The 136,033-nt window shown below is 61.0% G+C and overlaps 5 protein-coding genes and 1 long non-coding RNA gene across 12 annotated transcripts in view; 4 read left to right on the forward strand and 2 right to left on the reverse strand.

The window, feature by feature from the left end:
- Positions 1 to 6,986: 6,986 nt before the first annotated feature.
- LOC139007660 (uncharacterized) lies at positions 6,987 to 20,375 on the forward strand. 3 transcript variants are annotated; one of them, XR_011470878.1, is made up of 3 exons: positions 6,987 to 7,257; positions 16,454 to 16,655; positions 19,292 to 20,375. It is a non-coding gene; the product is annotated as an uncharacterized lncRNA (long non-coding RNA). The 3 variants fall into 3 exon arrangements; XR_011470879.1 differs by lacking the exon at positions 6,987 to 7,257 and adding an exon at positions 11,346 to 11,984; XR_011470877.1 differs by lacking the exon at positions 6,987 to 7,257 and having other exon boundaries at positions 14,779 to 16,655.
- A 19,667-nt stretch (positions 20,376 to 40,042) lies between these two features.
- Positions 40,043 to 91,651, forward strand: PPARA (peroxisome proliferator activated receptor alpha). 2 transcript variants are annotated; one of them, XM_070411297.1, is made up of 8 exons: positions 40,043 to 40,180; positions 41,197 to 41,358; positions 67,435 to 67,692; positions 74,391 to 74,551; positions 77,428 to 77,566; positions 79,608 to 79,810; positions 84,059 to 84,506; positions 86,164 to 91,651. In XM_070411297.1, the coding sequence occupies exons 3-8, from the start codon at positions 67,485 to 67,487 to the stop codon at positions 86,409 to 86,411; spliced, it is 1,407 nt and encodes a 468-aa protein (XP_070267398.1). In that variant the 5' UTR covers positions 40,043 to 40,180; positions 41,197 to 41,358; positions 67,435 to 67,484; the 3' UTR covers positions 86,412 to 91,651. The 2 variants fall into 2 exon arrangements, with proteins under 2 accessions (XP_070267398.1, XP_070267399.1); XM_070411298.1 differs by lacking the exons at positions 40,043 to 40,180; positions 41,197 to 41,358 and adding an exon at positions 57,222 to 57,465.
- A 233-nt stretch (positions 91,652 to 91,884) lies between these two features.
- Positions 91,885 to 97,111, reverse strand: CDPF1 (cysteine rich DPF motif domain containing 1). Of its 2 annotated transcripts, XM_070408029.1 has the most exons (5): positions 97,085 to 97,110; positions 96,047 to 96,148; positions 94,340 to 94,452; positions 93,664 to 93,775; positions 91,885 to 92,679 (listed from the first exon to the last, which is right to left on the reverse strand). In XM_070408029.1, exons 3-5 carry the CDS (start codon positions 94,450 to 94,452, stop codon positions 92,533 to 92,535), a joined length of 372 nt encoding a protein of 123 aa, XP_070264130.1. In that variant the 5' UTR covers positions 96,047 to 96,148; positions 97,085 to 97,110; the 3' UTR covers positions 91,885 to 92,532. The 2 variants fall into 2 exon arrangements, with proteins under 2 accessions (XP_070264130.1, XP_070264131.1); XM_070408030.1 differs by lacking the exon at positions 96,047 to 96,148 and having other exon boundaries at positions 97,085 to 97,111.
- A 3,209-nt stretch (positions 97,112 to 100,320) lies between these two features.
- Positions 100,321 to 107,364, reverse strand: PKDREJ (polycystin family receptor for egg jelly). The gene is made up of 2 exons (XM_070408862.1): positions 102,785 to 107,364; positions 100,321 to 102,535 (listed from the first exon to the last, which is right to left on the reverse strand). The coding sequence occupies exons 1-2, from the start codon at positions 107,362 to 107,364 to the stop codon at positions 100,321 to 100,323; spliced, it is 6,795 nt and encodes a 2,264-aa protein (XP_070264963.1).
- Positions 107,365 to 111,726: 4,362 nt separating this feature from the next.
- On the forward strand, positions 111,727 to 131,675 carry TTC38 (tetratricopeptide repeat domain 38). 3 transcript variants are annotated; one of them, XM_070411300.1, is made up of 14 exons: positions 111,727 to 111,809; positions 112,451 to 112,528; positions 114,508 to 114,589; positions 115,372 to 115,543; positions 116,989 to 117,162; positions 119,924 to 119,999; positions 120,765 to 120,884; positions 124,617 to 124,676; positions 125,688 to 125,726; positions 126,800 to 126,881; positions 128,745 to 128,910; positions 129,467 to 129,626; positions 129,783 to 129,856; positions 130,409 to 131,675. In XM_070411300.1, the coding sequence occupies exons 1-14, from the start codon at positions 111,777 to 111,779 to the stop codon at positions 130,500 to 130,502; spliced, it is 1,410 nt and encodes a 469-aa protein (XP_070267401.1). In that variant the 5' UTR covers positions 111,727 to 111,776; the 3' UTR covers positions 130,503 to 131,675. The 3 variants fall into 3 exon arrangements, with proteins under 3 accessions (XP_070267401.1, XP_070267402.1, XP_070267400.1); XM_070411301.1 differs by lacking the exons at positions 111,727 to 111,809; positions 112,451 to 112,528 and adding an exon at positions 112,543 to 113,024; XM_070411299.1 differs by lacking the exons at positions 111,727 to 111,809; positions 112,451 to 112,528 and having other exon boundaries at positions 113,285 to 114,589.
- A 1,700-nt stretch (positions 131,676 to 133,375) lies between these two features.
- The window catches only part of GTSE1 (G2 and S-phase expressed 1), a 14,348-nt gene continuing 11,690 nt past the window's right edge, over positions 133,376 to 136,033 (forward strand). The window contains 2 exon segments of the mRNA XM_070408031.1: positions 133,376 to 133,451; positions 134,497 to 134,597. Of these exon segments, the coding sequence (XP_070264132.1) occupies positions 134,522 to 134,597 (76 nt within the window). The 5' untranslated portion in view covers positions 133,376 to 133,451; positions 134,497 to 134,521.

Raw genomic sequence — 136,033 nt, forward strand, 5'->3', positions numbered from 1 at the left:
ATAGCGCCGGCGCACCTCCACCAGAGTAGGCGGGAAGGAGGAAGCACCTTCTGAAAGGTTAGATGTGCTGGGGAGCGGGATTCGGGAGCCACCACCTTTTCTTAAAATGTGTTCCCCGGCGTCGGCGTCCTACACCAGCGGCCGCCTGTTTTCCCCGCCGGCCCTGCAGTGACGAGAGTGGATTGAGGGGCCCTGGTCCCGCCGGGCCGAGTCGGCTGGCCGCGTGAAAGGCCCTGGTGGGAGCTGTTGTTTATGGTGGCATAAAATGAAAAACAACTCATAACTCTGCGTAATAAATCCCCCTTTATAGCGGCTCACACGCGGGCCTGTCCCCGGCCCTGGCCAGTGTGTGGGGAGCAGGAAAGGGGTGCAGGAATGCAGGTTTGCCGTCATGACGGGGCTGGAAGGTAACGCTGGAATTCATTTCTTTAAAAGTGGGGTCTCGGCAGGCCAGCACGGCCCTCATTGCATTTTAGTTCGCTGCCCCTCGCCGTTTGGGACTTTAAAAAAAAATGCGTGTTGGGACTTGTGTGCGCCTTCCCTGTGACAGTGAAACCCGGACCTGTGGGGACGAAGCTGCGTTTTATTACGATCACATCCCGGGTGCGACTTCCCCGCACTCCCCCCAGCGTGTGATGTGGTTTGGGTAACCTGACGGGGTGCTGAGGCCACAGCACACTGGGGAGGGGCGCCCCGTTTCCATCACACCCCGGACTCGTGAGCTGGCACTTGGAGGCCTGTTTCCGGGAACTTGGGCAGAGGCCCGAGGAGCCCAGGTCTGCCTTGTGCCTCCCTCTCCGGGGATTCCTGGCTCCCCGATCCCGGGAAGGACCCCGACGAAGGAGGGCGGTTCAGTGAGGTCTGGCCCACCTGGCCGCCGAGGCTGTAAGTTTGCTTGGAGCTGCAGGCGACCCTGGCCGGCTCTTTGGCTAGGCCGTTGCCCCCCTCCCATCCCCCACCTCTCATGTTGAATTTTTATTTATGACTGTATCCGAGGCAGTTAGCAGACACGAAACCTGGGGTGGAACATTCGGGAGTGATCTCAGAATGGGGTGCTGCCGCCGAGAGCATGTGCTCCGCCTGGGAGCTGTGCTCGGCGTGGTGATGGCGGTGACGAGGTTGGTAATTATAGGAAGCTCAAGTGTTGAGGGCTGGGGGGGGCTGGGGCTCCCCTGAAAAATGTGGGAGGCTTTTTCTCTGGGTCCACAGATGACCCGTAACAGTGCCTGATGGGTGGGAATGGGTGGCATTGTGCTGAGGCCATTGGGTGTCCCCCAGGATTAAAACAGCCCCCCACATGGGGCACCCTCTGCTCCCCCACGGCCTGCGGGCCAGACAGGAGGGACAGGGACAGGTCTGAGCACCCCAGGACGTACCCCCCGGGCCACTTTGTGGGGGGTTGCTATTTGGCAAGCCCCAGAGGCCCATCTCCTGCCCTGGATGTGCCCCCGGCATGTGGAACGGGACAAAGTTGAGTCTCCAGGAGACCGAGGGGCTGCCTGCAGGCCCTGCCTTTGTCCTTGTTCCCTCGGGCAGCTCCGTTCCAGCGCAGGCTCGCCCCACCGGGCCTCGTGCCGAGCTGGCATAGCCCATCCAAGCACAATTTTATTTTTGATGACGCGCACACAAAGACAAGGACCCGAAAACGAAACTACGCCTGTCTCTTTTTTTTTTTAAATCACTTCTGGATTCAATAGACTGTGCTAAGCAAGGGGATAGGTTCTCACCGCTGGCGGGCTGCTGGGAAGATGGCCCCGGTGGTCTTGGGTTTTTTTTTTTTTAAGCAGGGCGGCTCCTTGCCTGCACTGCGGCCCCACCATGCCCAGCCTCTGGCCACTTGTGGTCCCAGATCCTGGGTGAGGGGTCTCCGGGGATGCTGGGGGGGGAGCGGCTGCTCGCGGGGGCCGGAGGGGGGCGGGGTGAGGGGCCTCTACCATGCCCGGCCTTGAGCATGCCACGTGGACAGGCACCCACAGCATTTGCTTTGCTCAGCCGGAAAGTGGGGAGCTCTGCAGTAGGGTTACTTCTGGGTCCGCGTGGTTCACTCCCGTCTCACGTGATTCCACCCTCAGAAGGCTCAGGGCCTGTTCCATCCCGCCCTGAACCAGGTCGGACTCCGAGGCAGCCCCCGGGAGGGGCTGGAGGGCCTTGCCCACCCTGGCAGGCACTCCGTGTCTGGGGAAACCTCTTGGAAGACCCCAGCGTGTGCCCCCACTGCGGGCCCATGTTCTGGAAGATAGGGAAGCCCTTCCAGGCCGGGCGGGAAAACATCTGGGAACCCCCATGCTTGGCCATTGTTGGGCTTGGGGATAGATTTGCACGTTTAGGGAAAAGGGAGAATTCTCTTGCAGAAGTCCCGTTGAGCAGGGTGGGGGGCTTGGGCGGGGGGGGGGGGCTCCGGCGGGAGGGGGGAGCCTAGCTCACATTGGGGCACCTCCAACCTGGCCCCTGGCTCAGCGTGTGACCCTAGACAAGTCACATCACCCCCCAGGGCCCGAGCCCCGAGCTTGAGAGCAGGACTAGGAATGCTGACCCCAGAGGGTCACTCCGAGGGCTGGGGCGGCTTCAGTCGCACAAAGCCCAGGTCCCGGCACGTGGCGGGGGCGCCGTAAATGGCTGCCCCTGTTGTAATTGTTATTGTTGTAAATGGTGATCACCGTTTCTATTGCCAGTTATCATTATATTTTTGAGTTTGTGAGAAACAGGGAGCCTGGTTTTGGTTTCGCTAGAAAGGGCCCCTGGAATGCACCCCCTCCCGCCCTCACCCCCGCCCCACAGGTGGCAGGATAGTGAGCCCCAGCGATGTTTTCAAGGGAGCCCGTCCTGCGCTGGCCAAGTCTGGGCTCTCCTTGCCACGGGGACTCGGTGGGAGGCACTGGGCACCCCAGGTGCGCCCAAGTCCCCCGGGGTGTGTCCACGGAAGCGGTACCCCTTCCTTTGAGCACCGCGCCTGCCTGGCTGGCCAGGCGGGTGGCAATGTGGTGGGAGGAATTCAGGACGGGCGAGCTCATTCTTCCTGGGCCCGATCCGCACGCACGTGGATCAGACGCCGGCCTCTGCTGCGGGAGGAATTTGTCTCCGAGGGTCTGGGAGACCCAGCGAGATCGCCCCCCCCCCCCCCCCTCCCCGCAGGTCTTGTTGGAACAAGGACGAGCCCTAAAAGGCACCGGCCATGCTTTCTGATGTTCTGGGGCCAAAGAGGAAGAAAAAGCAACAATTGTCTCCGAGCGAAGACAATGGATCTTTTATGTGAAATATTTATTTTCAGGGCCGACCCGGGTCCCGTCGGCTGGGACCTCGGCGCTCGAGTGTCTGGGTAGCGCAGGCCCTAGGAGCTCAGTCAGGGACAGAGATTTATAGAAAAGGAAGAAAGATGGTCCCGGACCCGTGGCTCGGGGGAAGTTTCGGTGGGAACGCCTGGCTTTCTTTGTTCGGTGGAGTTTAAACTTTCACAAGTTTATTTTGTTTTCTTCTGTGGCTTTTCTTCTGAAAGGCCGCAGGGGCACGAAGCACCGGCAAGGTAGCCAGGGTTGGGGTCGTGGCCGGAGGGAGGGGGCCTCCCTCTCCCCAGGCCCCGCTGGCCTTTGTCTGCTGGGGCGGGGCGGGGGGGGGGGGTGTCGCCGAGTGGACGTGAGGAAAACAGGGACTGGAGGAGAAAGGGTCTGTCCCCGGGTTGGGGGTGGCCGCAGAGAGGGGGTTTTGGACGGTATTTGTGATTCTCTGGTATTCTCTACTCCTCCCCCAATCCAGTCCCGTTCTCTGATGAACTTGGGAGAGGCCTGCAGGTCCCGGAGAGTCTAGCCTGACCCGTGAAGCCACACGCAGCCCTCAGACCCGCTGCCCTGCTGGCGAGGCTGTGTAACCCCGGAGGAGCCTGGCCAGAGTTAGCGCTGGACGGAAGTTTGCCGCATTCATAGAATGAACAGAATTCCCTCTGAGGCCTGCCCGCCGGCCGGCCGGCCACCTCCCCACTCCTGGCTTGGCCCCTGGGGATGGTGCTGAAGCAGCTCGGCCAGGTTCCCGCTAAATCCACAGCCTCCACGCAGCCGGGAAGGCGCCCTGGGGAGGGGGGGCCGGGACCCCAGGCTCAGGTTAGGGCCTCTGGCAGGAGTTCATCCAGATGGGGCTTGTAACGAGAGCATGGTGGCGGGGTAGGGGGGGTGCGGGGGGGGGGGGGAGGCCACAGTGGACAATGGGACTAGACCCCAGCCAGCTTAGAGGGCCCTCAGTGTGGACGGACGTCCCTGCGAGGCCGGTGGAGGGCAGGAGAGGGTGTGAGCCCGATGGGACGGGGTCAGAGTCTCCTCCCCGCCAAGATTCCTTCTCACCCCAAAAGATTTTGTTGGCAAATGCTAATATTTGTCCTCAAAAACGAGGTTTTATTTTTTAAAAAAAACTTCAGTTGCATCTTTAAAAAAAAAAATCCTGGAGCCTCTCAGCTGCAATGTGTTCCCCCTTCTGCATTGCCCCCCCCCCGCCCCCACACACTGTGAAGAGAGCTGTCTTTTGTGGGGGTGGCCACAGCAGCCTCAGGCCGGGGGGTAGGATCAGTCAGCTTGAAATGGGACGACTGAAATGTGGTGACACGGGGCAGAGGGACCCTAAAACAGAAGCTTTTATTCACCTTTTATTGGGGGGGCGTGTAGTTCAAAAGTAAAATTCAAAGTTTGGGTTGGAGACTTGTTTGCGTCGGGGTCCAGGAGCCTGGCCGGCCGGGACGGCTCAGAAACCCGCGTGGACGGCGCAGCTGCAGACGGGGCCTCCGTTTGTTTAATCAGCGGCCGGAGAGGCTTTCTGGGCTGAGCCGTGACCCGCGGGCAGCGGCAGCCGCTCTTACGGTCAGCGGGGCTGGTCGCCGTGGTCAGAAAACATGTGCCTGAGACGGACGGACGGAGCAAAGAGGCCATTTTTTTTTTTCCCCCAGGAGTAACAGATTTCCCCCTTCAGGTTCATCAAGGAATGCGGCTGGCTCCCGCGCCGGGCTGGCTTCCCGCGAAGGGCCTGCGCAGGTCTGGGATTCCAGGGGGCGGGAGGGCTTTCGCTGAAATCTTTACCTGCTGATTTGGGCTCTTAAGTCTACATTCGCCTTCCATGTGTTTCAGGGCGATTTGTCCCTTCAAATCAGCCGTTTGTAATTACATTTTAAATGATAACAAGACGACGGGGCCGGGCTGCAGCCCGCGAGTGGTTTGACGGTAAGAGAAGCTGCAGCACATGGCACGGGGGTTGCACATCCGTCACCCAGACTCGCCTGGGCTCCGGGCCGGCACTGGACCTGCAGGTTCAGGCCTGCGGGGACACACGCGTGTCCTGAATATGTCAGGGTCCGTGCGTGTCGTCTGTGGAGCCCTGCCAGGGGGAGACGGGCCGGTTGAGGGGGATTCTGTGCCCGGCACTGCGGAGGTGCTGCCGAAGCTCTCGGCACATGGCCCATCGGAGAGGGACCCGATGCGGGCCCGGCTGCTGGGCCTCGTCCTGAGCCCCACATCTGGCCACCGTCGTCTGTGCGGCCTGCAGGGCACCGCGGCGATGTGTGTGTCAGGGTGGCGGTGCCAGCTCCTCCAGCAGCGGCAACCCCGGCCCTGAGACGGCCACCTGGTTGCAGTGGCTCCCCCCGCGGAGCACGGGGACCCTCTCCTCCTGGGGCCAGGCTGTGGGCAGCCCTGCCAAGCCCTGGCTGGAATGGCATTCCCGGCGTTCCTGGCGGGGTGCGTGGCATCGGAATCCTACCTGCTTTGTCTCTGTCATCAGCTGGCGAGCTGGTCACGTGGCTGTGCTGGAGGCCAGAGTCCTCTCTCCCTCCCTCTCTCCCCACCACTCACACACTGGGCATGACCGGCCCTGCCCGGGCATAAAGCGAATGAAAGCATTCCCCTGGCAGCCTGGCCTGAGGTGTCCGGACCGTCCCTCCCTCCATTAGTCACTGACGGAAGGCCGTGGTCCAGGGAGGCAGGTGCAGCCACGGCCCCTCCACGCCATCCCCTCTACCCCGCACAGAGCCACCCGTGGTCACCGCCTCAGCTCCCGGCCACATAAAGGGCCAGAGGAGAGATGGGGGCCAGCGGGTTGGCCCTGAGGGTGCAGTTCCGGGGCCCACGTCTGATAAATCTCCAATAGGAGTGCCCACAATGAAACCCCAGTTCACGGGCCCGGGTCCGAGGGCCGGAGCACAGCGGCCACCTTTCCGCGCTGTGGTGGCCGGTGTTGGTCTTGGTGAAACGGAAGGATTGGTGTCTGTGAGAGGCTGTGGTGAGCACCTGGACCCCGGACGGCCTCCTGGCCACCTTTGCGGCCCGCCTGGGTGTGGGGACCAGCTATTGAGCGCCCGGGGGTCCCGGCCACCGGTCAGCGCCTGCGTGCCTTGTTCGTTCTGTTGTCACAGCGGCCCCGGTCTTCACACAGAGGGAAACCGAGGCTAGGAGAGGCGGTGTGGCTCGCCCAGACGTAGGTGGCTGATGGGACACAGGGCCAGAATCAAACTTGTGGCCACCGCCTCCCCAGCGTTGGCTAGGTGGGCCCCCTTGGCGGGCCGGGGGCGGCTGGGTGGGCTGGGGTGCCGCGTCCTGGGAGCACCCCGGCGGCCGGCCCCTGCTGCTCTGCAGGGCCACGCGTGGGAACAAAGCGGCCTCTATTCCCCGGCAGCCGGCTGCCTGGACTCCCAGGGCAGCCAGGCCCCGAGGCCGCCCTAACATGGCGCGAGCCTGGCCACGGGGAGGGCTGGGCCGGGCCGGGCCGGGCCGGGCTCCCGGCGTCCTCCTCCGCGGCCGCTGAGTGGCCAGACGCTGCAGCTTCCTCCTCCCGCGCCCCCCCCACCCCGGCCGGCTCTCCCCGCCCCCCCCCCCCGCCTCGTTTGGGGGTCCGGCCCACCCGCCTCTGCCACGTCTGCCTCTGACACCCGTGAGCATCTTTCAAAAATGCCCGGTGGGCGGGGCCGAGCGCGCGCCCCGGCCCCCTCCCCGCAGCCAGTGCCAGACGAGCCAGCGAGCGCAGGAGACAAAAGTAGCATTTTCTCCTCCGGGGCTGCCAGCCGGGCTCCCAGCGCCACTCGCTCCTGGCAGCCCTGCCTCCGGTGGCCGAGGCCCAGGCCACGCCAGCCAGGACCGGGGACGGACAGACGGCGGTGGCCAGAGACCGGGACACCTGAGGGCCCGTCTGCCCGGGGCTGGCACCTGGGCATGGCCTGGCCGCCGTGACCAGCGGCCACGACGGTTCGCGTCCTCACTTTGGAGAGAGAGCTCCTCGTTCCCCGGCGCCTGGGTAAGTCGCCTCTGGCTTCTCTTCTGGAGACGAGCCGGGGCTCTGCCATCTTGTGTTCGTGCTGTTCGTTCGTTCCCTCTAATTGGTTCTCTGGAATTCAAATTCTATCTCAGAGCCCCCCCCCTGCCCTCCCCCACCACCACCAGCTTTAGTGAAGTCAGTCCTTCCAGAAACTGCAGGGAAATGTGGAAGCCGAGGCCATTTCTTTCTAAGACCCACAGCTTTCGAGATCACAATGGAAAGGAGCGTTTTGCACAGCAGCCGGTTTCAGTCATTTTGAGCGAACGTTCCAGGAGGCATTAAAGGCACGGCCTGCTCTGGCGTGTTCGCGGTGTCCGCTCGCCTCGGGTCCGTTATCGCTGGTATTTTAATCTCTGGCAGCGTCAGGAGTGGCACAGGGACAAGCACCGGAGGCGCCCACGCCCCTCCCGGCGGCTCCGCGGCCGGCGGCCCGGCTGGCACTCCGAGGTGGCCGCGCCTCGGGGAACAGAGGCCCTTTATGTGGTCCAGCATCTTTAACGCCGCCGTGTCCACAGCGTGGGGACCCAGTTCTCTTTCCCTTCCGTTTTATTTTATTTTTTTTGAAAAAAAGAAAGAAAAGAAAGCTGTTTTGGACTCTCAGCTCAGTGTGGGAGAATCTGTTAGGTTTGGGGGCTTTTAATTTTTTAAGCACTCGCAGTGCTGGGCCGGCTCCCAGCCGCCCTGCCCGCCGCCTGCATGCGGGGGGCACATGGGCTTGTCCGCCGGACAGACCCTGGGGGGCCCTGCGTGGTCCTAATCCCGTGCTGGTGCCGACCTCCCTCCGTGTCCCCGGGGGCCCGCCAGGGCTCGTGGAGAGCTGGGGCCAGGGCTGCCTGAGTTTCTTTGTTGGTCCCTGACCCTTCGGAGTGGCTGAACCTTTTCCCTTAAAAGGTGGGCTTTGCAAAGTGCAGCTGCGAGCTCACCTCCGCCCTCGGGCGGGCTGACGGAGCGTGGCCTGCAGACGCAGCCGGCTTCCCCCGCGTTTCAGGGCAGCCCGGGTCTTGATTTATGCAAAATGGCACGCTTGGTCCAGAAAGTTCTAGCTTGCGGCTCACAGGCAGATTCTCCTGTGCGTGCACCTTTGTTTTTCTAATTCGGAGCCGTGGGGGCCTGGGCAGCTCAGCCCACACGAGGAAAAAATGAAAAAATCGGCAGCTGCTTTGTTCTGAGACCAGACAGCAGTCGATCCCGGAGGACGTGGGCTGCGGAGACGGGCGCACGCAGCGGCGGGAATGGAAACATTTCCGTGGTATGACAGCCACGAACGCTGCTGCAGGCGCCAGGCGCGTGCCACCCAAATATTTAGCAAGCACCCCATGAAACACCGGTGACAAGATAGAAGTCAGGGAAAGAAACAGGGTGTCCTCCACTTTAAAGGCAAGCGAGCAAGAGTAGAGAGAGGCATTTGGAGGTGGGGGGGGGGGCGTTGTTAATCATTTTTAAAAGCACTTAATACTTTTAATAGCAGCCCACTGCTCATCTCTTTTAATTTGACTTTTTTTTTTGCTGTAATTAACGCCGGTGAAAGAGATTTTTAATCCTAAATCCTGGAATGATAGGTAGTCACATTTCCTGAGTATTAACTCATCTTCTTTTTGGACAAGGTGGGGCGAGTAGCATAAAATCAGTTAATTTCCATAAATGAGCATTTGCGTTCTGAATTAGTATTCTGCACTGAGATGAGGCTCACCTCATGGTTTTAATGTATGTGGCTACCACCTTACCCAGCGTGTAACTTGCAGAGCCGGATGGTCAGTGACCATCGTAGTTCTTAACTTGGGTGAAATCAGTAAAATAGACCTCTTCCCCAAATCAGTGAAACATTCCATAGACTTTTATTTTTTTTATTTTTGTAAATCGGGCAGAATCTCGGCATTCTCCATGGCACCCGCTCCTTCTCAGCAGGATTGTGTTTTTTTTTGTGTGTGTGTGTGTGTGTTTTTTAAAGAAGCAGCACGCATAGCAGTTTTCACATCGCCGCTTCTATATAAACCCCGCTGTAGACTGAAGTGGCCCGTCCTCACAGCACAGATGGGCTGGTCTGTCGGGCTCCGGGCCTTGGCCGCGCGGCGTATTCCCGCGGTGGAGCCGACGGTTCGGGAGATCGGAGGTCAAAACAAACAAACAAGTTGCCTCCGCCGCGAGGAGCAGCCTGACCCAGTGACCTGCCCGCTCCCGAAAAATTCCGCCGGGGAGCACGAGCCCCTTCATTAGATTTTAATTTAAATTTTGGTCTTTATCTCTGCCTTTTGAGACGGCACATGACCTTGGTCAAAGGACCGGCCGTGTCTTAATGAGTTACCAGTTTTTATCTTGTTCTGCAGCGTGGGCCGCGCTCGCCCCGGGTTGGAACTCGCGCTGTGGGGTGCGGGCAGGGTTAGACGGTGCTATCTTCACAGAGTCGCGGGGCGGACATTGACTGTCTGGGTGTTGTGTGTACAGCCTTCCATAAAGTCATTTTGAGACTTTTATGAAAAAAACAGCTGGTTAAATATTTGGCATGGTCTAAAGGTACTTTAAAATCCAAACTAAAAAAAAAAAAAAAATAATAATCAACAGGTAACTACAAAGAGTAGCCATAAACTTTTAAAAAAATGTATCTTGCCAAGATAAAGGGCACCCTATATCGGTCCCTATCGCCACCCGGGAGGGCAGAGCACCTTTACAGCCGCAATCATTGGCAAACGCTGGTGACTGTTTATTTTGTGAATTTGCTCACATTACGGTGTTGTAATCAGCTCAGAGGGCTCCTCTCCCCCCTCCTCCTCGTTTTTAAGTGTTTGCTGCTGCATCTCTAAGTTCTGGATTCCTTTCCTGTTCCCAGCCCCCAGCCCCCAGCCCCGAGGCCCCTTCCCGGGGTGGCTGGTGCCTCCAACAGGCGGGCTGGGCTGCGTCCTGCAGAGTAAGTGGGAGTTGGGCTGCAGCTTTTTTTGAGGCTTGTTTTAAGGACGGACCTGTTGGTGGAGACGCTGGGGAGTGGAAGGAACAGTTGATGGCATTTGCCAGCCCCGTTGGGGAGCCAATTTCCCGGATTTTTAAAAACCCTTTCGTCCTCTCTGACGGGGGGGGGGGGGCGGGGGGGTCCTTTAGCCTGTGGTCGACCCTGTCTCGGCATCTGAGTTGTATTTCTCGTCAGTGGCCGGGGCACTGGCCCTGGCCCGGGTCCGGGGGCTCTCGAAGATTCGGGTCAGTCTCAGCGATGGGGGCCTCTCCTCCCTGGTCAGGGGCGAGCTTCACCTCGCTGGGCCCCCTTCCCCATCTGTGCAACGGGCCAGCACGTGTCCCGGCCCCACGGTGACACGCAGACAGCACTTAGCACATGCCTAGCTCACACAGAGCCCCTCAGAAACGCCTGGACGTGAGGGCTGTCCTCAGGGCTGTCCTGGGCGGGGGGGGGGGGGGGGGGGAGGGGCACCGAGCTCAGGCAAGTGAGTTCCCCAGGATCAACCCACTGCTGAGGGCTGGCACGGGGTTCGAACGCGGGCCTGCGTCCTCCAGAGCCCGCACTCATTCTGCGTTCACTGAGCGCGAACACGGGTGTCCACGTGGCGGCCGGATGTGGATGGCGTGCTCTCTGCGCCGTGGCCCGTGCGTGGAGCATGTGTGCGTGGACACACAGGTGTCCTGTGCTCCGGGTACGTGGAGGAACTTGGGTGCAAGAGAAACTTGGTGGGTTTGAACCATCACAGCTTCCAGAGGTGGACGGGCTATTGGTGGCCATGTGTCCGCCTAGGGTTGGCCGTGGGCCACCCCGGGGCCGCCAAACAGCCAGTGGGTGGACAGCCACCCCCGTGCGGGCTGCTGGTGGGGGGAGGAGGGGCCCTTGCCCAGCCCGCTGCACTCTGGGCTCTGGCCAGGCAGGGCCCTGTCCCCTCGGGGCCAGGCGGTGCCGGGGGCGGCCATTTGCAGACTGAAGCGAGGCTGGGGCCCGGGAGAGGAAATGGCGGCCGGGCAGGCGGGGGGGAGCGGCCAGAGCCTGGGTGGGCAGGCCGTGTGCATGTGTGCACGTGCGCCTACGTGCCGGGCCCCTGGAGAGGGGGAGGGGAGGGGGAGAGGGGGACGTGGTGGTGGGGGGAGGGCTGATGAGCCAGCGCGATTGCCCAGCCCGGCCTTGGACAGGAGGCCTGATAAGAACCATTCGCCCGCACGTAGGCTCACGTCTCTGCCGTTGACGTGGGGGCAATGGTATTGGCCTGGGGGCAGGGCCCCATGCTGGGGAGGCCTGTTGGAGGCCCTGTTGGGTTTCCCTCCCTGTGGCCTCCGAGGGAGAGGCCTGGGCTGGCAGTGGCCCTACCTGGGCTCCCCATCTGAAGAGGGAGGGGTCGATGGCAGTCACGGGTTTCGGGGAACTACATGTGGCCCTGCATGGGACCGTGTGGGTGGGCTGGGGAGAAGGGCCTCGACCTCTGGCCTCTGGGACTTTGGCCTCTGAGTGCGGGGTCTGGATGGGAGGTGGGGGCAGGGCTTGCAAACCCCCAGGAGGCTGGGGGGTGGGGCCACCTCTGGCCCAGTTTCCTGGGAGCCCAGCCCAGCCCCGAGATTCCTGCGATGGGTGTGCCCAACTTCCGGCCGGGTGTGGGCGGGCACAGGGCTCCTGGAGTCAAAAAGGCAGTTCCCGCCCTTCCCGCCGCCAGAGCCTGCTGGTGTGCGCCACGGTGAACATGCTGGGATGAGGACTCCCTCCCAGCGCCATGTGCGAGGTCCAGGTGAGCAGCTCTGCCCAGCGGCTGGGCCCAGAGGGGAGCCGGGTCCTGGAGAGGTGCCCTCAGCTGGAGCCTTTTTTGTGCACAAAGAGTGAGCCGTCCAACGCCAACTCCGCACAGGCTCCCGGCCTGGATGGATGGGCCCCACGGGCCTCGGGCCTCAGTCCTGGGTGCTCCGGCACCAGAGGAGAGCTCTGCCCCCCAGAGGGAGTCACACCCGGACGGACGGCGACCCACCGGGCTCCCTGGCCTTCGGGACCCATGTGGAAGCAGCCTTCATCGGGCGCTCCACCGCGGCCCACACCAGGGGGAAAGGTGTGGCCGCCACAGTCCGGGGTCCGGTCCGCAGCCCGCTGCCGGGGGAGGGGGAGCGGGACCAGCTGGGGGAGAGCCTGCTGCCTGGGCTGAGGAAGCCCAGGGGCCCTGCAGGGCTGAGGGCGGCAAGCCTGTGGCTCTGAGTGCCTGCAGCGGGACCATGGACAGCGCATAGTGTGGCAGCAGCCGGCGGGAAGGAGGGAGGGGCTGACCTGTTCTCAGTGCTCCCGTGGGAGGCCAGGGGGATGTTTGAGGTTGTGCCCAGCTGCTCTCGGAAGCTCTGCAGAGAGTCCGCCTTCCAGTCACTGAGAGTAAAACTCCGGGAGGCTGGGGGCACCGAGCAGGGACCTCTCGCAGCCGGCAGGGTCTCAGAGCGGCCACAGGGTCTCAGAGCGGCCACAGGGTCTCAGAGCGGCAGGCAGGGTCTCAGAGCGGCCACAGGGTCTCAGAGCGGCAGGCAGGGTCTCAGAGCGGCCACAGGGTCTCAGAGCGGCAGGCAGGGTCTCAGAGCGGCCACAGGGTCTCAGAGCGGCAGGCAGGGTCTCAGAGCGGCCACAGGGTCTCAGAGCGGCCACAGGGTCTCAGAGCGGCAGGCAGGGTCTCAGAGCGGCAGGCAGGGTCTCAGAGCGGCAGGCAGGGTCTCAGAGCGGCCACAGGGTCTCAGAGCGGCCACAGGGTCTCAGAGCGGCAGGCAGGGTCTCAGAGCGGCAGGCAGGGTCTCAGAGCGGCCACAGGGTCTCAGAGCGGCCACAGGGTCTCAGAGCCGCCGGGAAGGGCAGAACCTGCGGGCGGGGGAGGGGGGTCTTATAGATTCTTCCTGTGGGGTCTCAGGTCTCCTTGCAGAAGTCCACCCCTCCCCCTTGGAGAAACTTATCTGGGGGAAAGGTGGGGGGGCAGGGAGTCATGCCTGGGCCCGAAGCTGGTCCTTGTGCCTGCAGATGTCCGGGGTCTCAGTGTGCGGGGTTCCTTCCAATCAGGGCAGAAGGAGGTGCCGGGTGGCCATGGCCACGGCCAGGCTCAGCCCCTGGAAACCAGCCCTCTGGGTAGTCAGGAGCCCTGTGGGTCCCTGGGAGACCGCTGTGGGGCTGATGGCCCCGATCCCCCAAGTTCCCTGTGCCTCAGAGGCACTCAGGGCTCCCGGGGTTCTCTGGGGGGGCCTCTGGGGAGGCTGGGGACCCCCTCTGGGCAGGCCTGGCCGGGGAGCAGGAGGAGAGCGCAGGGACTGGACCCAGCAGACCTGTGGGGCTGGGGCCGGGGCTGCAGGGCCCGAGGCAGGACGGTTGGACTATCCCGCACTCAGGGGCGGAGGGGCCTCCCTCTGCAAACACAGGGGCCTCAAGGAGGCCCAGGCCAAGATGGCGCCCGCGGGGCTGGGCCAGCACGTGGGGAGCAGACATGTAGCCTGGAGCAGTCCGAGGCCCGGGCCTGGGGAACTTCCTGGAGGGGGGGACCTGCTCCTGCCTCCAGCCCCAGGCCTGCCACGTCCCAGCAAGGGCGCGGCACCGCCCCTCCCCCTCCCCCCCGCCTCCTCCTCCTGCCTCCCCCCACCCCACCCCCACCCCCACCCCACCCCCCACGCCAGCCCTGCACAGGCCACATCTGCTGGCCTCGCCAGAGCTCTGCCTCCAGCCCCGTCCCCATGGAAACCATGGGGGCCCCCTGCTGCCGTGGCCGCGGACTGGTTTCCATCGGAGCCAGCCTGCTTTCCCTGAGCCCTGCCCCCTGAGTTCGAGCCCCCCCCACCCCCGTCTCTTCTCATTTGCAGAGCAGCAGCCTTCGGTGCAGGACCCAGCGGCCGCTGCCCACCCTCCGTGCCCAGTCCCCGGGCTGAGCCTTCCCGGGTCTTGGCTCCAGGCTCAGCCCCGTCCTTTCTCGACGACCAGCAGCCGCTGCGGCTCCAGCGCTGGACAGAGGCAGCCCGGCTCCCACACCTGCAGGCGCAGCGGCTCAGGACGCGTCTCCGAGCCCCTGCTCTCTCGGCCTCAGTTTACCATCTGCAAAGCGAGAGCGGGGAGCGCCTCCCGTTCCTGGTTCCTGGCCGGGGTGCCCCGAAAGGAGGGAGCGGGGAGGGGGAGGAGGACGCCGGCTCGCCCGGATTCTCCCTTCGGGGGTTTTTGTGTTTTCAAGGAGGGCTCTTCTTTCCTTTTTCTTTTCCTTTTTTTCTTTTTCTTTTTTTCTTTTCTTTTCTTTTTTTTTGGTGAGGAAAGGGGTCCTAGAATTTGACCAGAGATGGTGGTTGCCGAGGCCGAGCCGGTCGGAGTGCGCAGCCCCACGGCTCAGCCGTGGGCAGCGGTGCCCGCCAGGCTCTGCTGGGCATCTGTCGGCGCCCAGTGACCAGGCTGTGACCGCTGTGAGCGAGGCATGGGCCGTGCCCGTGAGAGCCCACAGGGCCCTGAGCCCCCGAGAGGCCCCCGAGGCAGGAATGCGGGCAGACAGTGCTGTAGCACCCCCCCCCCCCGCCCCCCCCCCTCCCACCCCGGGCCTGGGCGGCTGCTCCTGGCGGGTGGCGCCCTGGGAGGTGTCGCCTCCCCTCCCACTCAGTGAGGAGCCTGGCCCTCAGGACTTTACGTCCCAACTGCCAAGTGGTGGTTTGGCTCCTCCCCATGGAAGCTGGGCTCCCGCTCGCTTATTGCGAAACATCCCAGATGCCATGGCCTGTCCTCTCCGCGGGGTGGGGCCTGCAGCAGCTTCAGACCCGGAGCGACACGTGGTCGGGGCAGGCAGCTTTCCTCCTGGGCCTCAGCCTCCTCATCTGTAAAGTGGGGTGGTGACGCCCGGGTGTGAGTGGGAACTAGAGGGGCAGCGGGTCAGGGCTGGGTATGTGGTAGGTGGCGGCGTCAGAGCGGTGCCCACCCCGCTCCCGCGTCACCAAGACCCACCGTGGGCCTGGCATCACCCGGCCCGACCCAGGGGCAGGCTGGCTTTCTCAAGGGGCTGGCTAGGGACGCAGCCGCCCCCCACTCAGCTTGGGGCTGCCCCCCTGTCCCAGGCCCCTCCGCGGATCCCAGGCGGAGAGGCAGGTGAAGGACCTGGGCACACGGTCTCCGCAGCCCAAAGGAGAGGTGAGGTGGCACCTGAGTCCTCTGTCCCGGGCAGGAGAGACCTGGGTGGGTGTGAGCCATCGCCTCCGGGTGCCCACCACCCCTGCACCCAGCCCCCCTCCCAGGTTGGCGAGAGAGTGAGCTCGGAGGAGCGGGCAGTGTGGTCGGGGTTGATTTAGACGTTCGGGGAGAGGGGATAATGTAGGAAATGAAGGAAATTTCCCCAGGGGGAGAGAGAAGAAAGAGGAGCTTAAGTGCCCAGATAATTATACCGCCCGGCGGTGATTTACGGCGGCGGCGGGCTCCTCCGCTGCCTCCCCGCGCCCTCCCGGCTCAGCCCCCGCGTGAGGTGAGACCTGCGGGTGGGGGTGGCAGCGGGCGGGCCACGCCCAGACCCCCCCCCCAGTCCTGCCAGCTCTGATGTCTCTTAGCATGTCCCCCGCTTTGATCGGCCCCTGGGTGGTGCCCATGTCGCCCACCCTGCAGGGTGCCAGCCAGGTCCCCTTCCTGGGACTCTGGGAGCCTGAGCCCCTCGGGCAGGGCAGGCTCTTGGGGGACATTTCATGAATGGACGGACCGAGTCCAGCTACTGAAAGGGGAGATGAGATGGCCTGTGCCATCGCTATGAGGAGCTCCGAGGCGCCAGCAGACAATTTTCCCACCAAGCCCCGTCCCCGTGAGGCCCAGGCAGGGCTCCGAGACCAGCGGCCGGCCGGGCGCTGACCCCTGCCGGAGAGGGCGGGCGTCACTGTGCAGGGGCGAGCAGCTGGGAGAGGGCCCCGTCGAGGACTGGGGCCCGTCCTTCTGGGGTGCTGGGGTGTCCGGAGAAGGGGAAGACGTAGACAGAGAGAGAGGGGCGCCCACCCAGTGCCTCTTACGGTGCGAGGACCTGGAAGCAGCCCATCTTCTGCGGGTTCGGTGGTCGTGACCAGTTCCCCGATGGGGTGCCAGGGGCTCAGGCTGTGGGGGGCGCTCCAGGCCCGGTGGGCACGGTTCCGTGAGGCCGGAGCCTCCGGGACGGTTACACGTGTTGGCTGCCTTTCTCCGTTTCCCAAACTCTGGCCTCATGAGGATCTGTTTCTTCAGCAGTGACGGAAAAATGTCATTTAATTTCAGAACCAACCATGTGGCAAGAGTGAAGCTGACCTGCCCGCCGGACCATCCCTGCCTGTTCCCCCCAAAGGCCGCCGTCCACAGAGGGCGGGAGTCGTGGTGGGGGCGGCAGGGGCATCGCGTCACCGTCAAGCCCGATGGCCATGGTTTTGCTGGTGCAGATCCTGCCCTTGTTCCTGACCAGCCTGGCCCAGCGGAGCCCGAGGTGGGTGTGCAGACTCGCGCGGTGGCCTGCTTTTCGGGGGGTAAATCAGCAATTAGCGTGGTGCCCGCAGAGCCCCGGGGGTTTCCCGTTTGCTCGTTTTCTCTGACGTCAGCTCCGTACGGTGGGTGTAAGTGGCTCCTTTTTAAGAGACCAGATGGGGGTCATGTGGCGGGGAAGGTTCTGGCAGCTCTGCCCGATGCCTGTCCTCGGGGACTCGAGCTCGCCCGTGCCCTGACCACACCGGCTGCCCTGGGAGCCGTCGGCCCCCCAAGTCCCCGCTGGAGCCATTCAGGCCCCGGCAACGCAGCCAAGATGGGGACTCACCCCTGGTCTGTGTGTCTGGCCAACTCCGGCCGCAGGGTGTGGCCGCCCACAAGCTCGCTGTACGGCTCCCGCCCTCGGGCCCCTATGGCCTGGGGTGCCCGCATGGGGCCCGGCCAGGCATCCGCCCCGCCCCTGGCATTCCTCGCCAGTTGGGAGCCTGCTCCATGCGGGCTGCTGGCTGCGGGCTGCGGGCGGTGGCGGGAAGGGTGACCTTGGGGCGGGGCCACGTGGCATTCCAAGGACAAGTGCGGGCAGGTCTGGGCTGAGCCCGGGGATTGGAGTTCCTGCCCAGCCTGCCCCAGGGGGTGTCCACCCCGGCCCCGGGCGAGTTGTCAGGCTGGAGGCTGGGAGGAGTCTCCCGGCCTGGGGTCCGGGCGTGTTCCCGCCCTCGTGAATCTGGGAGCTGGGCTCTGCGCCCCCAGACTGGAGGGCGGCCCAGAGCCAGCCCTTCGCCCGGCCCTGCCCAGCCTCGTGCACCCCAGAACCCCCGTGCCCAGCACACGGGTGCTGCCACCAGGGCTGCAGAGCGGGGATTGAAACCCTGCTCCTGGGGGGTCCTTGGCCACCTCGAGCCCACTGGCCCCTCACTCCCTTCACCTGCCAGGAGCCTGCGTCCTCAGGGGGCAGGGCGGGGGGCTCCCTGGAGGAGGTGAGTGCCACGTGGACAGGGTGCTGGTCTCCGCGGGGCTGCAGAGCAGGAGGGAGGTCCCTGTGGGACAGCGGCTGGCCGAGCATGGAGGCACCAGGTGGTCAGGGGATGTAGCGACCGGGCTGTGTGTCCCACCCGCCAGGCTGGCCCAGAGCCTCCTGGGGGGCAGGAAAGGCGCCCCAGAGGGAGCCGTGCCCAGGAGGGCTTTTTTATGATGCCCACCCCCTGCCTTGTGACCCAGACCATGGCCTGCGTGGAGAATATTTTCAGATAAAGACATGCCTCTGAGGTTAGAACCATTGCCTGATGGTCGGATGCCCGCTGGAGGCGCCCACAGGGCAGCCGAGTGCTTGCCTTCCCTTTGGACTCCAGGCAGACCGTGACCTTTGCCCCGGGCGTGCAGGCAGCTGCTCCCTCGCTGCCACCTCTCTGGGCACATGCTGCCCGCGAGCTTCCTCCGGGCGGGGTGGCTGCGGGCAGCGGAGGCCCCGGCGCCGAGTGACTTGCCGAGGCCCATGGCTGGTTGGCCAGACGAGAGGCCACACCATGGCCTGGCCGTCCCTGGGACCAGCCCCCCGCCCGTGTCCCCCCCCCCCCCCCATGCGGGTAGGCGTGTCTGCAGACAGGACCCCAGTTTCTCAGATGCTACTCCTGTTCGCTCCCAAACTCGGCACCCGCTGGCCCTGCTCTGGCCAAGGGGTGTCTGACCCTGCCCAGGAGCCCCGGGAGGTGGGGAGCGGCCAGGATGGGCACCAACTCCCACCAAGGGGACACCCGGCCAGAGCACCAGGCATCCGCTCAGGACCTGCACAGGCAGGGGCGTCAGGAGGGGCCCAAGAAGGAAGGGGGGCCTGGGTCTGTCCTTGAGCCACAGCTGGACTCTGCCCGTGTCCCCAGGGTGTGGTCTTGGGGTGACGAGCCCCTGGGGCCCTGCACTCGCCCAGCGACTGGAGCCTGAGGCACAGGAGGAACTGTGACCATGGTCCACCCTGCCTTTAAGGCTGACTTCCCGTTAGTTAATTTTTTAAATTTCTCCTTAGTTTCGATACTGACTCGGCTCCATACACCGAGTGCCTGGCTGGCCTGCCCTGGCCGTCGGCCCCGCCCGGCCCCGCGGCCACGCACTGCCCGGCACGCACGTCTCGCTCCTGCACGGCGGTGCTGGCGGGGACCTGCCCCCCATGCCGCCCCCGTGTCCTTTTCCTGACTCCATTGTTGGCCTGGCAAGCAGGAACACTGGCCGCTTTATGGGAGAAACCTAATCGGGGTGACAGTGGTGGGGCCCGGCTCCCGGTGGCCCCAAGCCAAGCCCGAGGTGACTGCGGGGTGACACTGTCTGTCTGCCTCGCTCACTCCAGACATCCGCCTGCCTCTGAAAGCGCCACCTGCCCACCCAGCCTCCCACACACCTGTCCCCAGCGCTGGCTCCTCCCCCTGGGCCTGCCCAGCCCCCACCCCTGCGGCCACCGAGGGCAGGGCAGGGCCTCCCGGCAGCTGGCAGATGGCAGGTGACTGCTGACTGCTCAGTCCCCGCCCGCCTTGCCAGCCTGTCTGGGCTGCCTGGGGAGGGGCGCAGAGTCTGTGGGGGAGGGAGGGAGGGAGGCCGCCTATCCACCAGGTGGAGTGAGTAGGTGCGAGGCTCACATAGTTTATTGATTTTTAGGGAGAGGAAGGGAGAAAGAAACATCCACCGGCTGCCTCCTGCACGCCCTGCGGTGGATGGAGCCCGAAACCTGGGCATTGCCCTGACAGAGCGAAACCAGCGACCTGCTGCTGCATGGACGACGCCCGCCGACCGAGGCGCACGCACGCCTTTTGCCGCGTGCTGGCCTCCCTGCCCTGATGGGGCGGGATGGCCACTCCTGTCCTGATGGGGTGACCCAGTGCCTAGATGAGCTCCCCAAACACCACTCTGCACTCTCCCTCTCTCAGTCCAACCCCCCTACCGTCCTCTCCCTTCTTCCCTCCCCCCTCTCCCTCCCTCATCTTCCCCCTCGCCTCTCCCCCTTCCCTCTCTCTCTCCTTCCCTCCCCCCTCCCCTCTCCCCTCTCCCTCTCCTTCCCTCCCCCCTCTCCTCTCTCCTCTCCTCTCCCCCTCCCTTCCCCCTGCCTCTCCCCTCTCCCCTCTCCTCTCCCCTCTCCTCTACCCCCTCTGGTAGGTGGTTTTCTCCTTGGGCTCCTCCCTGTGGAGGTGCTGCTCCCAGGAGCTGACCCAGCAGCCAGAATCCTGAGCCCTCGTACCTGTGGGCCTGGCCCCCAGCTGCCCCCTGTCCTGGCCCCTGCACCCCGTGCCCCCCTCCCCCCCCCAGGAAGAAGCTCTGAAGTTCTCGCCGAGACTGACAGCCCTTTGGGGTGAGGTAGTAGGTTGTATAGTTTGGGGCTCGGCCCTGCTGTGGGATAACTATACAATCTACTGTCTTTCCTGAAGCGGCTGTGATATCGCCGGTGGACAGCGCCCAGGAGCCGGACTGGGGGCGCGAGGGGGCAGCCTCGCAGGGTGGGGGGAGCCAGAGCCCTTTCCACATGGGAGGAGAGGGGACGTGGGAGAAAGGGGGTCCTCCCCCCTCCACTGCGGGCGGGCAGCGTGGGCTGCACCGCGAGTGGGCCAGCGAGGCCCCGCCCGCACGTTTCTCCTGCCCTGCGCCGCCCAGCCTTCCGCTCAGCCCAGGGCCACGGCCACGGGCAGGGGCGAGCTGGCGTGGGGCAGCGGCGGGCGGCGGGCCCTCCGCACCCAGGGAGCCGGCGGGGTGAGGTAGTAGGTTGTGTGGTTTCAGGGCAGTGATGTTGCCCCTGGGAAGATAACTATACAACCTACTGCCTTCCCTGAGGCCCCCAGAGACAAGCCGCGGAGGGCCCGCCCCCCGGGACTCAGCCGGTGGGAGGGGTGGGGGGACTGGCGGGTGAGGCTGTGGGCGGTGTGTGCACTTCTCAATAAAAGCTGTTCTGCTGAGAGTCTGGAGTTGGCCCCTTTCATTCTGGAAGCCCAGGGCTGGGTGATGGGGGGCGTGTCTTGGCGGGGTGGGGGGCGTGTGCGTGGCCGGAGCGGGAGCCGTGTCCAGCTGTGGGAGTCCCCAGGCTCGCCCGTCTGTGCCCTGGACCCCAGCCCGTTCTCCCCGACTTGTGCCGCCTCTGAGCACAGTGTCCCTGAGCCCCCGGAGCCGAGACCCGGTCAGCAGCTCCAGGCCGGGCCCTGCTGCCCAGTGCGCGGTGCCTGACCGCGACCAGAAGTCCGTCTTCTCAGCCGGCCCCCAGGACGGTTCCAGGGCAGCCTGTTGGGGTCCGGCCTCGGGCTGACTGCCCCCCTCATGCTCACCATGTGTCTCCTCGCGCCCTCGTGCTGGCGGCTCCCGGCCTGTCCCCAGCACCTTGGCCCCAGCGTCGGAAGAGCCCGCTCATGCCTGGCCAGGTGCCTGAGAGCACCCTCAGGTGCACACGCCCCAGTGCCCGTGGTGCCTGGCACAGACCCCATAAGACACCCCCATGAGCAGGAGGTCACGGTTCCATTCCCGGTCAGGGCACATGCCCAGGTTACGGGCTCCATCCCCAGTGTGGGGCGTGCAGGAGGCAGCTGACCCATGATTCTCATCGTTGATGTCTCTCTCTCTCTCTGAAAACAATAAAATAATATTTTTTAAAAGACACCCCCTTTTCCCAGCCAAAGGCCTGCCCCCAGGTTACCCCACTGCCCCCTATGGAAGACACTGGGCAAGTCCAGGCTGCTTTGCCGACCTCGTAGGCACGAGCCGGACACACTGCACCTCCCAGTGCTCCGGCTCCACAGGAGGACAGACGGGCACAGTCCTCAGATGTGACCTGGGGTAGGGGCCCTGTGACAGGGACCAGAGGGGGTCCTGACCCAGGCAGAGGGGCCCCATGAGGAGGGACCAGCTGAGCAGGAGCCTGAGGCCTTGGCCACCCTCCTCCCAGCTCCTCGGCCTCTCCCACCACCATGAGGACTGTCCCTGAGCCACCATCTTAGAGCGGCTGCGGGTAGGGCTTCTCGATCGGGCCATGCAAGCTGGGTCCTGGCGGTTGTGTAGGAGTTTGCAGCTGGAGAAACACAGGAGAGGCCTGACAGTGGAGCCCCTCGTCCCCTCACCCGCCCTCTGGGCTCAGGGTGGGGCCAGACGTGGGCACCGTCCACCTCCCTTCATTTGCCCCGCAGTCAGGGGCAGTATGGCCCCTTCACCCCCCTGGAACCTCATTTCTGTCCCTCCCCCCGCTCCACCCTGGCCCCGCCACCAGGCCTCGGATCCTCTCCGAGTGACCCCTCTGCCCTTCCTCCGGGCACACACCCCCCGCCCCGTAGCAGCCCTGCCGCACACCGGTGCCCGCCCCCCCCAAACCCTCCCTGCGCCTCCCCACTCATCCGGGCCCTGATGTGCAGCCCCACCTTCTTACGGCTGTGGCTCTGGCGCTGCCTTTGACCAGGGTAGCTCCTGTCTGCCTGAGCCGTGCCCGTGTCTGAGCCGTGCCCATGTCAGCCGTGTCCGTGTCTGAGCCGTGCCCATGTCAGCCGTGTCCGTGTCTGAGCCGTGCCCGTGTCTGAGCCGTGCCCATGTCAGCCGTGCCCGTGTCTGAGCCGTGTCCGTGTCTGAGCCGTGCCCATGTCAGCCGTGCCCGTGTCTGAGCCGTGCCCGTGTCTGAGCCGTGCCCATATCAGCCGTGCCCGTGTCAGCCGTGCCCGTGTCTGAGCCGTGCCCGTGTCTGAGCCGTGCCCGTGTCAGCCGTGTCCAGGGCTGACTGTGAACTCCCCAAGGAGTCAGTCCAGCCTTTCCCCCTGGCACCTCTGCGGTGCCCGCCCTGCAATCAACGCCAGGCTCTGCCCTGCGGAGCTCGTGGCCAGGCGAGGCAGCAGGGACACACAGCAGCCACCATGTGGTCAGCACCGTGGCGGGGACAGGCAGGGACTCACTCGGCGCCTGGACCAGCCCTGCAGTCAGGAGGGCTTCCTGGAGGGGGTGGCACCTGGCTCACTTGTGTCCATTCCTACTGTCCAGCCACCCAGTTCCAGGCTCTCCACGGCCAACCGTTGGTGCCTAGAGATGGGGGTGTGGGAACTCTCCCCAAAGGTGGGCGGGTGGGGCGTGGGGGGCAGGGGCTCCCCACCATCTGGTCATCACCAAGTTCAGTCCTGAAGCAATCTGGATGGAGCCCTCAGTGTGGCCAAAGCAGCTCCTTGCGTCCCCTCCCCCGCCCTGGGAGGCCGGAGGGTGGAGGGCCGAGCTTCTGGGCCAGAGGCCAAGGGCAGCCGCTCACTCCCCGAGCCTCAGTTTCCCCAGCGCACTCCGTGGGTGCTGTGGGGATGCCAGGAGATGCCAGCCAGAGCGCAGTCCGCTCGGGGTGGGGTGCGGGGTGGGAACAGGAAAAAGGCAGGGACCCAGGGCGGCCCGAGCCCCATCCCCAGCTGGAGGCCTGGCGCCACCTGCTGCCGATTCGGGGAGCGGCTGCTGGCTGGGCTCAGGCTGCAGGCCCTGCTCCTCCTGGGAGACAGGACAGGCTTCTGGGGTGTCCCGGGGGCCCCCACGGTCTATAAGAGCCACCTCTGACCTCGGACCCCCTCCAGAGCTGGCCCGGCCGTCAGACCAGCGCCCACAGCTGAGCCAGGGCCACGCGGCACCACGGGACCCGGCTGTCACCCAGGCCAGGACCAGGGCGGGTGGCCAAGGCCAGCGTCTCAGGGTGCCCTCGCTCTCGGGGACCCACGGCGGGACCGGCCTGTCCATCAACACGGTGGGCCCAGAGCCGAGGGCCACACCCTGTTTGGGTCCACAGAGCGCTTTCCCTTAAATCCCTTTAAAACCCAGAGGGCAGCCCTGGCCAGGGCGGCTCAGCTGGCCGAGCGCCGTCCCTGCTGGAAAGGTGGCCGGCTCAGTGACTGCTCAGGGCCCGCGCCCAGGTCGCAGGTTCGATCCCTGGTCGCGATGCGTGCGGGAGGCACCAATCCTTGTTTCTCTCTCCCAGCGATGCTGCTCCCTCTCCCTTCCTCGCTCTCTAAATAAAACAGCTATTAACGAACGCCCCAAAGGAAGTGCACATGGGGACGGTGAATCTGTGAGCCAGCGGCTGTATGTGGAACAGACTAAATGCAGTGGGTGTGCGCACCCACCGAGGAGGGGTGTGTCCTTAGCAGTAACGCATTCCGCCGGGGGTTGTACTTTCCTTTGTCTACCCAATCACAGCATCCGTGTGTGATCTGCTTTAAGGAGGAGAGACCCGCGGCACCCCCAAACCCGAGAGGGTGCACGCCAGCCCTGCTCTCACCGCCCCCACCCCCCTGCCCCCATACCCCCTCTCCGCCAGCCGGAGGGAGGCCTGGGCCACAGCCCACGGGGCTCTGCCATTGGACGGTGCACTTCCCGACAGCGACGCCAGGTGGCGGCCTTGAGCTGTGAGCTGCCCAGCCTGGGCACCTCTCCATGGGGGACCCTGAGCCGCAGGCAAGCCCAGGCCAGCAGAGCTGACATGCATCAGGTCCGGCCTGTGGCTGTCTGCCTCCCCTGGCTGCCCGGGCGGGGGGCGTGGGGCTGCAGAGGGGGGCCAGGTGGAGTCTGGGGTCCCTTTCCTGTGGCCAAGGAAACAGCCAGGCCCAAGGCCTCCTGGGTGCCCGGGCCTCCTGCTCTGCTCCTGAGGGTCCACCTCAGAGAGAAAAGCAGCCGCCCGCACACCACAGGGCTGGCCCTTCCCCCAGATGGAGTGACCTGGCTGGGCTCAGAGGTGGGGGTCTGCCCCTGGTGGCCTGGACCCCAACCCTCAACCTCCTCCTGGGCATCAGAGCAGTGGGGGGAGCAGGTGCAGGGGGGGCGGTCAGTTCCAGGAGTGAGGAAACCCACGTCCACAGAGATCCCCGTGGGGCCCACCACCTTCCTGGCAGAGGGAGCTGTGGCTCCGTGCAGCCCTCCCCTCCGCAGGCCCCCGTGGGCTAGGGGTGGGAGGGAGATATCCTGCAGGTGGCCTGAGGGCACCCCCAGATGGAGGCACCCCAGGGGCCTGTGTGGCACAGAGGCCAGCACTCAGGTAGTCCCTCTGGCTCCTAGGTGTTCACCCCAGCGGCTCCTGAAAGGCCATGGAGGGGCCCCGGGGGTGGGGTGGGGGGCAGCGGGAACACAAGGTCGGGAGACCGCCCAGCAGGAAGGGGCTGTGCGGCCTGGGGCACCCCCTGGCCCTCTTTGAGCCCATCGCCTCCCAGGCTGCGGATGAGAAGATGGGCTCCCCGGGTACTGTGGGCCCCTGGGCGGCACAGCTGGCAGGGCAGGCTGAGCGGGCAAGGGCCGGTGACAGGACAAAGCCCCACGCTGCCCTTTGGGACACACCCACAGCCGCCTACGGGGCAGGAGCCCCAGCAGCCGTGGCCCCATGGCCCCACCCGACCCACAGCGCTGCATTCCATGACCGCCACGAGGGGAGACAGTGCCCTGGCTGGTTTGGCTCAGTGGATACAGCGTCGGTTGCGGACTGAAGGGTCCTGGGTTCAATTCCCAATCAGGGCACATGCCTGGGTTGCGGGCTCGATCCCCAGTGTGGGGTGTGCAGGAGGCAGCCGATCCATGATTCTCACCACTGATGTTTCTATCTTTCTCTCCCTCTCCCTTCCTCTTTCAAATCAATAAAAATACATTTTAAAAAAGAAGAAGGGAGGCAGCCCCGTGGAGGCGGAGAGCCTGAGAGGCAGTGACCATGGCTTGGGCCAAAGTGGCCGAAGTGGCTGTGCCTGGACACGGTGTGAGCGAGGAGGGCAGCGACGGGGCCGGTTTGAGAATATTGGGAGGTGACACTGAGGGATCTGGGATTGGCCAGAGCAGAGGTGGGGCGGTGGGGGAGCCCAGGCTTCGAGGGGTGACTGGTGGACAGCCCCTGAAGCAGGGGAGCCGGGGGGCTGAGCTTGGGGGCCCCAATGGCCTGGAGTCCAGGCCTTTGTCCCCAGAGGAGCCACTTGGGCCCTCTGTGTAGGGAGCCAGCCCCACCACTGTGTCCCCCTTCCTGCCACTCTGCCCGTGGGACATCCAGGACCCCCCTGGGCTGCCCTGCCCCGGGGCCTGGCGTGGGAGCACTCGAGCACCGGGGTGCGAGGCAGGCGTTGGAGCGAGCTGGGCCTCAGGGGGGCAGAGCGCGGCTCTGGTGGGAGCCCGGTCCCAGTGACTCGGGGTCAGGGAGAGGGGCCGTCTCCCGCGGGGTCCCAGCAGCTCTGAGCCAGGTTTGGGGACAGCACGGCTGGGCTGGGTCCCACGCCCTCAGCCGCGTGAGTGGGGCCTCCCAGCCAGAGCCCTGAGCACAACCCGAGAGGAAATGGGCTGCCCAGCCCGGTCCAGGCCCTGCCTCCCTGAGGGACATGGAGCTGCTTCCCGCTCTGTGTGCCTCCGTTTCCATCAGGGCGCAAGGGGTGGGGGGATCCGAACAGGAGGGACTACTTTCAACTGCTGGCCCAGGGCGCCCCAGCTCTGGAGCAGCCCCTGCAGCGAGGCCGGGGGTGGCCACCAGATGGCGCCTGGCGCTCGCTAAAAGGGCAGCAGCGGCTGGACCGCAGGGCCCTCCATCCCTCACAGCACCCCTGGGTGGGGACCGTGCTTTAGTGGCCGTGGGGGAGGGGTGCCGGGGGACGTGGGCATCCCACCTTCCAGCACCCAGGAAGCCTGCCAGCCCTTGTCCCTGCCACTGGTCACCCGGTCACGCCTGTCTGCACTGGCCCCCCCTGCGGCATCTGACCACGTGACCCCTTCTTCCCTGAGCCTCCGTTTCTCCATCTGTGAAACAGAAAATACCCCAGGGGCAGCTGGGCAGCTGGGCAAGTGCCACCCCTGACAGCTGGCGAGAGCCGGGCACACGTAGGCGTGGGAGCCACTGCCTGCTGGCCGGCGCCCCAGTGAGGGGCAGGCCACCCGGCAGGTGAGATTGCCCCATTGCAGTGGGTGGGGGCGGCTGCCAGTGGGCGTGTGGGGAGCGGTGGGCGTGGCTGCTCCAGGGACCCGGCGGCAGGCCAGGGCCTGGGGGGCAGCGTGTCTGAGAGGCCCGGGCCTGCAGGTCCCCTGGGCTTGAGCAAGGCTGCTGTCCTGCCAGCCCAGGCCCGGCCCTGGAAGGTTCCACCGCCCAGAGCGACCGGGCCAGGCGCCCCTTGGTCCCTTTACCTGTTCACAGCCTCGACAGCATCTCCCCCAGCTCCAGGGTCACTTGCAGCCACTGGAGGTCACACCTCCCCACCCCCACCCCCGAGCACGTGGCACCCAGCCTCTGCTGGGCCCTCCTGCTGTCCCCTCTCCCCATCCCCTCCCCCCAGGCCAGCCACTGGCCGCACCCGGCTCCTGTGAGCCACTGTGTGGGTGTGTCCTGCCACGCACCCTCCCGTGGGGTCACTTTGTTGTCCATCTCAATGAGAGAAGCCCGCCGAGGCCCCGCAGGCTGGAAGGAGCCCGTCCGGAGCGCCCGGGCCCCGGCACTTGCACAAACGCGGCACGCCCGGACTCGCCTCCTTCCTGCGCGGTCCTTCCTCTCAGCCCCCACACTTGTCCTCGGCCTTCCCGAGCCCTGGCCTCGGGCACTCTGGCATCGGGCTGGTGTGGAGGGGGCAGCGCACAGTCCTGAGCAGCCGCAACTGCAGATCGGCTCGGACAGGATGGCCAGCACCGTGGGGTCGGCTGGACAGACGCAGCATCAGAACTCTTCATCCTTGCACACGTTCCAGCCGGAGGCAGGGCCCGAGGGCAGTGACGGTGCCGTAGGGTTTGGGGTGGGCTGCCTGGGCCTGGAGGCAGAGGTCAGGAGAGAGGGAACCCCCGAAGCAGGGTGGCGTGGGGAGGAGTTCATGGAGAGCTTCATGGGACAAGCCCTGAGTTGGGTTTTGTAGGATGAGAAGGAGTTTGCCAGCTACGGAGTCAGAAGAGGAATGAGGCGCTCCCACACTCCCGCTCTGTGATGTATGTGTGTATGAGTTGGGGGCGCCGTGGGGGTTGCTACATGGGGTGGGAGGGCAAGAGGCCCTGTGTGGCCACCAGGGACCACTCACGCCCAAAAGGGCAGGCCGATCCCAGCGTCAGTCTCAGGATGAACTGGGCAGCTTTGTGGCAGGTGACAGAAACCTAAGCCAAACCCGCGGAGGCCCGGAAGGGAATTTATCGGCTTATGTAACAAAAACAAAAAACCCCAGGACTTGGACCAGTGTCAGGCATGACTGGATCAAAGGTGTCCTCTGGACTCTGCCCCCCATTTCTGCTGACTGCTCTCCTCTGTGACCCCCCTGCTCCCCCAACTCCGCTGGCTCCCCCGATGCCGCAGACCTGGGCGCATCTCCCTCTCGCCCCTCCCCCACTAGTCCTAACAAGGCTGTCAGTTGCCTCTGCTGCCAGGCTGAAGCCCTGGCTGTGGGTGCACGCTGTGACCCAGCGCAGGGCAGCCCGGGGTGGGAGCTGGACTGGCCAGCAGGACGGAGCTGCCGGGGTGTGACCTGGGCCCGGGCCTGCCGGGTTCCTGCCCCTGCCCCCTCCTCTGCCCCTCCCGGGACCGGGACACCTTCCCTGGTGCCCATCCCAGGGCCAAAGGGCAGCAGGATACCAGCTCCACGCGGTCCGTGCCGGGAACGAGGCGCCTCGCCCTTCCCCACCAGGCCGAGCGCCAGGGCGGAGGCCGCTGGCCCCACCCGGAGGAGCCGCAGGCTGTGCACCCTCAACTCCCACACCGGGCCAGGCGGGTCCCGCGGCCTCAGCCTGCACACCTCCCAGCAGGGTGCTCGCTGCTGCCCCGCAGCCTTCCTGCTGGAGGCCACTCTCCCCCGCTGAGCTCTGACGCCCCATCTGGCAGGGGCTGAGGCAGATGTGGGGCCCGGGCCCCCCCCACCCCGCAGACTAGAGGAAGTGTGCGTCTCCTGGGTTCAGAACACCCTGGGCCACCGCCCCAGGAGAAAGGTCAGGGGGTGCCTGAGTCCCCGCCCACACCTTCAGATGGGCCTCTCAGTGCTGCCACGCTGAGCGCCACACCCAGCGCGTCCAGGAGAGCCCCGGCCAGCGTGAGACCCGCACTGTACAGGGGACAGTCACGTGGCAGCTGCAGGAGGAGGCGCCGCTGGGGGCACAGCCTGGAGCCCTGGTGCTTTGTGCCCTGTGCCCAGCGCAGAGCTGGTGCTCTGAGCCTCTGTCAGACAGACAAGTGAGGTAATGTGTGAGCTGGGCTTTAAAGGATGAATAGGAGTTCATCAAGGGGAAGCAGAGAGGCACATCCCCAGTGGAGGACACAGTGTGAGCCATGGCCCGGAGGTGGGCAAGACCCTGTGTTTCCTGCTGCAGACCCCTTAGTCAGAGAAAACAGGTGGGCCCTGGCCCTCCAGGAGCCCATGTCCGCTGTCCCCTGTCCCCTGTCCCCGGCCTTGCTGGTGCCCGAGTCTTCTTCGGCCCCTGAGCCTGCCCCCATGTCCCCTTCTCTCCCAGCACCAGCCCCTCCTCCAGAGCCTCCCCTGACCACCCCAAGCGCTGGCTGTCAGGACTTCCTGCCCCTCCCCCCTGCCAGTCCATGTGACCCCCAAGGCAGACTGGACAGCACCTACTGGGCAGACTGGACAGTACCCACTGGGCAGACTGGACAGCACCCACTGGGCGGATGAGGACACTGAGGCCAGGGAGGGTGCCAGGGTGACCCAGAGTGACACTTACAGCTGGGGTGGGTCCAGCCGGGGTCCCCTGCCCCGAACCTGAGACCAATGCTGAGAACAAGACAGGGGGCCCGTTCAGGCGGGTGCTGCCCCAGGCCCGGCTGGCCCTGCATCGTCACAGAAGGAGGAGGAGGCGCCCTCCGCTCTAAACGCTGCAGTTCCAGTGCTCAATGCAGACACACGCCCGGCCCAGTGCCGCGTTGGGCCGGGCCAGCTCCCAGGCCAGCTCAGCCGCCCAGCCGTGCCCGCCGTGGGGCCGCGGAGGAGGGTCAGCTCAGGAAGCTGGTGACCTTCTCAAGGGCGGACAGCCTGGCGAGGCCCCTGGGGCTGCACCGTGGACCAGCCTCCTGACTGGGTGCCAGGCTCCCTGGGCGCTCGGGGGCGTGGGCCCCTCCTGTACGCAGTGTCCCAGGCAGTGCCGCCCCCTGGGGCCACCAGGCCGAGGGCCACACTCGGTGGCTGTGTGATGTGGCCCAAGAGTCCGAAGGCCTGGCCAAGGTCACACCACGGTCAGGACCTGCCGGGGCCGGAGCCAGGTCCCTGCTCCACGCCGAGCCTCTGCCCGCGGCAGCCACGCTGTCGCAGCCTGTGGAGCAGCCACGCTGTCCACCACCAGGCCTGGCCGGTGTGGAGTGGCGAGCCCGTGGCCACCCCAGCTCCCCGGTGGGTGCGGTGGGAGGCGGCAGGTGACCAGACTGCGGGCCTGGCAGGGGGGCTTGAGCCTTTGGCCCCCGGGTGTGACTTCAGGTCGCCCTCACAGGCCTGCTGCCCCCACAGCCCCTCCAGCCTGGCACCTGGATCAGGGGTCTCCCCGGGCCCTCTCCAGGGGCCCCAGGTGAGCTCACAGGGGCGCCCCAGCTCCAGTTCAGTTCCTCCTCCCACCACCACGCCCCCAGCCATGTCCTCCTCCAACCCCGCCCTGCACCCTGACCAGGGTGGGCTGGTCCCTGCCCCCCTGCCCCTGGCGCCCTCCCTCCCCGAGGGCAGGACTGCAGGGGGCTCGGGCGCCTGGCCTCCAGACCTGAGTCCCAGTTCCAATCCAGCTCCACCACCCTAGCTGTGCGGGCGCTCTGCCTCAGTTTCCTCGCCTGCAGAGTGGGGTCACTGGCACCTGCAAGGCAGGGGAGGGTGGGACGAGCTGCTTCTTATGAAGACTACTCTGGGCTCCTCCCAGCCCTGCCTGGACCTTTGCTGGCGAGACCGGCCTCTGCCACTCCGTGGCTTTGGGTGTCCCAGCCCAGCCCTGCCCTGCCCTGCTCCGCCCAGCCCCACCCCACCAGGCCCAGCTCCCCACGCTGTCCCACCGCCCACAGGACCCCAGCGTCTGCTCCTCTTGTCCCCACAGGGCCTTCCCCACCCCCACCCTTCCACAGAGTGACCCTTCCTGGCCCCCAGCGCCCACCCCTGGCCTGGCTCTCCTGGGGTCAGGGCCAAGGTCCACCATCTCCCTCCTCCCTGGGCGCTCGGTGACCTGCAGTTCCCCTGCGGGGGCCTGGGAGACCCTTAGCACCAAAGACCTCCTCCCGCAGCGCGTGGAGGCTCCGGGAGGCGCCTTCAGAGGCGGGTGAGGGGCAGGGGCGCAGCTGCTTGGGGAGCAGGTTGTGGCTCTGCTGTCCTCACAGGCAGAGAGAGGAGGTGACAGCACGAGGGGGCCGGGGGGCCTGGGCTCTCAGAGGTGATGGGTGCGGAGGGCAATGGGGAGGGTGTCAAGGTCAACTCCCGATGTCCAGCGTGGACAGAAGTGGCTGGCAGGTGGTGCCACTGCCAAGATGGAGAGCCTTGGGGGCATCAGGGCAGTTTGGGGGTTCCTGTGAGTGGCAGCTGCACACAGGCCGAAGGCATTGCCTCCTGTGGGGTTTGTGGAGCCAGACAGGGGAGGGGCCACAGGAGTTGGAGCACCAGGAGCAGAGCCGGGAGCACAGGGGACAGCGCTGAAGACCGGACAGAGGCCACCCCCAGCGAGGAGGCCGCAGGAGAGGGCGGTGTCCCGAGTGAAGAGGAGAGGCCGAGGGCACAGTCTCTGCATCAAGGGACCGAACAGACACCCCAGAGGCACCTCGGGGTCAGCAGGAGCCTTGCGGGCGGTGCTGACTGGCCACCCACGCCGCCTGCCCAGAACTCCGAGGCCGCTTCCGACCCCCGCAGCCCGGGCCTGTGAGAGGGCTGGGGGGAGGGAGGAATAGATCCTCTGTGCCCCTCGCGGGGCCGGGTTCTCACGACCGGGTACAATCCTGCCTTTGTTCCCCGCGAAGCAAGTGACCGAGGAACCGCTGAGGCTCCCACCGCAGCCGGGCGAGGAAGGAGACTGGGGCGTGCAGCAGGGCCCGGAGCCGTGGCCACGGTGGCGGGCAGCAGGACGGGGGCCCGAGGCCGGCCTGGGGCAGACCACACGGTCACCCTCGGGTGGGGACGTGTCCGTGAGACCAGCTCCCACTGCGGGCACTGCCGCAGGCTCTCAGGTCTGAGATCGGGCTCTGCGCCATCACCCAGCAAGACACCCTGCAGGGGGAAAGGCTGGAGGCCAGCAGGGGAAAGGTCACAGGTGCTGGCAGGCACCCGGGAAGCGCCAGCCTGCTGACCTTGACCTTGTGGAGTGCAGGGTCCCAGGGCCTTGGGCGTCGGAGCAGACGGGATGGGAGGAGGGCAGGTCCGGCCGGCACTACCTCCCTCTCTCCTGCTGCCTCAAGTCCCCACGGCCTCTGGGCTGCCAAGGACTGAACAAACTCACATGTGTGCATGCACACAGATCGCATATGTACACACAGAGACAGGAGTGCATGCTCACAGACATACACGCACATACAAACACATGTATGTGTGCACATGCAGTTATGAACATGCAGCTGTGCATGCACATGGGCATGCCTGCGCACACTGACTCCGGTGACAGAAATGTGCACGAGCACACATTCACATGCATGCACACAGGCGTACCTACTTGTGCACACGCATGCACAGCACACACACACACACACACACACACACACACGTGCTCTTGCACACACGCACCTGCCCGTGGTGGAGGTGCAGCCCTGAGCTGAAAGCCTGGGACGCGGCCTCCACTCCCCGTGCGATGGGCTGTTGGCGCCCGGGGCTCCCACACTCCTGCCTCTGGGTGAGGAAGCAGAGCCATGGGTGGGGCCCCCAGCTTCTCGTGCGCTCGAAGGCCGGACCTGCAGCGGGGGACTAGCTCTGGGCAGCGCCCGGGCCGGGGCACAGGCTGAGCCCTGGCAGCGGCCGCCCCCCACCCTGGCGCTGGCTGTGCCCACCCTCACCCGTGGGCGTGACTCGCTCAAGGCCACAGCCTCTGAGACCAGCGTTCTCTTTCTGTTTGAGATGAATGCCGCTCACAGGTCTGTTGGCAGAGAGCGATGGAGAACTTGTGGCTCCGTCTCTGCTCCGTGGCCGGCCATTGGGTGACTCGTTGTCCCACGAGGGTGCATTCAGGCCCGCCACGCCCCCTGGACGTGGGAGGACTCAGCGCTGAAGGAAACCCTTTCTTGTAAACCGGTTAAATCAAGGGAAAGCCTTGTGCGGCCGAGGGGCCTGGGCCACCTCGTGCCCTCCCACGCCCACTCCCAGGCTGTGCCGGGCATTCTCAGAGTGGGCGGGCACCCAGGGAGGGCGACAGGCAGATGGCTGGTGTCCGGCCACTGATCTAAGCGGCCAGTCCCTCCTCAGCTCCGTTGGCCACGGCCGGGGGAGGTTCCCGAAGCATCACCACTGCCCACAGCTCCCGGCCGGGGCCAGAAGGTGCTGCGGAGACCGCAGTGAGCCAGGGGGCAGCAGCGGGAGCAGCTGGGCCAGGCAGGCTGGTTCTCTCTGGCCTCCGTCCTCCCTGCGCAGTGGACTCCTCCCTGGGATGGCTGTCTCGGTGCCGCCCCAGGAGCCTCCCGGGACCTCAGGAAGCCCCACCCGGACGCCCGCGGGGATTACCGCTCAGAGCAGCCGGGCCGGTGTGGAGGGGCCTCCGTGACGGAGAGATGGGCCGAAGAGGGCGGCGGGCCCTTTAAGGGGGTGACTTTTATCTCACGTGAGCACACGGCAATAACACGTATGTTCAAGAAGGAAGGGAGCATCCAGCTGCTGAATTCGGGGCCGTGACCCGAAACCACTCTTGAATCACCCCTCCCCCTCCGCGCGGGAGGCTCAATTGTCTCCGCGGACACGGAGGGAAAGGATCGGCCGTAGAGGCAGACGTGCGACTCCAACAACCCGCTAGCAAACCTGACACGGGAGAGATTTCACACGAATGTTTTTAAGCACTGAGGGGGCTTTGCACACTACGCACATTTGCACACCTGTGACCTGTGCCGGTGTCTGAAGGCTGAGGATTGCGGTTTCTATAGGAACGGACAAGGATCGACATCGGCCAAGTTCCCTGCAGAGCCGGGGTCGGAGCTGTGGGGCCGGGCCGGGAGTCCTTCATCGCAGGGCCTGTGCCTGCCCCCGGGCCCAGAGAGGATCCCACGGGCCCTGCCCTTCAGAACCCCCAGCCCAGAAAGTTCCAGTTGGACCTCAGGTCCTGCCGGGACCAGAAGCGCCGACGCCAGGAGGCCCCGTTCCGACTGGGAACCCGGGACCCCGCCTTCTGCCTCCCAGCCCGGTTCCGTGAATTTGTCTCCCTCAGACGGGCGGGCGGATCTCTCACCTCCGCTGGCTTCCAGCGAGAGGCCCGAGGTATTTTTAGACCGGAGTGGGTGGGACCGGGAAGCCCTGGAAGAGCCAGCGGGAGGGTGGGAAGGCCGGCTCGGTCTCCCCCGCAGATGCCGGGCCATCTGCCTGCTGCACGCTCAGAGGCCCTGGGGGGTGACCTTCAGCTGACCCGTGTGGCCCGGGAGGCCCGGCCCAGGGGGAGCTGATGCCCAGAGGCGGCGAGCTGGGAGGCGATGCCAGGCCCGCCGCACCCCCAGCGCCGGAGCACGGGATGCCGAGCGTCACTCACTAGAGCTCGGAGGGAGTCACGTGTCTGTGCCCCACAAGGCCGAGAGCCGCCTCTGGGCATGTCACAGGCACACCCCCGGCACAGCTCAGAGTCCGAGCTGGCAGGGGGACGCCGGAGACCAGCCAGCCCGCCTCTCGGCTTACAGTCGGAAAGGACACAGGGCGGTCGGGACGGCCCAAGGTCGCAGAGCCCGGGAGGAGCGGTGGGCACCGCGCAGAAAGGGCGGACGCCTGAGCCAGGCCGTCGGGCACCGGGCCCGGGCCTGTGGCTCCCGGTATGCCGCCCAGCGCCACTGGCCAGCCTCCAGCCTCAGTTTCCACAGCCGGGAGCAGGGAGAGGCGTGCTGCCTGCAGGCTGCCTGGGGCTGAACAGTGCCCACACAGCACCTGGCACAGTGGGCAGGCCCCGCGACCTCTCAGGCAGCCACGCCAGCGGGAGCTCCAGGCACCGACCCTCTGCCCAGGAAGCGGGCAGGGACCTCTTTCCTCTCCCTTAAAGGGGGGCACTGTGCTCCAAAATCCCTGTGCAGGCGAGGGGAGCCCTCGGAGTAGGAGGGACGACGGGTCAAGACTCTGAGCTGCTTAACCTCCGAACCTGGACACAAGTCAGTGCGCGGAGAGTGACTAGGCCAGTGAGTGGATAGCAGGCCCGCCGCCCGCCCAGCAGTGCCGGCCTGGTCATCTGGACCGACTCTCTCTACAAACAAGTGCACTTTCGGATTTGAAAATCATTTTTAAAATCATGTTCAAGCCCCGAACAGTCGCCAGCGTCGTGGGGAACCTGTGGGCCTGGTTCCCAGGGAGGTGGCAGGAGCCCGTGTCTGCCCTGAGGGTCTTTGCCTCTCTAGGCCTTTACCTGGAAGTGGGGGGGGGGGGCACGCTTGGGAGGACAAAAGCCAAGGTCTGAGGCCTTTATGGGGGACTCTGCTTCTTATTATGCGGGAGGCCCCGAAGGCCACACCAGGGAGGCAGGAACAGGGGTGCAGAGCCTGCCTTGCAGTCCCGGGCCAGTCAGTGCTGGGCGGCCGGCTGGGCGGTGCACTGGGGGTCACACTTGGAAAACAGCTCAGTCCTTGGCGCCTACTTAGCCATCACTTGATTGAAGATTGTTTTGGGGGGGTGGGGGCGGGAGGTGTTTTAAAGTTAAACTCAGCCCAGCCAGCGTGGCTCATTGGGTGAGCATTAGCCTTGAACCAGGAGGTCACGGTTCAATTCTCGGTCAGGGTACATGCCCGGGTTGTGGGCTCAATCCCCAGTGGGGGGAGGGGGGGCGTGCAGAAGGCAGCCAATTGACGATTCTCTCTCATCATCAATGTCTCTGTCTCTCTCTGCCTTTCCCTTCCTCTCTGAAATCAACAAAAATAAAAAATAAAGTTAAACGCAGCACTAACTAGATGCATTGATTTACTAGTAACCTCATGCCTCCACCGGGAGAGGGAAGTGACAGGCTCACAGTCCCCGCCCGTCTTCCCCACCCGCCATCCACCAACCCTACCCGCCATGGAGCAGCCCCAGGTGCTCCTGTCCCAGGTCACCTTCCCAGGGTGCCTGTGTGGACCGCCTTCTTCAGAATCAGCGTGGGCCCCGCCCGCTCCCGCCCCTGCCCACCCCGGCTCCCAGGCCCGGGGAGCCTCCTCCTCGGCTAGGCTGTGAGGGGGCCCAGTGGCCCGCGAGCCAGGACCCCGAGTGGGGGTGACCCCTGCGGCCCCCAAGCGGCTGCCCACACCCGGCTCCCTCGATGGACACAGATGAAGACCAGGCCCTCGCTGGGGCAGGGCTTGTGCGCCACGTGGCAGGTCTCAACGCGAGCCCAGTGCTGCTGGGAAGTAAACGGAGTGAGCAGGACTGGGAGGCAGAGCGGCCGCGAAGCCGGGGGCCGCCAGGAGGCCCCGCCACAGCCACGCTCAGCAGCCGGGCCGGGCCGGCGGGCGCTGGGCGGTGGCTTTAGAAACAGCACTGACGAGGGGTCTCCAAGTAAAGCCCACCGACCCCCACAACTATCACCAGCACTTCTGCTGCTGCGGCATTTTTGTTCAGAAAAGGCACTTTCAGCAGCAAAAGGCGCAGAGGGAGAAAGAGGCTATTTCTTGAATCGCCTACATGAAGCTCACAGAAAACTCTCCAAGAAGTTCTCGTATCCAACCGGCTGGCTCAGTGGGTGGGCGTCAGCCTGTGAACCAGGAGGTCAGGGTCCAATTCCCGGTCAGGGCACAAGCCTGGGTCTCAGGCTCAATCCTCAGTAGGGGGCATGCAGGAGGCAGCCGATCCGTGATTCTCTCTCATCATTGATGTTTCTGCCTCTCTCTCCCTCTCCCTTCCTCTCTGAAATCAATAAAAATATTTTTTTTTAAAAAAAGGGGGGGGAGTGTGTACGACAGTAGCAGTTGCTGGGCCTGCAGAAGTTTCCAGACCCCGCAGACCTGGAGTGAGCCCTGTGCATCTCGTAGGCTTGGCTTCGTCTTTGCTGCGATCTGACGGAGCCACGCCACCCTCCCCACCAGGCCACCCATTGCTGCCTGGCCGGAGCCCTGCCTACCCCCCCCCCTGCCCTGGAGCGTGGCCCCTCCCTCAGGCCACAGGCTTCTGCACCTGCTACCCCTCCCCCTCAGAGGCAGGGCCAAGACTGACCTCAGCACCAGGCTCCCGGTCTGCCAGAGACCTCAGGGCTCAGGCCGGAACAGGCTGAGCCTCTGGACCAGACGGCGACCCCGGGGGTACCCTGTGGCCAGAGGAAATGGGGGTGGGGGGTTGGACGCCGGAGTCCAGTCCTGATTCTGCTGAGACACCTCAGGCCACGACATGACTTGGTTTCTTCGCCTGTAAAATGGGGATAAACCCAGCTGCCTTGTGGGACGGCTGTGAGCTCCATGGAAAGTGACAAGACTTCGCTACCTGGACCCCCGAGGTGTTGCCTGCAGGACCAGGATGGCGCCACACACGTGCCCAGGCTCGGCCCCCGCCGAGGTCCGGCGTGGCCAGGGAGCAGCTCTGGACCTGCCCACCATGCACTGTCCCTTTTCCGCCGTGTCCCCTGCCCCTGTGGACTTCCACCCCCCACCCGAGGGCACACTTCCAGGGAGCAGAGGCCACTGCCCGGCCGGTGACCCCGGGGCACCCCCTCCATTTCATCAGGCGGCTTTGCAGCTCGGCGGAGGGCAAACAAGCGGCCGGCCTTGGGTGGAGGCCTTGGGTGTTCCTGGAACAGGCTTGCCTCAGCCGGGCACACAGACGGGCTTCGGGGCTCCCAGGCCCCGGAGACACCTCCCCCGGAGGCTCAGGGTCAGCAGCCGGTTCACACTCTGAGCACAGGCGGCTGACACCCCCTGCTTGCAGGTTGGGGTCTCCCCTGCTGCCTAGTGTCAAGTGGCAGGCCCCTCCCCTCCCGGGCTCCTCTGAGTGTCTCCCCTCTTCCTGATTCTCCCTGGGGGGTGGGGGGGCAGAGGGAGCCTCGGCTGCTCTGGTGGGACTGGGCAGGTCGGTACGTACAGGGGTGGCTCAGCAACGCAGGGGCTCCGCAGACCTGCCCGCTCCCCTGGCAGCAGGGCCCTCCCCCTCAGCCGCCCTATGGGCATACGGGCACATGACTCATGATCTGTGCGAACACCCTCAGGAGTAGAAAACGTGAAATGGGCCCCGCCCGCGTGGCTCAGTGGTTGAGCATCGACCTAGGAACCAGGAGGTCACGGTTTGATTCCCAATGTTGCGGGCTCGACCCCACTGAGGTGGTCTTGCAGGAGGCAGCCAATCAGTGATCCTCTCTCATCATTGATGTTTCCATCTCTCTCTCCCTCCCTCTCTGAAATCAAAATATAATAAAAATATATTAAAAGAGAAGAAAGAAAACGTGAAACGGGACCTGAAATAGCACCGCACGAAGTAGATGGAAGCCGTGGACTCAGGCCCGTGGGCCCGGACACACCCGGGACTCACGGAGGCTCAAAGAGGAACAGGTGCTGCGCAAACATGCTGTCAAGGGCGCTGATTTTTCCCGGAAGTTATGGGGACACTCCGCCCGGCCCCTGCACAGGAGGGCGTCTCTGCTCGGTCGAGTTGCCCGCACCCCATCAACGCTAGGGGAGGTCAGCGGGGGGTGGGGGGGCGGCCTCCCAGGAGCTGGGGGCAGGGCGGGTGTCCTTTGTGCCACTTTCTCCTGGGCAGACTGTGTGACAGGCCTGCGTGGCAAACAGGACCCGCAGTCCCCAGGGCGGCAGGGATGGAGCCGTTCCTGGCCAGGATTCTCCCAGGAGAGAAGTCGTGCCCTTCCGTCCACTTTCTACCTGGGGGAGGGGTGGGGGGGGGGAGGCTGAGCGTTTATTCAAAAGTGATAAAGTTCAACACATGCACGAACAACGCGTGTTCACTCCCTGACAGCCGGGGAGCCCCAGGCATGCAGGAACATTGGCCCTCTGTCTGCTGGGGGCGCCCACCAGCCTGCTGAACCCTGGCCAGCTGGTTCCGGCCGTCGGAACAATGTCCGCCAGGTCTCTCCAGCTGCCTGGGTTCATGGCCATCGCGGTGCATCTGGGAAAAGGCGCCAACACCCCTGCGTTGGACTCTGGGCCCCACAGCCTGGGGTCTGAGCCTGGGTGTGGCGGGCAGCTCCTTGGCGGCTATGTTCACCCGCCCAGCACCCTGGGCCCCTCGGTGGGTAAATCAGTAACACTGTGCCCACCCCCCCCCCCCACCTGCACCAGATCCAGGATGTCATGTCCACTCGGAGACTTAATATAAACATTGGCAGGTGCAATAAGCGTTGGGCTTGTCAGTGTGGGCGTGGGTAGCTTCTGTGGGTGTCTGCGGGGGCGGGGCGGGGGGCAAAGTTCACAGGAGGAGTTTCAGGCACCCGGGAAGGGCAGGCGGGCCGGGTGGCCAGGGACCCTGATAGTGCAGGACTTTTTAGAGGGGCGTTTCCTGCCGGAGTCCGTCTTCCCGGGGAGCTGGCCGCTGCAAATAAAACAGCGAGGGGGGAGCGGGAGCAGGTCGCCACCGCTCGCTACGTTCCGGATGCGCGGGGGCTCCGGGTCCCTGCGCGGACAAAGCCGCTGTGCACCCCCTCTTCTCCCCCTGGGGGCGCGGCACAGGCCCAGCGCCTCGGCTGGGCAAAGGCAGCCCCCCACCGGACGCCCCGGGGAGCGGGCGCGGCTCTAGTTGACAGCGCGTCCCCGCGCCCCGGTCGCCCTGCACCCACCTCGGACCCTCGCCCACCGCCCGGCACCGCCACCACCTCCACCTGTTGACGCGGGTCCCGGCTCGCTTCCCTCTTTCCTACATTTTCATCCTGGGGCCCCGGGGACAAGGTCCTTCCCCGCCCGCCCCGCACCCCGCGAACCCCCGAAACTCGAGGGCACGGCGCCTCTGCCGGGGTCTAGAGCGGCCCCCCAGGAAGGTGGGGCCGCGCCAGCCTGGACTCCAGCCCCTCCGGGTGCGCGGGTGGGACGCGCGCTGAGGCAGCTGCACGCCAAGTCCCATCGCGGCGCATACTCGCCCCCCCGGTGACCTTGCCGTCCCCCCGCCCCCGCCTCAGTTTCCCCTCGCGCGCAGCCATTAGGGGCACCGGGGTGGGGGGGGGGGAGAGCCCCCGCGAGCGGCCCCGCCCCCGCCTCCTGGGAGCCAATCGGGCGCCGCCATCCGGGGGGTGTGTCCCGCCGGGGCCGCGGTCCGGGGACCGTGGGCGGGTCCGGAGGGCGAGGGCGGGGGCGGGTCGGGGTCGGAGCGGGGCCGGGGCGGGGCTTCCGGGCGGCCACCCGCGCGAGCCGCCGGCGCTGCGGGCCGGGCCGGGAGGCCGAGGGGCGGCGCGTGCCGCGGGGGCGCGGCTGGCACAGGCGCGGGAGGCGGCGCCGGGCATGGGCTGGGGACGCGGCGGCCCCACGGCGGGGGCGGCGGGCGGCGGGGGCGGAGGCGGCCGCTAGCGCCGGGCCCGGTGCCGCCTCCCTGGCGCGCTCGCCCGCAGACCCGCAGGCGGCGGACCCGGCCCCAGGTGCTCGCGGGTGCAGGGGCGCGCGCGGGGTGTGCGGGCCGGGCCTCCCCGACCCGGGGACCCGGAGCGGCGGCGACGGGGGAGGGGCCGGGCCGGCGGCGCATGCGCGGGGCCCGGGGGCGCGGGTTTGTGCCGGGGAGCCCGGGGGCCGCCCCCCGCCCCGCCTCCCTCCGGACCCCGGCGTCCAGGGCTCCCCTAGGGCTGGGGGCGCGCGGAGGTCGAGGCCGGACCTTAGGGACCCCGGTCCTTCCGTGGCTCCCGGAGGGCAGGCCCACCAGGCGGGGCGTCGGGCGCGCCCTCCACTTGGCCCGGTGGAGACTGGGCGTCACCGACGGGAGGGGGCGTTTCCCGAGGTCCCGGGGTCCCCCAAGCTGCGAGCCCGAGGCCCCGACAGCCCGACCCTCAGGGCCGCGCGCAGCAGGGAGCAGGCAGCCGGCGGGCGGGTTGGTGCGTGGCCCTGGCCCCTCGGAGCAGCCGTCCCACTTGCCCCGGGCACAGCGGGCGCCCCGGCCGGGCGGCGGGACCCGGGCAGCGGGACCCGGGCAGCCTCCGCCGCGGGACACCCCCCGGAGCCCGGGCCCGGCAAGGCGTCCGCGCCCAGGTCTCCCGGCCCCGGCTGCGCGGCTCCGGGGGCCCCAGGTGGTGCTGGCGAAAGGGGAGGGTCGGGGCTCCCCACGCGCACCCCGAACCAAAGGGGACAAATGCACGCCCTGGCTTCCCTCGCCTTTTCGAGTTTCCAGGAGGGACGGCAGCCCCCAATGCCAAGGTCCCTTTAAAGAAAAGTCCGTGGTTGTCTCATGTCCCGGGTTTCACGGGGCGCCCGGGGACCTCGGGGCGTCGCGCTCACCCCAGCCCCCTCCCCAAACCAGGGGGCCCCCTCCAATCCCGAGGCTGCTCGGACAGGGGTGGGGGGTGGGGGGTGGGGGCTGGGGGGAGGGGCCCAGGGCTTCCTGGGAGCGACCCTGCCACCCCGTTGCCTTTGAAGAAGCGGGTCAGGGTGACATTCCTCCTCCAAGGTGGCGAGCCGCGCGCTGGGGAGAATCCAGAGGACGCATCGGAACCATTTCCTCTTTCGCCTGCTCGCTGCCAGGGCCGCGGCCCAGGGCCCTGCCTCCGCTGCCGAGGGACCGTGTGTGGCCGGACCTGCTCGGACCGGGACCGAGGCGCTGTCCTGCCAGGTGAATAGGTTTGCTTCCCTCCTGTTTCCAGACCAGAATGTTGAGTGTGGACTCCCGGCGCCCTGCAGACCCGCCAGGCGGGCGGTGACCGCCGGGCTGCAGCCTTGGCTGTGCTGTGGGCTGTGAAGGGAGGTAGATGCGGGTAGATTCCCTTTCAGCTCTGAAAACTTGCCGGTGCCCGTCCCGCTGGGAACTCCGCTTCCGTGTGGCGGGCGGTCCCCGCACTCACAACCGGAGGGTGGGACTGGGGGAGCGTCCTTAGGTGCCGGCGCTGAAGGCACAGACGCTGACAGGTGAAGAGCTGCTCTGATTCCCGTTTGGATCTCAGGCGGACGGCTCGCCGAGATCGTGGACGGCGGGCCAGGTGGAGAACGGCCGCCGGCTCGGGCAGGGATGCCAGGGACTGCGGTCACTGCCCATGGGCGCCGGGCAGTGAGCCTGGCAGCACTTACCCGACTTTGAAGCAAAAGCCAGTTAATGGAATGTTTAGTGTTTAGGTCGGAAAAATGTTCCTCTTTTCTCATAGACATATAGCAAGTTACTCCATGATCGTGAATAGTTCTTTTTACTGTCATTTGTAAACAGACTTCTTTAAAAAATATATTTTTATTGATTTCAGAGAGGAAGGGAGAGGGAGAGAGCGATAGAAACATCAACGATGAGAGAGAATCATTGATTGGCTGCCTCCTACACACCCCCTACTAGGGACCGAGCCTGCAACTTGGGCATGTGCCCCTGACCGGAATCGAACTCGGGACCCTTCAGTCGGTAGGCCGATGCTCTATCTACTGAGCCAAACCAGCCAGGGCTGTAAACAGCCTTTTAAACATTGTATGTGTGCAGGAGAGAGGACGGGGGAAAAACCACGTGTTTCTTCTATGTAAACTATGTTGTAATCTGCGTTAACTATGAGGTTATGAAAAACGTTTCCACGTGAATACCTGTGGTTGTGTTTCACCATTTAAAATGCCTATATGATATTCCATTGTGTTTAAGTATTTAGCCGCATATATATGGATATATAAAAATGTATGTTTTTAAGTTCATTTATTCTATGAATATAGGGCGTCCCAAGAAAGTATACACATGCTTTGAATAATTATAAAGGCAGTGCTTGTTAAAATACATTTAATTTTCAAAATGGAGCTATCAGCTGTTACAGTGTGCGTACGTTTTTTGGGGACCCCCCTGTATTTATTGAGTAGCTGCCACTGAGCAAGGCAATTTGGGATTTTCTCATGAAGCCAGTTTTTATTCCAGAATATAAAAAAGAGAGCGGCCTGGCTGCGTGGCTCAGCGGGTGAGTGTCGACCTACGAACCAGGAGGTCATGGTTCCATTCCCACTCAGTGCACATGTCCGGGTTCTGGGCTCGATCCCCAGTAGCGGGCGTGCAGGAGGCAGCCGATCAGTGATTCTCTCTCATCATTGATGTTTCTCTCTCTCTCCCCCTCTCCTCTCTGACATCCATAAAAATATTTAAAATGATAAAATAAATAAAAGATTAAGAAGAGAGTTAAAGTTCATCGTCATCATCTTAACAGGTGCAGCTGGGGTGGGAGGGGAGCTGGTGGCCACGGCGCCTGGTGGCGAGTGCTCTGTTTCTGGCCTGCTGTCCAGGAGCCTCTGTGTTTTACGATGTTGCTTAAGTAACCTTTTTAATAATTGTAGTTAAACTGTCTCTTTGCTTATGTCAGTTCAACACCCCCAGTGCTCTTCCCTCTGTCCCTGTCTCTCAGCCTCTGTACGGGAGGGTCTGTTCCTAACGGCAAAGGGGCCGGAGGGTCTTCGCTTCCAAGTGGCTGTTGGTTGAGCACTTGTGCGGATGGATTGGTTGCGCTGCAGTTCGAGGATGCGGCCCGTGTGCTGTCTGCTCTCGTCGGAGTTGAGAGCCTCTGTTTTTACGTTCCTTTCTCGGTGGCGCCGTATAGAGTCCGTCTTAAATGTTTCGTAGACGTTTCAAATACAGGCGCGGCTTCTGCCTGGAGGGTGGACGTCTGCCCGTCTGTTGTTCCTGCCCTATTGATTACACCTGCCTTATTGATTATATCTGCTCTATTGATCACACCTGTCTTATTGATTATACCTGCCCTGTTGATCACACAGGGCGAGCTGGCTGGCCTCTAGGCCACGCGGCTGGGGAAGATTAGGCAAAGGATTTTGATTTCCCGTGTGGTTTTAGATCAGTGGTTCTCAACCTTGGCTGCACATTAGAATCTCCTGGGAATCTTTTTAAAATCCTGATTTCCGGGCCTCATCCTCTGGAAATTCTGTTTCTTTGTTATGGGGTGGGGCCGCAACATGAGTAACAAAGAAACAGACTTTCCGGAGGGTGAGGCCCAGAAATCAGGATTTTAAAAAGATCCCCAGGTGATTCTAATGTGCAGCCAAGGTTGAGAGCCACTGTGTTAGATTGTTTTAAGGAAGTGGTTCTCAACCTTCTGGTCCTTTAAATACAGTTCCTCATGTTGTGACCCAACCATAACATTATTTTCGTTGCTACTTCATAACTATCATGAATCGTAATGTAAATATCTGATATGCAGGATGGTCTTAGGCGACCCCTGTGAAAGGGTCGTTCGACCGCCAAAGGGGTCACGACCCACAGGTTGAGAACCGCTGTTTTAAGGCGAGAAGCAAGCAGGAGGAGCCTGGCGGCCCGTGGACTGTGAAGTCACTGGCTTCTTCCTCCTGGCTTTCTGTCGCTGGCGGCGGTGAGATTCTTAAGGAAGGAACGTGCGTGCGAGTTTCCCGGCCTGTGCTGGGGGCCACACGCATGCCGTCCGATTCGCTCGTGGCCTGGAGGTGTGTTCGCGACTTGCTGCGGGAGTTGATGTTAATGACGTGGCACCGTGTGGCGGTGGCTCTGTGCTGACGGGAGAGGTTTGCGCACGGGGAAAGCGAGGAATTACTCCGGGCCCGGCCGGGTGCAGTTCTGTTGGTGGCTGAGCTGCGCTGGCTGTGAGGTCGGCATCCAGCACAAGAAAGGGGGTGGCAGCCTGTGGTTTGCATCAGGGAAGCCGCCGATGAAGGGAGAGGCGCCAGGCCGCTCACCAGAGATCAGGGTCCCCGCCTTCGCTGCCGCCTGCCGGGCCTGGGCGTCCGGGGCCACCTCTCTAAGCTGCTGTTTTCACAGCAGGAAAAGGAGTTCCCCTCGGTTCCCCCCCAGAGGCTCAAAAGTTGGGCCGCACAGGAGGATTCTTGTCAAATGCGGAAGCCCGCAGGTAAAGGCCCTGCCCCGCCCTGCCCGCTGCACCTCCCGCGTGGCCGCAGCTGACGCCTGCGTTGTGGTGGCGCTGACCGTTCTATGGTTTTCAGAGGCTTCTAGAAAGAAGCACACCTCCCCGTAGACACGCCGGACGCTTCCGTTTTTGAATCGATAGGCAAATAGGAATCCTGCGCCGGTCAGAACCGAACCGTCACGAGCGGTTGGTGGTGTCCCTGAGCGTGGCCATGCCTTTGGGTTTCGGTGGCCATACGCCTGGCGTGGGTCCTTCCTCGGCATCGCTGGTCCCCCCGGACCACGCAGGGGACCGTCCCCATCCTGGAGGGCCCGGGAATCAGGCTCGGCGCAGTCTCCCCAGGCGGGGCCGGTCCGAGTGAGTCGGTCCCTGTTGCTCTGACTTCCCCGCGGACTGGAACTCAGCCCAGGGTGCTCCCTCTGCCAGCGGGTCCGTATGCTGAGCAGGTGCTCTGAGTGTTCGCGGGACAGATCAGTGAGGAACAGAGTTTAATTCAACAAGTATTTGCTGATGGGCCTCTGTTGGGGCGGCGGGCGGGTGAGAAGGACAGACAGCGGGCCTGCCCACAGCAAGAGCCTGTCCCCGTGGCATTTCCGCTCCCGCCGCCCCTCAGAGCGCACGCGTGAGCGCATTCCTCCATCAGGACGGCGTGTCCTGCACAGCAGGCCCGGCGTCCGCATGCGGCCCCAGCGCGGCCATGTCACCCAGGCGGCGGCGGCAGACGAAACGATTCTGCACAGAGTTGTCACTAGGTGTGGGGTATATTGTGCGTTCCGCAGACTGTTTTAGGAGACGGCCTGGGAACCGAATAAAATAAAAGGCTCTTCCTGTAAGATCATGGGTTCAAACTCAGCGGGGAAGGGGTGTGTCTCAACCTTGTGGAGTTGGGGAGCACTTGTGTTCCACAGAGTGAGGGTCCTGCCGACCAACCCCCCCCCCGTGGAGATGAGACCGGAGCGGGAGAAGTCAGTTACGGGCTGGGACGGGGGGGGGCGGTATTTGGCGTCTCCGTGTCCTGCTCTCCAGCTGCCTTTATTCCGCCCTGTCCCCCAAGACGCAGATCCAGAAGCGCTGGTTTCCTTCCCGTCAACTTGCTTTGCACTTTGACCTTGGAGACCCCGAGTCGGCCTCCCAGGAAGCATCCCCTTGAACCGTAAGGGTCGGGCGAGCAAACGCAGACGGCCGGCCGCGGCCTCCCAGGCCTGAAGCTGCCTCTGAGCGCCCTGAAAGGAGAATGGGGGGCGTCGCTAGCCTGCCGGCGTTCCCGTGCCCCCATTTTATGAGGGAGTGAGGCCCCCTGCTTTCTTGCAGCCACTGGTAACTGAATACGCCGGTGGTTGTGCCGTAACCACACCTGGCGACGTGCCCTTAAGCTCCAGCGAGGGAGACCCAGGTACTTAGAGGTGGACGTGTGGACACGCCCCTTCCGAAACGCTGCTGAGCTGCTGAGCGATGCCCGCCCTGCTCGGGGCTGAGCGCTCGGACACCATCGGGGCCGGGGCTCCGAGGGATGTGCTCCTCCGTGACCCGCGTTGGGTGGGATGTTTCCTATCAGGAGGATTTTTGGAAGCACTTCCGGCAGCCGTCCTCTTGGACAAGCTGACATCCATGCGGCCGCCCGCTCCGGCCGGTGTTTCTCCGTCCTGGATGTGAGCAAATTTGATAAATTCTGGGCGGCAGCCTCGTTTAGCTCACACCGCGGGGCAGCCCGACTCCGGTTGTGTCTCCCTCACTGTCCCCTCTTCCTGGTCCCGCCTGTGCCTTGGGGTGGGAGTCACGGGGATGATGTTTCTCGGGAATTCTTCAGGGAAACGTGACATTGGTGCCAGAGAGAGCCGGCTCGAGGCGTGCGGCGTGATTGGCCATAGAAACTCGCTGGGACGGGTGCGGCAGGGTTTGGGGGGGAGGGCTCGGCTTGAGTCTGATGGCGGCCTTTCTCCCCGTTTTGAAACACAGCTGTGTGTCTGTCACCAGCTCTGCCGGTGGCCTGCGCAGGCGGCGGGCGCCGAGACGCAGGAAACTGCTGCGCTCGCTCCTTCCTGGGAACAGCTCCGTGTGTGGCGGGCCCTTTCCAGAGAGGAGGGCGCGCTGGCTGCGTCCTCAGGTCGTGACCACGATCCGCAGCCGTGTTGCCAGCGAGGCCCCCAGAGGCAGAAATGGTCTCAAAGTTCAGTTGTGCAAGGCTCTGCACGGGCGCCTCCTGGGCCAGCGCCGGGCGGAGGCGGGAACAGAGGCTGCGAGGACAGCTCCCTCGGGGACTTGGTGCTGGGAAGCCGCGTTCCTTGAGAGGCGAGACCCGCACGGACAGGTTGAGAGAACCTGTGTGACAAGTGAGAACAAGACGAGGTGGGGGCGGAAAAGCTGGTGCCTAGAGCGTTCGCCCAGTTCAGGGAAAAGGTTCTAGAAGCGGAGAGAAGGTGGGGCAGGTGCGTGCCAGGGCGCAGGCGGGAGTCTGCGAGGGAGAGTGGGGGGCGGGGGGTGAAGGGCTCCCCGCCCACCGCCCAGCACCCGGGCGCCAGAGGTTGTCGCTGTCGGCCAGGCGACAGGAAGGACGGATCTGCTGGGCTGCTGAGAGGGTGGCGGGAGGGGGGACGTGGACAGCGCGCCCCGCGGGCCGTGTAAGTCTGTCCAACCCCAGCTCTGGAAACGGACAGTTACTACCTTTTCCCCGTCGCCTCTCTGCCCGGATGAGGGATGAGCCTGACCGTGTGCGCTTTGGCGTCCAGGCCAGAGCCGGAGTGGAGGTGGACATTTAACCACTTCCAAGGCCGGCCGGTGACCTTGAACACCCACAGAGGCACAGACCCGAGGAAAAGAAGGATCTAGAAGGGAAAGAGCAGGCCGCGCGCTGACTCTCGGACAGAGGAGAGGGCCGCCCGGGAGCGCCGGTTTGCCGTTGGGAATGAGTGAAGCAGCCGTGGGCTTTGTGGGCCAGGAGCCACTGTCCAGCGGGGGCTGCGGGGCGGTCCCTGAGGATGAAACCCTGGAAGGCAGGAGCGGGCAGCGGAATTAGAGCTCAGGGGATTTGTTTTAAGATGGAGATGGGGGTCCGGCCGGCGGCCCTGCGGTGTGACCAGGTCACTCCGTTTCTCTCAGCCGCCGACCTGGCGTTTATGTGCACGGCCCGCGGCCTGGGCCCGGGCGCGGTGCTCACTCCCTACGCGTGTGCCTTCCCCGGCCGCCTGGCGGCCCCTCCCCGGGCCGGCACCGTCTCCCCCGGTGCTGGATGCAGGCCCCTTGCCGCCTCCGGAGGTCCCTACGCCTGGTCGCCGTTGTCATGACCTCAGGCCCTACAGCCTGACGTCGCCCGGCCCTCTGACCTCGGGGACTCAGGTTCATCACGTCGGGTCTGAGCTGCCCGGGGTTCTCCCGCCCCCCCACCCCCCGGTCTTCCTCCCTGTCCCGGGAGCCGCTTCTCGCGGGGGCAGTAGAGGCGGGACAGGTGCAGACGGACGGCTGGCCTGGCCTGCGCCTCAGTTTCCCCGTCTACAAGTGGGTGGTTGCACCCGGGCATACTAAGAGCCCTGTAGCTGTTTCCGTGCTCATGGCTCACTCTCGGCCTTCGCGGGGCCTCGTCCACCGTCGCTTCCCGGCGCCCCAGGCGGTGGGCAGGCACGGCCCCGCGTCTCAGGAGCCTCCGTTCTCTCTCCACTGGCGTGTCCAGTGTCTCTCATGCATCCAGGACACTCCCGAACCCTGACCCTCAGACCCCTTCGCCCCATAATCTCTACCGTTGAGTCTCAGCCTAAAATTACTTTCTCGGGGAAACCTCCCTGAGCTGCGAGGCAAACACCTACCCTCGGCCTCTTCATCTGAAACCCGGAGCATTGGGTTCATGTGCGTGGCGGCGGGTGCAAGTCCCTGTCCCGTGAGTCGCCGACCCCGGAGGTCGGAGGTCGGAAGTCACCGCTGCCTGGCTCACCCGCTGCGTCCCCCAGCGCACTGCCAGCAGGTGCCGCGGGACCGGCTTTGTGAGCCTGCAGCTCCCGTTGGCCCACCCTCTGTGTGAGGTTCCTTCGAGGTTTAGCCTCCTGCCCTGGCCGGTGTGCTCAGTGGTTAGAGCATCGCCCGTGCACAGAAGGGCCGAGTGTTCCATTCCCGGTCAAGGGGACGTGCCTGGATCGCAGGTTCGATCCACGGCCCTGGTCAGGCCGCCTGTAGGAGGCAACCAGTTGATGTGTCTTTCTCACATCAATGTTTCGCTCTCTCTCCCCGCTGCCTCCCCTCCCTTCCATTCTCTCTAAAAATCAATGGGGAAAATACCCTCCGATGAGGATTTATAAAAACAAACACACAAAAAAGCCACCTCCCTCAGGAAGCCTGCCGTGACCCTGCCCTCAAGTGGATGCGGAAGTTTTGTCTCTGATTCTCCTGCCTTTGCTGCGGCCGTTCTCCGCTGAGCACTTAGTCATTCATCCCTGAGCCCTTGCCTTCCGATGACTTCCGACCTCCGACCTCCGGGAAATCACTTATTCTGCAGAGCTTTACTGAGCACCTGCTCTGGGCCAGGTGGTGTCTGGGTGCTGGGGAAGCGTGGAGGCGGCGGGCACAGGCCCTGCTGGTGCAGGTGCTGCGGGCCCAGGCAGCGGGGGGAGGGGGCGCCCAGGCTGAGGGGCCAGCAGCACCGTGGGCGGCGCTTCCTGTGCACCCCGCTGTCCCTGTGCCCCGAACGTGCAGCTCAGCGAGGATTCGTCTTTAAATTCGGCATTTCCTCCACTGCAGGAGCCAAGTTGGGAGCGAGAACGAAAATTACACAAGACGTTTCAGAACCCGGTTTAATTCGGTGCGTATCTGAAGGGCATGAAGTGCTCAAGTGAAATCCTTTGACCCACTTCGGGCAGCAGAATCAGGTCTGGGGTGGCAGTTCGCGCGAACGTGCCGCGACCCGTTCCGGCAGCCTGTGTGCCAGGGCCGCCCTGCCTTCCCTCCGCTGCGACCGTTCCAGCGGGAGAGGCGGGCAGGCCCTCCAGCCCGAGTCTGTCTGAGTCAGTGTGACGACTGCTCTCCGAAAGGCAGGCTCCGGGGACCAGAGCCGGCTGGCGTGTCCTTAGCCGGGCTCCGCTTGGGGCGGGGGAGGCGGAGGAGGCAAGTGCTTCCCTGGACTCCGCACACTCCTTTCCTGGGATCACAGACCACGAGGGAGGTCAGGGCCTCGGGGGCGGGCAGGCTGTGCTCTGTGGCTGGGGTGACGGGAGGGAGGCAGGCAGCTCTGTCCTGCCCGGGGCGTCAGGGGCCCGCTAGGTCGGGTGGGGGCATGGCTGGCTGCCGAGGAGCCTGCGGGATCCTTCTGCCCTCCTCCGTGGGCAGGGCCGCCGTCAGCCCCAGCTCCTTCTCTCCGTTGGGCTCCCTAAAACCAGGCAGGGGAGCTGGGGTGGAGGGTTTTTTTCAGTCACGTTTACTGAGTATTATTACTATTTTTTCTAGTTTTATTTTTTTAGTTTGTCTTTATTGAATTTAGAGAGAGGAAGGGAGAGAGGTAGAGAGATGGAAGCATCAATGAGAGAGAAACATCGACCATGCCCTTGACCAGGAATCGAACCCACGACCCTTTGGTACGAAGGCTGATGCTCTAACCACTGAGGATGGATGTTTTTGGAGAGCACGAAAATGTTCTTTTCTGTACGAAGTATCAAGTGAAAAGAGAAATAGCCACTACAAGCTGCAGAGCTGACAAATACTCAGAGCGTGAGCAGTTTCAGCACAATGAGCTGCGGGCCCGCTTCTGACGACGGCGGCGTAGCCGAGTGGAAGCCGCCTCGGAAAGGTGGGGGGTCTTCAGTGTGCGGCGGCATCGGCGAGCTCCCGAGGCGGCGGGCAGGCGCCAGGCGGCGGTCTGGGACGTGGAAACGTGACATCCGGGGACATTCTGTCCCTGGGATATTGGCCAAAGCAACGCCCCGGGGACGAAGCAGTTCAGAACCTAAGCACTGGTAGCACTTCCGTGGGGCCAGGAGTCAAACCTGGGATAGAAAACCTTTAAGAAGGGAAGGCCCTGGTCAACACCCCAGACTTTGGGTTGGAACCTCAAAACGCTGCCCCGAGGAATGCAGGTGACCTGGGAACTGATCAGCTGCTCCAGGACCGGAGCCCAGACATCTCAGTCCCGGTGGTTGGACGAAGGTGACCCCGGATGGCGAGACCTCGGAGGCCAGGCAGAGCCACCACCTCTCCGAGGGACAGCCTCGCACTCGGCCTCTATTTCCAAGAACAAACTTTCAAATACAGGCAGCCCCCACTTCGCTCGGTTCTGCGATGCACACAGTTTAAATGCTGCGGAAAGTTAAAGCACAGCAGCCCCCCAACAGCACGGCAGCGTCCCAGTTCCCGTGCGCGGTTGTGTCCGCTCTCCAGCCCACCAATCGCCGCCTGGACAGCATGTGCATAGGGACCGGCGGCCAGTCCCCTCGCTGCTTTCAGAGTCAGGCTGTGACTGGTCCCGGTGCCTCTGCCGTTCAGGTCATAGCAGAGCCGGTAATCACAGCCTCCTCGCCTCCCAGTGAGAAACCCACCTGACGCTTTATAGAGACGGGCGCGCGCAGGAGAAACGGGCCGACAAAGATGAAAACGCAGAAAATCCGTGAGACGTGATGATGCTGGAAGTAAAATTCTAATCCAACTTATTAGAAAAAATAGCTGCCCCTGGGAGCGTGGACGCTCTGCCTGCGGGAGGCGCTGGACCCACCACGGAGGACCGTGGTAGAAGCGACTTTCACCGTAAACGAGGGAAGTGGAAAAGGTGTCCCGGAGGAAGTGACCCCGGCAGACACTTTCCAGCAAAGGAGCGCTGAGGTACTTCACAGTGGAGATCCAGCCCGCAGCCGGGCACGTGCCCTCACCGGGACTCCAGCCCACCACTCGGTGCAGGGCCAACGCCCAACCAGCTGAGCCACAGCGGCCAGGGCCACATGATGCCTTTTATGGCCTGGCACCGCCATTCACATCCAGACGGTGCAACAGGACACACAACACAACCAACCAAGCATATGAGGCAAGAAGACCTCATGAACCAGCAGAAATAACAGATGATAGAAACAGACCCTCATGATTCTAACTATGAGACTTACGAAATGCAAACTTTGAAAGAAACTTGCTTACTATATTCAAGAAGAGGAAAGATAAGATTGGGAATTTGGTAGAGTACGAGAAATTGTACTTTTTACAAAGGACATTGATTTGAAAAATCAAGTAGAAATGATAAAACTGAAAAAACGCAACTGGAATCACGTACTCTGTGGATAGATATAACAGCAGAGTAGACACACTGATGAGGGGATTGGTGAACCAGGACAGGTCAGAAGGAACTATCTAAAGTGGTGCACGAAGGGACTAAGGAAGGACTGCGATGATAGAGCCTCCAGCGAGCAGTTCCAATGTGCATTGATTGGAGGCCTACGGGCACGAGAGAGAGAGAGAGAGGCAATATTTGAAGAGATAGTGGTTGAAGTTTTTCCAACATTGGTGACATCAGATCACAAGTTCAAGAATCCTAAAGAACTCCTAGCAGAATTAAAAACAGAAAATCCATACCTAGACACATCATTGTATAAAACTGCTGGGGGAAAAAAGCAAAGGCAGAGGTAATCTTGAAAGAAGCTTAAGGTAAAAAAAAACAAAACAAAAATACCCAATATTTCCCAGGGAGCATCAGTTCAGAGAACATTTCTCAGCCAGAACAGGAGAAGCCGCAGGAGGACGAGAAGGCATCTCCGTGTGCTGAAAGCTGGGTTTCTCCCAGGAATACAAGGTTCGCTCAACATGTAAAAGCAACGGAGCGTCAGTAAACACGAAGTGCTTTGGGACAAAAATGCACGAGACCTGTACAGTGAAATCTGAAAAACATGGCTGAGAGAAATGTGAAAAGACCCGAATCAAAGGCCGGCCGTACCGCGCTCGGGAACCAGAAGACCCAGTATCAGTAGGCGGGCAGTTCCTCCCAAGACAGTTACGGATTCCAAGCGATCGGGATCGCGCCTCCGTCTGCCTGCTTGTAGAATTCTACGAGCTAATTCTAACGTTACATGGAAATGGGAGGCTCTCATGTGGTTAAAACAACTTTGAAAATGAGCATCGTTGGAGGACTGAGACTACCTGATTTCAAGAATTATTGTAGAGCCTGCCGGCATGGCTCAGTGGTTGAGTGTCGACCTATGAACCAGGAGGTCACAGTTTGATTCCCGGTCAGGGCACATGCCTGGGTTGCAGGCTCCATCCCCAGTAGGGGGCGTGCAGGAGGCAGCCGATCGATGGTTCTTTCTCGTCATTGGTGTTTCTCTCTCTCCCTTCCTCTCTGACATCAATAAAAAAATATATTTTTAAAAAGAATTATTGTAGAGCTGCAGCAATCAAGACCATCTGGTATTGGTGTGAACGTAGCCAAGTAGGTGAATGGAACAGAATAGCAAGTCCAGAAATGGGCCTCGCGTAGATGGTCCGTTGATTTTCTACAAGGTGACGAGGCATAGCAGTGGGAAAAGGTAATCTTTTCAGCAAACAGTGCTGGGGTAACTGGGTGGCCATATGCAAAACGGACCTCAACCCTCATCTCACACCAGATTGAAAAAGAAGAAGAAGGAGAAGGAGGAGAACTTGCAGTGGCTCATGCACCTAACTGTAAGAGTTGAAACTATGCCAGAAATCGCGGTGATTCGGGGTTTGGCAAAGATTACTTCTATATGATGCCGAAAGCATGAACGATAAAAGAAAGTGGGCTTCATCAAAACGATAAACCTCCTTATCAAAAGACACTTAAGAAAAGAAAAAGGCAAGCCACAGACTTAGAGAAGATATTTGCAAACCATATCGAACAAAGAACTTGTAGCTGGAATATATAAAGATCTCTTGGAATTCAATAAGAAGGAGATAACCCAATTAATCATGAAAGCAAAGATCGGGAAAAATTGGGGTAAACTATTTAACGAAGGGCATTGGCTGGCCAGGAAGCCCATGAAAAGACGGCCCACATCACTGGTCATTAGGAAAACGCACATTAATGGTGTAGACGTCACTGTTGGCAGAGAGAGACCCGGGTACACTGACCGGAACGGCTAACATCGAGACAACCGACCAAGTGTGGCTGAGGAAGTGGGGCGGCAGGAACTCTGATACACTGACGGTGGGAACGTGAAAAGTACAGCCACTTGGGAAAACATTTTGGCAAATGTTACGGCTGATATTATTATGAAAAGTATCCTGAAGGAAGCCAGTGGGAAAAGGCTGCGCTGTATGATTCCAACTTTAAGACTCTCTGGAAAAGGCTAAACTGTGGAGGCAGCAAAAAGGTGTGTGGTTGCCCGGGGTTAGGTGGAGGGATGAGCAGGTGGAGCCCAGAGGGCTTTAGGGCAGGGAGACCGCTCCGTGTGACACGGTGGTGATGGGTGCGTGTCATACATTTGTCCGAACCCACAGGGTAAACAGCACTGAGAGTGACCTAACACAAACTCTGGACTTTGGTTAATAACAATATTGACATTGGCTCATCAATGGTAACCACTGCCCCAAACTAACGCCAGTTGCTATGAATAGGAAAACTATGGAGCGGATGGAGGAGGGTCATAGGAACTTTTTGTACTTTCTACTCAATTTTCCTGTAAATCTATAACTTCTCTAAATAATCTGTATACATAAAAGCCTAATATGCAAACTGTCCCCTCAGAAGTTTGACCGACCAGGAGTCGATGTGGGCTGACCACCAGGGGGTGGTGCAGAATGAAGGAAGGCCTCGGCCAGCAGCTGGCAGCCAGGGAAGGAAGGCAGACGCTAGGGACCCTACCCATGCACGGATTTCATGCACTGAGCCTCTAGTAGTCTCATAATTAAAAATTAAAGTTAAGATGTATATATTATACTAGAGGCCTGGTGCACGAATTTGTGCATGGGTGGTGTCCCTCCCGGCCGATCGGGGCTGTCTTGCCCAGTCCCAATCAGGGCCAGCTGTGGGGAGGGACCGCGGGAGGTTGGCTGTGAGAGCGCACTGACCACCAGGGGCAGCTCCTGCGTTGAGCATCTGCCCCCTGATGGTCAGTGCACGTCATAGCTACTGTCAGGTTGTAACAGTCGCTTAGGCTTTAATATATATAGATGCCTCAGAATAAGTCTAAAGACCTCTATTCAGAAAACTGATTACATTATTGAGAGACATGAAAAAGAGCCCAACTAAATGGATGGATGTACCATGTTCATGGAGGAGACAAGTTGGCATTGGAAAGGGGACCTGTTCTCTTTAGAAAGGCCTCACGTGCCACACGAGGGATGCTGGCACCCAACACGGGACGTGTTTAAGTGAAAGGTGTGGACTCTCAGACCAATTACAGATGGTGTCAGTGACCCTGCAGCCCCTAAATGCACCCCATTGATGGGTTGCCTCTTGCACGCGCCCCAACCAGGGCCCAGACTGAGGAGGAGCCTGCAACCCAGGTACGTGCCCTTGACCGGAATTGAACCCGGTACGCTTTGGTCCGCAGGCCGACGCTCTATCCACTGAGCGAAACCGGCCAGGGCTTAGGTCCATTGATTTAAATAATGCGAGGGTTTTTGTGTGAGAAAGGGAACAGTGCTCAGAACGGGTGCTAGACTCAATCGGTCGATATTTACTGAACACCCGCCCGTGTGGGAGCGGAGGGTGGGCAGCGGGAACTCTTGTTAAGGAGTGAGATCTGTGGGCAGGAAAGGCCTGGCTGAACCCGTGCTGTGAGCTGTGGGGACACAGATGGACAGGGTCCTGCCCCGGGTGGATCCGGGCAGGCTTCCCGGAGGCAGTGGTACCTGGGCTTCCCCTGAAACGTGTGGGAATAGGAAGGGGATGGAGTGTGGAGGCTGGAAGGCATGCCGTGCGGTTGGTGACGCCAAGTCGTCCCTTTTGGCCGGGATACAGGGTCTGCCCAGGGGAATGAGGGAGGTGGGTCCAGGCACCGTCAGACCTTGTGGGGACACGGACACGGGCACAGCACTTCCCTTTCCCACAGCTGGTGGGACAGATGAGAGCCTGGGGACCCCGTGCGTGGCTGGTGTGTTGAGGATGTGAAGTGGGGGGGTGCCCGCAGAGGGTGGGGGAGCTGGTGAGGTGCCCGCGGAGGGTGGAGGAGCTGGTGAGGTGGCCGCAGAGGGTGGGGGAGCTGGTGAGGTGCCCGCGGAGGGTGGGGGAGCTGGTGAGGTGGCCGCAGAGGGTGGGGGAGCTGGTGAGGTGCCCGCGGAGGGTGGGGGAGCTGGTGAGGTGGCCGCAGAGGGTGGGGGAGCTGGTGAGGTGCCCGCGGAGGGTGGGGGAGCTGGTGAGGTGGCCGCAGAGGGTGGGGGAGCTGGTGAGGTGCCCGCGGAGGGTGGGGGAGCTGGTGAGGTGCCCGCGGAGGGTGGGGGGGCTGGTGAGGTGCCCGCGGAGGGTGGGGGGGCTGGTGAGGTGCCCGCGGAGGGTGGGGGAGCTGAAGGGTGGCCTCTGAGAAGGTGACGACTGAAAGGCGAGAGAGTGGCTGCGACACCAGGTTGGAGAGCGTCCCGGCAGGGCCGAGCGGGCAGCCAGCGGCCCTGGGAGGGGCCCGGGCAAGTGTGACTGCGGAGGAATGTCCCGAGAGGAGAGGACAGGAGGTCCCAGGAGAGAGGTGGCAGCCGGTCACCGTGGAGGCCCGGGGGGCGTTGCGGGCTCCGGGTGTCCGTCCTCTGTGAGAGCCGCCCTGGGACGGCGGGTGCTCGGTGGGAAGTGACACGCATGTGACACACATGTGACATGCTGGGTTTAGCTGCGAAGTCTCCCTCTGGCTGTCGTCAGGGGCCGGGCAGAGCTGCAGGGCGTCTCCAGGCTGATGGGGCTGGTGGGGGTGTGACAGGAGGACCCCACTGCTCGGGCAGGGACACCGTGGTCCAGCCTGGCCTTCGTGGAGCCACGTGACCTTGGATGGTGTCATCCTTGGTCTGTTTCCTTACCTGCAAGTCCAGGTATTTGGAACTGAGGTGGCTCAGAGAGGCCCCTAAGGAGGGGGCGGGATGACTGTCCTTCAGGCTGTCTCCTGGGAGAGCTGGTGGGGAGAGCAGGTGAGGCTGTGGCCAGGGTCCAGGTGGGAGGGGGCAGGGGTCTAGGTGGGAGGGGTCAGGGGTCCAGGTGGGAGGGGTCAGGGGTCCAGGTGGGAGAGGGCCGAGGTCCAGGTGGGAGGGGGCAGGGGTCTAGGTGGGAGCGGGTAGGGGTCCAGGTGGGAGAGGGCCGGGGTCCAGGTGGGAGGGGGCAGGGGTGCAGGTGGGAGGGGACGGGGTCCAGGTGGGAGGGGTCAGGGGTCCAAGTGGGAGCGGGTAGGGGTCCAGGTGGGAGGGGGCAGGGGTCCAGGTGGGAGTGGGTAGGGGTCCAGGTGGGAGATGGCAGGGGTCCAGGTGGGAGGGGGCAGGGGTCCAGGTGGGAGGGGTCAGGGGTCCAGGTGGGAGCGGGTAGGGGTCCAGGTGGAAGGGGGCAGGAGTCCAAGTGGGAGGGGGCAGGGGTGCAGGTGGGAGGGGGCAGGGGTCCAGGTGGGAGATGGCAGGGGTCCAGGTGGGAGGGGGCAGGGGTCCAGGTGGGAGGGGGCAGGGGTGCAGGTGGGAGGGGGCCGGGGTCCAGGTGGGAGGGGGCAGGGGTCCAGGTGGGAGGTGGTGATGCCCTGTGCCAGGTGGAGACCGATGGATGCCAGTGACTTAAGAGGGAAACAGATTTATTCAGAGCAAACTGGCTGCCCGCAGGGCCCCACGCTGTCACTCTGCAGCCGAGGGAGGCCAAGGTCACCCCAGGGCGTGCTGGACAGCTGTTCCCGCCTCCCGTACGCGCCCCGGCTGGCAGGGTGGCCGGGCGCCTGCTGCACCGAAGCCCGTGGCGGCCACCGGCCCCTCCACGCTCCGCACTCGGCCCAGTGGGAGCGCAGGTCAGTCCCGGAAACATGCCGGTCCTTCCCCGCAGCGGGGCTCGGAGCAGAGCCCGCCGGACCCCTCCTGGTTTCACCGAGAGCAGCGGGGAGCTCACCCCTTTTATGGCAGATGCTTCTGCTCCCCATTTCTTTAAAAATGGGCTTGTCCCCCAAGCGGAGCGGCTACCGCAGAAGCCGCCTGGTGCGTTGTTAGTGACGGTCGCTAAATGTGAACCGTATCGAGCTCCTTGGCATCAGCGCGCAGGAGGTTTTGTTTCTGTTTGTTTTTTAAAAATGTATTTATTGATTTCAGAGAGGGAGGGAAAGAGAGAGAGAGAAATATCAATGATGAGAGAGAATCATGGATCGGCTGCCTCCTGCACACCCCCTACTAGGGACGGAGCCTGCAACCCAGGCCTGTGCCCTTGGCCGGAATCACACCCAGGACCCTTCAGTCCGCAGCCGACACGCTATCCGCTGAGCCACACCGGCCAGGCCTGCTTCTGTTCTTTCACTGCCTGTTCACTGGGTGCTCCGTGTTCCTTCCTGGGTCGTGGTGAATGGGGTGGAGCCGTGTTGAGCTGGGAACCTCTGTTCCCAGCAGGAAGGCGTGGGCCGGTCCCCGCTAGCCCCTGACAGCGAGGCCGAGCGCTGCCCGCAGCGAGGCTGGGCGCCCGGGAACCAGCCTCGGACGCCACCTGGGCACCTGGAGGCAGGGGTTCGGTTGCCGGGTCTTCCCCGCGGGGTCCCCCTGAAACGAGGTGCTCGGGTCGGAACCCAGCAGCTCCCACCTCCCATTTGGACACGAGAGGGCGTGGACAGGGTCCTTGAAGTCTCGTGTCAGAGAAACACAGGGGCGCCGTGGGCTGTTTCAGACGAGAAGGGGAAGGAGGCACGCGCAGCACCTGGCCCGGCCCGGGCGGAGGGCCATGCTGTCCGGGCGGGACCGGCCCTGGCGGACCTGAGGGCGATCAGCGTGTCTGTTACAGTTACTGAACCTGACAAGGGGGCTGTGTGTGTGAGAGCATGTCCTACTCAACAGCACACACGTGCGCGCGCACACACACACACACACACACACACACACACGGGCTCCCTGCCTATAGAGAAAACGCAAATGATAGGCCAAAGGGTAGACTATCTATTATGAGTGAATGTGGGTAAAGGGGTGACGGTGTTCCTTGTACTATTGTGTGTGTGTGTTGCAACTTAAGAGAAATTACTTCCAAATAAAAAGTTAAAAAGCAAACAACGGAGCCACAAAGGCAGTGTCGACATCTGGATCCGAGCCACGTCTGTGGCCGCGTGTGAACTGGGGGAATGAGGAGCAGCTCAGCTGTTCCTTTTTTTTTTTTTTTTAATATGTATTTTATTGATTTCTTACAGAGAGGAAGGGAGAGAGATAGAGACTTAGGAACTTCAATCAGCTGCCTCCTGCACACCTCCCACTGGGGTCATGCCCGCAACCAAGGTACATGCCCTTGAGCAGATTCGAACCTGGGACCTCTCAGTCCGCAGGCTGATGCTCTATCCACTGAGCCAAACTGGTTAGGGCTCAGCTGTTTTTAAGTATCTCCCCCGACTGACCTCCTGTTCGCACGTTTTTAAATGAAGCTTTTTCAGTTTTGAGAAAATTTCGGGTTCACCTGCAGCTCTGAGAACGAATACAGGGAGACCCGGGCCTTCACCCCGCTCCCCGGCGGCGACGTCCTGCGGAACAGTGAGCGACATCCCAGCCAGGGCGTGGGCTCGGGCCGTGGACACAGAACATGGTGGTCGCCCTCCCCCAGCCCTTCCTTGTCCCTGGCCCCCCGATCTCTGTCCATCACCTTCTCACTTCAAGAAAGCTGTGGCCCTGCCAGAGGGGCTCAGCGGCTGAGTGTCAACCTGTGAACCAGGAGGTCACAGTTCGATTCCCGGTCGGGGCACAGGCCCGGGTTGCAGGCTCTATCCTGTGTGGGGCGTGCAGGAGGCCGCCGATCCACGATTCTCTCTCATCATTGATGTCTCTCTTTCTCTCTCTCTCCCCCTTCCTCTCTGAAATTAATAAAGATACGTGTAAAGAAGAAACATTTTTAAAAGTTACGTAATGAACCACAGGGTAGGGCCCTCGGGGTTGGCGTTTTTCACTCAGCATCACCCCCGGGAGCCCCCCAGGCCGTTGGTTGTGTGGACGCCCTGAGTTGGCTCGACCCCTCGCCTCTCGGAGGACATCGGGGTGGCCTCTGGTTTGGGGTCGTGACGAATGAAGCTGCTGTGAGCGTTTGCGTGTGGCTCTCTGGTTTTGTGCTCAGCGTCCCTGTGGAGAAGTGGTTGACACCCCGTACATCGCTGGTTGCAGTGCACAGTCCTGTGGCTGCTGGACGCCCAGGGCCGAGCCACCGCTGCCACGGCCTCAGTTTAGAATGTTTTCATCGCCCCTGAGAGAATCCACATACCCCAGCCCTCCAGCCCCAGCCCAGGCGGCCGCCAGTCTCCTTCCTGTCTGATTCGCCGATCTTAGGCATTGCGTGTAAATGGACTCAAGTGGCACGGGGTCTTCTGTGACTGGCTACTTTCACTGAACATAACGATCAGGACTTCGTTTCCTTACATAGCATCCCGGGTTCGATTCCGGTCAAAGGCAGATGCCCGGGGTTGTGGGCTCAATCCCTGGTAGGGGCATGCAGGAGGCAGCCGATCAATGATTCTCTCTCGTCATTGATGTTTCTCTCTCTCTCCCTCTCCCTTTCTCTCTGAAATCAATAAAAACATATTATATATATATATATATATATATATATATATATATATGCATACTAGAGGCCTGATGCACAAAATTTGTGCGAAGGGCTCTGCTCTTGCAGCTGCGGCAGCTTGCCTCAGCCCTCCCAGCCCTGGCTTCGTCCGGAAGGTCATCCGGAAGGTCATTCGGCTGTCCGGTCTAATTAGCATATTACACATTTATTATTATAGACTAGAGGCCCGATGCACAAAATTCATGCAACGGGCTTTGCCCTCGCAGCCCCGGCTTCGTCTGGAAGGTTGTCCGGAAGGACGTCTGGAAGGTCGTCCGGCTGTTTGGTCTAATTAGCATATTATGCTTCTATTATTATAGACATGTATATATATATGTGCATGAACATGTATTATGTGTATATGTATGTATATGTATTGTGTGGAAATCGCACACTTTATCTTCCCATCTATGCTGGCACACACCTGGTGGCTCTGGCTGTTCGGCTGTGATGCAGCGTGCAGCTGTGAGTGCTCATGGGAAGGACGCGTGCTTCCGTCCCCCAGCAGTAGGATAGCTGCGTCCCAGGGTGACTGTGTGACCTTTCTGAGGAGCTGCCGGACCGTTCTGCAATGGCTCCGTCTTCTTCGTCTCGCCGGCCACTGGGAGACTCCGTTTCCCTCCACGTCTTTGCCAGCTCTGGTTACTGCCTGTCCCGTGGGCTCCCGCCATCCTGGGGGTGGACGCCGGTGTCTCGCGGTGTTTTTGACGCGCATCTCTGAGCGTGGTTTCCCGTGCCCGTGGCCGTGGGTAGGTCTGTTGGGGAGAACGGTCTGTGCGAATCCTCCGCCCGGTTTCTAATCGGGATGTTTGCCGTTTTGGTGCGGAGCTGCGAGAGTTCTTCACAGGCTCTGAATGCAGGTCTCTTGTCCGATGTATAATTTGCAAGTCTCTCCTCCCATTCGATGAGTTGTCTTTTTACTCTTGTGATGGTAGGTGCCCGGCAGGTGGGGCTCGTGTTGGCACAGTCAGGGCTCAGGCGCCCGCCCATCAGCTCCCTGGCGGCGGCGGGCACGCTGCTTTTGTCGCGAGCGCAGGCCTCCTCTGCCCACGGAGAGGGGTGTGTTCTGCTGGGTGGACTCTCCCTCCTGGCCTGATGGTCCCAACGGTGACCATCAGCTTCACCCGAAACGAAGGCCCAGCCCATCGCTTGCGTGGTCCGTTTCCGCCAAAGCCCGTGGGGCCTTCCTCGTTCTGGGGTGTCATCCCGCTGGGTTGCTGGCCATGCCCGGGTCCTCCGTTGCTTCTCTGAAACGTGCCTGGCAAACGCTCCGGCGGTCCCCTCCCCCGCCCCCCGCATCATTGGGGTGCCGTCTATAGGGGCCATGCTCCCGTTAAATGTGAATCTCACCTCCACCGACGTAATCTGGGACAAGCTTAGCGCACTCGCATTTCTCTGGGACCAACAGTGGTGGCTTCCTCTGGGTCCCCTGTCGCCTCCACAGAGCGCTGCGGGATTTAGCGCACTGAGCCGCTCTCAGGAGGAGGGAGAGCGCCGTGGGGAAGGAAGGACACATCCCAGGGCGGGGCCTGTGCGGACGGCGGGCGTGTTCCTGGGAACCGGCTGGGAACATGCTTTTTGCACATTTAGATAAAGGGACAGAGGCTGTCCACCCCTCTCCTGTGCCATTCTGGCTTGTCACCCATCTCCACATGCCAGGTTCTTCCGACAGCATGTCAGCGCCTCGGGCATGGCCGGGAAGGTTCTAGGTCGCGTGGCCAGGCCCTCGTGCTGGGCGCAGAGTCCAGGACGCGCCTGGTGTGACTCACGGTGTGACGCACCGTGCCCGCTCCGGTATCCCCTCTGTTTTCCATGTGTCTCGTCGCCGTTTCTGCAGTCTGGGAGCCTGTTAATCATTGGGCGGTGGTAATGATTAATCAGGTTCCGCGAATTCCTGGTGCCCGGCGAGGGCACAGGGGCCGTTTGGCATTTTTTTGTGGATGTTGAAATGTTACTTTAAACCCTAGGCCAGCACATTAAGCTACAAGGCTTCTAAGTCTTAAGCCTAACATCTGAGACGTACCCGGAGAAGCGTCAGGACTGGGACACGGCCACGGTGAGAGCGGCAGGAAAGTGCTTCGGTGAGAGCCGTCCTGCCTGCCACGCACGTCCTCCCGCACAGACACCCGCCTCGGCCCCCCATCCGCCGGCGAGGTCTCCCGGGCCAGCGTGGCAAAGCAGCGGTTTCTATGAGACGGCACTGCAGCTGCCAGGTGACAATCCCACAGGGTTTACAGGACAGGAAACTAGGGCGGGCGACTGAGCCACAGGGGCAGAGCGAGCGCTGACGACTGTGACCTTTACCTGACCTGCGAGCGAAATGCGGGATCTGAGTGTGAACATCCGTGTCCCGTGGCATCTGTCCTTCTCCCGGGTGTCGGGTCGCAGACGCAGAGCAGGGCTCCACAGCTGGGACAGTGCCGAGCGGTTATTTAACATTTAAAAAAAATATATTTTATTGATTTTTTACAGAGAGGAAGGGAGAGGGATAGAGAGTTAGAAACATCGATGAGAGAGAAACATCGATCAGCTGCCTCCTGCACACCCCCGACTGGGAATGTTCCCGCGACCAAGGTACATGCCCTTGACCGAAATCAATGGGACCCTTCAGTCCGCAGGCCGACGCTCTATCTACTGAGCCAAACCGGCCAGGGCTTAACATTTAATTTCAGAAAAGCCTTCGGGGTCCCAGGAAGCTCCTGTGAGGAGACAGAGCCGGCAGAGGCAGCGCCGCCCACGGAGCCGGCCCTGGGGGCTCTCTCCGTCTTCTGGTCTAGGGGTGGGGAGCCTTTTCCGCCCGGGGCCATGTGGGTATTTATAACATCATCCCGGCCATACCCAGGTACCACCTTACTCATTCGCCTGCTCTATGTGGTCAAACATCTCATTCACTCACCCCCGATGCCGTGGCAGGGCCAGACCGAATGAGGCCCGCGGGCCGGACGCTCCCCACCCCTGGTCTCTTCCAACCAGAGGATGAAACTGCCTTCCTTTCTTCAAAGCTCCTCACTTCCTTTACCGCCGAGCCTTCCCAGCTTCTCTCTCTGCGCTGCCTGCCTGAGAGCTGTGCCCGCCTCTGCGCAGGCCTGTGGTGACGCCTGTGTGTGCGGTCCTGTGCCCGGGCCGTGGAACAGGCCTCTCCCCGCGGATAGAGGTGTTAATCAGCGTCACCTCTGCCCCATCCCTGCCGAGGCGGGACCTGCCTCGCTGTTAGGCTTGGATCCCCGCCCTCTGCCCCCCTCGAATGCTTTGTTTTTCAATCCCCACCACGTGACGGTCACCCTGCCGGTGTCTGACCGCCTTCCCGAGGTGGACGCTGACTTCTGCTCAGGGCGCCCTCTCGCTCTGTTGTCTTTGGAAGGTGATCCAGGGCCCGTCTGGGTGAGGCGCAGGCAGACCTTCGCAGGCACTGCTGGGCGCCTCTGTGCCAGGCGCGGCAAGGCGCCAGGAGCCCAACGCCCGCTGCCTCGCGGGGATTGTCCTGGACGTGAGCTGACACAATTCGCAAAACATTCCCGCCCCAGGGAACGCAGCGCACGGCCCAGTGGAGACGGACGTGGACCCCGGCCAATCGGGCGCTCCCAGCCTGGAGCTGCGTGGGAACCAGCGGAGGCTGCCCCGGCCTCCTTGGCTGCAGCCCATGGGCCTGGTCTTCCCAAAGCAGATGCCTCCGTGTGAAAGGTGACCCCTCGATGTTAAGTACGTCCCCTGTGTTCACCTTCCCTGTGCTTAGGGGGCAGAGAGCGGGAATCAGTCTCTCTCTCTCTTCCCTTCTCTCTCTCTCTCTCTCTCTCTCTCTCTCTCTCCCTTTCTTTCCATTTCCCTTTTTTGCTTTGTTTTGTTAATCCTCACCCGAGGGCATTTTCCCATTGGTTTTTAGGGAGGGTGGAAGAGAGAGGGAAAGACAGAGAGGAACATCGATGTGAGAGAGACACGTCGATTGGTTGCCTCCTGCACGAGCCCCAACCAGGGCCTGGGCCAGGGGGGAGCCTGAAACTGAGGTACGTGCCCTTGACCGGGATCGAACCCCGGACCCTTGGGTCCGCAGGCCGACGCTCTGCCCACTGAGCCGCACCGGCCAGGCCTGGGCTGTTTCCTTTGTTTGATGCTCTGTAGTTCTGCATGCCCTGCTTGGTGGTTCTCAAGGAGTGCTTTGGTGGGTCAGTGTTCGGTCACTAAGACCCACGGCAGCACTTCTGAGGTCCACACTGCGTTCCGGAGGCGCAGGAGGCGGCCCTGACGTGGCTGTGGCGGCTCAGGAAAGCATGCGGGGAGCCCTGGGCCTCGGTCCCAGCAGGAGTGCTGGGGCAGAACGCCCACCTTTGCCGGGACCGGGCCTCGGCCAGCTCTCCCGGCGCCCCCTTCGCGGCCCTGGGCTGGGAGAGCTCCGTGCTGGGCCTCGGCCCAGTTCAGCCCTATTTGCATTCAGGATTCTTCTCCAGCCACTGGGCTCCATCCTGGGCGTCCCGGCGCCGCTGAGAAAGCCGTCCTGTGTCACGCTGCTTGGTGCCTCCCAAGCGCTGGCCCGGGACCCAGGGCCGGGCCGGTGTGCCCCGAGCACAGGCAGGGGCACGCGCCGATGGTAGACGCAGAGCGGGCGGCCCTGGGATGTTTCTGTGCCCCGAGGGGAGGCGAGAGCCGTCGGGAGCCGGGGCCCAGGACAGGCCGAAGCGCGGGGAGGCGGTGGCGGTGAGCCATGCTCTGCTCTCACCTGGGCCCTACCCGCTCCCGCCGGAAGCCCCGGGGCCGGAGCAGAGGCTCAGGGACGTGTAGAAAGCCGGCCTGGACGGCGTGGCCGCTCTGCCCGGGGTTTCTCCGTCTGGCGCTTGTTCTGCAGTGAGGCCCACGCATCTCTAGCTGAACCTCGGGTGGGCTTTCAAAGCCACGGAGCCCTGGCTGGTGTGGCTCAATGGATAGAGCGTTGGCCTGCAGACAGAAGGGTCCCAGGTTTGATTCCAGTCAAGGCCACATGTCAAGGTTGTGGGCTCGGTCCCCAGTTGGGGATGTGCAGGAGGCAGCCGATCAATGATTCTCTCTCATCATTGACGTTTGTTTCTCTCTCTCTCTCTCCCTCTCACTTCCTCTCTGAAATCAATAAAAAATATATATTTTTTAAAAAGCAATTGAGCCCTAACCAGTTTGGCTCAGTGGATAGAGCATCGGCCTGCGGACTGAAGGGTCCCAGGTTTGATTCCGGTCAAGGGCATGTACCTGGGTTGCAGGCACATCCCCAGTGGTGGCTGTGCAGGAGGCAGCTGATCGATGTTTCTCTCTCATCGATGTTTCTAACTCTCTATCCCTCTCCCTTCCTCTCTGTAAAAAATCAATAAAAAATATTTTTTAAAAAAACACAACTGAAAATGAAATGATGAGAACTCAAAGCATCCAAACTCCCGAGATGCAGTAGCCGGGAGCCTCACCTTGTCCCGTTCGTCAAAGACCAGCCCCTGGTGCTCTGACGCTCCCGGCTGGACAAGTGTCCGCACTGGGCTCTGCCAGGGCGCAGAGGTGGGTGGAGCCGGCGAGGTCTGGGCGTCCCCGGCCAGGGCCGCTGGTCGTCGTGGGCACAGGGGGGGGGGGCGCTGGCGAGGTCCGGCTGGAGACAGGTCGCAGGCCAGAGGTGCCGAGGTGATGGGCCGTCGGTCCGGAGGGCACAGGGCGTGGCTTCAGTGTTTGAGCAGAGGCTGGCCGGCCGGCCCGGGAGACACGCTGTTCGACTTTGTACCCGTGTTCCTCTGCTCGGCACCATAACAGAGGACCACGGGGCCGGCGGCTCGGACAGCAGGCAGCTCCTTCTTCCCGGCCGGAGGCCCGGAGTCCGAGACCCGAGAGCCAGCGGTCTGGTGTCTCCGGAGGCCTCTCCGTGGCTTGCAGGCGGCGACCTCGCTGCCCACCCACACCCCCAGGGCCTCTGTGAGTCCGATCCCCTCTCCTCCTAAGCACGCCGGTCAGATTAGGCGGGGTCCACGCGGAAGGCCTTTAATCTCGCCGCCGCCTCCTCGTCTCCAAGTCCGGCCACGGTCTGGGGCCGGGCTGGACCCCAGCGCACGGGCCGGGGGACACTGCTCAGCCCCCGCAGTGCCCACGGGAGAACGTCCTTTTGCTTGTGAGCTGAACCTGTCTGGCTTTGTCGGGGACTCGCCTACTTAGATTTTTTCAAATTCCGACGTGTCTGTTGCTGCACAAGCATTTCTTGGGCGTGCCCACGTGGCTGACCGAGGGTGCCGGAGGGCCTGTCATGCTGTGCCGACCGCCTGCCTGTCCCTCCCGCTGTCCCCGGGCCCCAGCCTCAGCCCACTGGCCTGCCTGTGTCCAGCAGGCTCCAACCCGCTGCTTCCCCCCGGGGCCTTGGCACTGGCTGTCGATTTGCTGGGACACTGTCCCCCGACTCCTCCACAGCTCACCCCGCCTTCCTTCAGCTCTCACTGTCCCCTCGGCAGCCGCCCCTGGGCGCCCGTGTGGACCAGAGTCCGTTTCCCGTCCGTCCGCCCTCCTGCGTCACCGTGCCCCTCCGACCTGCCGTCCATGTATGTGTTTATTTGCTCGCTGTCTGTGTTCCGGGAGAGCAGGGACTCTGTGTCCGCCGCCGCCTCCTCCTCGGCCGCCTCAGATCCGCGGCTTGAGCTCAGCACGCGGTGTGACTAGTGATGAGTGACTGATTCCCGGACGGTTGGCGAAGGTGCCTTAAACATTTTGTGTTTGAAGATTTTCATTTTCTTAGCTTGTCTAGACTCAAGCTGGGACCCAGGTGAGACACAGCCCAGCTCCCCCCGCCGCCCCCCTCCCACCATAGCCCTTTACGAAGCTGGGAGAGCCTTTCCAGAAGCAGTGCCAGAAAGTCCAGTTCCGCCGGCCGGCGCGGCTCATGGTGGAGCGTTGGCCTGTGAACCAGGAGGTTGTGATTCGATTCCCGGTCAGGGCACATGCCCGGGTTGCAGGCTCGGTCCCCAGTGTGGGGCGTGCAGGAGGCAGCTGATCAATGAGTCTCTCTCATCATTGATGTTTCTATCTCTCTCTCCCTCTCCCTTCCCTTCTCTCTAAAAAAATCAATAAAAACATTAAAAAAAAAAAAGGCTGGAGCAGAGGCAAGGTGGTCCGCCCGTCAGTGTGTGGAGCTGGGTCCAGGGTGCCTTCCTTGGCAAGTGATGTTTCCGTGAGCGGACGCCGTGCCCCTCGGGTCAGTCTCACCGGCCGCTTCTCTCTCCTCCAGCTCCTCGCAGCGGGTCGGCCCGGGCCGGGCGGCCGGCACCGCCGGGCAGGATGGTGGACACCGAGAGCCCGATCTGCTCCCTCTTCCCCCTCGAGGCCGACGACCTGGAGAGCCCGCTCTCGGAAGAGTTCCTGCAGGAAATGGGCAGCATCCAGGACATGTCCCAGTCCCTTGGGGAGGACAGCTCCGGAAGCTTCAGCTTCACCGACTACCAGTACTTAGGTAGCGGCCCCGGGTCCGAGGGCTCCGTCATCACGGGTGAGTGTGCGGCTCCAGGAGCGCCTGTTTCTCCGCTGAGAAAAGGTGCCTTTAGCGGGGGGGGGGGGGGGGGGGGGGGTGTGGTGGTGGTGGTGGTGTAGTGTCGCATCTCCTGCCGTGACAGTGACATCTTTCATGCGACGGCTGTAGCCCTGCTTTTGCCCCTCCTGTATTCCCTGAAAACAGACACCCCTGGTGTGATAAAAATGGCTCCTTTTCAAAAAAATGTATATTTTTTATTGATATCAGAGAGGAAGGGAGAGGGAGAGAGAGAGAAACATCCATGATGAGAGAGAATCATGGATCAGCTGCCTCCTGCACGCCCCACACTGGGATCGAGCCTGAAACCCGGGCCTGTGCCCTGACCGGGAATCGTACTGTGACCTCCCGGTTCCTAGGTCGACACAGCCACGCCGGGCTGCTGCTTTTTAAACCTGGACGTGCACATGAGTCAGCTCCCGCTTCCTGCGTTAAGAGCGACAAGGCCCCCCGCCCCTCGGCCAGCACGACTCAGTGGTTAGAGTGTGCCCTGCGGGCTGAGGAGTTGGGGGTTCAATTCCCGGTCGAGGGCACGTGCCTGGGTTGCACATTTGATCCCCATCCCTGGTCTGGGCGTGTGCGGGAGGCAATCAATCAGTGTGTCTTTGTCACATGGATCTCTCTCTCTCTCTCTCTCTCTCGCCCCCCCCTCCCTCCCCCCTGCCCTCCCCCTCCCGTCCACTCTTTCTAAAAACCAGTGGAAAAAATGCCCTCCTTCCTTGGCTGAGGACTAACAACCACAATAGAACTAGAACTCGGGTCCTTCCGGGGGCCTGCGTGTTTGCGGGCAGGGACCGGGGAAAAGGCCTCGTTCCGTAGGCAGCGGGAGGCCGGCCCCGCACGTGCTGTGGGCAGCTGCTGGTTTGAAGGGCCCCGTCGGGGCTGGGCTGGCACGGGGCTCCCTTGCGGAAGTGGCCTTGGGTGGGGACTGGAGCAGCGAGGAGCGGCAGCTGTGGCTGGGAATGGGTCTGGGTGCGGTTCCCGCCTGAGCGGGGGACACGGGGGCCTGGGGGAGTCGCGAGAAGGGTCTCCGTGGCCACGTCTGGGGACGGTCTCTGGCCCTTTCCCTCCCCGGCTCCTCTCTGCTGAGTTCTTGGCCTGGAGCTCGTTCCCCGACGGCCTTCTCTTCTCGCTCGTCCTGCTCCTGGAAGGTGGTTTCCGTGACCTTACACGGCGGGAAGCGCTGCTCTCGGGTAAAACCTGCGAGCAGAGGGCAGTGGGAAGTGCGTGCTCTGACCCCCCCCCCCTCGCTGGGGGCAGACGCTGCTGACAGGAGGAGGGTCTGTGGGGCGATGGGTGGGACAGCCAGGAACGGGAGCGGGGATGGGGGGAGCATCTTCTCATTCACGCACCTGCCTTGCATCTCCTTTGGTGAAGCTTCTGTTCAGATCTCAGCCGTGTTTAGGCCGAGCTGTCTTCCTGCTGTGGCTGCTGTGGGTCTGAGTACTTTCATTAGGTGCGGGATTTAGACCTTTTCCCTCCGAGTCTGGGCTTGTCTTATCGGGGTCTTTCCAGGAGCCTGACGCCCTGGATGGGACCGGGCCCACCGACCGGAGCTGTGTTCCTCACGGACCTGCTCTGCGTCAGCCCTGAGGAGCCCGTGCCTGACCCCCAGTCGCGTCCGGAAGTCTGCTTTAGGGTTGGCTGGCGTGTGACTCACGGAGCTCGTTCTTGTATCTGATCTACGCTCTTTCCTCTCCTTTCTCTTGCATCTCATTGTTCCAGCGCCTGCACTCTGACCTTTGCACCTTTGTCCAGCATCGGCCGCCCGTAGGCGTGGGGTCTATTTCTGGACCCTCTGTTCCGTTCCATGGACGCGTGTGTCTCCTTTGACACCAATACCACAGGACCCCGAGGTCGGGGAGCAGAAGTCCTCCAGCTGGTTCTTCTTTCTGAAGACGTTTGAGGATCCTGGGCCCTTCCATTCCCATATTGACTCTAGAATCAGCGTGTCCGTTTATCCCAAAGCAGCCTGCGGAGGCTTTGATTGGGGTTGCGTCGAACCCAGCGATCGCTGCGGGGAGAACGGACATGTTAAGAATGCTGGGTCTTCTGAGCCAAGACATGATTTCTCCACTTACTTTAGGTCTTTAACTGCCCGCGGCAATGTTTTGTAGTTTCTCGTGTCCGGGGCTTTCGCATGTCTTGTCAGATGTATGGCTAGGCGTCTCATATTTTTTTGATGCAATTGTAAATACTTTTCAAATTTCAATTTCTGATCATTTATTGCTGTTGATAAAGATACAGTCAATTTGCCATTGATCTTATATCCCACGCTCTTGTTAAACGGATTAATCCGTTCTAGTGGTTTTATATGCGTTCTTTGGGGTTTTCTACACAGATAATTGTGTCATCCGCACATAAAGACCATTTTCCTTCTTCCTTTTCTAGCTGGACACCTTTTATTTATTTTTCTTGTCTTATTACACGAGTTAGAACCTCCAGTACAACGTTGGATGTACTTGAAACATCCCCGCCTTGTTCCCGATCTCAGAGGGAAAGCACCCATTCAGTCCGTCTCTTGCCACTAGGTATGATGTTAGCGATAGTTTCTTACAACTGTTCTTCATCAAGCTGAGGAAGTTCCCTTCTGATGCCAGTTCTCTGCGAGTTTTTATCAAGAATTGATGTTGGATTTTTTCCAATACTTTTCCTGCATCAAGTAAGAGGATCAAATTGTTTTTCCTTCTTAGTTTGTTCATTTAGTGAATTACACTGTTTGATTTCCACAGGTTAAGACAACCTTGCGTTTCCGGGGTAAATCCTACTTGGTCTTCGTGTAGTACCCTCTTCATATACGTGCTAACATCCTAGGAATCTTTGCATCCATGTACATCAAGTGTATTGGTTCTATTTTCTTTCCTTGTAGTCTTTGTCTGATGTTGGTATTAGATTAACGCTGGCCTCAGGGGTGAGTTAGGGAGTATTCCCTTCTCTTCTGTTTTTTCGGACGTATTTCTGTAGAATTGATTTTATTTTTTAAACTAGAGTCCCTCTCAGCCCAGCCTGCACCCTTTCCAATCCGGGACATCCCTCTCACAATCCGGGACCACTGGGTCCTAACTGCTCATCCGCCTGCCTGCCTGATCGCCCCTAACTGCCCCTCCTGCTGGCCTGGTCACCCCCAACTGCCCCCCTGTTGGCCTGGTCGCCCCACGCAGCCTGCTGTTTGGTCATCTGTCCAGTTGTTTTGGTCGTGACGGCCCCTGGCTTTTTATATATTAGGATGCTTGATAGATTTCACAGATGAAACTATGTTCTTTCTTCTCCTCCTCCTCCTCCTTCTTCTTCCCCGGTCTTATTTTAATCTATGTTTCATTTTGGATAGTTTATTTTGCAATGTCTTTGAGTTTACTGATCTTCCTTCTGTCATATCTAATCTTCTCCCAATCCCATTCCATATATTTTTCATATCAGATATTATGATATCATGGTTTATTTTTTTTTACCCCTCTCTCTACCTAACATGTTCAGTCTTTCATCTGGCTTCTTGGACATTTAAAAAATCTCTTGTCTACAAAATCTATCACCTGTATGAGTCATTTCTGGGTCAGTTTCAGCGCATTGATTTTTCTCATTATGGGTCATATTTTCTGCTTCTTTGTGTGTTTTGTCATTTTTTTTTGATGTCATACATTGTGTTGGTGACGGATATTTTTGTCTTCCTGTAGATATTCTTGAGCTTTGTTCTAGGATGCAGTTCAATTGCTTGAAAAATGTTTTATCCTTTCAGGCCTTGTTTTGACGCCAGAGGTAATTTTGCCCGATACTGAGACAAAGCCCTTTGCCAAGGGGCCCATGAATTCTGAGGCTTCCCACTGTGAGTGGTGGGACCAGCGAGCGCCGTGTCCAGCTCCTGTGAGCCCCGGGGTGTCCCCTCGGGTCATCTCAGGTTGCTCCTGGGTCTCTCTTCTTTTCGTCTCTCTCGGCCGACAGAGCAAAGGCATAGTAATCGCATCCGTGCACATCTGCTCTCTGCCACTAGCCATCTCCGCGGGGGCATCCTAGCCTCCTCCTCTTGCATCCTTCTCGCCCAGCTCCGGCAGCGGGAACCCGGCTCTGCCCTCCATACTCGTTCCATCAGTTGTTCGTTCCCAGTACGTGTGCGGGCGGCGGTTTCAGACGTGTCAGCCCAGCCGTGGCTGCTTCAGCGGCTCCCGTGCAGTGCTCTTGGCGCTGCAGCCTTGAGTCTCCGACCCACTCATTCCCCAGGTTCCGAGGGCAGCGCCTCTCCCCCTCAGTGAGCTTGTTCCGTGCCTGTGGGGGCGCGGGGGCACGCTGCCTTCCATCGGGCTCCCCAGACCTCCCGCATTAGTTTTGCTTTATTTGCGACACTGAGGTCCGCTCGGTACTGTCAAGGTGTGTGGATTTTGACAAGGGCGTAGCCTCGCGCATCCACTATTGCATTTTCATACGAGTAGCTTCCCGACCGCCCAAGAGCCCCTGTGCCCCTGGCCTTCAGCCCGGCCCGCCCGGCCCCACCGAGCAACGATCGTCTGATTGTCTCCCCGGCCTGCAGCCCTGCCTGTGCCAGAACTTACGGCTGGAGCGCGCAGGCCGGCTCCCTCTCCCTCCACTCGCCTGCATGTGGCCTTGGGTGGGGAGACGCGAGAAGGGTCTCCGTGGCCACGTCTGGGGACGGTCTCTGGCCCTTTCCCTCCCTGGCTCCTCTCTGTGTCTCTCTCACATCCATGTTTCTCTCTCTTTCCTCCCACCCCCTTCCACTCTCTCTAAAAATCAATGGAAAAAATATCCTCAGGTGAGGATTCACAAAAAAATAAAAAGCAACTGATTCTGGCCAGTGTGGCTCAGTGGTTGAGCATCAACTTGTGAACCAGGAGGTCGCAGTTTGGTTCCCGGTCAGGGCACAGGCCCAGGTTGCAGGCTTGATCCCCAGTGTGGGGCGTGCAGGAGGCAGCCGATCAATGATTCTCTCTCATCATTGATGTTTCTTTCTCTCTCTCTCTCTCCCTCTCACTTCCTCTCTGAAATCAATAAAAAATATATATTTTTTAAAAAGCAATTGAGCCCTAACCAGTTTGGCTCAGTGGATAGAGCATCGGCCTGCGGACTGAAGGGTCCCAGGTTTGATTCCGGTCAAGGGCATGTACCTGGGTTGCAGGCACATCCCCAGTGGTGGCTGTGCAGGAGGCAGCTGATCGATGTTTCTCTCTCATCAATGTTTCTAACTCTCTATTCCTCTCCCTTCCTCTCTGTAAAAATAAATCAATAAAAAATATTTTAAAAAAAAACACAATTGAAAATGAAATGATGAGAACTCAAAGCATCCAAACTCCCGAGATGCAGTGGCCAGGAGCCTCACCTTGTCCTGTTCGTCAAAGACCAGCCCCTGGTGCTCTGACGCTCCCGGCTGGACAAGTGTCCCCACTGGACGCTGCAAGGGCGCAGAGGTGGATTTTGACACAGCCCAGCTGCCCCCGCCCTGGGTTGCACATTTGATCACCTGAGGGCACAGGGCTCCTGACTTGGCCGTCGTCCAGCACTCGAGCTCGGTTTCTGCGTGGACGTCCGTTGTCAGATGGCTCGGGTGAATCTGGGAACGTAATTCCTCTCACGCGTGGGATTCTGCGACCTGTCCTCCCAGTGGCCGCGCGTGGGGCTCCCCGCCCCGCCTCCGTGCCTGTACACGGTGGTGGCAGGGTTTGGAGTTAGCCACCCCGATGGGTGTGTAGTGACGTCTCACTGTCGTGCGCATTCCGTTTCCCAGCGACCGGCAACGGCGCATCGCGTCGTTTCAGACGCTCCCTGCGGCCGGTACGCCTTCTCCAGCGGGCGTCCGTTCAGACCGTGGCCCGTTTTTCAGTTGGGTAGTTTTATTATTGTGACGTTCAAGTCTCTTTGCATACTTGAGTCTCGAACCTTTTATCGGACGTGTGTTTTGCAGATGTTTTCTCCTGCTCAGTGGCTTGTCTTTCGTTTTCCTAACGGTGTGTTCTGCAGAGCGGACGTTTTAATTTTAGGAGCGTGCAGCTTAGCCTTGTCGGCTCAGGGGTTGAGCATCGACCTGAGAACCAGGAGGTCATGGTTCGATGCCCGGTCAGGGCACAGGCCCAGGTTGCAGGCTCCATCCCCAGCAGGGGCCGTGCAGGAGGCAGCCGGTCCACGATTCTCTCTCATCATTGATGTTTCTCTCTCTCTCTCTCGCTCTCCCTTCCTCTCTGAAATCAATAAAAATATGTTTTAAATAAAGAGAGAGTCCAACTTGTTTTTTTCTTTCACGGGTTGTGCTTTTGGCGTTGCCCACGTGGATTTTTATGCTTCGTCCTGGTGCAGTTTGCTGAGTTAATGCAGGAGAGCTGGGAGGAAGCAGACAGAGTAACGGGTTCTGTAGGATGCGTCAGGGGCCGGGGCTCGGGGAGCCGGTGGGTGGAGGGGCCGGCGAGACAGTCAGGTCTGCGGGTCCAGAACGCGGGCAGCTCGGCGGGCCTGTGGGCGATGCCAGTGCATAGCTGTCGTACGGGCACAGGAGGGGGTGGGACAGCCCAGCACAGGGGCGCCTCAGGCCGGGAGCCCCGCCCACAGCTGCCGCTCCTCACTCAGCCCCTCCCCTGTGCCATCAGACCGTCATGAAGCTGATGGAGACAGACGGTCAGGGGGGATGCTGAGAAAATTCACCCGTGTCTCCTGTCTGTCCGCAGACACGCTTTCCCCGGCTTCGAGCCCCTCGTCGGTGTCTTACCCTGTGGTCCCCGGCAGCGCCGACGAGGCCTCCAGCACAGCACTCAACATCGAATGCAGAATCTGTGGGGACAAAGCCTCGGGCTACCATTACGGGGTTCACGCGTGTGAAGGCTGCAAGGTACGTGGGCCCCCGCGGAGGAAGCAGGCGGCCTGCTCCAGGGACCACGTGTGTGTGATTTATTTTATTTTATTTTACTTACTTATTTTTAATCCTCACCCGAGGATATTTTCCCATTGATTTTAGGGAGAGTGGAAGAGAGAGGGAGAGACAGAGAGAAGCATCGATGTGAGAGAAACACATTGATTGGTCGCCTCCTGCACGTGACCTGACCAGGGCCTGGGCTGGGGAGGAGCCTGCAACCGAGGTACATGCCCTTAACCACAATCGAACCCGGGACCCTTCGGTCCGCAGATTGACGCTCTATTCCAGCGATGGCGAACCTTTTGAGCTCGGCGTGTCAGCATTTTGAAAAACCCTAACTTAACTCTGGTGCCGTGTCACATATAGAAATTTTTTGATATTTGCAACCATAGTAAAACAAAGATTTATATTTTTGATATTTATTTTATATATTTAAATGCCATTTAACAAAGAAAAATCAACCAAAAAAGTGAGTTTGCGTGCCACCTCTGACACGCGTGTCATAGGTTCGCCATCACTGCTCTATCCACTGAGCCACACCGGCGAGGGCCCTTTTATTTTACACACAATGTTTGTCATTTCGGAAACGGATGTGCAGAAGGCAGTCGATACGAAACGGAGCTAAGCAACAGGATGCCTCTCTTCGGAGAGCCGGGCAGGCCCTGCGCTGGCCTTGTGAACGCCGCAGGGACATGTGCTCTAAAGGCACGTACGCCGTTCAGGGCCCTTCACTGGGTACGAGGCTGGGAGCTTTGGCCCCGACTCTCGCATCCTCACCAGCACGCCGGGAGGGCAGGGGTCCCATGGCGATCGGAGACGTGCGCGTCTTTCTCGCTCCGCGGCCCACAGCGCCTGGCGACAGCCAGCCCGGTGCTGCCCGCCCCAGCGGCTCCTGACCCCACCACGACTCAGGCTGCTCAGCCGCCCCCACACACGTGACGCAGGCCCGCGGCTCAGCAGGTCAGGCCGCGCCCCGGCATTCTGCCCGCTGGGTCCCTGGCCCTTCGGTGGCTTTCCAGCGTGACCGTAAGAAGGACACGTGCCGACACCTGCGGCTCCCAGGGCAGCGCGTCCCTTTACAGCTCCATGCACATGTCAGGGCGGCCTTCCGCGCCGTGGCGCACAGCGGAGCTAGTCTGAGTGTCGGTCACATCGGAGTCCTGTCCTTGCGCACGCGGCACGCTTCCTAACGTGCGGAGATGCCACAGCCTCCGATGGACGCTGCAACCGCATCCTCCCAACACGGCACCTGCCTCGCGCCAGCCCGGTGCTCAGGTAGGACGGGCCCCTGAGCCAGCCCGGTGAACAGGTATGACAGGAGCCAGCCTGGTGTGCAGGCAGGATGGGCCCCATGAGGCAGTCCGGTGCGCAGGCAGGACGGGCCCCTGAGCCAGCCTGGTGCCAGGCAGGACGGGCCACATGAGTTTCCTTTTATATTTTATTATAATTTTTGTCTTTTAGGGAGTTAACATTCTCTTATAAAAATTCCTATAGTTTTTAGGCACAAATATAGATGTCACAAGAGAGGGAAAGTTAAGTTTGTGTAAATTGTGTCCGGCCGGCGTGGCTCAGTGATTGAGCATCAACCTATGAACCAGGAGGTCACGGTTCGATTCCCGGTCAGGGCACAGGCCGAGGTTGCGGGCTCAATCCCCAGTGTGGGGCGTGCAGGAGGCAGCCAATCCATGGTTCTCTCTCATCATTGATGTTTCTATCTCTCTCTCCCTCTCCCTTCCTCTCTGAAATCAATAAAAATATATTTTTTAAAAAGAAAACATTAAAAAACTTGTGTAAATTATAACAGGTCTGAGCAGCTCTTTGGGGGTTAGAATTGTGGCCCACAGGCCAGATGAGGACACATGGAAACTACTTTGAATTTTGCCTCTTTTTCTTGTTTCCGCTTTCACCTGTAATGATATTTAAATTTTTTTCAACTTGTCCCAATTACATCACTTTTCAGAACTATGTCTCTGAATTTAGCTCAAGCCAAAAGAGGTAATGCGTGAACAGGAAGGAGGTAATGCGTGAACAGGGGAGAGGTAATGCGTGAACAGGAAGGAGGTAATGCGTGAACAGGGAAGAGATAATATGTGAACAGGAAGGAGGTAATGTGTGAACAGGAAGGAGGTAATGCGTGAACAGGGGAGAGGTAATGCGTGAACAGGGGAGAGGTAATGCGTGAACAGGGGAGAGGTAATGCGTGAACAGGAAGGAGGTAATGCGTGAACAGGAAGGAGGTAATGCGTGAACAGGGGAGAGGTAATGCGTGAACAGGGGAGAGGTAATGCGTGAACAGGAAGGAGGTAATGCGTGAACAGGAAGGAGGTAATGCGTGAACAGGAAAGAGGTAATGTGTGAACAGGGGAGAGGTAATGCGTGAACAGGGAAGAGGTAATGTGTGAACAGGGAAGAGGTAATGCGTGAACAGGGGAGAGGTAATGCGTGAACAGGGAAGAGGTAATGTGTGAACAGGAAAGAGGTAATGTGTGAACAGGGGAGAGGTAATGCGTGAACAGGGAAGAGGTAATGTGTGAACAGGAAAGAGGTAATGTGTGAACAGGGGAGAGGTAATGCGTGAACAGGGAAGAGGTAATGTGTGAACAGGGAAGAGGTAATGCGTGAACAGGGGAGAGGTAATGCGTGAACAGGAAGGAGGTAATGCGTGAACAGGAAGGAGGTAATGCGTGAACAGGGGAGAGGTAATGCGTGAACAGGAAGGAGGTAATGTGTGAACAGAGAAGAGGTAATGCGTGAACAGGAAGGAGATAATGTGTGAACAGGGAAGAGGTAATGGGTGAACAGGGGTGTGGCTGAAGCCTTGACGTCCACTTCACGTCCCGCGCATCCCACAGGGGTTCTTCCGGCGAACCATCCGCCTGAAGCTGGCGTACGACAAGTGTGACCGGAGCTGTAAGATCCAGAAGAAGAACCGGAACAAGTGCCAGTACTGCCGCTTCCACAAGTGCCTTTCGGTCGGGATGTCCCATAACGGTAGGTAAGGCCGCCGTCGCCGTTCCCAGCCCGGGCCGCTCCCTCTCCGGGCTCCGGCGGAAGGAAAGCGTGTGCCGCAGCCATCAATGCCCGGGTCATGCCGCAGCCTGGACAATGCCCGGGTCTTGCCGCGGCCTGGACATTTCCCGGGTCGTGCCGCGGCCTGGACATTTCCCGGGTCTTGCCGCGGCCTGGACAATGCCCGGGTCTTGCCGCAGCCTGGACAATGCCCGGGTCGTGCCGCGGCCTGGACATTTCCCGGGTCGTGCCGCAGCCTGGACAATGCCCGGGTCGTGCCGCGGCCTGGACATTTCCTGGGTCGTGCCGCAGCCTGGACAATGCCCGGGTCATGCCACAGCCTGGACAATGCCCAGGTCATGCCGCGGCCGTGAATGCCCAGGTCATGCCGAAGCCTGGACAATGCCCAGGTCATGCCACAGCCTGGACAATGCCCAGGTCATGCCGCAGCCGTGAATGCCCGAGACAGGAAGCGCCTCAGGTAGCTGTGGCCAGCCCAGGGCGGGAGTCACCGTTAGAAGCGTCAGACTCTGAGACTCGGTGATGTGAGACTTTAAACCGATTGTCAGTCACCGATGGTAGACAGCACCGAAAGGTTATCACACGTAAGAAGTGTGTGCCATTGTAAGCATCCTACCCTGTTGTGAGTTTAATTGCATTAAAGCCTATTCTCATTTTAGAAAATGCCCGTTATTATGTGAAAATGAATTTAAAATAACGAGTTCAGCCCTACCAGTGTGCTCAGAGGTTGAGCATGGACCCATGAACCAGGAGGTCACGGTCCGACTCCCTGTCAGGCACAGGCCCGGGTTGTGGGCTCCATCCCCAGTGGGGGGCGTGCAGGAGGCAGCTGATCCATAATTCTCTCTCTCTCTCTCCCTCTCCCTTCCTCTCTCTGAAATCAATATAAACATTAAAAAAATAAAATAACAAGTTCATAGAAGTTGCAGCCTACCTTCTGGAAAAAGGAAAAGGGGCGGTGTAAACGCACTCCCAGGCTCAGCTTCATCTCCTAAATCACAGACCGATGACACACCCGTGACTACAGCCGTGAGCCCGTCCTACCAAAGCCACGATTCATGCTGTTGCCTTTTTTTTTTTTTTTTAAATATATTTTATTGATTTTTTACAGAGAGGAAGGGAGAGAGATAGAGAGTTAGAAACATCGATGAGAGAGAAACATCGATCAGCTGCTTCCTGCACATCTCCTACTGGGGATGTGCCCGCAACCCAGGTACGTGCCCTTGACCGGAATCGAACCTGGGACCTTTCAGTCCGCAGGCCGACGCTCTATCCACTGAGCTAAACCGGTTTCGGCCATGCTGTTGCCTTTTATTTTAACCTTGAATTTTTTTTTTAAATAGATAACTTTAGTGAGTTCAGAGAGAAAGAGAGTTCACGGAGAGAGAAACATCAGTGATGAGAGAGAATTATTGATCAGCTGCTTCCTGCACGCCCACAACCCAAGGCATGTGCCCCGACCGGGAATCTAACCGTGACCTCCTGGTTCACAGGTCGACATTCAACCACTGAGCCACCCTGGCCGGGCTATTTTAACCTTTTGAAAAGGGGCGGGACCCGTGGAGCCTGAGTTTTACTTTCTTTTTTTTTTTTTTTTTAATATATTTTATTGATTTTTTACAGAGAGGAAGGGAGAGAGATAGATAGTTAGAAACATCGATGAGAGAGAAACATCGATCAGCTGCCTCCTGCACACCCCCCACTGGGGATGTGCCCGCAACCCAGGTACATGCCCTTGACAGGAATCGAACCTGGGACCCTTGAGTCCGCAGGCCGACGCTCTATCCACTGAGCCAAACCGGTTTTGGCCTGAGTTTTACTGTCATCTCCAAAGCAGAAAGTGGAGTGGGGCCGACAGGCGGCTCTGACCTTTCCTGTCAGTTTTCGTTCTGAGTTTAATTCCCCGCGCGAACGTTCTGTGCCGCGGTCAGCCCTCCTTCCCACCAAATGCTCACTTCTGTTTGTTCCCGTCATTTCATCCCGCCCCCCCCCTCCCCCCCAGCAATTCGTTTTGGACGAATGCCAAGATCCGAAAAAGCGAAACTGAAAGCAGAAATCCTCACGTGTGACCACGACGTGGACGATTCGGAAACTGCGGACCTCCGGTCCCTGGCCAGGCGCATCTACGAGGCCTACCTGCGGAACTTCAACATGAACAAGGCCAAGGCCCGCGGCATCCTGGCCGGCAAGGCCGCCAACAACCCGGTGGGTGTCCGCTGCCTGGTCTCCGCGTCCGCGCTCCCCTGGCCGGTGTCAGCCTGGGTGGCAGGAAGGGGTGGGAACAGGCCGTAGGTGGTGGGAAAACGTCTACCCCGAGGCCCGGGGGCCAGGGAGGGGGCCCTTCAGTCAGAGACGCTAACGTGTCGCTCACCCTCTGTCCTCGGCTTTGATCTGCCTCGAGCTCCCAGCCACCACGTTCTTAGAATGACTGTGTAATTGGCACACACAGCTCCCAGCGACCACGTTCTTAGAATGAGTGTGTAATTGGCACACTCACAGCTCCCAGCGACCACGTTCTTAGAATGACTGTGTAATTGGCACACACAGCTCCCAGCGACCACGTTCTTAGAATGAGTGTGTAATTGGCACACACAGCTCCCAGCGACCACGTTCTTAGAATGACTGTGTAATTGGCGCACACACAGCTCACAGCGACCACGTTCTTAGAATGACTGTGTAATTGGCACACTCACAGCTCCTAGTGACTGCGTTCTTAGAATGAGTGTGTAATTGGCGCACACACAGCTCCCAGCGACCACGTTCTTAGAATGAGTGTGTAATTGGCGCACACACAGCTCCCAGCGACCACGTTCTTAGAATGACTGTGTAATTGGCACACTCACAGCTCCCAGCGACCACGTTCTTAGAATGAGTGTGTAATTGGCACACTCACAGCTCCCAGCGACCACGTTCTTAGAATGAGTGTGTAATTGGCACACACAGCTCCCAGCGACCACGTTCTTAGAATGAGTGTGTATTTGGCACACACAGCTCCCAGCGACCACGTTCTTAGAATGAGTGTGTAATTGGCACACTCACAGCTCCCAGCGACCACGTTCTTAGAATGAGTGTGTAATTGGCACACACAGCTCCCAGCGACCACGTTCTTAGAATGAGTGTGTAATTGGCACACTCACAACTCCTAGTGACTACGTTCTTAGAATGACTGTGTAATTGGCGTGCACACAGCTCCCAGCGACCACGTTTAGAATTAGTGTGTAATTGTCACACACAGCTCCCAGCGACCATGTTTAGAATTAGTGTGTAATTGTCACACACAGCTCCCAGCGACCATGTTCTTAGAATGAGTGTGTAATTGGCGCGCGCGCGCACGCTCGCGCACACACACACGTCCAGTTAGTAGCTACCAGATTCAGGGCTGTTTCTGAAGGGCATTTTGAAAAATCCCCATTTTAACGCCATAAAATGAAAGCATTTACAGTGGGGCCTTGACTTACGAGTGTCCCGACTAATGAGTTTTTTTGAGATACGAGCTGTCTCTCGGCCGATTTTTCGCTTTGAGTTGCAAGCTCAAAAAAATTCGGGTTACGAGCCAGCTTCAGATACCCCACCGCTAGTTGGCACAGCGAACATCACAGTGATTTGACATACGAGTAATTTGAGTTATGAGCTCCGTCACGGAACGAATTATTCTCGTAAGTCAAGGCCCCACTGTACTTCCCACCCACATGTGTTCCTGCAGGCGTCCTCCCCACACTCACGCTGCCTCCTCTTGGGCCCCCACACCTGCTTTTCTTCAATGAGAAGGCGGGGCACCCAAGGGCTTAGAAAGGCCTGTGCTGACGGGCACTGCACTGTTGTGGGCAGTTCTGGCCTCTGCCTCCTCAGGAGCCTCTGTGAGTGCCCCTGGGGACCCCCCCTCCCGCACGGCCTCCCCTGCCAGCCCGCGTCCTGCTGCCCCGCCCCCTCCGCAACCTCGTCACCTCTGCTGCAGAGCTCTCCTCCGAGCTGCCCTCAGAGAGGGGGCGGCGAGGTTGGCAGATGAAGACGTTGGCCTTTCCCTCGGAGCCCGGGGCTCGGGTCCCATGGGTGCTCATGAGTCGATTGAAGCCGCCTCCTTGGGAATCACAAGCTGGAAGCTGCAGTCACAGGAAAGGAAAGCATTTCCCGAGCTCCTGGCTTTCATGAACAAACCAACCTCTTTTCTGACGGAGCCTTTTCATTCCCACGGGCTCTCCCATTAAAGGGGCTGAGGTGTTGAGGAGGGTTCAGGCAGCTGTCAAACAAGCCACAGCCACGCCCGGCAGCCAGGGGCGCCTGCAAATTAGACCCTCTCTGGGCCACAGGGTCAAAGCAAAATAACCTTTAAAATGTTTTTTAATTGATTTTAGAGAGAGGGAGGGAGGGGAGAGAGAGAGGGGAGTTGTTGCACGTATTCATGCATTCATCGGATGCCTTGTGGTGCCCTGCCCGGGGACTGAACCGCAGCCTGGGCGTATCGGGATGACAGCGAACCACTGAGCCACCCGGGCAGCCTTTTCCCTTGGCATTTCCGTCCTGGAGGTGACTAGTGAGTGCGGCCCGAGGTAGAGGAACCGACGCCCTGATTCCTTCACGTCGTCTTAGGTCTCTGACATCTTCGCTCTCCCTGGGATTTTCAGAACTTAAAGGAAACTTAAAACTTATCTTTACTCTTTTTAAAAAAAATATATGTTTTTATTGATTTGAGAGAGAGGGAGAGAGACAGACATCAATGTTGAGCATTGACCCATGGAGGTCACCATTCAATTCCAGGTTAGGGCACAGGCCTGGGTTGCGGGCTTAGATCCCCAGTGTGGGGCGTGCAGAAGGCAGCTGATCGATGATTCTCTCTCATCATCAATGTTTCTATCTCCCTCTCCCTTCATCTCTGAAATCAATAAAAATATGTTGAAAAAATAATTTTAAAAAATAAAAAGTAAAGCAAGGAGACGACCTCTTGACATGTGGCTGAGAACGCGCTCTGAAACTAGTTGGGGAAGGAGTTCCCCCGTCATTCTCCACATCGCGGCGCCGGGCGAGGCTCCCGGCACCCCAGGACCAGCCCGGCTCTCAGACGGCTGCCTGGCGCCACGCCGGGCCTTCCTCCTGCTCGGTGGGAATACGCATGCGACTTAAGTTGTCCCTGGATTGAAAAACAGACCTAATATTTTATACCATTCCTAGAAATGTGTAGTGAAACCCAACCAGAAGTCATGAACTAATTCCATCCAGAGCGATCCTGCCACAACTCACAGATGTTCCCTAAAAGATGGCGCTGCCTCGCTTTCCACAGGAAATGCCATTTCACTGTCCTCTGGGGCTGGGTTGTCCTAAGTGACATCGTCACACACACAGGATGGCGTGGGGCGTGAGCAGAGGCGGCGTGGGTCAGCGGGGAGCCTGCGGGTCTTGGCGGGGCGCCGGCGGGGGCCGGGCGCTGTCTGCCCCGCGCTGCTCACACTCTGACGACTGCTTACGCGTTGGGAACGGCCACTTGTGATGTCAGACGTGAGCGGACTCAGACCTGAGCGTCAAGGGCAGGTTCCGAAGGGAAGGCTCAGCTGCGCGGGTTTTTAAACAGTCTCACCACCAATGTGGAAGTTGGGCAAGTTTCTAGGTGTTTTAGCTCCAGTTGCTCTGTAGCTTTTTTTAAACATATAAATATATATATTGCTCGACTTCAGAGAGGAGGGAGAAGGAGAGAGAGAGAGAGAGAAACATCAATGATGAGAGAGAATCATGGATCGGCTGCCTCCTGCTGGGGATCGAGCCACAACCCGGGCCTGTGCCCTGAGCAGAATCAAACTGTGACCCCCTGATTCACAGGTCGACGCTCAACCATGGAGCCAGGCCGGCCGGGCACCTCCACCAGGTCTTTAGAGAGGGCAGGCCCCGGGGGTTTAGGAGGGAATGGCGGGGGGGGCGTGTGGCCTGTGCCGCGGGGCTTGTCAGCTGGTCCAGCGTTGGGGCTCTGACGGGAAGGGGTCAGTCCCGTCCCCAGCTTTCCCGTTACCCCAGAGCGGGGCTCTGACCAGCTTGTTTGCTTATCTCCCACGAACGCCGACCTTCCGAGTTGTGTGTTCTGGCGTCAGGTAGATGGCTTCCGTGAAGTCCACGGGCGGTACCACCGGGCAGGGCCGTAACCGGCGGCTGCAGGAGCCGTCAGGATCCGGAGAAGGTTCTAACGCAGTGAAAGCGCTTTGCCAATACTGTCTCGTTAGCTTTCGTGCCAAGGTCCGTACCTCACTTTCTGAGCAGTGTCACCCCCCTTTCCCCCGGGTCAGGCGGTGACGCGTGTCCCACTGACCCTGCTGCTGGCTCTCCATTGAGGTCCCCTCGTCCCCGCTGATCTGAGGTTCTTTAAGGACGGGGACCACGCTCTGTACCCGCCGCAGCTCTCCCGGCGATCGGGGTGCACGGCAGGAGGACGGGTGTCACCGGTCGCCTGACTGGGCCCTGCTTTCCTTGCAGCCCTTCGTCATCCACGACATGGAGACGCTGTGCATGGCCGAGAAGACGCTGGTGGCCAAGCTGGTGGCCAACGGCATCCAGAACAAGGAGGCGGAGGTGCGCATCTTCCACTGCTGCCAGTGCACGTCCGTGGAGACCGTGACGGAGCTCACGGAGTTCGCCAAGGCCATCCCCGGCTTCGCGGGCCTGGACCTCAACGACCAGGTCACGCTGCTCAAGTACGGCGTGTACGAGGCCATCTTCGCCATGCTGGCGTCCGTCATGAACAAGGACGGCATGCTGGTGGCCTGCGGCAGCGGCTTCATCACGCGCGAGTTCCTCAAGAGCCTGCGCAAGCCCTTCTGCGACATCATGGAGCCCAAGTTCGACTTCGCCATGAAGTTCAACGCCCTGGAGCTGGACGACAGCGACATCGCCCTGTTCGTGGCGGCCATCATCTGCTGCGGCGGTGAGTCGGCGGCGCCGTCTGCTCCCTGGCACTCACACTCCCCTGGGGCGGGGGGCAGCGGTAGGTCCGACGGGGTGTGGGTGTTGCCGTCGTGGAGCCGGCACCGGGGGGAGGGGAAAGGGAGAGGGATATGGGCCCCCATAGTGCCACCAACCAGAAGCAAGTGAGTTACACCAACAGGGCACCGCGTATTATTGTCCGTTATGTGTGCTCTGGTTACAGTTATGACATGTAAATACCGGTATATGTTCTGCTTGTAACTAGCACGTCACATAGCCCTACAGTAGCATGTCAGGTCTGGTTGGCAGTCGTGATGTCATGCAGTGTGTGGTGCGTCACGTGGCGACAGGCGTGCGCCGCACCACGTTTCGGTCAATGAGGACCCGCACCAGGCGGTCCCGCGGGTCACGGTGGGGCTGGAAGCCTCCTGTCGCAGGTGAGGCTTGGGACTCGGCACCGCACTCCGCGCGGTGGCCGTGCGGGTGGACACGCCTGCTGGGCGGCCGCCACGGCGCAGCGCGGGGTGAGGGGCAGCGCGCGTGACGTCATAAACGGCTGTACCGGCTCCTCCCGCTCCCCTCACCGTCCTGTCAGCGTGAACTCCCTCGACGTTCAGACAGAAACGCCTCTGACGGCAGCCGTGCTGCGCGAGGGCCTCACGCCTCGGGTCGTCTCTATCCGTCGTCTCCTCCTGTGCTTCATTGGACCTCTGGTTGTTTTGTTTTGTTTTTAATCCGATGCTGGGGTCCTGCCCCAGCAGGTCCAGGGGTCCCCAAAGGTGTGGACGGAGTCGGCGAAGAAGGAACGACACGAAGACAGCCTTCAGTTGATCAGCAGCCTAGTCAGGACCTATAGCCAGGATCTCCAGCCAAAGTTCTGGTCAGGAGTTCTGGTCAGGAACTGATGAGGATCTGATGTTTATTGTCTTGTTACATCCGTATTTATACCAGCCGATTTTAATCCTGTCAATTTCTATTACAAAGGTTAGGGCGTTTCTTATCTCCATTCCAGGGAGTAAAGATTATGTAGCTTAACTACCCGCCTGGCACTTAATTAAGAGGTTGTATCCCCTCCCTAACCTCAGGGAAAGATCCCCACCTGGGGAAACAACCTTTCTCGGAGAGGTGACCTTGGTTAAAACACATGGCGCTAAAGGGAGCAAACATATTAAGAACAGTATGCTATATATGCCAGGTCCATTGAAACATATGCTGTGCAGATGTTTCTTTCCTGCAGCGACTGTGTCAAGCAGCAAGGATGGACCGGCTTCCGGCAATCCTCACCTGAGGATATGTTTCCATTGGTTTTAGGGAGAGTGGGAGAGAGAGGGAAAGACAGAGAGAAACATGGCTGCGAGAGAGACACATCGATTGGTTGCCTCCCGCAGGAGCCCTGACCAGGGCCCGGGCCGGGGAGGAGCTCGCAACCGAGGTGCGTGCCCTTGAACGGAATCGAACCCGGGACCCTTGGGTCCGCAGGCTGACGCTCTACCCGCTGAGCCACACCGGCCAGGCCCACTCTGGTCTCTTGTGATCAGGTCTACAGTGTCTGAAGCCCGACGCTTCAGGGGAGAAAGGCCTGGCAGGAAGGGAGCTGGTGTCTTGGGCGTCGCCATGGTGACCATCCACTCAGCCCTCTCTCTCTCCTTTGGGGACAGATCGCCCGGGCCTCCTGCACGTGGGACAGATCGAGAAGATGCAGGAGGGCATCGTGCACGTGCTCCGGCTGCACCTGCAGGGCAACCACCCCGACGCCGCCTTCCTCTTCCCCAAGCTCCTGCAGAAGATGGCGGACCTGCGGCAGCTGGTCACGGAGCACGCGCAGCTGGTGCAGGTCATCAAGAGGACCGAGGCGGACGCCGCGCTGCACCCGCTGCTACAGGAGATCTACCGCGACATGTACTGAGGCCCGAGCGCAGGAGGAGCCGCCCCGCAGCTGCGGAGAGGGGAGCGAGGCCCGGCCACCGCGCCCTGGGCCGGGACCCATCCCCCCGCCGGCCTCCCCCGCCTCGCCCGCCGTAGCCCAGAGCGTGCAGCGGAGGCGGGAGAAGCCTGCCGGGCGTGAGTCCATCAGATGTCCTGACAGCGCCCTCACGACTCCCACTGGACACCCGACTTCACAGCAGCGGGCTGCCTGCCGTCCCACACGGACTGCTGGCTCCTTTGTAACTGGGAAAGCTAATCGCACTTTTTAACGTTCGTAATCCTGTGTTTCTAGAGGTAACCAAAGGGTAGGGCTTTACAAGCAGCAACGTATTTATTTGAAGGCTTCGATTCTGGTTCCTGAATTCGAAGAGACGTGCTCTTTTTTAACCGTAGGATTTAGTGTTCCGGAAGTTACTGATAAGCTATCGCGGTGCGGCGGCCCCGTCGTGCTCGGGTCCCTGTGTGACGGGCGGTCGCTGGACCGCAGAGAAGCCTGTGTCCAGGTTTGGGGAGAGGGTCCCGGGAACCGTGTCTGGGCCCCTGGTCTGGACCACAGGCCTGTGCGGAGCCGGCGTCGGTGGGCAGGATGGTGACGGACTCGAAAGTGCCTCAGGGTCCCAGTCCCCTCGCCTGGGTCCCTCAAACCGGCACCACCCAGGCTGCCTGGGCCTGGTAGCGTTTGCGGGGCAGCCTGACAAGCTACCTGCAGATGTTCCTCTGGGCCCCGCGCCTCCGGCAGCTCCGTGGTCGCTCCCTGTGTGGCTTTTAAATCTGCAGCTTGTGTGTGTAACGCTCGGCGGCAGTGCTGCTCCCTGGAGTGGAGAAGACGAGGCGCATGTGACTTTGGGGGGCGGGTCACAGGAGAACGAAGGGGAGGGGAGGGGCGAGGTCCCTTAAAAGGCTGCACCTAGAACAGGACTCGCCAAGCCTGGCGGCTGTTACGAAGGCTGACAGTAAGTGTCCTCCAAACACCATGTCAGGCGGTTCCCCACGTACCTGTTTCAGCCCTAAAGGTCCACTGCTCGGCCTCGGTCTCCTGAGAGCCACGCTGACCGTGTCCGTAGCACATGGCCTGCAAGCACTCTCCTCCGTCACCTTAGCGGACCCAGTGTCCCCTCATTCCAGCAGCCCGCCTCCATGCGTCACCCTCTGTCCCCACCCCCACCCCTCCATCCCCACCCCCATCCCTCCATCCCCACCTGCATCCCTCCATCCCCCACCCCTCCATCCCCACCCCCACCCTTGGCCACAGTCACCCGCCGCCACCTGGTCCCACACTGAGGCCACAAAGGCCGCTGGGCTCCAAGACCAGCCTCCCCTCCTCCCAACTGCAGCAGCTCCAGCTCAGCTGCCTGGTCCCTCCGCCCATCCCGCACCCCCTGGCATCTCTGCACCTTGTGGGCGAGGCCCTGCGGGTGCCGCTCCCAGTGCTGGCAACAGCGGGATCCACGACGGTGACTGCTGGGCGGGTCCTTCCTCCCGCCCTGCTCTCCGGGTCCCTGCGACCTTCCCCGGCAGGGGTGCAGCTGCGCAAGTCATGCCAGGAAGATGCGTGTGCGGTCACCCAGGGAGCCCCGAGCGCACCCCCATTGGACGGGGCCCCTGCTTTGCACTTCAGGGCCCACGACAGTTCAGCCGGAGCTGCTGCGCTGCTTACGAAGGCAAGGGCGGCCCAGGACTGTGGAGGGCCCGGGACCCGGCAGAGCCAGAGGCACAGGCCCCTTGTTTGCTGTGAGACGGGAGGGAACTGTCGGCCCGGCCACTGGTGTCTCAGAGCCACCGCAACTCAGCTACCTCAACAGAGTCCGCAGGCGCTGGCTCAGCGAAGGTGCTCGAACCCCTGCGGCCGACCTGCTGATGAGGGCGCAAGGCTGCAGGCCCGTCCCCCGCCCCCACCACACACACAAACGGAAAGTTAAGTGACTTTTAAAGGAGCTTCTGTTGTTTAAAGGGAGCATCAAAGACGCGTGTGGAGAGGCTGCTGTCGGCGTAGTGAGGCCGAGCGGGGGCGAGACGGGGCTGGAACAGCAAGAAGGCCAGGCCCGCGACTCCCACGCGAGGCCGCCCGCAGCGCCGCCTGCCGCAGCCATGCACAAGCCGGGCCGGGGCTCCTGCTCAGGCCTGAAAGAGACGCTTCCCCAGGGTCTGCCTGGCTCACCCTGCGCCTCTCTGCCCGCTCCAGGCGCCTCCCGCCTCCCGCTCGCTTTGCAAACCGGTGACATGGGCACACGGGCCGCAGCAGCGGAGGCGCAGCGGCGTTTTGGCGTTTCCCGTGGTCCCGCCTCGGGAGTGTCTCAGGAACGCCTGTCTACATGCGGGTCCACTGTTTCAGCCAGCGAGGCCAGCACGCCCACCTGACACGGACTCAACCAGTGGCCTGGCCTGCAGTCGGGGGCTTCGGGGACCAGGGGCGCAGCCCCTTCCAAGTACCTCTCATCCCGCGTGGCCTTTCATGACGCATATGCCACCAGGAAGACAAGTGCTGGCAGCTCCCCTGGGTGGGCTGCCTCCGGGACTCCCCTGGTTAGTGATTCCGCTCGGGCCTGCGTGTCCACGTGGCTGCGGACGGCGCCTGCAGCCGGAGGCTCAAGGACAGGCGCCGGTGTGCTGGGAGCAGGTGCAGGTGTGACAAGCAGCGTGGACTGGCGCCTGCAGGGCCGGCCGCGCCTCCTGACCGCGGGCTCCGAGGCAGGGAGTCGGCGCTTCCCTCCAAGTCCAGGGGCATCTCCTGGGCGGGTCCTCCGAGGAGGGACCTGCCCGGAGAGAGCGAAGATCAGGCTCCCAAGGTCGAGGTCCACGTTTCTGCTGAGATTTATATACATTTTTAGGTGCCATTTTAATTGACTTCAAGAAAATGGTCACTGACACCCCCACCTATGGAGCAGGAGCAGGAGACAAAGGCAATGCATTTGGTCTGAATCAGGCGCTGTATTTCCCTGGGACAGTGATGGCGAACCTACAACACGCGTGTCAGAGGTGACACGCAAACTCATTTTTTGGGTCGATTTTTCTTTGTTAAATGGCATTTAAATATATAAAATAAATATCAAAAATATAAATCTTTGTTTTACTATGGTTGCAAATAGCAAAAAATTTCTATATGTGACACGGCCCCAGAGTTAAGTTAGGGTTTTTCAAAATGCTGACATGCCGAGCTCAAAAGGTTCGCCATCACTGCCCTGGGAGCTATAATCTAACAACTAAAATTCGATATTGGAAGTTAAAAGATGTCTTCTTGGTCTCGTTTTAATAATCCCGTAATGCTTTCCGTTACGCTATTTTTGTGGAATGCAGCCATTTCTTAAACTTTACTTCGAGAGTGGGCCGCAGGCACATTAAAAATCAAAAAAACAAACCAAAAAGTGGCCCGCTGAGAGCAGGAGGGAGGCCGCCCAGGCCCCTCCGCGCTGCTCCCCCCGCGCAGGCGCCTTCTCCTGTGTGGCGGGGGTCGCCCCTGACCATGTGCTTCTCAAAATTTCAGCAGGAGACACAAGAAATATCACCGCTTCCTCCCCCAACACCCGAGGGAGGGGGTGGCATGCCAAGTAACTCGGCCCAGCTGGAATGCAGCCTCGTCCCGTGGGAATCTTGGCAACTGCACCCCTGGGCAAGGGCCCATGGTGACTGAAGCCACTGGTGACATCAGGGGCTCCGGTGGCCCCGGTTGTGAAATGCATCGCCTGCAAAAACACCGAAGCTACATCCGTTTCTTACATCAGGGACAGCACATTCAGATCTGGGTCTGGTCTTTCTCTCCCTCTCTCCCTCTCTCTCACTTAAAATAGGTTCGCTATTTGAGTCAAATGTGAGAAGGCTCCATGTTTTCCTCCAGAGCAGGGAGCACACCGGCCTCCTCTCGCACCCACTGCCCGACCCCCTGACCACGATGCACTACAGTGTCCCGTACCCGCCTCCGCCTCCGCCTCCGGGGACAGGAGCCGGGGAGGGCCCTCGACTCTCCAGGTGAAACCACTCGCTTTGCGGAAATGTCTTCTCTTTTCAAAAGCACAGTCGGCCTGGGCCTCTTTTCAGGCCTAAAGGAGAATGTACCTCAGGAGACAAGACGGCCGCGCACGCGCTGGTCCGACAGCAGTATTCGTGGTCACGCATCACTGCCTTTTCTACACTGTTCAGTGAAAAGAACCATGTGAATAGCTGTATCTTCAATACTGTGATTTGAATTTTTTAAAAAAATCCTAATATAAATATTTTACTAACTTACAATCACGTGTCTAATAAGAAACGTCTGGGTTTTTTGGAATCAGTGTTAATGGACGTATCCTCTCCCTAGCCTGGCTGCGGGGCGGAGCTGAAGCGCCAGGACCGAGGCAGACCCGCAGGCACACACGCCCCGAGCCACACAGTTTATGTCGCCTGAGTCTGACTCCTGCCGCTCGGCACGTGCAAGCACAGCGCGGCCGCCCTAGCCCCGGGCGAGACGCCACCCACTGCACAGCAGGGTCTCGCCAGGCCGGGCCTCCCCAGGGAACTCGGGCTGTGGGTTTTTACCAAAGAACTGCGCCCTCTCCCGTGTCCTGGTGGAACATGGGCACCGGCTGGTTGCCTGGCAGCCTCAGGTGGCCCAACCCGAAGCAGGAAGCAGGAACCACAGGCCAGGAGTCCGTCTCCGCCCCCCCCACCCCGCCCCCCGTTGTTCCCAGATCTTGGCAAAGTTGCCCCTGGGGGTGCACCTGTCCCGCCCAGGGCCCGGGTCCAAGTCAGGACACGCAGATCTCCACAGGCCTGAGCTCCGTCCCCTGGTGCGGACTGTCGCCACCGTTCCTGGGTGCCTGGTACTCTAAGCCTTTGGGGGCTGCTGGACCCTGGTTTCTGTGCTGCACGGAGACGCTCCCACACAGACCCTCCCAGCGGGCACCACGTCCACCCCAGGTGCTCGCTCTCTGGTCTGGGTGGGTCCAGGGCCCCGGGCAGCAGGGTGCGGGGAGCAGCAAAGGGCACAGGGCATCCTGCTCATCGAGTCCCCTGATCGTGGTGCCAGACAATTAGGAAACGGCTATAAAATAACTAATTTTTCAAAATCTTGGGTCTTATTCACTTTCCCATTAGGAAACGGAACTGGTCATGTATATTGATTTATATCCTGACTGCGGTAACTTACATAATTGGACTGTCCTACTGTAAGACTGATGAATGTAAAGAGTTAATTTCAGGGTACCATTTGCCTTAATGGTTTTAAAAATAAACTATTTTTAAAAATTATGTGTTGCGTTTGAGTGATGCTGTGGGACGCAGTGCTGGGTTTGAAACCAAACCCCTGGCAGTGGGCCTGCCCTCCGCCGGCACGTCCCCCCCACCGCGTGCCACTCGCACAGGATGCGCCCCGGACAGTGTGGCCCCGAACACAGCGGCCATTTGTGTAAAACGACATGAAGCAGGGAAAGCTTTTTAAGGCGTGGGCATCTGAGAATAAACCGGCACACGGATCGATGGAAACGGCTCTTTATTCACATTTCTCACTCGGGGCGGGGACAGCGGCCGCGCAGCAACTGTAAGATGACAGGGCAGCGCCTGCCGCCAGGAACCAGCAGACAGGAGGCGAGCTCCCATGCGCAATGCTGAGGCTGTGGGGTTGGCCTCCGCAGGCCGAGGCTGAGTTCGCTGGGGAGAGGGGCAGGCAAGCAACAGAAGGCTCCAAGGCGAGGGCGTGAGGGAAGGGAGCCGGGGGCCTGGGGCTGGAACCAGAGCCAGAGGGAGCACACGCTCCCCCCGCCCACTGCAGGGGCCAGAGGTCCGCACACGGGGACAGCTCCACGGCAGCGGCCTTTGCCCCGCACGGCTGTGTTCAGGGCCCAGCAGAGCAGCGTGGCGCGTGGAGACAACCCCTGGATCTGACCCCCCGTGGGAAGGACGCAGGGCCCTCCAGCCCAGCCACGTGGAGCAGGACACAGCAGGGAGGACCTGCAGAGGGTGGGGACCCAGCCCCTTGAGAGCCTGGGCGCCCCTTGGCTCCGGCCCGCGCCCAGCACTGAGTGAGCTCTGGAGCCGGGGCGGGGTTCCCAGGTGCCTCCTCTGCGCGGCTCCAGAACAAGGCCACACGGTGGCTCCCAGCTCAGCACCCGACCCGGGCCTCCGACGCCGGCTCAGGCCTGCGAGCTGGGCTGGCCGGCCGGCCTCTTCGCAGGGCCTTTCCTTTTCTCCAGGTCCTGCCGGATCTCCTGGGGGAAGGCCTGGAGGTTCTTCTGGACACAAGGGAGGCAGAACCTCTTGGAGTAGAACAGACTGCATTCCTGGAGGAAGAGGGCGGGCTGAGGACGGGCACAGGTGCAGGCGGGCAGGGGCTGGGCGGGCCCCAGGACGCACGGGCAGCTGAGAGGAGGTGGGGAGGGTGCAGCGGAGCCAGAAGAGCAAGAGGGAGACCGTGGCCCAGGGGCCTGGCCAGCCACCTGAGAGAAAAAGAAATGGGGGCGGGGGTGCGCGCCAGGGGCAGCCCTGCAGGCACGGGTGTCCGGGGCTTTCAACACATGGCGAGGCCTCCTCGCAGTGGTCTTTGTGCCTCTGCGGGACTGGGAGGTGACCAGCCCCAGGCAGGACGCTCAGGGCCGCCTCGGGGCAGGATCACTCGGATTACAGGGCCACACTCAGCTGCACCACCCCACCACGCTGCCGTGGGTTCTCAAACACTAGGCTCAGCCGTGCTGGGCACTGGGCCCGCAGCCTGTGGGACCTCGGCTTCCTCGCCTGTCAAATGGGTGCAGTCCTGCTTCGCCTGACTGGGTTTGGGGGGAGGGGGCTGAAGGAAGCCCCAGGGTTAAGGCAGCTCCAAGCACAGGGCCTGGTGCACAAATGCTCGGGAGAGCACGGAACCTTGCTTTGCGGGTCCCCAAGGACAGCCAGAGAGAAGGTCAGCACCCGTGGTGAGGGGCCTGTGAGGGGCCACAGGGGTGGTGCAGAACCTCCCAGAATCTACTTGGACCCCTCGGACCCCACAGAGACCCTGGCTGACCCAGGGTGCCCTCTGCGCATCTTCCGCCCTACGATGGCGGAGGGACCACCCAAAATGAGGTAGACCAGCTGGCCTCTAAGAACCCCCCGGGCCCCACCTGGTGACTGAGGGTCCGGGTACCCCATGGAGAGGAAAGCTGGTGCTCACACCGCCCCTGGGAAAGGCTCACGTGCTACCTCTCCCACAGTCATGCGTGTGGGGTCCCAGCCCGGGAACGGGGGACGGGGGGCATGAGTGTGGAAGCGAGGCAGTCGTGTGGCTTACCCACCGGGCCCACACACACCAGCCGGCCGCAGACACTGCACCTGGAGCCCAGGATGAGGAACCTGTCCTTGTCCGGGGTGAAGGGGTCCTTCATGACATAGCTCTCCTCCAGGAGGCTGTGGGACAGGAAGTGATGCCGCGGAAACCGCTGCTGGGAGCTCAGTGGGGGTGGGGCTGGCCCTGCTCTGGGCTCTGAAACCACCGCGGCGGGGGCCACCACTCCTTCTCAGCCCACAGAGGAGCCCTGACCTGACTCACAGGATGGGGCCGGGGCCCCGAGGCCTCCATCCACGCCCTCTAAGCCCTCCCCTCACCCAAGCATGGTGATGCCCATTCCCAAACTGCCTGCTTCTCCACAGGGAAAACAGGTGCATCGCACCTGTGTAGGGTGCTGGACCCACGGGGTTCCGAGAGACACCCTGTCCCGTCAGCAGAGGAACCCCGCCAGCAGGAAGAAGCCTTGCCCTGCCACTTGCCCTACGTGAGTAACGTACTGGTCCACTTCCCCATGATGTGGCATTTGATGAAGGACAATTTGAAGGTCAAGAATCAAGCGCTGGGACCCACTGGCTCTACTCCAGGCCTTCCCGGGCAGATCACAGGAAGCCGGTCCTCAGGACTCACTCCCACCGGTGCGCACTAGCTCGTCCACTCCTAGGCCCCTGGGCACGGATACTCACATGACAGACTGGGTGTCGGGGGGCTTCTGCCCCACATAGCTGTATGGAGCTGTCAGGGCACAGAGCTGGCACTCAAACACACCCAGGGGATGGTGCTCTGCCTCGCACGCCATCTGCAAGATCAAGATGCAGGGCCCGCCACCTTCAGAACCAAACCCTACCCACCTCTCGAAGCCCTGGCTGCATGCTCTAACAGAGAAGATGAAGGGCGCCCCTGAGACCAGGAGCCTCAAGGTCAAAGTCCGAGACCTCCGCAAGGTCACACATTGTTTTCAAGTGCACGTGAGACACTTATCAAGAGAGAGTCTATGCCGTGCCACAAAACAGGCCTCGGACAATAAAAAAATACTTGGAATTGCAGAGTACGTTCTCCAATCCCAAAACAGTTATATTAAAATCATAACAAAAAGATACCCTAAAAACCTCCAAATACCTGGAAATTAAACAATATAATTCTAATTAAATCATAGTTTAAAGAGGGAAATTAGAAGATATTTTCACTAAACGAAAACTGAAATACAGCATATCAAGATACGCAGCTGAGACAGCGCCTCCAGGGAAATTCACTGGTTTGAATGTTTAAAATGGGAAAGAAGGTTTAAAATCAACCATCTAAGTTTCTACTTTAAGAATCTAGAAAAAAAAATTGAACCCAACATAAATCAAAGAAGAAAATAATAAAGGACAGAAGTCAAACATATAGAAAGTGATAAACAATGGGGTGAAATCAGTACAACCAAGACTGGTTATTTCAAAACATCAATATAGTTGATAACCTCTAACTAGACTGAGCAAGAAAATGAGAAGATGCAAATTACCACAATCAGGAATGAGAGAGGGGACATCACTAAGACTACAGACATTAAAAGGAAAATAAGCGGATATTGTGAACAACTTTTTACCAAATAAATGTGACAATTTAGCTGACATGGACAGATTTCTTGGAAAAAAGAAACCTACCAATTATCAAAAGTGACTCAAATAGAAACAGAAAACCTGAATAGCTCTATATTCAGAAATTTCATAATTTAAATTTTTCCTAAAAACTGAAATAACCTCCCCCCCCCCAAATATCATGCTAAAATGGCTTAACCTCAAATTGTTAAACATTTAAAAGAGAAACAGTACCAACATATAGAAATTATTTCAGAATGCGAAGGAAGAAACACTTTCTCAGTGATTTTATGAGGCCAGTATTACATGGACACCAAAACTGCCAGGATTGCCTTGATACCGTTAACCAGACAAAGCAATTACACAAAAACTACAGACCAACATCCTTCATGAACCCAGATACGAAAATGTTTAGCAACATACTAGCAAACTGAATTCACTAATAACATATAGGAAGCCTAATGCATCATGCCTGAGTGGATTCAATTCCACTAGACTCAAGGAATGCAAGGTTGGTTTAACACTCGGAAGCCAACGAATGGAACTTGTCATAGTAACAGGGAAAAAAAAACACAGTACTCATCATTTCCAAAGATGTATAAAAAACAGCATACATCATTTCAACAGATGTGTAAAAAGTATGACAAAACTCAGCAGGATTTTACTAAATTCAAGACTCTGAGTGGTGCATCCAACCCAAGGGGCTCCCCTACTGACTAGAGAACGAACTCCCTTCCTCGACAGTGGAGACCCTGTAAGACGGGGATTACCTTTTCCCATCACGGCCCCTCACACACCAGGCTCACTACTAACCTTCAGCTGCCCCTGCTCTTGCTGTTCCCTCCACCAGAACGGCTCCCCCACATCTGCCTATGGAGTTTCCCTCTGGCCGCCTTGGAGATGTTTTGTCTTTGGCTTTCAGCAGTTTGAAAAAAATAATAATAATAACAATTATATATATATATAAATTTATATAAATTTATATAAATTTATATAAAAATATATATAAAATATATATTTTTTATATATATATTTTATATATATAAAAATATATATAAAAATATATATAAATTTTTTTCTTTTAAAGTTTTTTATCCTGCTTTGCAGTCTTTGGCCTGTGTTTTGGTAACTTCCATTATTTTTGGGAAAGTCTTAACCGTGATAGCCCTGTTCTTTCTCCCTCTTCTTCTGTTGGGGTTCCAAGTGCCAATGTAAGGTGTCCCCCCCAAAATGTACACACACACTTTGAAGAATTATAAAGGCAGTGTTTGCTAAAATGCATTTCCTTTGCATCATGGAGCTGCCGCTGTTGGTGTGTGTCCAGTTTGGGGTCCCTGTGTGTTGGGCTGCTCGCTCTGTCCCACGGGGCTTGCCCCGCACCTCTGGGCCCGTTGCTTTCGCTCCTTCTCCGTTTCAGCGCGGGGCCTTCTGGGGGTCTGTGATCCAGTCCATTCATTTTTTATTCCTTGGCCCGTGGGGAACCGGCTCCACCACCCTTGGACGTGCCCTCTGAAGGCATTCTTCGTCCCTGCTGCTGTTCATTCCTAACCTCTTCATTTGACTCTTCCTCGTGTTTCCTAAAATGCCCCTCTCCGTGTCCGGAGGGCCCCGCACGTCCAGGACCGGCCTCGGGGGCTCTGAGCCCCGGGCTCCTCCGTTACCCCGTGGCCTTTCCCTAGATCTCCGGGAGTCCCGTCCCTGGCGCGCGGGGCAGCGACTCCGACCACTGGCACTCGGAACCCCGCGGACCTCCGCCGAGGGGCCGAGGTCGGCAGGCGAGCAACAGGCGCTGGGCAGGACGCAGCCAACGCCTCCCACGCCCCCGCCACGCCGCCCAGCGGCTCCACTCACCTCCACCGCCACCTGCGGCCCCCGCCCACAGCGCCTGCGCGGCCCCGCCCCGGCCCCGCCCCCTAATTGCCCACGGCGTCTGCGCGGCCCCGCCCCCATGATCGTTCACAGCGCCTGCGCGGTCTGGCCCCGCCCCCGTTCCATGACTGCCCACAGCGCGTGCGCGGTTCCTCTCCCCGGCCCAGGAGCCCGGGCGCATGCGCAGCGCGGGAGGGAGCTTTGGTTGAGCTTCCGCCTCCGCTGTGTCTTCTCGGTCCCTGGCTTTTGGGGGCGGCCTGGCCTTCCTCCGGCCCGGGGACGCCTACTTGGCCTGCGGTCTGGCTGCTCTACTGTTCTAGGCTTCTTCCCGAGCTTTCCACCGGGTTCTGCAGAGTCGAGGCCGCCGGGGCACGGCTGGCAAATAACCTGACTGCGCGGAGGTCCCACGCCGCTGACCACGCGCCGGAGGCTGAGCGACCTGGTCTGAGCATGCAAGCTTCTGCACCCTGTCCGCAGGCAGGGCCGAGTGCGCCCCGTAAGGCAACTGAATGATGGGTTCTGCGCGAGCCCTGGTGTTACCTGGACCTTTGTGAAGCCGTGTGCGCTTGCGCCATGTCACCACGCTCCTCCGGAACCCGAGTGGCCTGCGAAGCCCTGGGTGGCCTGGGCCCCTCCATCCTCCAGCTCCCAGGCTCTCCTCACCCTGCTGCCGGACCTCCCACCTCACTCCTGGCCTCCAGTCCCGTGAGGCGCCAAGTTACACAGCCTCTCCTGAGTCATAGTTTGTCGCTAGTTCTTAATTATTGCACTTGGAAGAAACTTCACTCTGCTGAGTAGCAACTTGAATGGTCCATAAAACCCTTGAAGCTTTAGGTTTAGAGTTGAACCATGAATATCGGTCACGCTCACCCACACTCACTGTGCCTGGGACAGGTGAGACAGGCCAGGGCGCCTACCAGGCACATTTTCGGCCCTGGGAGGAAATGAGAAAACCCACCCAGCCTGGGGGCACACACACTTCGCACAGAGCCCCCCCCCCCCCGCCCCCCCCAGAATTGGAATTGATTTCTTTTTCTTCTCATCAATGTTATAACAACATGACGTTGGGCAGAACAATGTTATTTGAGGAACTACTGTGTCTGTTGCCAGTGGATAAAGGGCCTTCAGTGTTGTGTAGTTTCTAAATGTCTAACAGTATGACACACAGAAGCAGGCCTTAGAGCAAGTCTTCGTTATTAATGCAGATGAAGGGCACGGCTCGGCTCCCTGAGCTACAGGGAGCGCTCTGCATGTCAGACGTGTTCAGAGGGGGCTGAATTGGGAATATGTCTTGTGTTCTTGTGCCATACAGACTTGGGAAGGAGTTGGTTTAGAGCTGTGGACAACATGTTCTGGAATATACCCACCCTCTTCCCGGAAATACGACAGGAAAAGGGGAGTCCCGGAAGACTCTTAGAAATTGTCGCCACGTCCTTTGAAAATGGCCTTCAGAGTTTTGATTTGTGTCCCTGGTCCCCGTTTCTCTGATAAAGCTCTAATTCCACGTCTGTTTCTAAAGGACAAGAAGTACTGGCCCTGGCTCTCCCCGACCAGGGGCCCCTCTGCTCTGCTCTCCCAGGGCGTGGAAGGCCCCGCCACTGCTGGACTTCGCCTGGAAACCTCACAGCACCTCCACCACCATCCTGGTCCTCACTCAGACCACATGCTGGGACCAGCCCCATTCCTGGACCCCCAGGGACTCCGCAGCAGGACTGTCCGCTTGGGCCTGTGTTTGTGACCCTGTAACTCCCTCTCCTGCGGCACACCTCCGAGTCCAGAGACACTATGCTGACTTGGGCAGGAGGGTCCTCCCACCCCTGGAGCTGTCTTCCTGGGAAGGGAGGCCAACTAGTGTGCCCCCGAGGCCTCCGGAGCGCCCAGAGAGAGGCCATCAGTCTCAGAAGCCTCTCAGAGGGGCCGGCCCTGCATGACCCTCACCTGGGGCCGAACCTCCCTCATCCTGCAGCTCAGTGGGCAAGTGCATCTCAGAGTGAAGCTGGCCCCTATCAGTAAAGAGTCGTTTGCCCCTCCCCCACCGTCACTCTGTCTTTCAACCTGGTCCAAAGTCAGGTGGCTAAGCGAGGAGCTAACTACAAACATGCCCTGCAGTCAGAAGCAGTGGGCAGTGTGAACCCCGTGACCTCCCCAAAGGGCACTTGGAAAACCCAGATCTGACCTCTGACCTTAACCGTGTGAGGAGCCGTGCTGGGGCCACTGAACCTCTCTGTTTCTTACCTGGCAGAGAAGACCGCAGCCGCCCCAGGCTCTCAGGCAGCCCCCCAGGAGGAGCCCCTGGGAGCTCCTAGGTGCCTGCCAGGGTTGCAGGGCTGCCTGGCGTGTGAGGAACACCTGGGACCCAGCGCCCACAGGCTGACTTCCAGGGCAGGAGCCGTGTAGGTGCCTCGTGCAGAAGCCCCTGCACGCCTCCCGGAAGTCACACTTAATTCTGATACAGGATCTACACAAAGGAAATACTTCTGAGGGAAATACAACCGCTGCCAGGTGTTTCTCTGAAACAAACCACATTTTCTTTATTGTTCAATAACCATCCACCAGGCTGTAGACAACAGAAGGCCCAGACCCTGGGTGTACAACACACAGAACAGGTGCCTCCGCTCAGAGTGAGCCCACACGCGCCCTTTGTTGTCTAACAAAAACTGTCTCATGGCCAGGAAATATTGTTTTACATCTTTAATTTGAAGGAGCCTTAGGGAGTCGATGGGAAGCTTCAGACTTCTGACCACCCTCCTCATCCCTACATGGCAAACTCAGGGCGCATCCAGAACTCCCCACAGGCCCCTCCGGCCCTGGCCCAGCTGGAATGTGGGGGCTGCAGGGGACAAGGGTCAGGAAGCTCTGATCTGTGAAAAGAACTCCCAGCGAGGTGTGTGTGGGGGGGAGGCGGGGTGCGGGAGATCTTTAGCTCCCTCCCCCAAACCTGGGTCTCTAACCCTCTAAACTGCTATGGGCTCCAAAGACCCTCAGTCCCTCAGTGCCCCTATAGGGAGCTCATCCCAGGATGTCTGGCACCACCACCCCCCGCCCCGGGTGTGTGCTATACTCCTTCCTGTCACGTTCCTAAAAGTGGCGACTGAGAGTGGGAACCCTAGCAAATGTGGGGGTGTGCGTTGTGCAGGACACAGGCAGACAGCATGACGGAGCCCCTAAACTGAACATCAGGCGGGAGAGCCTTGCCTGCAGCCCAGAAACTGTCCCGGTCACACCACCAGGTACACCATCTTCTTCTCGTTGATGTTCCTGGTCTTCAGCCCCAGGTAGTGGCTGCTGTGCCTCTCCGGCTTCCCATAGAGCATGTCCACGAAGAGCTCCCGCTGCTCTTGGGCCTTGGGTTGGCAGCACAGGAAGCCAAACACTGTCCTGAGCTTGCCGCACAGGTAGGCGATGGCTTCCGCTTCGCCCGAAGGTTCCTCATACACGGGCTGCCTCAGGGCCTTGTAGGCAGAGAGGATCACAGCCGCAAACAAGTGGATCAATACGCAGATCAGCAGCAGCACAAACGCCGCGAGGAGCAGGACCCCGAGGGCCCTGTTGCTGGAAAACTCCGCGTTCCGGAGGGCTGCCGTGCAGTAGGAGAAGACTGTCTGCGTGGCGCGGATCAAGGTGCTGTAGCCCCACTCGTGCTGACCGAACACCAGGTGGCCAAAAGCCACGAACAGAAAGAAATACACGAACACCAGGAGCGCCACGTGGCAGATGCCAGGCAGGGCGGTCTGGAGGACCCTCTCAGCCAGGCGCACGTGGTAAAAGAACCTGAAATACCTGAGGGTCTTCAGAATGGTCAGAAACAGCAGGAGGCCCAAAATGATCCCCAGGGTGCGGTCCACTTGCGCAACGGCGTGAAAGGGAATGAAATCCACGGGGTTCGATGAGTAGAACTGAATGATGCCAGTGGCCAAGAAGTATTTCCTGAGAAACAGCACAATCAGCACGGCAAGGGTGCACTTGAGTGCCAAGTTGAACAAGTTGTTCCCATTGGCCAGGTAGGAGGCCCCCTTCTGCGTGATGACGTAGCCCTCGTACACGACGTAGGCCACGAAAAACACGAGAATGGCCACGTACAGGTAGACCTCTGCCGACGTGTCTCTGTTCAGATCCGCCAGTGAGAAGGAGTGCACGGATATGCTCGCGTTCACGACCCCTAACTGAGAGACCTCGAACAGGACGGAAGTGCTGCCGAGCAGCCCCGCGTCCGCGTTCAGCGTGGTCAGCTCCAGGATCACAGCCCACGTCTTCTCGTCCAGCCAGCGGCCTCTCTGGAGGTCCCTGAGCCTCAGCGTGGAATTAAACTGCTGCTGGTCTGGGAAGAAATAGAAAACATACCCCCCCGACCCGTAGGTGTGGAGAAGTCCGTAGGAGTAGTACACCCACCTCTCCTCCGGAGGCTTATAGGTAAACCCGTTGGTGTTCTTGTCTGCCTCCCGCTTAGCAACTTTCTTCCAGAAGCCGGGGTGGTCGCTGGTGTCCTCTGAGTCGGCCCCGTACTTGGGATGGCAGCGAATCTCTCCTTCGATGCTGTTGTGCGGAAAGCGCTTGGCCGGCCGACAGGCCTTGGGGCCAGGCGTGGCCCTCACCTGCCTGAGCAGCGGGAGGCCGAGGATTTTGGAGGAGCTGTCGGGAAGAAACGTGGGGTGGAGGTCGTTGTGGAACAAAGGCAGCAGCGCGCTGTCGAGCCACAGGTAGATGTCATCCAGCTTGGTGACCGTAGCAAGATCCACAGAGAAGCGGCTGCGGATGAACTGGTTGTAGCGGAAGCTGTCCGTGCGGCGGAGGAGGGCGACGAGGCCCAGCAGAAGGGCTAGAAAGATGCAGTGAGTGAGGAAGTGACCCAGGAACAGCAGAGCTCGCCTCTTGAGCTCCCTCTTCCTTCTGAATATCCCGACTTCGTCTTGCGTGAGAGGCTGGTACATGCTGCTGCCTCGGAGGCGGGTGACGTCCTGGTGCCGCTGGCGCATCTCCTCGGGACGCAGTCTGAGGTCCTGCAGCTGGATCTCGGTGTAGCGATAGTTGCTGACCCAGGAGAGGTTTTTGCAGTACTTGAGCCTGTTGGTTCGCATGCCTGTCAAGACGATAATTTTCGACGGCTGCACGAGGAAAACGGACTCGCAGAAGGAAGAGAGCGATGCAAAGAGCCACTCAATCGACTTCTCATAGCCGTAGGTCAAGCCGTAAAACACAATGAAGAACGAGGACACCCCCGAAGTGGCGAAGACCAAGAACCACGCGATCCACTTCCACCACCCAGGCAGGGTGGTCCTGGGCTTCGTGGGCGGGGGCGGCGGCTGTGCGGAGGGCACCTGGGGACTGTTGTTCATGTTTTCGTTGTTGGCGTGGGCGTTGGCGTTGGCGTTGGCGTCAGGGGGGTGTGGGCCCTTGCTGTCTTTTTTCCTAAGTGAGTGCCCTGCTTTGGACGTCCTCTTGGAAAGAGACTTACGGCGTCCGGTGAGCTTCCTGGTGAGGGACTGCTGGGCCTTGCGGGCGCTCGCCTTCTGGGAGCGTGCCTCCTGCGCACGTGGCTCTTGGGAGCGCGCCTCAGCGGCCGTCTCCTGGGCACGCGCCTCTTGGGAGCGCGCCTTCTGGGAGCTTGCCTTCTGGGAGTGTGACTTCTGGGCACGCGCCTCTTGGGAGCGCGCCTTCTGGGAGCGTGACTTCTGGGAGCGTGACTTCTGGGATCTCGCCTCCTGGGCACGCGCCTTTTGGGAGCGCGCCTCTGTGGCCGTCTCCTGGGCATCCGCCTCTTGGGAGCGCGCCTCTGCAGCCGTCTCCTGGGCGTGCCACCTCTCCAGCCGCTCCTCCCAGTGGCCGCTCTCCTCTGCCACCTCGGGGTACTCCTGAGGCGTCACCTGGTCCAGGGTCGCCTGTGGTCTCCGCTGGGAGTAGGTGAACAGCCCCGTGATTATGACCTGCACTGGGAGGGTGATCATGACACTCTCCAAGCCGATGATCATCGATCTGACATATCGGTTCCCTTGGTCTTGTTTGTCTTGCTTCTCCGTGTCCAGGTTGAAGAACATGATGTTGCACAGGAGGGTGGACAGCAGCATGGCCAGGCAGCAGGACAGCCGCTGCAGCCGATTGAAGCCACGGGAAATGACGCCGGCAAACACGGAGAACCACAGGTGATTCTTCCCCAGGTTGTCCGTCGCATCGATGAGCAAGAAGTCCATTCTCTTCAGTGGCGTATTGGGGTCGGTGACGGGAAACGTTCTGTCCAAAGAGGTCTCGATAGAAAGCCACTCGCGACACATGAACAGCCAGATGTGCCTGCTGAACAGGTTCTCCACTTTGATTCGACTTAAGTACCAGCCGGGGGCATGGCCCTCGTTGTTGTGCCACACGCGGATGGACTGAATGTCCCCCAAGTCCCTGCTGGTCGTTAGGAGGAAAGTGTGGACGCTTCCCCGGTAGAGAGTTTTAAAATGTGGGTGACTTAAACAATGCACATCGCTGGTGCCCTGTGTCCCCGTAAGTTGGACAAAAACATTGGCCCTGGTGCCGGACCCACAACGGCTTCCTGTGAAAACAGTGACGAGGTAACATATGTTGTCGTAAGGGTCGTTATCAGGGAGGACCATGGCGTGGTCCCGAAGGTACTGGTCTGTTTCGTCTCTGTGCAAGGCCCAGAACGCTAGGACGATGTACGTGACCACAATGAAAAGGACGACGAAGAGTGTCACGGGGTTCTGGGTGACACTCTTGATGACCTCTAACCGTAGATCCACAGGGTTAGGGGGCACGATCACCTTGGCTGTCAAGTAGCGGAAGTGCAAGGGAACGTTGGCCAGCTGCCGCCGGGCCCGCCTGGCCTTCCTGCAGACACAGTGCACTCGGTCCCAGGTGGTCTTCTCCCCGAGGACACAGGTGTCTTCTGTCCAGTCGCTCTGGACCCCGTACATGTCCAGGCAGTGGACACTGAAAAGAGAAATCCTCACCAGCTTGTCACTGGGCTGCAAGACAAAATGAGGTGCCTTCAGAACCATGATTATGACACACTCAGGCGAGTGGCCCCGCTGAGCTATGACCTGTAGCAGGGACAGCGGGAGGCAAACCAGGCGGGGCACGCTCACTGCACAGGCCGGGTCGAACAGGCCGCTCTGGTTGGCAATGGGAGGGATACCGTGGGGCACAAGGAAGGTGGCGACCAAGGCGGAGGGGGTGATCTGCCCGCCGGCGTACACCAGCACAGTGAACTGCACGGTCACCTCCGTCACGATGTGAACCAGCAGCTCCCGCACCACACGGCTGTCCACTTCGAAGCGGAACGCCCCCGTCGTCATCCTCGAGGGCTCGTCAGCGTTATCAGGCTCGTGGTCGGGGCCCACGGTGAGGTTGAAAGCTGCAGAGCTCAGGTTCCTCCTGCTGACGTACACGTCCACTACATCGGGGGTGAGCTCCAGCTCGTCACCGTTGGCCGCGATTCCCGTCAATCTGAATCCAACCACATCTGCCGCAAGGCTGTCCTGGTAATTTAACCAAGGGAAGGGGTCGTCTGCAAACTCACAAAACACCACAGAAACAGGAGCATTGGCAGACAGACGAGGAATGCTGCTCACATTTAGTGTTGGTTGGAAACGGTTTCGACAGCGTCTCTCGTTGCCCAAGATGTTGTTGGAAACAGCCCCCTTTTCCAGCTTGCTGGCGTACATGGTAAAGCTGGCGGAGCTTATCACGGTGCTCTCATCATCCGGCACTTTGCCGGCCAGGATCGTGTCTGCTAGAGACTGTATGACCCGGAAAGGGTCGACAAAAATTATGTGAGGATCGGTCATTTTAAGGATGTTCGACACGCTTGTTAAGATCCCGGTGCTGATGGTCTCTATCTGCTCAGAGTGCAAGTTTTTGGCTTTCTGCTGATGCTGCTGGAAGGCTTGATTTGCTTGCCAAATCCTCTCTGTGGCAGATTGCCGAGCAACCTGAGGAAATTCAGACGTTCTCTGGGTTAACTTGGCAAACACCGTGACCACCTGGTTAATTTCCATCAGGGTCTTCATGGGGAGGAGGGAAGACTGGTTGACCAGGTGTTCCCGGAGCCAGGCTTTGTCCGCCTGCAGGGCTGGTTCGGGTTTCATGCTGTTCAGAACGGAGGCCACTACGTACATTAAGTAACCAGCGAACAAAAACTCCTGCTTTTGAAGCAAAGTAGAGATCTCTGAATTTTGTCCCGCGGTGAAATTGACTAACTGATTCAGTATGGCCTGGGGGGAGGCTTGGCCCTTGGGAGCTTGTACAGTGGCGTAAAAAGTTACCTGAGAAAAAGCTTTCAGAGCGTCATACACCTGGACAAAGACCTTCAAGGAGTAATGACTGTCCCCCCGACCGACGGGGAGAAAGGAAGGGGGGCATCTGGGATCGTTGCCCACATACAGGATGGGCCCCAAGGTGTTCTCTGTTAAAGAACTGATTTCGCCAAAGCCATCGTACAAATCAGACACGATCATTTTATATGTCAGAGGGATGTTCTGATCCTTAAAATTATTACACTGGACAACAAACTTAGTAAAAAAGGCAATCCCACTAGTTGGATTAATTTTGCAATCTCCAATTGCAGGGGCATAGTTAACAGTAAAGGAATGCCTGAGGTTCAAGTTCACTCCACCCCAAGTTTCTAGATCTAAAGCAATCCAGAACTGAGCTTCAGAAAAACTCCTAAAAGCAAAAGCTTTTATAGACAAAGAATCGCTGTCCCTCCCCGTTGAAGTTTGCCCCAACCAATCAAATGCGACCTCATCCCCTGAAGTCCGCAGGATGGACCACTTGTACACTTCCCGGCTTCTGGCACAATCGGGGCAATTTAGAGACAGAGAGAACCGATCTGATAGAACCAAAATCCTGCCACAGTTTTCAATACACGAAATACTCGCTTTCGGTGCCGGTGCTTGGAGCACGCGGACCCTTTTATCAGAATATGCGGATCTGGGAGCCTTCTGTATCACCATTCTGAAAAAATACACGTGGCCCCCTCTAAGTGTTTCTGGGGAAATTGTCAGTACAGGGTCAGAGGCCCAGGTCAGCTTGAGATCCACCTGCTTTGGGAGGCAAACTTCCTTGCTTATCACGTTTATTTTGTCTCCGTTGTAGTTCTTGGAATTTGTGGTGCAGAACCAGGAGAACTGGACTCCCTCTAAAGGGTCGTCTACATCTGGGTCCATGGACGTTGATCCGTCCAGAACCAGCTGGTCTGTGAATTTAATTGTCATGTTGACGTCCCCAAGAAGAACCGCCTGCAGAAAGTCACTAAGGATCGAGACGTAGATGCTATCTGAGCCTTTGACCACCGCCGCTTGTGGCAAGGAGGGGACCAGGATCACTGAGAAATTGAACACGTACACCCCCAAAGATAACGTTTTCTTGGGGATGTGCATGACTGTTGGATCGTTCCCTAACTGGAAGCCGGGCACCACCAGAGGTTTCGTCCAGTCCGGCTGGTGGCGGAGAGAGGGCACAGAGAAGACCTTCCAGTCAGGCTGAGTGGTGTGAGCCACCGGGCAGTCGTACTGAAGGGTGGCTTTTAGGGAGATGTCCATCCTCCTGGTCAGCAGCACAGCGGGCAGGCCGGGGTTCCTGTTGATCTGCACCTTCTTGATGCTGCAAGTCCCCTGTCTCGAGAACCGGCAGGAATCGGCGGACTCCCCGGCTGGCCAACTGCCCGAGTTGACGTCTGTCGGACACTTGGTTTGGGCCTCGAAGCCCGCGTCGGGGTGAGGGCCCCTGGAGGCTGAGGAGTCCGTGGGGCTGACCAGCCCGAGGTGCAAGGTCCGTTCCCAAGGCCGGAGCAAGCCGCGCAGCGGGGCGAGCCTCCACAGGGAGCGCTGGCCCCCGAGCGCCAGCAGGTGCGGGTCCACGCGGGCGGGCGCTGCGCGGCGGGCACGGAGCGCGCGGAGCAGGACTCGCACGTGGAGGCAGTGCCAGCGCGGCCGCCACGCGGGGCCGCGGGAGGAGCAGAGGCCGCGGCCACTTCCACCCAGGACGCCGCCGCCGAGGGCCACGCGTGGCCGCAGGCCGAGGCGAGCATGGCCGCGGAGCGGAGGGAGGCCCGGGGCACCAGCGAAGGAGCGCAGCGCGGCCGCCTGTCCGGGAGGCGGGAGGCGGGGCCAGGCCGGGGGTGAGCCGCCCGGGGCCGCGGCAGGCGCTCCAGGAGCCCGGATGGAGACCCCGGCCCGGGCCCCGCGAGTGGCGGGGGGCGGAGGGAGGCCGCCGCAGCGCAGGCCCAGGCCCAGGAGCAGGAGGAGCAGCGCCGGCCGCATGGTGTCCGCCGGGAGCTGCGAGGCCTGCGAGGCGCAGCGACGGCGGAGGCACAGCAACCGGTGCGCCAACTGCCAGCCGAGCACCGGCCGCCGGGTCACGGGGCCGCGGGGGTCACGGGGCCGCGGGGTCACGGGGTCACAGGTGGGGGGGCGGATTGTGGGATTCAGGTGGCCTCCTGTCTTGACCCACTGAGACGGCCCCTTGGCAGGACCCCCGCCACCAGGACAACGGGACAGTGGGGACCAGGGACGGTGAGCACCCAAGGAGGGCGGACTTGGGGTTTCTTACTTTGCTTTTCTTTTTCTATTTTTTATTGATTTCAGAGAGGAAGGGAAAGGGAGAGACAGAAACATCCATGATGAAAGAGGATCATGGATCAGCTGCCTCCTGCACACCCCCCACTGGGGATCGAGCCCTCAACCTGGGCCTGCGCCCTGACGGGAATCGAACCTGGACCCTTCGGTCCACAGGCGAATGCTCTACCCACTGAGCAACACCAGCCGTTCTTTTTTTCTACTTTTTAAATGTGAAACCCCGAGTCTTTCATTTTAATCTCTCCCCTGGCGAATAGAAAGAAGTGTTTACTACTCTGAGTTTCCTTCCAAACACTGCTCCCCCACCCGCAGGTGTTGTATTTTATAGTTCCATTAAAGTGTCTAAGTTCCCCGGTTTGGGTTGGAGCCATGAGTTAAAAGTGCGCTGTTTAATTTCCCCGAATTGGGAGTGTCTGTGGAACTCGTCTGGGCATTGATTTCTGACTGGGTTCCGTTGTGGTCAGAGAGTATGTTCTGTGTGATGTGTTATTCCTCATGGTAGAGGCAGCTGGAGAGCCCGTGGTGGGTCTGTCCGCCTGCATGTTCCGTGTGCACGTGAAAATGTGTGTTCTGCTGTTGCTGGGGAATGTTCCGGAAACGCCATTGCGAGCCGGGTGCTTGTATGAGCACAGTCTTTTTTAAAAAAATATTTTTATTGATGAAGTTATTACATATGTGTCCTTATCCCCACATTACCCCCTACCCCCCAAGCGCAGTCTTCCTGAACTTCTGTCTCCTGTTCTATCAGCTGCGGCGACGGCGTTGGTCCCTCCTGGTAGGGCTGCGAAACCATCCGGCTCAGCCTCCAGTCTGTCAGCTTCGGCCTTTCCCACGTGGAGCTGGGCTGATTAGGGCGCACACATTGCGTTATGCTTCCTGATGAGCTGCCCCTCTTATCATTATGAAATGTCTCTATTGCTGGTAATAATCCTTGGTTTGAAGTCCATTTTACCTGATAATTAGTCACCTAGCATGTCAGTTATGCTCGGATAAAATGGGGTGGGTGGGGCGGGATGAAATAAAATAGCCACCCGGGCCCTCTTACGCTTACTGTCTATATGACATGTCTTTTTAGATTAATTTCGTCTTCATATTTAAAGCGTTTTTTTGGTAGGCAATATTTAAGAGGGTTGGTTTTGTTTTATCCGCTCAGTCTATCTCAGCCTTTTAATTGAAATATTTAAACCATCAACACTTAGTATAATTATTGAAATGTTTAGAGGTGGGCCTACCCCTTTATTATTTGGTTTTTATTATCCCCTCTGATTTTCTTCTTTCCTTCCTCATTAACTAAATTAGCATCAGTTCCTCCACATATATTTCTTGAATATCTGTTATGTGCACGTGTTTTTCTAGGCATCAGCCCTGGTCCCGTTCTCAAGGGGCGTCCATTACAACGGGGGTGAGAGACAACCCCAACCAACCAGGGCTTGTGTGGCCGACTTCCGGTGTGGCCAGGGTGTGAAGGAAAATAAAGCAGTCGAAGGGAGAAGGATTGGGGATGGGACGAGGGAGTCAGGGAAGGCCTCTTGGAGGAGGTGCCCCCGGAGCCAGCAGATCTGCATGAAACGAGGGAAGGAGCCTCACAACGAGCCACTAGCAGAGGGACCTGTAAGTGCAAAGGCAGGGAGGCGAGAACGAGACAGGAGGTTAGTCAAAACTCGAAGTTCAGGTACGTTGGCTGTCTCCCCACCCAGCTCTGACCTTCGCCCTTCTCCCCAGGCCACTTCTGAGCCCGAAGGTGGCAGTGAAAGAGGCACGTGTGTGGAGGCTGTGGCCGGGCTGCAGCTGAGCTCACAGAGGGCGCACTGGGCTCCGTAGAGGGCACCCCCACCCTCCGCCCACTGCCGGCCTCTCGCCCGCCCCTCAGGCAGGGTCTCCCCTGACCGACACCCTTCAGCCCAGGCGTGTGGACGTTGTTAACAAGCCCCCCACTCTCCCAGGGGCCCCTCTTGAGTACAGGCCTGTTCCTGGCCCCCCTTCCCCATCTCCCCACCCTGACAAGCCCACACCAGGCCGGGGAATGCTCTGACCAGCTGGGGCGGGGCCTTCCCAGCATCATGCTCAGAGCTGCCCCAGCCAATGGCACCAGCTTCTGAGCCTCCAGGAAGATCCCGCCACCTGCAAGGGGTGCGGTTGGGGGGGGAGGGGACACACCACATCACATTTGGGGGTGCTGGCCTGGGCCTTGGGGCCTCCTGGTCATGTAGGGGTGCAGGCCAGAGCCTCGGGGCCTGGTTATTTCACTTGTACCAGCCAGACCTTTTCCAACGTGGGCACCAGGTTACAGTGGACTGGGGGGGGGGGGGGGGGGGCGGGTCAGGGAGGCACTCACCTGTGGAGCAAAATTTAAGGGGGGGCAACCAAAACCTCAGTAAGCAAAGACAAACCATAGTTTTTATTGAGGTGAAGGTCACATAGAATTAACTGTTTTAAAGCGCACAATTCAGGGGCATTTAGCACATGCACAGTGCTGTGCACCCGTCACCCCTAGGGTTCCGAAGCCTTCCTGTCACCCCGCAAGGAAACCGGTCCCCATGGCGGCGCTCCCCTCTCGCTCCCCCAGCGGGCATGAGGTTTCAGTTTCTCCGGGTCCCTGCCAGCAGCCGATTTACTTGTTTTTCGTAGTCAACCTACCCACTGTGAATGGCATTTCCTTGTGGTTGTGATCTGCATTTCCCTGTTGACTAATAATGTTGAGCATTTTTTTTTAATCTTCACCTGAGGATATGTTTCCATTGATTTTACAGAGAGGGAGGGAGGTGAAGGGGGAGGGAAGGGGAGGGATGGAGGAGGGGGAGGGGGAGAAACATCAGTCAGGTGCCTGACCAGGGATGGAACCTGCAACCTGGGCACGTGCCCTAACCGGAAGCAAACCCGAGGCCTTTCCGTGTGCGGGACTCTGCTCCACCCGACGGAGCCGCGCGCGCCAGGCCGGAGGGGCATCTTCTCAGTGTTCACTGGCCATTTCTAGGTTTTCTTTGGAGAATGTCTGTCTCCTCACATGCTTTGCTTAATTTCAAGCTGGGAGGTTTGCGTGTGCGGTTGTGTGTGCGGTTGTGTGTGCGGTTGCGTGTGCTGTTGCGTGGTGAGAATTCCTCGTGTGCCCTGGACACTGGGCTCTTGGCCGTCTGTGATCTGCAGGGCTCTCTCCTGCCCCTCAGTTGTCTTTTCGCTTCCTTGATGACGTCCTTTGATGCAAGGTTTTCTGATTTTGGTGAAATCCACTTTTTCTGTTTTCTTTTGTTGCTTGTGCTTTGGTGTCGTATCTAAGAAACCACTGTCTGATCCAACACTACAAGGGTTTACCCCTCCGTTTTCTCCTAAGAGTTTCATGATTTCATCTCTTACATGAGACAAGTAATACATTAATGCAATATTTTTGAAAATCAAAAATTAAGGCAAAAAAATCATAGTGAACAAAAATATCAACATTTTAACCTGCCCTGAGCTGCTCACCCCTTGCTTCCTGCGCCCTGGGGGGTGGGGGGGGGGCGTAGATTAAATTCGGAGATGGGGGGCGGTGGCTGGAGGTTTGGGGCTGAGGGCGGAGCTCAGGCTGCAAGTCCTCGGGAGGGAGCGGGGATGGACGACACTGGAGGGATAAGTCGCCTGGGATGTTGGCCAAAACCACCTCTGTGCGCGCCTGGCCTCCTAGTGGAACTACGAGGCGCTTCAGTGACAACTGCCCAGGGCTCCTCTGCCCCCAGGGGCTCGGCAGTCGCCTCGGCCAGGGGGTCCCCAGCAGGGAGGGGCCCTTCGGTGGTGGTGGGGAGCGGGAGTTGGGGGGCGAGACCGGCTGGAGGACGGGGAGCGCGGAGGCGAACGCACCGCGGTTGACACCAGAGTGAGCCCTGGAGCCCGCCTGGCTCCGGCAGCCCCGGCGGAGGCGGAGGCGGACCCGGGTGAGGCGGGGCGCTGTCCGGCTTCGGGCCCCAATGGGCCGCCGCGCCCCGCCCCTCCGCGCCCCGCCCCCACCCGGAAGGCCACGCGCAGAGTCGGACCCGCACCCCGCACCCCGCACCCCGCACCCCGCAGGCACCCCGCACCCCGCAGGCACCCCGCACCCCGCAGGCACCCCGCACGGAGCGCGCACCATGGCCGTGTCCACCCCGCTGCGCGACTGCCAGGTACGGTGGGGAGGACCCCGGGGCGCACGACAGGGCCCGGAGGACCGCCCCCACACCCCCAGCCGCGGGCTCCCCCACGAGGGAACGGGGTGGGGACCCCAGGACCTCCCAGAAAGCACCAGCCCCGCGGGGCGCCCGGCGGGGGACCCGCTCCTTTTGCAGATGAGGAAGGAGGAGTCCCGAGGAGCAGGGGACGCGGTGCTCCACTTGGCGGGGAGTAGAGGACATGTCCCCGCCCGGGGGAGTGGCCGGTCTGTGCGTCCGGGCGGACACCGAGGCGGCAGCTACAGAGAACAGTGCCCACGGCCTCGGACTTGCCACGGACAGAGCTGCGGGCGGGCGGGCCGTCCCATCTGCGGGGGCTGAGGGGCTGTCAGGGGGTGAGCCCCGGGACGCTTCCCCATCACCCCAGCGTCCTGGAGCCCATTCGCGGAGGGGCCGGTGGGGGTCTGAGGGCGGATCTCCCCGCGGTGACAGTCCTTTAGGGGCCGCGGGGACCTCTGCCCCGCGCCAGCTGTGAAGTCGGGGAGTCCACGCCTGCAGACGCCGGGCCTGGGAGGTCCGTGCTGGGGTGGGTCGTGTGCTCCTGTTCGGAGGACCGTGGAACAGGCCCTGACTGCATGCGTGCCCTCTGTGTGCAGGCGTGGAAGGACGCCGGTCTCCCGCTCTCCACCCCCAGCAACGAGGCCTGCAAGCTGTTCGATGCCACCCTGACCCAGGTGATGCCCCCGAGGGAGCAGCCCCTTCCGTAAAGGGCCAGGTTTCTGAAATTGGTGGATGCTTTTTTAAAAGATTTTTTAATTGACGTCAGAGAGGAAGGAAGAGGGAGAGAGGGATAGAAACTTAAATGAGAGGGAATCATGGATCGGCTGCCTCCTGCACGCCCCCCACTGGGGATCGGGCCGGTCACCTGGGCCTGTGCTCTTGACCAGAATCGAACCATGACCTCCCGGTTCATAGGTCGACGCTCAACCACTGAGCCACGCCAGCCAGGCTGGTGAATGCTTTCAATGAGTTTTTCCTTGTTAAATTGGGCGCATCTCACAGCTTCGTTCATTCCTGCCACGATGTGAAGGCTACTTCCACCGTGTCCAGGGTGCTCTGCGCTCCCTTCTAACGGCTCACTTATACGTGCATCCTGATTTCGGAGCCTCACGTCTTCAGCAGCGCTCCTGGCTTTACGAACAGTGAAACCCGTGGACCCTTCCTACCCAGGTCTCCTGGGAAACTTGGGGGGAGCAGGGCTTCATGGGGACCCAGACATTCTTCATAGTGCTTTTTAAAAAGTACTAGAGGCCTGGTGCACAAATTCATGCACGGGTTGGGTCTGGCCGCCGGCCATCCCGGATGGGGGTGATTGGGCCGGTCAGGGGGAGGGGCCGCAGGAGGTTGGCAGGCTGGCCACACCCCTGATGGGGTAGGGGGTGATCAAGGGCGGGGCTATCTGGGGAGAGGGGCCGCAGGTGGGTGGTCAGCCCTACCTCCTGGTTGAGCTCCCGGTGAGGGGAAATTTGCATATTAGCCTTTTATTATATAGGATTCTTGATTTTAGAAAGAGAGAAAGGGAAGGGAGAGAGACATCCATGTGTGAGAGAAACGTCATTCAGTTGTCGCCCGTATGCACCCCATTGAACCCACAACCTGGGCATGTGCCCTGACTGGGAATCAAACAGATGACTTTTCAGTGCATGGGACAATACCCAACCACTGAGCCACACCAGCCAGGGCTGGGCCTGACTTTCCACAATGCATGTTTACTACGGTTTTTCTTCTTTTTAAAAATATTTTATTATTATTATTTTTTTTTTGTATAATCCTCACCCGAGGATATTTTTCCATTTATCTTTTTTAGAGAGAGTAGAAGAGAAAGGGAAAGACAGAGAGAAACACCGATGTGAGAGAAACACATCGATTGGTTGCCTCCTGCACACGCCCCAACCAGGGTTGGGGCCAGGGAGGAGCCTGCAACCGAGGTACGTGCTCTTGACCAGAATCGAACCTGGGACCCTTCGGTCTGCAGGCCAACGCTCTATCCACTGAGCAACATGGACTAGGGCTAGTTCTTCTTAGAAGGTGTGAACGAGGCGGAGAAGACTCCCACGGAGGTGCCCTATGGCGGCCCCTCGAGGGCTGACGCTGAGTAGGGGGCAGGTGACACGGGCAGACTTCCTCTAGAGCAGCGGTTCTCAACCTTCCTAATGCCACGACCCTTCCATACAGTTCCTCATGTTGTGGTGACCCCCAACCATAAAATTATTTTCGTGGCTACTTCATAACTGTAATGTTGCTACTGTTATGAATCGTCATGTAAATATCTGATATGCAGGATGTATTGTCATGGTTACAAATTGAACATAATTAAAGCATAGTGATTAATCACAAAAACAATATGTAATTATATATGTGTTTTCCGATGGTCTTAGGCGACCCCTGTGAAAGGGTCGCTCGGCCCCCAAAGGGGTCGCAACCCACAGGTTGAGAACCGCTGCTTTAGAGGCTGTGGGGGTTTTGGAAACGGTGCCCTCACTGCCCCCAGAGGACGTGCATGTTCAGTCTCTTCGCTGAGAGCAACCCAGTCCTGCTTTCCTCGAGCCCAGAAAACACGGTTCCAGGAAGGAGCACAGGCCTGGCTGCGGGCCGCGCCTTCACCAGCGGGCGCGCCCACTCCCCACGACGGCTCCCTGTGCTTGTGTTTCAGTACGTGAAGTGGACCAACGACACGGCTCTCGGGGGCATCGAGGGCTGCCTGGCGAAGCTGAAGGCGGCAGACCCGACCTTTGGTGAGCGGCGCTCCCTGGGCTGGGCCCCGGGTCACGGCTGGCAGTGCCCGGGCGGGCATTTGCTCGGAGGGGGTGGGAGGTGTCAGTCAGCATTGTGGCTGGAATACCAGCTGCTCCCATGGCGATGCCGGGGCTGGAGAAGGCACCTTTCCCCCTGATTGGACGCCCATTCTCCGAAACAAACACTGATCCCATTTCTCAGATGAGAACGAGGTTTGAAGAAAGAGGGGCTCAGCTGCCCTGGCTGGTCTGCTCAGTGGTTAGAGCGTCGGCCTGCGGACCAAAGGCTTTCTGGTTCCATTCCCGGTCAAGGGCACATACCTTGGTTGTGGGTTCAGTCCCCAGCCCCAGTCAGGGAGCGTGCAGGAGGCATCCAATCACTGTGTCTCCCTCACCCCGATGTTCTCTCTCTCCCCTCCCCCTGACCCCCGTTCCTCTCTCCCTCCACTCTGTCTGAAAATCAATGGGAAAAATATCCTCAGCTGAGGATTAAATTTTTAAAAAGTTCAGCTGGTGAGGGGGTGCTCCAGACACGCACTCCCCAGTTGCCCTCGTGAGGCAGATGTTTGTGGGGTGCAGGATGCTTTCAGGGTGTGGCCGGCAGGTGGGGGTGAGGGCCTGACTGAGCTCTGCGCTCTGGTGGGGGCACAGCGCACCGCCCGCCTGCCACCCGCTTGCCCCTCCTGGGACGTGGGCTGCTCATTTCACATGTGAGGCTGGGCTGGGTGGGGCGGGGCGGGGCGGGCCATGCGAGTCACCAGCTGCCCCCCACCTTTCGCCAGCCATGGGCCATGCCATCGCCAACGGCCTGGTGCTGATTGGCACCGGGAGCTCCGTGCGGCTGGACCGAGAGCTGGCGCTGGCGGTGAGGAACATGGTGGAGATGTCCAAAGCCCAGCCGCTGACGCCGAGGGAGCGGCTGCACGTGTCTGCGGTGGAGGCCTTCGCCAAGGGGTGAGGAGCGACCCGGCTGGGGCTGGGGCTGGGCTGGCGCTCCGAGGCCTGGGGGCGGCGCCACAGGCTGCCCAGTGCCCCTGGGGAGGGGGCCGGGTGGTTGCCCCGCCTCCCAGCCTCTGATGGACACTCACCTGCTGCCCGCTGCCCTGTCCTGGGGACCCTGAAGGAGGGAGGAGCTGGCCAGGGTCCCCGTAGGGCTTTCAAAGCAGCTCACTGTTTCATTCAATAAATTGGTTATTGTTTTCTTACAAAAATAATAGGACCGCATTAGAGAAACAAATAAGGGATAGAGGAGAAACCCTCCCCCTTTGCCCTACCCGCGCTGCGAGCATCTGCCCCCAGCACCTGCTCTCCCCACCGCTGCCCCTGCCAGCGGCGTCGGAGCCGGGCCCGCGTCCGGGCGGCCTGGTCTGCTCAGGCCGGGGAGACGCCCGCAGAGCGAGGCCACCTGAGCTGCTGTGCAGGTTCTGGAAGCGACAGAGGAGCTGCCCGGGCCCCCTGGGGGTCAGTGCTGGGGCTTAGCGCTGGCTGGGCTTCTTCCTCCGGGCCTCCCGCCGCGGGTTCCTGGTCTCCACGGAAATTGCCTGGGGCCGCTTATTAAGCCAGTGCTCCCGTCTGGTTTGAATTCAGGAGAACAACCACCCACTGGGTGATCGATTCTATGAGCCACAAGCCGACATGGATCCGTCCATGTGTACAGTTGAGCCCTCGCTAATGTCGGTAGAAGTTCTGTGACTTTAAACCAGGGGTCCTCAAACTACGGCCCGCGGGCCACATGCAAATACAAATTTTGTATTTGTTCCCGTTTTGTTTTTTTACTTCAAAATAAGATATGTGCAGTGTGCATAGGAATTTGTTCATAGTTTTTTTTTAAACTATAATCCGGCCCTCCAACGGTCTGAGGGACAGTGAACTGGCCCCCTGTTTAAAAAGTTTGAGGACCCCTGCTTTAAACAAAGGGACATGTAACAAAGCCAGTTTCACCGCAGGCGTCTTGATAGACAAGCACCACCTTCCCACAGCATCTCGCCCGTGTTAATAGGACACCGGCCCTGCCAGGTGGCTCCGTGGCTGGGCGTCAGCCTATGAACCACGAGGTCACGGTTCGATTCCCAGTCAGGGCACATGCCCGGGTCATGGGCTCGATCCCCAGTGTGGGGCGTGCAGGAGGCAGCCGATCAGTGATTCTCATTATTGATGTTTCTCTCCCTCCCTCCCTCCCTCCCTCTGAAATCAATAAAAAAAAAATTTTTAAAGGACATTGAACAGAACGATGTCATTGAAAGACCTGCCATGTGTGTGTGCGCACATGTGTATGTGTGTGCATGTGTGTGCGTGTGTGGCCAGCGCAGGGCAGATTGTGGAGCTGGCAGGAAGCGATGCTCCCCCCTCCCGCAGGTGGGCTGTGTCCCCGTCGCTGAGAACCCGCTCTCTCCTCCCAGGAACTTCCCCGAAGCCTGCGAGCTGTGGGAGCAGATTCTCCGGGACCACCCCACGGACATGTTGGCCCTCAAGTTCTCCCACGACGCCTACTTCTACCTGGGCTACCAGGAGCAGATGCGAGATTCTGCGGCCCGAGTCTACCCCTTCTGGACACCCGGCGTCCCCCTGAGCAGGTGCGTGCCGTTGGCAACCACATCATTTTCTGCTGAGTCTCCCTCCCCTGAGGGAGCACATTGCGCACAGTCAGCACAGGGTTTGGCTGCGGCAAGGAGCCTGCTGCAGACCTGGTCCTCCCCAGCGACCACAGTGAGGTCTCTGCTCATCCTGCCCCGCCCGTCCCCGGCGGCCGGCGCTGTGCCCTGCGTGACCCCGGGAGGGGGAGCACCTGCTCTCTGACACACCAAGAGCAGAAGGAGCTCTCCTGAGGGACCCGCGAGGGCGCCCACGCGCTCAGAGCAGCGGGGCCCACTGGGGCCCACACCCCACGGGCGGCAGTTTGATTGTTAAGGGGGCAGTTTGAGGATGAGTAGTTAACAGTGAGTTTTGTGCATTTCTTATGGTTCTCGGGCCTCCTATACAGCCTATAAATATATATTGTGACGTATTTCTGCATTTCAGTTCTCCATTATACGTTTTGAAACTTTATTTGATGTTTTTTCACGTCACCTCATGTTATTATTATCTTAACAATTTCTTAGTGATTCCTCAGTGAAATGCCCTTTCGTTCTTTTATTTTTCTCTCTCATGGACGCCATGTTCTTTGGAAGCTTGTTTAGACCAAGTGAATGGCCTTTCAGGCTTCCTCCACGTGCATAGGAGTCACTTTTTGAAGAATAAGAATTCTAGGTCACAGGGGCGGGGGGCGCATCAGGATTTAGAGATGCTCAAGTGGGGCGTGGCCTAAAAAGGGTGGGGACCGCTGGCTCAGAGTCATTGGCCAGAGCCGGCCACCCCTCCCAGGAATCCAGCAAGCGCGGCTCTGCTGTGTGCTCGGAGGGGAGGGGTCGGGGGGGGGAGGGGTAGACGGGCCTGTGAACAGCCCGAGTGACACCGCACAGGGTCGCCTCCATTGCAGCTTCTTGTTGTTGTGTTTGTTAATCCTCACCCGAGCATATTTTTCCGTTGATTTTTAGAGAGAGTGGGAGGGACAGAGGGAAGGAGAGAGAGAGAGAGAGAGAGAGAGAGAGAGAGAGAGAGAGAGAGAGAGGTGAGAGACATCGATTGTTTGGTTGCCTCCTGCATGTGTCCCAACCGGGGCTGGGGATCGAGCCTGCCAGGCAGGTCCATGCCCTTGGCTGGGAATTGAACCTGTGGCCCTTCGGTGCGCAGGCCGACACTCTAACCATGGGCCACACCGGCCAGGGCTTCGTCGCCTCTGAACCAGAGGATCGTGGTGAAGGTCAAACAGATGAATGGATTGAAGAGCCGTGTGAGTGAGGGTTCTCCAGAGAGGCAGAACCAGGACCGCGTGTGCGCCTATATTCATGTGGCTTACGTGTGTATGCAAACGTCACCCTCCGTGTCTGCATACGTGTAGAGACATGGATTGTACGGCGTTGGCTCCAGCTCTTGGCGGCTGGCGAGTCCCAGGCGGCAGGACAGCACAGTCGGGAAAGTCAGGGAGCGCGCTGGGCCGCCGTCTCAGGGGAGGCCGCTTCCTTCCTCCCCTGGGAGGTCAGTCTCGGCTCGAAACCCTTCGCCTGATGCGGCGAGGCCCACCCACACACACGTGGAGCGTCATCTGCTGATTTACATGTCAGCCGCGTACAAACACGACGGTCACAGCAGCACCTAGATCCCGTCTGACCCGACGACGCGCCGTGGCCCCGCCGAGGTGACACATCAGCGTAACCGTCGCGGAGCCGGTAGAGGCTGCCGGCCGCGAGCATCCATGTGCGCTTAGATGTTGGCGGTGACAGGACCCCAAGAAGAGCCCATGAATATTTAAAGGCGAAGTCGGAAGCCAGGGCTCCAGAACGCTGCTTCCGCGGAGAGTAAAGCCGGAGTTCCCCTGTCCACGGAGACGCGGCCACACCCGAGCCTCAGGGAGAAGCTCCGTGGTTCTCTCTCGCCCCCCGGAACCCCGCAAAAGCGCAGGAAGAGCGCGGGAGCTGGGTGCCGATGGTGACGGGGCGAGGAAGGCGCGCGTTTAGTCAGCGCTGTGTCGCCCAGCCCATGCTCGGTGGGGCCCGGGGTGAGGGCCAGTTGGACAGATGGGGGCCCCGCCTCCAGGAGCTGGGGTCTGGGGAGAAGCTGCTGACAGCCCGCGGTCACCACGGCTCCCCGGGCTGTCCCTGAGCTGTCCCTCCTCGTGGGCAGGAGGGAAAAGACCCTTGTCGCCCCCGTGGGGACCTTGGCGTCCTAGGAGGTGGGATGTGAATTGCAAAGGGTCCAGCACAGAGACAGGGGTTGGGTTGGGAGCCGTCACGCAGATGATAAAGGTCACGCCGCCCCTCCCCAGCCAGGGCATCCACTCGCTGGGACCCCGCACGTGGCGTGGTGCCTGGCACAGGGCCAGGGGACCAGCTCCTGGCGCTGCCAGAACCACGGCCACAGGCTGGGAGGCTCAAAACCACAGATTCATTCTCTCTCCGCTACGGAGGCCGCGGTCCGAAATCCAGGGGTCGGGGGCCCGTCGAAGGCTCTAGGTGAGGGTCTCCGGCTCACGGCTGCGCTACCCGTCCCTGCCCGGTCCTCACGCGGGTCTGTCCTGTGTGCGTCTGTGTCTAGCTTTGCTCTCCTCTCGCGTGCTATCAGGGCACCAGCCGTCGGGTTTGGGACCCACCTCCTGGTGTGACCACCTCCGCACACACCGACTCCGCGCTCGGACACGTGTGCACACGGCGTGTGGGGGCACATCGGCCGGCGCAGGTCGTGCTGAGGGTTGAACGGTCCCGGTCCCCTTCCTAAAAAGGACTGTCGCTCTGTCTTCAGCTACGTGAAAGGCATCTACTCGTTCGGGTTGATGGAAACCAACCTCTTCGACCAGGCGGAGAAGCTCGCCAAAGAGGTGGGTGGCTCCCCGAGGTGCCGGCCTCAGGGCTGGCGTCCGTGGGGCAGGGCACGAGGACCCGCTCGTGGGTAGCCCCGGCCAGGTTCCCCCTCTGCGCCCGTTTCCTCGAGGATTCGGGGGGGAAGGGCTCGTGGTCACAGCAGCTGCCGCCGGTCACAGCGCCTCCCGCGGTCCGGTCCGCGGAGCCACGAAGCACCAACTACCTCCACAGGCGAGGAAGGCGAGCGAGGCCAGGGAGGCCGCCCCTCGCTCCCGTGGCACGGAGGGCGGCCCTGGCACCGCTCTGTCTGCCTCCAGAGCCCTCCTGACCCTGCGGGAGCCAGAGCTTGGGAGGCCGGGAGCGTATGGAAATGCGGGCGCTCCCACCTCGGACCTCACTACTGTCACTAATGTCACTCGGGGAGATGAGCCACAATTGGAGCGGAGGCTGCTCTGGTGGCCCTGACTGGGGGACTGGGGGATGGGAGCTGGGGGCAGGGTCCCGCGGCCAGCCCTTCCCTCAGGCGCGCCCTGGCGGTGGGAAGACGGCTGGGTGGTCCCGGCCAGCACTCAGTCCCATCTGTGAAATGGCTATGACAGCCCTTGGTAGCCGCAGGGGGTCAGCAGGTCTGGCCTTCGGGCCATTCTTGTTTGAGGCTGAGGCTGAGCCCAGTCCCCACGCCGGCCCTGCCCGATGCCCAGCCTCCAGCTCAGGCCGTGTGTGCGGAACTCGAGCCGCAGCCTGACTGATCCGCCCCTGTCTTTCCCGCCCCCCCCCCCCAGGCGTTGTCTGTGACCCCCACAGACGCGTGGTCGGTGCACACCGTGGCCCACATTCACGAGATGAAGGCGGAGGTCAAGGCCGGGCTGGACTTCATGCAGCGCTCGGAAGCCCACTGGAAGGTAGGCGTCGGGCCACGGTCACCTGCCCGGGCGATCCCGTCCCTCCCCGAGCTGAGCCAGGCATCGTGGACAGAAGTTACGGTGCAGCTTGCTTGCGGGGAACTCGTGTTTGGGGAGGCGTTTCTGTCCGACCACAGTGTCCCCTGGGCCAGTGTCTTGCAGGTGACTCTAGAGTCGGTCCTGGCCTGAGGCATTTGGGGTAAAAGGAATGGACAGGAAGTGCCCGGGGAAAGAAACCTGGTACGGGCGGGAACCGTGAGGGCTCCGCAGGGCACCCAGGAGTGGGCTCAGGGAGCGCCGGGCCGCAGGGCGTGGGTGATGGCGAGGGAGGGTCTGCAGGGCTGGCCTGGGCGTGGGCGTCCTGGACCTCCCTGCCCCCTCCTGGCGTCCGGGCTGTGGTGGCTCAGAGGGTGCCCTCCACGTGCACCTGTCGTCCTGGGCTTGCGTCTGGCACAGCCTGGCCACCTGGCCAGGTGTGGTGGCTGCCCTGCCCTTCTCTTTGCCGTGTGGGTTCCCCAGGGCGCCGCTGGCCAGGACAGAGGGTCTCTGCCTGGGCTGGACCGAGCGGCGGGCGCTCAGTGACCGCGCAAACCGCGGAAGCACCAGGAACCAGGCGCAGGTGGCTGCGTCCGTGGCGGCTCCCCGGCCTGGGACGTGCCTGTGGGAAGGACAGGTGGCCCCTGACTCCCAAGGATTAGCATTAGGGTGTGTGTTTTTATGGGGCCATGGAGCCTTATTGATTTATTTTCGTTCTTAATCCTCCCCCGAGGATATTTTTCCATCAATTTTTAGAGAGAGTGGAAGGGAGGGGGAGAGACAGAGAGAGAGAAACATCGATGTGAGAAAGACATCGATTAGTTGCCTTCCACACGCGCCCGACCTGGGCCGAGGTCGAGCCTGCAACTGAGGCAGGTGCCCTGGGCCCTGAATGGAACCCCGGACCCTGGGCCTGCGGCTGGCGCTCACCCACGGAGATACGCGTGATAAAGCTCATGAGACGCCGGGCACTTGATCGGAGAACAGGCTGGTGTCGGTGGTCGCCCGAGCGCGGGCTGAGGCGGTCCCCGGGCACCTTTAGGGTGGGCTGCCCTGAGCCGGGGGGCCGGGGGTCAGTGCGTGGGATACATGCGTCTGACGTCAGCGTTTCCGACAGAGGGTGGTGTCCTGGTGTGACCGCCGTCCGTCGGGGGCCTCGGTGACGGTGACGACAGGGGGCGACCCCGGGTTCTCGGCAGCGGTGCGGGCGGCAGGCGGACGGTGACGGTGAGAGCTGTGGGTCCCTGCGCTCACACTCAGGTCTCCGAAGGGTCCCCCAGCTCTGGGGACAGGAGAGCCTGGGGGCCCCTGTGGGACCTGCCTCGGGCTCCCCACACAGATACTGACTGCTGGTTCCGGGGAGCCCTGGGTCTGGGGGTGAGGGAGCAGCGTGCAGCCCCTCCAGGCTGGGCCCGGGCTTGTCCAGGCAGAACGGAGGGAGGCGGGGGGAGGGAGGGAGGGGCCCGGCCGGGGCGTTCAGCTCCTTCCGTGCACATGTCTCCCGAGACCCTGCTTTGCTGACCTGGCTCTGTCCTGGGCGTGAACGTGACCCGTCCGAGCCTCGGGGTCCTCCTCTTACACCTGCTGCGGTGACAGCTCTGAAGCCCTGGCCCCATGCGAGCTCCCTTGGGTATTGGTTCCAAACACATAAGATGAGGCGGGTGGGGCTCCTGGGGTCGACTCCCGACCGGCTCGCGTCACCTGCCGTCTGCGTCTGTCCCCTGCCGTGTCTGCTGGTGGCCTCCAGCCTGGCCAGGCAGCTCTGGAAGGGACAGTGTGGCCTGGGATGCGCTTTCCTCCTCCAGCCACTGTCCCTGGCTGTGCTGGCCCCGGGGACCTCGCTGAGAGCCCAGCCTGGACTTCTCTGTCCTCAGGAGACCTGGTCAAGCCCAGCGAGCAGGCTCCCGGCAGTCCACCGGCCACCCAGGCCTGGGCCCGCAGGGGAGTGAGCACCCAGGGAGGCATCCGACCGAACTGGGCTTGAGGGGACGTGGTCAGGGAAGGCTTCCTGGCGAAGGCAGCCTTTGAGCTGGGTGATGAAGGATGTGTAGGAGTTTGCAGGTGAAGGAGGGGGAACCGGGCGGTACCCCAGCCAAGGGCCAGCCTGAGCAGAGACACCAGTTGGTAACTGATGGAATTACACATCTCGGTTGTCTCTGAAACCCTAGGGACAGAGAGGGGGTGGCAGCTTGCGTCCTCAGCACAGGTGCAGAGAGGCCGGGGGCCGTGGAGGCTGCCAGGCCCTTTCCAGGGGACGGAGGTGGTGCCCGTGAGGAGGAGGCAGCTGCACAGCAGGCAGTAGAAGGAAGGGCTGGCGTCCGGGCGTCCGCCTACCCCCCCTGCTGGGGGCTCACCAATCCCTGCAGGAGTTCCCCGTCTCCCTGGCCCTGGCGGCTTAGTCAGGTGCCTTGCGCAGGGTGGACACGGTGGGCCCTGTGCAGGGTGGACACGGTGGGCTCTGTGCTGGGTGGACACGGTGGGCCCTGCGCAGGGTGGACACGGTGGGCTCTGTGCAGGGTGGACACGGTGGGCCCTGTGCAGGGTGGACACGGTGGGCTCTGTGCTGGGTGGACACGGTGGGCCCTGCGCAGGGTGGACACGGTGGGCTCTGTGCTGGGTGGACACGGTGGGCCCTGCGCAGGGTGGACACGGTGGGCTCTGTGCTGGGTGGACACGGTGGGCCCTGCGCAGGGTGGACACGGTGGGCCCTGTGCAGGGTGGACACGGTGGGCCCTGCACAGGGTGGACACGGTGGGCCCTGCGCAGGGTGGACACGGTGGGCCCTGTGCAGGTGGACACGGTGGGCCCTGTGCAGGTGGACACGGTGGGCCCTGTGCAGGTGGACACGGTGGGCTCTGTGCTGGGTGGACACGGTGGGCCCTGTGCAGGGTGGACACGGTGGGCCCTGTGCAGGGTGGACACGGTGGGCTCTGTGCTGGGTGGACACGGTGGGCCCTGTGCAGGTGGACACGGTGGGCCCTGTGCAGGTGGACACGGTGGGCCCTGTGCTGGGTGGACACGGTGGGCTCTGTGCTGGGTGGACACGGTGGGCCCTGCGCAGGGTGGACACGGTGGGCTCTGCGCAGGGTGGACACGGTGGGCCCTGTGCAGGGTGGACACGGTGGGCTCTGCGCAGGGTGGACACGGTGGGCTCTGTGCTGGGTGGACACGGTGGGCCCTGCGCAGGGTGGACACGGTGGGCCCTGCGCAGGGTGGACACGGTGGGCCCTGTGCAGGTGGACACGGTGGGCCCTGTGCAGGTGGACACGGTGGGCTCTGTGCTGGGTGGACACGGTGGGCCCTGTGCAGGGTGGACACGGTGGGCCCTGCGCAGGGTGGACACGGTGGGCCCTGTGCTGGTGGACACGGTGGGCCCTGCGCTGGGTGATTTCCTGTTCACTTCACCCCACACACAAGGCAGGTGGGTGAGGAGCTGGGTGACCCCTGGTTCTCTGCCTCCTCGCTCGGGCTGACCCGTGGCCGGCTCCCCAGCCTCAGGCTCCTCAGCAAGCGCAGGCATCGACCCGCCGTCCCTGGCGCTGATGTAGGCGGCGTGGGAACGCGGGCTCAGACCGGCCTCAGAGGGGCGCCCGGGAAGTGTTCCCACACTCCAGGGTGTGGGGTCTACAGAAGCCAACATCCGGGCCTTTCTCCCAGGGGCTGTGGGACGTTTCCGATTCTCTCCTCTCTCCCCAGGGCTCGGACATGCTTGCTTGTCACAATTACTGGCACTGGGCTTTGTATCTGATTGAAAAGGTAAGACGGCTGGCGTGTTTCCCGCGAAGCTGTCCGGGGAGAGACGCGCTTTTCCGCCCTTCGCTGCCCTCACGTCCGCGGAGCCGTAATGTGTGCTTGCACATTTTTTTATTTATTTACTTATCCTCACCCCAGGATATTTTTCCCGTTGATTTTTTTTTTTTTTTGAGACTGGAAGGGAGGAAGGAGGGGGGAGAGACACATCGATGTGAGAGAGACACCTCGATCGGTTGTCTTCCATTTGCACCCTGACCGGGGCCGGGGATCGAGCCTGCAACCGAGGTACACGCTCTGGACGGGAATTGAACCCGAGACCCTTTGGTCCACGGGCCGATCCCTCCCCACCGAGCCAGGCCGGCCGGGCTGTCCCCATGTGGGAGAAGCTGCGTGGTTTCGATAGCTTTTCAGGCCTGAACCACCCCCGGCACCAGCACCGGCACCACCTGCATTTGGAGATCAGCCGTGTCGTGTGCAGCCTGCGGCCACACCTCAGACCAAGTGTCCCTGTTGCTGGGTGACCTGCTGAGCCCAGGACGCTCCCGATGCGTTGCCCCAGGGGAGCCAGGAGGGGGGACGCCTGGTCCCCACTGGGTCTGCCACTGGCTCCACTCTAAGCTGCTTCTCAGAGAGACTGTGGACGCCCCCTAAGTGCCCGGAGAGGAGTGCTGGGGAGACGGACCGTGCAGGACACGGAGACCGCGGTGACACGCTGCCCTGCGGGAGCGGTGATGGCAGCTGCGTGTGCAGGGAGGAGCGCAGAGAGGAGCCGAGGGGGTACAGGAGGGAGCTGGCCGCAGGTGGACAAGCGTCCCCTTAGCAGCGAGGCCGCGTCCGTCTCCCGTGACCGGATGCGCAGGCCAGGGCAGAGGCGGCCGAGCTCCCATCCCCAGGTCCACACCAGGCGCGCCCACCCCTCTGTATCGCGGGGGCCTCGGCGTGGCGCGTTCCCCGGTCATTCCTCCGGTCACACCTCACCCTCTGGGCAGTAACCACGGGACTTTGCTTTTCCAGGGCGAGTATGAGGCCGCGCTGACCATTTACGACGACCACGTAAGTCCCGGTTTGCACACGGTTCGGTTTATTGCGGCAATTTGGGCTTTTAGTCTCTAGACCTTTGAGCCCATCACGGCTGCCCCGGCCAGAAACAACCAGCCGCTGGAGCGGAACACAGCCTGTGTCAGACCCGGTCAATGTCCCTGGCCGCGTGGCGGGATGAAGATGGCGGGTCGGCAGTGCCCCCTGGCGGGCAGTGGTGGAATTACACCTTGGTGGTCTCTGAAATCCCAGCTTCTTCTCCATTGATCCGATAGGAATTTTTTATTGTGGAAAAACGTATGGAACCTAAAACCGGCCATTTTAACCAGCTTTGGGTGTCCCGGTCTGTGGCACCGAGTCCATGCGCACTGGTGTGCATCTGGCCCACCGTTGTCTCCGGAACTTCTTCATCTTCCCAGCTCACACCCCATGCTCCCCGAGCACTAACTCCCCACCCCTCGCCCCGCCCCTGGATGTGCTTTTAAAAGATATCTTTTTATTGATTTCAGAGAGGAAGGGGGAGAGAGAGAGAGAGAGGAACCCCAGTGATGAGAGAGAACCATGGATCGGCTGCCTCCTGCACGCCCCACACTGGGGATCGAGCCCGCAACCCAGGCATGTGCCCGGACCGGGAGTGGAACTGTGACCTCCTGGTTTATAGGTCGATGCTCAACCACTGAGCCACGCCGGCCGGGCTGGACATGCTTTTCAGAGAATAAAAAGCCTAACTCCCAGCTCCAGGCAGCCCAGTACGGGCCTCAGGACAGAGGCCTGAGGTCCGAGAAGTGCGTGTGGTCTGAGCACAGGGAAGACACTGGACCTTCCCCTGAAGGGTCCTTCGCGCTGTCAGGGCTTCGTGGCGAGAGCGGAAGGGTGCCGAGAGCCGTGGGCCGCGCGGCGGAGACCAGCCTTCTAGAACCGGGACGGGCAGACACGGGTCCGGGAGCGGGGTCCACGGCTGGGGTGGGAGGTGGCCGACGCCGGGTCCATACACGCTCCCCCAGGTCTGTGCCTGGTGTGGGGGGCAGGGAGGGCATGAGGGAGGTGGGGACTTGAGCTGCTGAGACCCCGCCCACCCTGCCTTCCAGATCCTCCCCAGCCTGCGGGCCAGCGGCGCCATGCTGGACGTGGTGGACAGCTGCTCCATGCTGTACCGGCTGCAGATGGAAGGTGCCGCTCCCTGCTCCCCCCTTGGTCCCCACCCTCCCCTCCCGCATGGTGAGGGGACCGGCCTCACCACCCTCCCCTCCCGCATGGTGAGGGGACTGGCCTCGCCACCCTCCCCTCCCGCTGCAGGTCCTGGGACTCCCACCCCCCCCCCCCCCACCCTCCAGCCACGGCCTTGGGCACGAGGGCTGTGCTGACTCCCAGCTGCCTGAGCCTGGGACGAGGCGCCACGGCCCTTTCTCCCAGTTCCCACCACCTCCCGTGTGCAGGCCTCGGGCCCTGTGCCCAGGGTGGCACCTGCGCTCCCCACAGCCTGCCCACCAGGCCTGCGGGCACAGCTGGCGCCTGGCCGCCTGTCCCTGGCGCTGCCGCCTTTTCTAGAACAAGGGGAGGGAGAGTCCTCAACCCCCTGGGGCTCAGAGCGGTTTCTCCACAGTCACCCACGCTCTGCAGGGAGCTGGGCGGGGCTGGCCCCGGCTCTGGGGTGACGGAGGCTCCCGGCCAGCTCTGCGCCCGGATAGTTCTCCTCCTCCCAGGCCCAGCAGAGCCGGCCTGGGCCCCGCCCGACCCTGGGTCAGCAGGACAGTGGGGGTGAGACAGGCAGGCGGGCAGGCCACTGGGGGGGGGGGGGGGGGGGAGCTCCCGGGAGGCTCCCTGGTGGCGGTGAAATGTGACTGTGGAGGGTGCGCAGGGCTTGCCAGGCAGAGACGGGGACCGCGGTCCAGGCAGAGGGCAGCTCTCCAAAGCCCCCAGCACGGAGGCCGCAGCCACGGGCCAGTGAGGAGCTGCCTTCCTCAGCCTCAGAGGGGCCGCTAGCGGGGACGGACGGCTCGGCTCTGCCTTTACTTAGTTGTTTTTAATATGTTTTTATTGATTTTTAGAGAGGGGAGGGGCGAGGCATAGAGGGATAGGAACATCAATAAGAGGGAAACATCACCGATCCTGCGCGCCCCCCACTGGCGACCCAGCCTGCAACCAGGGCAGCCGCCCCGGCCGGGAGTCGAACCGTGACCTCTCGGTTCCTGGGTCGGTGCTCAACCACTGAGCCGCACCAGCCGGGCTCCAGTCCCCCTTTGAGAAGGAGCCTCTGAGCCGTGGGTGCTGAGCCAGGGGAAGCTGAGGCCAGAGGCTGAGGGAACAGCGAGGAGGTGGGAGGTCCTTGAGGGGCCCTGGGGATCGGGAGGGAGCGGACCCCGCAGAGGCTGCCTCCTGGCTGTCTCGGGGGCAAGGCTGGGACCCTGCAACCGGGTCTAGGGGAGGCCTGTGTCCCTCGTCACCAGAACCGTCCAGAACGGTCGGGGGCAGGGCGAGGGCACCTGGAAGGCTGTGGGGAGGCACGGCCGCTCATCCCTCACGCGCAGTGGAGACGGCAGCCAGGGCCGGAGTTGCCCAGGGCAACATCCCTGGTTACAGAGGTGCCGGGAGAAGGGGGAGAACCCGGAGCCCCAGGGGCCGGAGGACAGGAGGGGGTGGTGCTGGCGAGAGGGTCGGAAGCAGGGACTGTCCGGGTGGAGAAATGGGGACAAAGGTGGAAGAAGGCTGCTTACTTGGCAGGTTTCATTGAGCACCTGTTACGTCCCAGGCGCCCGACTAGCAATAGCGTGGGAAGCATTTACAAGGTGGTTCGGGGATTTGTTAAAGGGGCTGGAGACGCCCTGAAGCCCTCCGATCGCTTTACAATTAGCTTCCTAACGGATGCACTGATTGGCTTTATAATTGAACGAAGGGAACGTCAACTGGGCCCGAAGGCCTCAGGCGAGGCCGGGCTCTGCTTGCCAGCCCCGGGCGCCTCGGACCTTCGGGGACCCGGGCGCAGGACGCACGCAGGAGCCTCACGCCTGCGGCGGTTTCCTCCCCGCGTCCTAGGGGTGTCTGTGGGCGAGCGGTGGCGGGATGTCCTGCCCGTGACCCGGGGGCACAGCCGAGACCACATCCTGCTGTTCAACGACGCCCACTTCCTGATGGCGTCCCTGGGTGCGCGGGACGCCCAGACCACGCAGGAGCTGCTGACCACCCTGCAGGAGGCCAGCGAGTACGCGGGGCCAGGGCTCCGGGCGCTTCTGTGCGGGGAGGCCGGGGTGGGGTCCCGTTGTGAGCACGGCCGTGGGGATGCGTCCAGGGCTGCTCCCAGCTGTGAGCCCAGGTGGGCAACCTCCATCCTCCAGGTGGGCAGCCCTGGGTGGGTGGGAGAGCCTCCTGTCACATGGGCAGCCTCCCCCAGGGATGTGGTGGAGTCCCCGAAGCACTTCTTTTTCCCGAGCCTCAGTTTCCCCGTGTGCAAACTGGGGACAGTGCTGCCGAGGCAGGCGGTGGGACAGCGACACGCCTCGTGCGGGTTCCTGGCACGGTGGGGGCCGTTGCCCGTCACGGTGGAGGCCAGAGGGAGCCTGGGAGGCGGGGTATGTGCCCCCTGTGGTCTGTCCTGAGGCCTGGTGGAGGGTGATCTTGGTCACCGCTTGCCCTGCCCTCCGCCAGGCGAGGTGCCCAGCGACAGGGAGCTGCCTGCACGCTCGGGGCCAGGGCCATGGGCTGAGCAGGGGCAGAGCTGTGCTGTGACGGGCCGGCCCCTGACGGCACCTTTGCGGCAGGTCCCCCGGGGAGAACTGCCAGCACCGCCTGGCCCGCGACGTGGGGCTGCCCCTGTGCCAGGCCCTGGTGGAGGCCGAGCGCGGGAACCCCGACCGCGTCCTGGAGCTCCTGCTGCCCATCCGCTACCGCATCGTCCAGATCGGGGGCAGCAACGCGCAGGTGAGCCCGCCGCCCGCCCGGCTCCACGGGACGGAGCCCACAGCGTGGGGCGTCCTCACCTCCGCGCCCCAGCCCGTCCCGAGAGCGGGTGGCCTTCCGGAGGGGGGTGCCCTCCCGCACCATGACCGGGAGCCTGACCTGCCCGTGACCTTGCAGAGAGACGTCTTCAGCCAGCTGCTGATCCACGCGGCCCTGCAGTGCACCTCGGGCCCCCACAGGAACGTGGCCCGGTGAGTTCCTCGGGGTCTCAGGTCACAGCTCTCACACGGGGCTTCCCCAGGGCGTCCAGCATGCTCAGCGGCCCCACCTCCCGGGGCCGGGGCGGTTCCCAGCTTTGAGGTTATGCAGACACCAGGCTCCGCTGCTTGGTCCTCCCTGTTGCCGTGTCAGCTTGAAGGGCACAGCCCCTCCTCATTCCGGCCACGCTGAGCTAGTCGCCCAGACACGGCTGCCTCCCAGGCCCCTGGGCCTTTGCACGTGTGTGCCTTCCGCCTCGGATACTGACCTCTGCCACCTGATGCCCCCTACCAACCCTTCAGGCCTCAGTGCCGTTCTCCTCTCTGACCGGGCTGGTGCCAGGAGGCGGGGGGCAGGCCGGCCCAGGCCCCGGCTGCCCAGAACTTGAGGCTGCCCCCTCCCGCAGCCTGGGAAGGGGGCTTCTTGCTCTCGGACCACCTCATTCCCAGCCCAGCTGCCTGGGTCCTGCCTCAGGGCTGAGCGACCCATCGGGCCCCACCTCCTCCTAGAAGGTTCCACCAACAGCCCCGTCTCTGTGTCTGCAGAAGCCTTCTGATGGAGCGGGACGCCTTGAAGCCCAACTCGCCCCTGACTGAGCGGCTCATGCGCAAGGCAGCCGCTGTCCACCTCCTGCAGTGAGCCGGCGGGCCCAGCTGCAGAGCCGCCCGGCGGGTGTCCTAGCTCAGGAGCCACACCGACAGGCCCGAGGGGTGGTCTGCAGCTCTAAGCAGAGCCCTGTGAGCAGCGGCGTCACAGGAAGAGGGGATGTGACTGTATGTAAAGATGATTCAGAATCTCCTTCTAATCCTTGTTAAAGGCCAAGGCGCGTGCTGTGTGTCCACTGGCCTTGCAAATTGTATTTTCCCAGGGACCTTGCGCCTCCTGTTGTTCAAGGGTTGGAAGCTGGGGTGGGATGAGGGTGGCTCAGCGGGGGGGTGGGGGGGGGGGTCTTCACAGCCCCATGGGCACCCCACCCCAGGCTGCCCTTGGGGTAACCCTCATTGTCTTCGCATCCTCTCCCAGGCAGGTTGGGAGTGAGGGAACCAGAGGGGGCAGTGACTTGCCCAGGCACAGGGAGTGGAGGCCCTGGCCTTCCTGGGGGCGGGACCTCATCTCAGCCTCCCCTCCTCACGGGAGCACAGCCCGTGGGTGCCCTCCTGCCGCCCGGCCACGTCCCGGGGGCACTTGGTGACACTGATGTGGGCTTGTCTCTCTTTATTCTGAACTGCACACGGTTTCTAACGTGGACTTGACTTCGGTCAGACGAACGGAGCAGCGGAGCTGCCTGCTTTCTGGGGTGTGAGGGTTGTGCTCGGGCTGCCCTCTTGTGGTAAAAACCGAAGCATCCTGACAAGTGGCTTCAGTGCTCCTGCTTCCGGTTCACCTGGCCCCAGGTCCCCTGAGCCAGGAGGTTCCCGTTTAGTGTGCGGACAAAGCCGCCTGCCTGAGGTGAGCAGGACCCTCGAGGGGCTGGGAGGTGACCCAACCCAGCCCCCTTTGAGGCCTCTCTCCACCGGGCCTGAAGCAGGGCCATGCCTGCACTTCCCTGTTCCTTCAGCCAATAAACCCTCCTCTTTCTAAAGCTAGAATGGCCCGGCAGACATGGCTCAGTGGTTGAGCATCGAGCTAGGAACCAGGAGGTCACGGTTCCATTCCCGGTCAGGGCACATGCCCGGGTTGTGGGCTTGGTCCCCAGTAGGGGGTGTGCAGGAGGCAGCCGATCGATGATTCTCTCATCATTGATGTCTCTACCGCTCTCTCCCTCTCCCTTCCTCTCTGAAGTCAATAAAAACACATTAAAGTAATAATAAAGCCAGTGTGGCCCTGGTTGGTGTTTCCTACACCCAAAGGCTCTTGGGTGTAGCTGGGATTTGCGCCCGGTCTGTCTGGCTCCATCTCTTTTCTCCAGTTAAGCAGGATCCTGAGCCAAAGATGACAGGACTCAGAACGGAACCCGGGATCAGAGACTCGGGAGGGAGAGGCAGGGGCCAGGGGCCAGCACATCGGGACCTGGTGAGGGTGACGAGGGAGGCTGCAGAGGGAGCCCCTAGATAGAAAAGAGGTGTCGGGGTGCCAAGATAAGCCCAAGGGGAGGCAGAGTGCAGGCCGGGTTCCTTCCAAGGCACGAATCCCCCTCCCCCATCTTGCCGAGCCCTGGCTCAGCTCCTGCCTGGTGCCCCGCGCGGGGCTGGGTGAGGCTGGAGGACAGTGGTGACTGAGACCCACCTGCCCTGCAGGAGCTCAGAGTCTCCTGAGGAGCCCGAACAGGAATGAGAAGAGAAGTGGGACCACGGCCACAGGGAGTGATGGGTGTGGATGGTGTGAAACCAGGGACGAGGGGCCCAGAGGGGGCCCCAGCCGTCCTGGAAGGCCTCTTAGTGGAAGTCGGGCTGAGCTTCCCCTGGACACATCTCACCTGCCTGCCCAGATCAAGGGCTGGACGTCACCCCTGAAAACGGTGTCTCCCTCCAGAGTCCCATCTTCCCCGAGTCGGGGAATGGGGAGCAGGTGCTGTTCCCTTCCCAGTCCCTCCGCCCCTCCGTCCTTCAGTCCCTGTTCGTTAGAGCTCCCTGGGTCGGTGCTCAACCACCCTGCTTCCTGACACTGGCCTGGGTGGAGCCCCAAGGGTCAAGTGTGGTCGTCTAAGCTGCCTGGCCTGGCCACCAGTCAGCCCCTCTCAGGCCAGGGATCTCCTGCTGGCTCCAACAGGTGCACTCCCCATGCAGACCCGTCACCTGACCACCGGACCCTGCCTGAAGGTGCACCTCCAACCTGCGCCCCCTCCCCCCGCCCCCCCCCCCCCCCCCCCAATCCAGCTCCAGGAGGCTGTAAAGCCCAGGGCAGGCTCCTGCCACCGCTCTGGCCCTGCCCAGGCCCTGATCACTGTCCCCTGCGGCCAGAGAGCTTCTCCTGCTCCAGGGGCACAAACCGTGGTGTCTAGTACCAAGTGACCAGGTCTCCTTACTGGATTAGGAACCGCGTGCAGCTTTGCAAAGCAGGCAGATGAACCTGCCTCGTCTAGTGTCTACAACGCTCTACGACAGGAATTTAACTGTCTCCATTTACAGCTGAAGAGCGGGGATCAGAACCCACATCCCTGGCCCGATGCTAACTCTGCAGGGACAGTAGCAGGGCTCTAAGCATACCCCGCCCACGTCTGCCCTGACTTCCAGCCTGCGCAGCACATCTGCGCGCCGAGGCAGTGCGCACACGCGCCACGCTCCTCCTCCCAGGCGCGCGGACTACAACCCCCAGGATGCACCGGGCATGACGACCTCGCAGAGCCCTTTTCAAACCGGCCAATCGCAGCGCGCGCCGCTCCCGCCGCGCCCAGTTTAAATCCGGGGCGGAGGCGTGTGGGTCGGGGCGTCACAGTGGGTACGTGTGTGGGGCTCTGGGGGAGCTGGGGCCGGGCCGGGCGGGAGGGCGGAGCGGGGAAGGTCCCGCGCATGCTCCGTCGGGACTTTGGCAACCGAAGACCCCAGCAGCCCTGCCGACGGCTTCGGGATCCGTTGCCGCCGCCCGAGTGTCCAGGCCTGGCTGGGACCCGCAGCCGCCGGCGTGGAGGAGCGCGGTGCGGGGTGCGGGGTACGTCGCGGAGGGTCTGGAGCTGCAGCCCAGGCGGCCTCTAGGCCCGCGTCCCTGTCCGCGCTGCCGGGCGCACGCTGCTGGGCTCCCCTGAGCGGAGGACCCGGGCCTGGGCTGGGCCCTGCTCACCTGCCCCCTCCTCCCTGCTCACCAGTCTCCCTCCTCCCTGCTCACCTGCCCCCTCCTCCCTGCTCACCTGCCCCCTCCTCCCTGCTCACCAGTCTCCCTCCTCCCTGCTCACCTGCCCCCTCCTCCCTGCTCACCAGTCTCCCTCCTCCCTGCTCACCTGTCCCCTCCTCCCTGCTCATCTGTCCCTTCCTCCCTGCTCACCCGCCCCCTCCTCCCTGCTCACCTGTCCCCTCCTCCCTGCTCACCAGTCTCCCTCCTCCCTGCTCACCTGCCCCCTCCTCCCTGCTCACCAGTCTCCCTCCTCCCTGCTCACCTGCCCCCTCCTCCCTGCTCACCTGCCCCCTCCTCCCTGCTCACCAGTCTCCCTCCTCCCTGCTCACCCGTCCCCTCCTCCCTGCTCACCCGCCCCCTCCTCCCTGCTCACCAGTCTCCCTCCTCCCTGCTCACCTGTCCCCTCCTCCCTGCTCACCTGCCCCCTCCTCCCTGCTCACCAGTCTCCCTCCTCCCTGCTCACCAGTCTCCCTCCTCCCTGCTCATCTGTCCCCCTCCTCCCTCCTCACCTGTCCCCTCCTCCCTCCTCACCTGTCCCCTCCTCCCTGCTCACCTGCCCCCCTCCTCCCTCCTCACCTGTCCCCTCCTCCCTCCTCACCTGCCCCCTCCTCCCTGCTCACCTGCCCCCCCTCCTCCCTGCTCACCTGTCCCCTCCTCCCTCCTCACCTGCCCCCCTCCTCCCTCCTCACCTGTCCCCTCCTCCCTCCTCACCTGCCCCCTCCTCCCTGCTCACCTGCCCCCTCCTCCCTGCTCACCTGTCCCCCTCCTCCCTCCTCACCTGTCCCCTCCTCCCTGCTCATCTGTCCCCCTCCTCCCTCCTCACCTGTCCCCTCCTCCCTGCTCACCTGCCCCCTCCTCCCTGCAGACACAGACTTGCTGGTAGCTCTGGGATGGAAGGAGGCGGCAGCGGTGGGCCCCCAGCCAGCAAGGCAGGAGGAGCGGAGACGGAGGTTCCCAGGAAGGATGGTACGTCTGGTCCTGCAGCGCGTGGCTGGGGGGTGGGGGGCTCAGTGGGAGTCGGTGAAGAGTCCTCCCGTGAGAACTGGACGTGTTCATAAGGGCCCGGCCTGTGCTCTGTACCCATGGGCTCACGGTGCCCGTCGTCGAGGGGTTCGCCTCCATCCCCCTTAGGTTTGCGAAGTCTCCCCGAGGAGCAGGGCGGGTCACCGTCCTCTTCTGCATTCCCCGCGGGGCTGTGCTGTCACCGGTGGGTGTCGTGTCCTGCCGTTGCACGTGCTGCTGCCACAGGTGACAGTGGACGGTCTGTGGGAGACCTTCCGGAGGAGGCTCCTGGGCCGGGGGCGGGCGCGTTGGTTTTGGTGGGTGCTGCCAGGCACCCTGGCGGTGCCGCTGGCACGGGCGGCAGACGCCCTCTCCCCACAGCCAGCCTGCCGTGGGAAGTGGGAGTTCGCGTAGGTTTCCTTGGCGTGACTTGTTTTTTGAGGGAGGCTGAGCTTCCGGGCACAGGTGTAAGGACCCTCCATTTCACTCCTGCGTTTCACCTGTTCCTGTTCTGTGTCCGTCCGCCCCTCCCGCTGTCAGGTGTCTTCTTAGCGGCGTGTGGGCACCGTTCTCGAGGGCAGACATGCTTGTCCCTCTGAATGGTTTCTTTTAACTTGGCGCCTGGCGGCTTATGCCAGGCAGAGGTTTAAATCGTGTTTTACGTCTCGGACCAGCAGCCTTTCCTGTACGGCTCCCAGTCGGGTGTCACAGCCCTCCACGCTCAGCTTGTAAAACAGTGTCCCCTGGCTGATGACTCTTTCAGGGTTTCGTTTTTTAAAATTATATCTTTGACTTATTTGAAACTTAGCCTGGTATGGTATGAGGTGTGGATCAAACGTTGCATATATATTTTTCTCCCCACAACTCAATACTATTTACTGAACAATTCGTTTCCCCTTTTATTTGATATACTAAACTTTTTTATATTCACCTTGTCTGTTTCTTTTCTTTTTTTAAAAAAATATATTTTATTGATTTTTTACAGACAGGAAGGGAGAGGGATAGAGAGTTAGAAACATCGATGAGAGGGAAACATCGATCAGCTGCCTCTTGCACATCCCCTACTGGGGATGTGCCCGCAACCAAGGTACGTGCCCTTGACCGGAATCGAACCTGGGACCTTTCAGTCCTCAGGCAGATGCTCTAGCCACTGAGCCAAACCAGTCAGGGCAAGGTTGTCTGTTTCTTGTTAGGTTTCTTCATAGGTATTTTGTGTTTTTTGCTGCTGCTGTAAATGGGGCCTTTTCTCCCATATATTTTCTAGACACGAAAGCCATTGATTGCTGTGTGGCTCAGCATCGTCCCCATACACCAACGAGGTCGCGGGTTCGATTCCAGTCAGGGCACATGACTAGGTTTCAGGTTCGATCCCCAGTCAGGGCGCTTACGGGATCGATGTT

This window comes from Myotis yumanensis, unplaced genomic scaffold (genome assembly GCF_028538775.1).
Source record: "Myotis yumanensis isolate MYYU_CA2020_CCGP unplaced genomic scaffold, mMyoYum1.0.hap1 SCAF_3, whole genome shotgun sequence".
Classification (NCBI taxonomy): Eukaryota; Metazoa; Chordata; class Mammalia; order Chiroptera; family Vespertilionidae; genus Myotis; species Myotis yumanensis.

Coding starts and splice junctions, on each gene's coding strand:
- PPARA (XM_070411297.1), top strand. CDS start 67,485: ATGGTGGACACCGAGAGCCCGATCTGCTCCCTCTTCCCCCTCGAGGCC. Junction 67,693..74,390: donor CGAGGGCTCCGTCATCACGG/GTGAGTGTGCGG, acceptor GTCTGTCCGCAG/ACACGCTTTCCCCGGCTTCG. Junction 77,567..79,607: donor GGTCGGGATGTCCCATAACG/GTAGGTAAGGCC, acceptor CCTCCCCCCCAG/CAATTCGTTTTGGACGAATG.
- CDPF1 (XM_070408030.1), bottom strand. CDS start 94,452: ATGGCGTGCGAGGCAGAGCACCATCCCCTGGGTGTGTTTGAGTGCCAG. Junction 93,776..94,339: donor CCCGACACCCAGTCTGTCAT/GTGAGTATCCGT, acceptor CCTGTCCCACAG/CCTCCTGGAGGAGAGCTATG. Junction 92,680..93,663: donor GGCTGGTGTGTGTGGGCCCG/GTGGGTAAGCCA, acceptor CTCTTCCTCCAG/GAATGCAGTCTGTTCTACTC.
- TTC38 (XM_070411299.1), top strand. CDS start 114,355: ATGTTCAGTCTCTTCGCTGAGAGCAACCCAGTCCTGCTTTCCTCGAGC. Junction 128,911..129,466: donor ACCCTGCAGGAGGCCAGCGA/GTACGCGGGGCC, acceptor CCTTTGCGGCAG/GTCCCCCGGGGAGAACTGCC. Junction 129,857..130,408: donor CCCCACAGGAACGTGGCCCG/GTGAGTTCCTCG, acceptor CTGTGTCTGCAG/AAGCCTTCTGATGGAGCGGG.
- PKDREJ (XM_070408862.1), bottom strand. CDS start 107,364: ATGCGGCCGGCGCTGCTCCTCCTGCTCCTGGGCCTGGGCCTGCGCTGC. Junction 102,536..102,784: donor CAGGAGGCGAGATCCCAGAA/GTCACGCTCCCA, acceptor TCTTTCCAAGAG/GACGTCCAAAGCAGGGCACT.